The sequence below is a fragment of the Bactrocera oleae genome, chromosome 2 (genome assembly GCF_042242935.1).
Source record: "Bactrocera oleae isolate idBacOlea1 chromosome 2, idBacOlea1, whole genome shotgun sequence".
Lineage (NCBI taxonomy): Eukaryota > Metazoa > Arthropoda > Insecta > Diptera > Tephritidae > Bactrocera > Bactrocera oleae.
In genome coordinates, this window is record NC_091536.1 from 95,839,791 (window position 1) to 95,950,959 (window position 111,169).

Genomic DNA, 111,169 nt, shown 5'->3' on the forward strand with positions numbered 1-111,169 from the left:
ATGTATGGTATGTAAATTGCGTTTCCAAAAATATTAAAATTATATATAGTTTTTTTTTTCAAATGTGACTTTTATTGAAACTGAATTGTATTTCACTTTTATGAATAGGTATAATTTATATGTACAAAATTCTGGCTTGTTTTTAGGTAAAACTTTTTTAAAATTAAATTACAATTTTCATGTTAATACATAAAATAGTTCTAAAACATAATATTTTTAATTATTTATGATTTAGGAGTTATAATCCAAAGCTTCTGTAAATTGTCTTCGAAAACGATAAAATCCTTAATTTCAATCTTTGTTATGATTTTTAAGTTTGCATTTTAGATGACGATATATATTATATTTATGTGAAAAAAATTAAAAGTTATAATACGACTTGAAGAAGGGAAGCTCTTGCTGAGAGCTTATATAAGCTATTTGTGTACTACTCTCAAATTGTGCTGCACCTGAGATTCTATCAATTACTGATTGGTTCATAATTGAAGTATGTTTTGTATCTCTATTACGTATATTAATTCAATTAAAGGTATATCTTTGCTTTTTCAGAAAACAGCACTATTCTGTGAGAAATATATTCAATAAGAGCGGAAGCTTTGTGCTTACTGCAAAATGCCAAAACAAAAGGTATTGAAAGTTTATCTCCAAATCGCTGACTATTTTATTTTAACTTAATATTATTTCTTTAATTTATCACTAAGTTTAGCATAGACAACTTCAAGTGGTCTTTTTTTACAGTTAATTATGGCTGTAGCGACACATATGTATGTAACTATATTGGTTTGTATTCATAGTTTAATTGTTACCTTTAAAGGAAACACACAATCATCGCTTAATCTAACTTAATTTTATATGTATGTGTTTGTAATTGCAGGCAGTTTACTTTTAACTACAAAATTGTTTCCATCTGCTTTTAGGCGCCTTGAAGGATATTGTTACTAAGAAAATTGTCTCAGTGCTTTACTTTTATTATTTTTAATAGTATTTGAATTTCCTTGTTTTTGTTTTTGTTTTTTTGGTGGGTACTGGTTCATGCAATGGTGTTTTCTTAATGTCCTCAAAAATTGTTTATGCATTTTAATTATCGCCGAACTCTAATTATTGTGGCTACTTTAAGCAGCTGAAGTATGCATGTCTAAGAGATCTTAGTTTGAGAAACTATAATATGCTGAGCCCCTAAAGGTATGCTATGTTTTCCAACGCATACTTTGTTAAGTTTATAATAAACATATTTTTTTTTTAGAAACCGTAAAATATTTTCCAAACTATTATCAATCAAGCACGATAAAGAGATGTGAACTGTTAGTTATCCATTCAGGGACATGACACATAGTTTTTGGAAAAAACTATTAAACATATATCCACCTAGACGCCGGGGGGATTTCGCCGTATGAGTTTTTCAGCAAAATTCCGTTTAACAACTTCATTCTGATGAGCGATTATTTTGAAGATATAAAATGTAGATATATCGGAATCTTCATAAGTGGATTGGTGTTGAGTCGATTTTCAATATAAACTTAGCTTAAAATGGCATACAGTTTACATAGGATTTTTTACGCTATATTTCCTTGAGTGAAGTTCCTAACCGGATCTATAGTGGAAAAGTGGCTCTTCAGTTTAAGTTCACCTTAGTTAATGGACCTAACATAAACAATGTGTTAGGGACATTGACCTTGAAGTCAAAAATTAATTCACCAATTAGTTGGATCGAAGGGAGTAGAACGCTGCTTTAGAAATAAACCTTAAGCAATACTTTCTCTTTAAACATATAGTAAAGCACACTGACGGTTTCAAGCATGTACGTCTGTCTCTTTGTCCAATTAAGTTTTAATATTATTTCCTCTACCTGGCCTTGGCTACCTAAACGAAAAGATGTGAACTTTCAAGAGCAGTTCTTATTCTCTTTTAAGTTGGCCTGTGTAAGTTCAAAAATTGCTGCGTGTGGACTCCAATCTGTCCAATTGTTATCTGATTCTACATATATCATATTCTGTTAAAATATCTGAACTTTGTAGTAAAGAACAGTCTTCCAACAAAGTTTTCTCTCTCGAAATATTACAGCCTAAGGCCTTGTATAATCTCCGCATTAAAAAATTTAATGTTTCTCTTCGCACTTCGCAGAATTTACTACCCTCTCTGCACATTTGCGAAAGCTTTTGAACGCAGCATACTGGCGGTTTTTTATAAACTAGACACGCAGATAAAAAAATTATAATTAAACTAAATTAAAGTAGTCTCCTTTCAAAGCTACGACTGCAGTCGCATGTCTGTCTACACTTTAAGCTTATTAATACCATATATAAAAAATTTTAAATCTCCCGCATTATTAAATAAATACATAATTTCCAATTAAACTAACTCTGTGCATATGTGCGTTTAGCTTCTTACTCACAAATATATATACTATTTGCTTGTAGTGTAATAAACATTCATCCTTTATTTTTTGTATTTTTGCTTGACTTACATTTATTCTTACATTTTACAGCTATGACGTGTTGCCGTTCTACATTTTGTACTACTTAAATAAAAATTATAAACACATTTAACCATTTCTTTATTTTTTAACATTTAAATTTATCGCTCTATCATTATTTATGCTTACTATTTTATTTTCAATAGCTTTTTCTTTTTTTCACATATATAATAATGTTTTTTTTTTTTACTTTAAAAATAAGGAAAACACAATTTTATTTGTTGTAACTTAAACGAATTAACATGTTTTACATTTTATGCTCAGTTTTAATGTTTTACATACTTTGCATTACAGATATTTAATAAAAAAGTTTATAAGCAAAAAAAAATGTATTATCTTTTTTATTTATGAAATTTTGCTAATTATATTATATTACGTATTACGTTACTTTCAGGATTTCGTTTATCATATTTTTTTAGCTTTTTCTTTTATCCTATATTTATCATTTATTATATTTTATTTAGCACATTTTTTTAGTACAACATTTCTGTTTTCTTTTTTAGCTGAGAAATACAGAGTATATTTATATTTTTGTTTTTGTTACTTAACAAACTAAAGTTGACTGTAACATGCATATTTACAGAAAGATTATAGTATTGTTGTTGTTGTGTCAACATTTTACAAACGCAGTTCTTACTACTACTAGTACTAATCATTATTGTAGCTAAATCCAGTTAATTTTATATATGCGTCTGTATATATATGTGTGTATTTTATTGTTTTGCTTCGACCATGGGACCAGAAAAATTAGCCTGCAACAAGAGAAATGAAGAGAGATTATTAGGAAACAGTTTTTAAAACTTCATTTTCATTTTATGTAATAATGGCAGAAATATTGAAACTAATTGTTTAGTTATATAAAATTTACTCGATTATATTATGAATAATTTGAAGACTTAATAAACATGTTATCTTTACATAATAAATATGGTATACAGTTTTTAAACAGAGAAATATATACAAATTTTTAAAGCGATCGCTGCTGATAAGCACTTTAAATTATTTGTGCATATTTTGAGATTAGTAATGACAAACATAAAAAAAGCTGCTAGTGGTGGCATTCTTACAATCTAACATGAATCCTCCTCGGATTATCAAAGATAAGTGTGATGAATTAGTTTCTAAAAAAGGTTTATTGACTCTTTGTGGTTTCCGTCATTCGTATCGCTGCTGACATCGTAATTGGCGTAAAGGATCCTGATCGCAATTTCTAAAAATGGTTTAAAAATAAATATTTGTTTATGTCTGTGACTAGTTTTTTATGACTTTAAAATAAATACTGCATGAAATCGACTTATTACTCTTTTCGTAATTTGATTCACCAATTCGAAAAACACATGCTTCCGAGTTTGTGGTTAAAGGTCGGCCGTTGCGATGCCAACCACTTTCAAGAACCGCTTGACCAACACTCTTTTGCAAAAAAGAAGGTTAATAACTGCACACCATAAGCATTCTAGACATGCAAACAGCATATATGAAACGAATAAAATCATGCACACCACATATATCCTATAAGCCTCTGAACTGCAACTATTAAATCGCGTGCCTGATTTAAAGGCATATTTTTATCTCTCAACTCGGCTACCGCTCACACCCGTCTTCAAGTAGCGCTAATAGCTCATAAATGCTGCAAAGAAGTACAATTTGTGGCATTTATGGCAGATCTTAAATGCGCACATTGCGCGACACTTAAGTGTCAACTCGCACATAAAATTCAATTACTTGACAGCGCCGCCGCGTGTCAGCCAATGCAGAGTGAAATCACGACATGGCAAAGAGCGAAGAGCGCTGAAGAAGGGTAAGGTAAGAAGGGTAAGTACATATCGAAGTGAAGGGAAATATAGAGGCGTAAAAGTCGCTGAAGGGCTATGATTTTAGACTGGTGGCGACGGCAATAAAATTGCCTCAACTATTTCAAATATAAATATCTTGTATATGTATAGTTATAGATATACGCGTGATAAGACTGCTGCACAAGCCGACTCCGCCTCTTTAAACGATTGGGCGACACAGCGACACTAGAAATTTACGACTATCACAAACTGCACAATTTATTATTATTATTGCGCCTAAAAAGCCTCTCAAAATTCTACTACATTTTCTCATATTTTTATAATTTTATTTGCACCCATTCAAGCGTGAATATTTTCGACAGAATTTACTTTACAATTACGCTTGTGTCAATACTAAATTTTATTGCGCCTCATTCCTCCCATATATGCAGTATTTATGCCGTTATTTGCTGTTAGGCCTATTAGATTTTGTATCGCACCCCTCACCCGTTAAACTGTAAACTTATCTTAAGCCTACTCGCATTTGCATATAAATATTTGCGATTAACTTTTCTTGTGTCAATTTTAGCAGAGTTTTCTTACTGCCCAACACATTTGTGAATAATTTAACACTAGTAGCGTCGTCACACTTCCCATCTTTCGCGTCGCTTAAATACTTGTCTCTCACTTACTTATCGCTTGTCACTTTATCATTGACCGTCGCTGTTGGCAGCAGTGGCAAGTGTCATGCGAATTAATGAATAATTTAGTTGCTGTCCATTTGCGGATTTGTCGCCTAGTTAACTGCCCATTTGCGCTACATTTAGGCTGATAGCAGTTGCTTTGCTCTTCTGCGTTTATTCAGAGCGTTCGAGCTAAAACTTTTGTCTCCCAAGATCAATTTGTTACTCTGTTGATAGCGAATTGATGAAGTGCGACAATGTTCATAATTTTGCGCCGAGACGCGATAACATAAGCCATTTTTTATATAGTGTGGCTATAAAATAGTCTTTTACGCAAATGAAAAATGGTCTAAATTGTAGGAAATACTAGCGGGAGTAAAACATGTGTTACTAGATAGAAATTATGTAGAACACGTGTCGAAAACAATATAATAATAATTTTTTTTATTTTAAATGTGTAAAATGTTTTTAAGGAGAACTAAGTAACTCAAATTCTACCGACAAGTAATATTAAAACGACTCAATTAGCTGAAGCAATTAACTTGAATTTGAGTCATCGAGTCATTATTCAAACATACTCAATTTATACTAATATCGTTGGACATTTTAAGTGTTCATAGAAAAAACCCTCCGTGCTCTAACTTAACATTCTTCATACCTACCGTGCTCTAACTTAACATTCGCATACTCTATTGAAGCAAATGCACACAATTTAAGTAAACATTTGATGGCGTTGGGTGACAGGTGACACTAGATTAAAAGTTAAGCTCTGAAAAAACCACAGTGACTTACTCGGACGAAAAGTTTAAAGCTATCGTCAAGATAAGAGGGCATATCAGCAAAGAGTGATATACTTATACGACGGTCACGATTCGTCTTTCGAAAATCCTGAGAAATGATCGAGTTCAGGGAACAGTCTGACTTTCCGTGAAAATGCTAGGAAGAGAAAAATATGGTTATATTTATCATATTTCATTTGATTGTCATGTCAAAAAATGTATTGCCACCAAACCTATAAAATTACGAATACCACAAAATCTGTGTTTTACAAATTGAAATTGCCAATTAAATATTCCCACAATTTGCAGTCAATAAATTTCAAATTAGCGCACATAAATACCTAAATAAGAATAATGCAGAGCATAATGGAGTGGAGTTTAAGAAAGCGTGTGGAATGAAGACTATACTTCTTTTTCGGAAATTAATGATGGCAAAGCGACAAAAACGAAACGAACACAAATCGCGCATGCGTGTGAGTGTGTGCGTACAAATTGTCGACAATTTAATAACAGTTAAACTCGAGTGCTCGACAGGCGCACAATTGAAAGCTTGTGGCATGGTGGCAGGGCGCTTCGCCACCCATACATTTGCATCGTTCTTAACAGAAACGCTCTGCTCCTCATTCCTACTTCACTTCATCTATTTCTTAGCAAACGCGCAACGACAAACCGCAACAACAATGAACATTATATTGGAGGTGATGTCAATTGTTGGAGATTATGTGTGTAAGTGTGTGAGAATGTGTGTGTGGGAGCGTGTGTTAGTACGTGAGTGCGCTTGCTTGAGTTCAACCACTCATTTGTGTCAACAACCACCACAAGGTATCACCTCAGCGCGGGCACTTGTTGCCGCTGGCAGCGCGTAGCAGTGAAGACAATAACAGCAACAACAATAAGCAGGAACAATACTAATAAGCAAGGACGCAAAAAAGGACGCATAAGTGGAAACAGAAGGAGCAACATTAATAACCACAATCACGCCCACTTAATCGCGGTGAAGTGCGCTGAATGGGAGTGCAGTGTGCGAAGAGCTGCGGGAATTATACGGGAAGTTGAAGTGTCATTTTGCGACAGGATAGCGAATTGCGTAGACAATGGAAGTGGATAACGTTGAATTGGTGTCTTCGTATCTGTCTGTGTGTGTGTATGTACACAATTGCGTGCTGCCAGCAACGTTGGTTCTGGAAGCTGCTTAAGGTCCTTAAGGATTTATGTGCAAATGCAATGTAAAATATGTTTGCCAGTATTTATGCGATTATGCGTTTCTCTGTGTGTTTGCATTCAACGTTTTGCTGGCAAAAAAAATTCATTGCGATTACCACTTGTTGAATAGGAATTGTGCAGTAAGCATTCACTGCTCCACTCACAGCCTGTCCGTATGTCTGTCTCCACAGATTTACTGAGGAGAAATTGGCATTCGTTAGCTGTTAGCGTGAGCAAAGGACGCACCAAGCTCGCCAAGTGGAAAATAAATATACAAAATAAAATACTTGCGCAACAAAATGCGACCTGCTTTCGCCACAAACAACTACAACAACATACATTGAGCTGCGGCCCCAGCCAGCTGCTCATAATCTGTCTGCCTTTGGTCTAAATACTCATACAATACAATAGCGAGCTCCAAAGGCGATGAACGTGTTTTTAAGTGTTGTTTCGAAAACAATGGAACAACAAGTACTACAACAACAACAACAAAAACCACAACATTATCAGTACAACTCTTTGCTTGGTGTGAAAGTGTGAATTTGAATGCTTTGAAATAAGTGCGCACTTATGCTCGCATTATGCTAAGCGTATGTGTGTTTGTGAGTAATATATAGCTTAATGTGTTTGCCAAAGGATATGCGAGCTCTCAAGTCAAGTGTGTGTTAAAAAGGTGCTAAGCAAACAAGATAATATGCGTTTCAATCGTTAATGACTTCACTAAATCTCAACAATTACAAGAAGCACATACTTAAAGGGAGCATGTAAATGCCCTGTAGGAAATAACTTCGACAATATAAGAACAAATAAAAAGGAGAAATAATGTTAACTAATTTAGGCTATATCGGCTTGTATGGCAGATATATGCTATAGTGACTCGATCAGATTGTAGCGTTTCGTGAAGACATCTCATCAAATAAAAAATTTTCTATACAATTTACTGGACTTTGATTGGTCAGATTTCAACAAATGAGCAGCTGCTTAAAGACAAAAGGACGTCTACGAAATTTCAGCTCGATATGTCAAAAATTGCGAGACAATTTCACATACAGACAGATGATGGCCACACAGATTGTAGTGGCTAAATCAACTCAGCTCGTCACACTGATCATTTATATACAACATACTTTATAGAGTTTTCTTCTGGGTAGACAAATATACTCTGTTGCAAACAAATTTCAGCTACGTACATACTTATTATGATTTGAATTATCTTTCATACGAAGACTTTTTTATGAATATCTCTTCCTTTTAATATTACCTTTCCAACCCAAAAATCAACTTCAAGCAATTACTAAAAATTTTCCGGCAAGGTCAATATTCAGGCAATCTGTTATGTAGTTATACATATACATATATAGAAGTACCAGGTATTCTGTGTGATTTCATAAGCAAATGATTACTCTTCGTTAAGCCAATATTTTCTTTCTTCGGAAAACACTTGTATTTTCGACCACTATTTCCATTAAAACTACGTCAATTCCATTCAAACTCAACATTGTTTTAATTTTATCCATTAACTTTCGACTATTCAATTCAGACTTTTTCGACCACTACTTTCGAAATACAGAAGAAATGTTTAAAAACAAAATATTATATAATGTTGCCTAATGTTATATACAGTGAATTTCATTTGGAGTAAAAAATATTTGGTCAAAAAATATAATCTGATTTATTTCCCAATGTTAAAAATTAATAGTCCAAATTAAAATTAGTTATTGAAATTAATTGCCCTAATTATCAACCATTCGGATTTTTATATACCCTGATAAGAAAATAGTAGAAAAATAACTTTAAAATATATTATTGCTAGAATTCTTAAAATTAGACCTTAAGAGTTGCATTCTTCTACAAAATGTCTAATCATTTATTGAATATTTCTTAGGCTGTGTCCGAGATAACCCCAAATATACTATAAATCATTTGAAGAACGTCAATCGAATCTTGCATATATAATTTAAGGTTTTTCTGAGTAAACACTTAAGGATATATATAAATATTATATTTATTTTTACATTCATGATAACAACTTTAACTAGATTTGAAAACTATAACTCTTTAAAATCTATAAAATATAATTTTTACAGTTATACATTAAAAAAAACACAATCCTCAATAACCCAAAAAAACGAAAAATGCCCACAGCCATACTTGTCGACGTCCGCATGACTTGCCGCTTCTCGCTTGACTGTAGGTGTCATAATTTGTGGCAGCCACAAATCAGCTGTCAACATGCCACACCAGCACACCCCCCTACCAATTCATAAGCAAAGAACCAACATTTCCCTAGCGGTTATTAATGAGAGAAGCATAGTAGGCAAAGGAATTCCGGAAGCCGCAACGAAGAACAAAGATACAATACAAAAGAATTTCGCGGCTCTTTATTATTTTAAAATGAAACTCAAAGCAGTCGAACAAGAACGAGCAAGGCACAAAAAACGCGAAAAAATTAAAATTGGCCGTATCCTAGCAGCGCATTACAGCTTTTGTGCGACAATAGCAATGAAAGCTTGAAGCAATAGAAAAGCAAAAAATTTAGAAAAACCGCTTAGCGTCCGCGACAAAGTTTGTCGCGGTTTTTAGAGAAAAAAAATTATTTAAAAACTTTCGCTAGCAACCACTGCCAAGTAATTCCCCACTTTATTGCATTTCCCAGCAGCAGTGTCGGCACATGGTTTCCTTTTTATATACGACAGCACTCCTCTTCTGCAATGCCTCCATCCACACAGTTCGGCAAACGTGGCAACTAAGTGTCAAACACTTCGTCCCTTAGTCATCAACTTTCCAATACACGGTCCCCACTTTCCTTTCTTTCTTCCTACAACACGCGTTGCGGTGAAATTGTGTGGCAAAGTTGGCTTCTTTAATTTTAAGTGGCATGTTGCGAGGTGGGAGCCGGTAAAATGAAATGAAAATCACATGCAAAAAACACAAGTGAGAGAATGAAGTTGTGCTAGAAACAAATTCTTTGGCAACTCGCTGAATAATTCAATCAAATAGAGCACACATAGCCATGAGCACAAAGTTACCATCATTCTTCTAACTGTTCCATTCACATATACTTTACATATTTGTATGTATGTTTATTTGCTCCTCATGCGCTTTTTTTTACTACTTCCCATGTGCAGTTCTTTGTCGTTTTTTTGTCCTTTCAGTTGAACCTTCGGGACATCTGATTTAATATTGACAGCACAGGCGGGTGGTTAATAAAGTTAAATTGTCTCATATAATGTGCAGTGAGGCAAATTGCCGCTCATTCCATGAGCGCATTCTACGATTTTTCCTGTTCCACTTTATTCTACTCCTTCTCTAAGTATTTGTCGTTTTTTTTGTTGCTTTTTGCTGTCATGCTCCCCAGTTGGCTTACGCCTCCAGCCTGTCGCAGAGGTTAAGTTGACAACTTTTATGTTCGATTAAATTTTAATACCCAAATTTTTACCTTATTAATAAATTCTGCACGAACTGAGTTAATCAAATGCCGAAAGTTTGCAAGTGTGACAAATAGCGATAGCGCAAGGCAGAGCAGTGAAGCTTTATAATTATATTTGAATGTGTGCGAAGAGTTTATATGAGGAAATCAGTTTAATTATATCATATTTTAAAGCTAAAGCAATATAAGATAACTTATTTTCGTAAAAAATAGTTTTAGTATTTAATAGTAAGTTATTAATTTTAATTTTTTATAAAAACTAGAGCGAATATTGGAAAAAAAATGTTTGATCTATGTTATCAGAAAATTGAGATATATATTCGGCTTTCTGTACAAATATTTTTCTCAAAAGGATTACTTTAACTTTTCGGAAAGTTCAAATTAACATAAGATACGTGTGCTGGAGCCTGCTCTGACTGCGAGCTAGTGGCGTTATTGCTTTTAAACCAAATCTACTAATTTTTTTCTTCCTTCCTTCATTTGTATCCCTTTAAATGGTATGACTTAGACACTTGGACGGTAGAGTAATCTAGTATTATGTGTGCACATAAAGTCTAACATAATCTAAATTTACTAAAATCTTTCGATTCTATTATGAACTTTTTTTTTTAACAAGATTTTTTCTTTCCTAAAAATAAATCTAATTATTTTAAAATAACAATAGAACTTTAAAAACCCTTATCCGAAGTTTTTAAGCCGGTTGACTACAGCCATAAAAATTTAATATGAACAAATTTTCTCACAAAACTTAATATTACTCTATATCGCAGATGTGTCAAGACGCTTGTCGATACATGAGACTGCAAGAGATTATGCACGTGTCTGCTATTGTCCCTGCCACGGAAAACAGTTTTAATACCTAACATAACTTATTTGGTAAAGAAAATGTGGTAAAAGCAATAATTTTTATAAATAATAAGTGTAATAGTTACATCAAAAATCTCGTTATAGGACCAAAGAGTTATAAACCAGACCGCGCTAAGTTCTAAATAAATTTTATTGTGTAGTTGGAGTACGGGACAAATTCCAGCACATAGCTGACAATATGGTAGTCGTTAGGCAACAAATTGCATTATACACATTTACATTATACATGGCAACTCAGTGGCCGATGGTCAATGCAATATTCAGTTGAATTGAAAAATAAAAATTGATTGTTTGTTCAATATGATAGTCCGTTTTCAGATAATTTGACTGTAATATTTAAATATACGCAAAAAGAGAACGAATATGTTAGGGTAATGGTTACAACAAGTCAGAAATAACATTCCTAAGCTTTCAGAATTTGAAGAAGTAAGTAATAAATGTATCGCTTTAAAATACAACACCATATTTATGAATGGTAATGGGGGGGGGGAGGGTTATGTTCAATTATACGCTCGTTGATGAATAGAATATGGTTTCGGAATGATGTGGATCGAAGTAATGGAGCTCGTGTTATTGCTGAGTAGTCCAATTAGCGCCCAGAATCGGTTTCGTATCGAATGTACTTAGGCAATCGGATTGGTTGACGGGTTATTTGCAGCGCGCGTGATCGATTTCGTATTGAAATGAGGTGTGCAGGTGATGATCCAATACCTTTTGTTAGTTGGTGTGGGGCGTCATTGTGTGGTGAGACCCCGTGTGGTGGGTAATACTAGGGAGCGCCAGCTCTGTGCGGTTTAGTGTGGTGTGTAGATGTATTGAGGCTTAACTCATTTTAACACTTATATTTGTTAACTTTTTTTAAATTAGAGAGACTTTGAAGTCCACATTTTATTCGTCTAGAATTACTGCAAAACATTAGACAGAAAGCGTTAATACGATCGATGGGTTTACGCACCTCGAAATTATTTGTGTTTTCTATCTGTTGCAAGAACAACAACGACTGCTGCGAAATTCTAAGATATAATAATAAATAACTCTTGAGAAATTTAACTTATCGATCGGTAATACCACATCTAAAATTTAATTTTTTTTATTTTAAGCGCTGCAACTCACACTCTTAACCACATACGACATATGTTAAACTTAAAAATTTTCAGACATTTCCAATATGCAAAGCTTCTATTAAGAAATATGTGACTCTTATAAAGACGTGAAATTTTGTTTTAAATAATATTTCAAATGAACTGTAAGAAAAAAACAACAAAAAAATACTAGCTGCCAAATGCAAATGAACTTGTGCAAGTATTCAAATAATTCGTTTAGATAATTCGCTCAAATGAAAGTATTCGAAAAAGTTTAAGCGCATTTTTGGAGTTCTTTAGCTGCCTCGCCACTTATATTTTATTTTCAACTTTTTTTTAGCTTTGACTGGACAAGCATGATTTACGTCAAACTTTTGCGACCAAGCAAACACCAATGACGCATCACCGCAACGCCACCAGTCAGAAAAGTTTCAGCTCTAATTGCCGGATTACACCCGCGCACACACGCACGCACACACATAGAAGCGCGCAAGTAAACAAATAAAAAGCTTGTAAGAATTCAATTTGTCGAGCAAAAAGCGAGAATTACAAAGAAACTGGCAAAAAAACACAAATGATTTGAAATAAATAGCGGAAAAAACTTGGTAGCAAACTTTTTACAAAGCAAAAATGCGCACTGACAGTTTGTGAAAAGTTTCCAAAGCGCAAATTACTAGCGCCAAACCAAGGCGCAAAAAACCAAAAACAATAAAAAGCTGTAGAAGATGGGCAGAAGACACGGCCTTGGACGCTGACAAGTCAAAAGACAGGCAGCGGTGTGCGTAAATGCGTAAATGAATTACGGGCGCTTGTCTTGCGCAGCAAAGAGAAATGCCGTTAGGTGAAGTGAAAAGTTTGTAGGCGAAAAAATCAAAATCATGGTCCGTTAAAATTGTTTGTCACAAATTAGAATATAAAAGTCTGCATAGAAGTGGCAGAAATGTTGCATAATGTGGGAAACTAGCCTGAGAATTACTTAAGAAGGCAGCTGCTGCATAATTTACATACACACACACGCACGAGAGTATAAAGTCAGACAGGTTTGGCGCACTCAAAGCTCTTTCAGGTGCAGATCTTTAGAGATTTCTTTTGCAAAAACAGAAAGAAAAATCAGAAGAAGGCATACGAGATAAATGGCGGCCAGTCAACCACTTTGAATTCGATCAAATTAAGTAAACGCTTCATTTACGCGCAGAAACAACAGCAACATAAAGCGCGAAATCCAACGCGTATGTGTGAATGTATGTATATACTTTTACGACATACTTGCATATACGGTGCCCAAGGATATAATAAAATTTTCAAAAGCTGTCCGCTGACAAACGCAACAACCGGTAGCCAGCAAGAAAAGCAGAGACCAAAAGGCAAAAAAAGAACCTTAGTGGCTACAAAGTAGTCAAGCAGTCAAGTGGCCACGAGCCTTGTGCTCAGTGTTGCATAACATTGTGTAGGCAATCACTTACTTAATTTGCCAAGCTATGCAGAAAAATGAGTGCCCCGCGTTGCTTGGTGGCTGGTGGCACCCCTCTCTCCTTTTAGCGTTTGCTCATTTCGGTGGTAACTCTGAAATTCACCTGCAAACTTTCGCTGCCACCTCTACTTCTACTCAACGTCTTGGCCTTTTCGCTGCTGGCTAAATTTTTAAAGTGAATTAGTAGCCAATTACAAATACATGCACACTCACACACACATAAAACGACTGGAATAAAAATATTTTTTGTCAAGGAGACAAATTGCCCATTTGGCGTGTTTTATAAGCGCTTTCGATACTTTATGTGAGTTGTTGGACTTCAAGTGCGCTTCGGCGTGCTTTTGACGAGCTTCCACATTACCATACGTTTCGTATTGAATCGTGTAATGGATCGTTTATATATTTCATTTGCTTGTAATTCAACTCACTTACGGCAAGTAGGTAATTGAGTTGCCGATTTAGAGGCTATTTACGCTCTAACGAGCTCTAATGATGCAGTCATTTGTTTAAAATGCGCTTTTAAATATTTCAGCGTTAGCGATTAGTTGTGACGAAGCTTGATGGAAATATGTGCTACAAATTGTGTGAATGGGCTTTGGAAAAGTTTAACATTCTAAGCTCATGATCTGTAATAGCGCGTTTCCATTAAGGTGGTCGTCTATCTTTACGGTTTAAACAAATATTTTTTTATATTTTTGCATATTTCTAATGTGGACATAACTAGAAACTTGTCCTATAAAGGATTTAATCGAAAACAGCATAAAAAGCTTTACCGCCAGGCACTGTTTTTCGGAATTCCCCTTGGAAAACGGCTACGCGATCAATGAAATTCAAATTTTTAAAAAATGATCGCCTATTATTATAATTTTGTTAATGTACATTATTTTTTGTTAATTAAATAAAATGTCTTTAAAAAAAAACACAAAGGATACGTTATTTCTGTTTTGCAAGTGGCGGCGGCTTATTGTTTTCAATTTACTATGTAATAGAGCAATTAACTATTAGCCAATTTATATATAAATGACTAAAAGTTCTTTATATATTGTTATTATATTAATTAATTATAAATTTTATTGACCGTAATTTATTAAAAATAATGCGTAAGTATATTTTTTATACATTTCTTAAATATTAATTGTTTATTTCGCTTAAGGAAACTAAGTTGACAGCTCTGTAAGTTAGAAACACATATTTTATTTAATTTGTTTTAAGAGGTCAGCAATATGCAGAGGTTCAAAACATCAAAATTTTGCCTTAGGTTTTGCTAGAAAATCGAAAATTTTCGAGCAAAATAAATGTAAATTAAACTTAAGAATTATTTCATATGCCTTAAGTGGCCTTATTAAAGAAACATTGGATAACAAAAAAAACTTTTTCAGAAATTTTTCTGCTACAACAACAAAAATTACCAAGAAGTTTAGGAATTCATGCAAGAATATTAACGTTTATACCTTTAAACGCTCGAAAATGTAAGATTATCCATTTGAAAGTTTAATCTCACTAATTTCTTTTTCCCCAACAGCAAACTTAAATTTACGGTAGCTAATCTTTTATTAAGTTAAAGCTGCTGTTGTATTGCTTTAAATTCCTCCAGCCGCCTAACTAGTACCCACTACTGCGCAGCCAAAGTATGCCAACGTCTCTTCTCGTCCCCACAAGAGTGGCTTCACAAATTTTAAATGACATTTATGCATAAATTATGTTAATAATGTAATTTTACAGTGGAAATCTATGAATATGAATGAATGCGCAAAAGCAAAAGAAATAAATGAATGAAGCGTAAGAAATTGCTGAGAGATCTTTAGCCAAAATTGAAACTGACTTGCCGACGAGACGACGATGCTGGCGACCACTGCAGTGCCCAAAGAGAAGTTTTTAACACTGACATTCACACACCGAGTACTACGATGTAGTATATGCATATACACATATTTATAGTACTTGTAAGTAAATCAGCGGCGTAATCATATACATTATTACGGTCGTCAATACCGAAAGAAAAAATAATAAAAATGAAAAACCTGCCGCCGTTGGCACAAAATCACGCGCACATTACGTAGAAAATAAAAATCAAAATTATCGCAAGCTTACAAACATACATATATTTGTATAAGTGTGCACAGCAACAAACATCCCCTTAGACTCACCAGGCAATTTCAGCACACTCATTTGTGCGCTTTGCTGTGTGTATGACTTCTTGTCTCTTGTAATTTGGTAAAATATCCTTTAAAATATGTGTGTATATATGTATGTATACCAGTGTACCAAAGCTAAGTAATGCCATCTGTATACTTATATGGCATGTTAACATTGCAAGCAGCTAACTAAATCAGAGCCTCGCAAATGAAAAGCTTACACAACAAGCAAAAACTGTAAAACGCAGAAAAAATGTTAACGATTGTAAAGGAAGACCATTAAATAGGCGCAGGATATGGCAATGAATCTTTTATTCTACGCGTTGAAATGCTTTGCAAGAGGACATACAAATTGATATGCACAGTCTCACACATACTTTTATATAAACTTATATATAGCTAAGTAATATGTATGAATTTGTACCTGTAGTGTAACATCAAACTAGTACGAAAGAATACCAAATCACGTCGGACCAAAGTCGAACTAGTCTGAGAAGAATAAAATTCTTACCGGTTAACTATTAAGAAAGCAAAATTCAACATCGAATCAGTATTTTGACAATGAAAACACCGTCGAACTGAAAAAAAAATTTCCAAATCGAAATTGTACCCAATAATATGAGTGGCAATTATGGCAATGTTTTAAACCAATATAAAACTGGTATATATTTGACAATAATCTAACAACTGGCATCTCGTATGAGATCAGCACACAAAACCCATCACAATTTTGTATGGAAAAATTACACTCGGCCTGCTGCACCCTAGTTCTAAACTAGTTTGTAACCAGTTGTATTCACTGCTGGGTTCGTACTCAAATATACATGTATGAGTGTACTTTTGTATATTTGCAGCCATTCAATGATAAGAAAAATAACAATAAAAATTTGTGGGCAATTATACGCATACAATTATAATAATACTAACACTTTGTGTTCTTAGTAATTCTCATTTTTATTTCATCACCTCCGTTCTTAATGCGGTTGGAGGAGTCAGCGAAGAGAGTGATTTTCTTTTGAGATAACAGATTGAATTTACGTTGAGTTGTAATTCGGTTATCAGTTTCTTATAAAAATAATTATCGAAGCAAATAAAGTGAAAGCTTTAAGAAAACACTATCAATTTTTTTAAACTGAAAACTTCAAAACAGTTGACAATGTTTTATCTTTTTGGATTTAAATGATATGAGTATTTTATTGAACAGTTCAAAAAAAATATTGAAATTTCTAGCTTTGAGGAACTTTAAACAACACTTAAATGTGCAGCATAATCAAATTGAACATCAAAAAATTATAACAAATTCATTCAATATGTTTTTTTTTTTACATTTACCCAAGTATAAAAAAAATCCCCAAATTGAACACCTAAATAGCAACATCAAAATTCTGTTAGCAAACATTGTATGTCAAAAATTTTAAAGTAAAAGAAACCGCATTTCAAAATCATTATAACATGAGTCAGAGTAAGCTAGAAGAAGTCAAAATTTCTATTTATAATCAAATTAATTTCAAAATATTTTTATTTGTATATTTTTATAAAATTGTGAAATCTGTTTCGTATGAATCCGCTCAACAAAACAACAGTTGGCATAGCAGCGGGTGTTGCCGGCACACTTTTTCTCGGCTATTGCATTTATTTCGATAGGAAACGACGTGCCGATCCCGAATACAAAATGAAAGTGCACGAGCGTCGAAGGCGCACTCGTAAATATCAAAATGCGGTACGAAATGCAAGTCTGAATGATTGCGAAGCGCTGCACCGCTATTTCGCACAGGAAATCAATTTGGGTGAAACACTAATTGGGCGTGGCGAATTCGAGAATGGTGTGGTGCACTTCGTTAATGCTTTGGGAGTTTGCGAACAGCCGACGCGTATACTGGGCTTCTTTCAAGCCACACTCTCGCCGCAGATATTTGCCATGCTGATTATTAAGCTGCAGGAATTTAGTAATCGCGCGAATGCCGAAATGAATGGCATACCGAAAATAGTTAGCGCCAATTCAATTGACAGTGCTGATAAACCGGTTTGTTTTGTTGACGGTTCGCCGAGTACAATTTTGATAGATGATCTGGAATAGCTGTTGTGAATACGAGACTTTGTGTGTGGATGTGCGTATATTTCGTTCGATTATACAATTAAAATGCTAGGATATGTTGTTGTGTATATGCATATATGTTGTTGTGAGAGCATAGAAAATACTTTATATTTGTATAAAATTATAATAAATTTTAAAGTAAGACAAAAAACGACTTTTTGGGATTCAAAATGATTTAGGATTGTCATTAGATCATTTATGTCCAGAAAAATTATATTGAGATATGATGTAAAATTCTAGCTTTGAGCGCTGCTCAATCGTCAATTATTTTACAATTTAATTGTAAGCAATTACTAAGTTAGCGCCTCATGTGGTTATCTGCTTAAATTGGTGTATTTATCTCTTTAATGAGACCAAATTGTGTTTTACAGATTTTATAATCAGTTAACTATTGTGGATGACTCAAATGACAAATTACCGACAAAAATGTTAATAGAAATATATATATTTTTTTAGTACTGATTTTTAAAACTTAGAACTTAAAATAAAATATAATTGCATACAAGAAATTTAGTCCATGTACCCTGTTCTTAATCGACATTGTAGTTTGTTCGATTCGCTTCGCACTAACGATTCAAAGGTAGCTATTATATGTTAAATAGTATTTTTTTGTTTTTGTGTATAAAATATTAATTTACAAATACATTAATAAAACATTAATGAAGTGGCTTCAGAAAGTAACGGGAGTTTTTAAATTTAAAATTTCGCTTGTTGGCAGAGTTCAATTGATCAAAAAATTTGTTTGTGAATGCTTAGCCAAAAAACAATACTGTAACGAAGCCCTTTCCTCCGTATTTGGCAGACATGGCTTCGTATGAATTTTTCCGATTTACTTAAAGGGCAGTTGTTTTATGCCGAAAACAGCCACCCGCAAAAATGTAGAAACACAATAAACGTATATGATATCTTATGAGAGCGCAATGTAAATGAACACTCATCACCGCTTCTACCGTCAGCTGCTACAGACCGTACGGTAGGATATCCGCGAAAGTTAGATTTTCCCGTAGAAACGAGTGAGCTGACTGCTCTCTTGGAACGCAGGATTGTCAGTCTCGATATTTTGTATTAATTAAAAAATAAACTTGAATATATTTGAAGTATTCTTAAACTAACTCAAAATCACAGTCGAATACATTTATTTACTATTTACATTTAAAATTATAACAAAAAAAAACTAAATGTGTACAAAAGAGTGAAAACACAAGAGAACAACCGAGTTTTACGTTGCTACTACGGGCATAACTTCAGACAAATTTTCTTTAATACGAGTGGTAAGTATGGAAGGGCGGAATGTCGGTGACTGTTTTCAGCATTACAAGCACAGATGACATTTAAAGCGCAACGTTGGAAAAACTAAAGGCTATATCAATAATCGAGTTTGGGAAGTGTTTCGACGATTGGAAGAAGTGCTGGCATAAGTACATAATATCGAATGGGGACTATTTTGAAGGCGACAACATTAATCCAGGTTAACATTAAGAGTGTCGTTACTCACAGCTAAGAAGCTTCTCAAACAAGTGAATTACAGTTGTTCTTTGTTCAACTTTCAAACACTTTTACTTAATTTTTGACAGTTCTCGAGGTCAGGCCAGGCAACGTTAACTTAAAAATAATTACATGTATACATACGCATATATACTCTAATCTAAAATAATACAAATTTTCTTATACTTACTTTATAAATAGAGTCTGTATGCTATCCGCTCGTTTACAGTTATGCTTGCAGTTGCTTAGCTCTAATCCGTTTCCAATGTCGCTATTGTCTTTAATTTGTTTTTGTTTTATTAACATTTTTTTGTTGTTTTTCAACCAATTTTTAAGCTTATTTTATATGACCATTAGTTATGTTTTTGTTTTTTTTTTTTTTTTGTTTTGGTAATTGTGATTTTAACACAGTTTTTATTTGTAAACTGATTTTGATTTAATTTATAGAAGGTAGAAAGCAATTCGTTGGCATTATTTTTTTTACAGTTAGGTTATATATCATTTCGTCAACTACCGTTCGCTTTATGTGTATGTAGTATATATGTATGTGCTACGTGACTTCCCGACTTGCGGCACAGATCATTTTACATTAAACGTACATTTATATGTATGTACACGATGTTGCATATCAAATGTCACCACTGCAACAGTCGGACATTCGCACGCTGCACCTCGTTCACACTCGGGTATCTGGGCAATCGCTACCAATTACTCGCTATTAGTATCCTTTTATTTCTTGCATTTGCTAGTGTTGACAAAATCCACCGATTAGATTACCACTTTGTTTAGCTAATAATGTTGTTGTTATAGTTATAACTAATTTACTCCACATTACGTTCACTTACACCCACTCTCCATGCACACCCACTCCTCTAGTGCACCCAGGATGGTGGCGTCACGACGCTCGCTTGTGAGTATTGTACGCGTGCGTTTAGATTTGTTTGCGTCGGTGTGGCGGTAGGCAATTCTAACATATTACTATTATTATTATTATTGTTGTTGTTGTTATTGCTAGCGATACTATTCAACAGTGATGGCATCAATTGTTGCTGCTGTTGCTGGGGTAACTGAGCCTGCAACTGATTCAGCTGTTGTTGGTGTTGTTGCTGCTGTTGTTGTTGGTGCACATTATTCGCTCCGCCGAGAGCGCTATTAACCAAATTCGCCGTATCGTTGGCAACACTTGTGGGGTCAGCGGTGAATGGTATATTTATGTCTAACATGCCGTCAATGCTCATCTCCTGCCGGATCAGCTGTGAAGGGAATTTTGAGTGAGGTTAAGGTAAAAAGACAATGCAAAGCGTTTGACGTTGGTATACATTTGTTTATATTTCTCACACATTACTCACCTCCTCGAGATTGCAGTCGAGACCGGGTTGAAAGCTGTCCAATGTAAATTCGTCAATTTGTGGTTCATTGTTCAGCGCCTCCATGCACTGTCCGATGAGCGTCGATGCGCAGTTATTGTCTGCAGACGTCAAATAAAAAGTACGATTAGGGAATTAAGCTTCTGTGTCGTCGAGTCTTGAATATTGTAACTAAAGAATCGCAAAGCTTGCTTATTCTCTTTTAAGGTTTCAGAACGGTTTGGTTTTTCAAATTTATGTACCATTTGAACGTAGAAGAACTATTGGAACCAACCAAATTCGGTATGTAATATTCGTCTCATATTTCTATGTTATAGTACGAAATCGGATTACAACCACGCCTATTTCCCATATAACATCATTTTAAATTCCATCTGATTTTTTCACTTTCTTGTATGCAAATCAAGCAACAATGGTTATATTGGCGTGAATAATACGTTTAAAGTATGCCACCTTGTGACCAAAAATTATCTAAATTGAACCAAAACTGTTCAAAATCTAAAACGAGTATACCATTTGACTTTGCGAGAGTATAAAATGTTCGGTTACATTCGAACTTAGCCCTTCCTTACTTGTTTTTTTTTTTTTTTGCTTAGCCTGAGGGTAAAATTTGTAGATTATAAAAAAAGGAAAATTTTAGACAAAAAATTTTTTTTTTGGTTTAAACTCTTCACATTAATATACAAATTACCGAATTTGACGGTTTTTGACTTAATATTTATTTTAACGCTTAAGGAAAGCATGGTGTCGTTTAATACTTTTTTTTTAAACTCCAATAATGACCACAAAATTTTTTTTAAGTTGATAATTTTTTATTGGCCAAAAAGAGGACTCTCCACAGCTTATACAACACTTATCAAATTTTTTTTAATCTACAAATTTTACCCTCAGGCTAAGCAAAAAAACAAGCATTTTTTACGCTCCACCCTCATATACATAAATAATCCGCGTGGCGAACTGACATTAGACCCCGACGATTCTGGAGGTCACAGACATCTAGAGAATTGTAGCTGAAGTAAATCCGTCGCTAAGGTGGCATATTTTAAAGCAAATGACTAAACATATTACAGGGCTGATATTAAAAATTTTAGAAATTGCTAAAATTTGATTCATACGCTATGGCAATTATGTTTAATTATCCCAGAAATATAATTTAAGCAACAAACTCTAAATAAAATTTGCATATCAAAAGATCTAAAAATGGTTAAAGTTACTTATTTATGATACTCAAACTATTTATCTACATACTGAATTAACAGTTTCGGAAGGTTTTGCCGATTTCATTTTTTGAAAGTCTATATTTAATCAAGCAATTAGCGCTTTACCTTCTAGATTTGTGTTAAGTGACTGTTGTTGTTGTTGTTGCTGCTGCTGCTGTCGTTGCTGTTGTTGTTGTTGATGTTGTTGTTGTTGTTGATGTTGTTGCTGCTGTTGCTGCTGCTGCTGTTGTTGTTGTTGCTGCTGCACCATTAAGCTAGTACCATTATCATTCGCAACGCCAGCGGCATTGGCGGCGTCCAAGACCACATTGCTGTAAGTGTTCAAGGAGTCCGACGAGGGCTCACTGTTCGGATAGGCGGGGGACATTGTTGTGGTGACTGAATTGGGCGACAGACCCTGCGAGCGTACGGGAAAAATAAAAACGAAAGTTTAAGACATAAATTAGGGGCTGTAAAATACGAGAGGCTTACGTCGCGTGAATTGTGCAAGCAGCTGCACGTCAGCGAGCGATGCAACAGGCATTGTTGTGCCTGCAAGCTGTAGCCTTGCGTGACGACCGGTCCGTTTAGGCTGTATGTCTGTGGTGCCTGGTATGGCGGTGGCGGCTGTGTGGGTATGCCGGAGGCAGCGCTAAACCTACTCCAACCGTATGACCGTTTAGTGGTAAGAGGAAGAGACAAAAAATTTCACTTTATTTATCTGCGGACTAAAATGCTTGGAAATAGCTGAAAGTGCACTAAACACCACTACATATACAGACATGCACACATATGGTACATATATACAAAGTGCTTGAAAATAAAAATATCGACGTGAGCTTCAACACATCGAGCATGCATAATATACACACACACACATATGCTTGCAAGAAACTACAAATACACGTACATATTTCATTTCCAAATACAAAATTGTGCAAACTAAAATAGTTTGAGCAACAAAAATTTGCATCATCTGCACTCTACTGCAACTCATACACACTCAAAATACAAAATCAAATTAAAAAATATTGAAATGATAAAAATCACCAGTTTACACAAATAAAGGGCGAACTGAAAATATGGTGACTGACCCTTGTAGAATATCCTTTGGCAGTTTGACCTCCGCTATTGAGCCAGCTAGTTGGTCCATTGACGCTGCCTGTGCTGGCGTAATGCTTGTGCTTGTGTAATCGCCACCGAAACTCCAATCCGGCTCAAGTCCTATAAGTGCTGGTATCGGACTGAGACGTCCGCAGGAACTGGCATTCGATGAGGCGCGTTGTCGGAAATCCGGTGATAATTGAAAGTTACCACTTTTAAATCATCGCAAGCAAACCAATAAGAAATCACATTCGAAATGAAAATATACAAAAAACGGATACGCAAAGAAATATAACAATTAATAAAAAATTATAATTAAATGAGTTGAGTTAATAAATATAATTTTATAAAAGGTGCAAAGTAAATATTAAATGCAGTTTAGCTATCAAATATGGCAACTACTATATATATTTATATATATGGTATTTCTAAAATGCGTTATAAATTTATAATAATGTCTACAAAAGTTTAGTTATTGAGTTAAGAGTTTTATGGAAACTTATCTAGGTTTTGAAATCTTAGGTAAACAAAAGTTAATCAGTCTGTGGGAAATGACCCCGTACTACCGGTGCATCAGTACAATAGGGGGAGTACTACGGAAATGCAACTATATTGAAATATATTCAAACTTTCAACGATATCGGAATTAACACGCATTTCATCCGGCCAAGGACTGATGATCGAATTTGTCTGGATCGGTAAGTATTGTACAAACTCGGAAGACGACCATAAAATGAGGTTGATAATATTGGACATAACCTTCATGAATATTGGAGTATACAAAATATTTGTGCGAAGAAAGTTTCAAATATGAAAAGGATTATGAAATTGCAGAATCGAGCTTCTAATTGCTTCCGCATCCACCGTACCCCAGATTTGTCACTGACCACTTTATACTGAACTCAGAACACAAGTGAATGGTCGTTGAATGGAATTTGTTCAAACTGAGGCAAAAGTTAAAACGTACTTGAAGTACAACTATGCCCAGATGTACTCTCGAGACAGACTATATTGTTGTAGTCCAGGCTGGGCTATAGTTAATTATGTAAGACCTAACAAAATTATTTTTAAACTTCTATTACTATTAAGTATATTTACTATTATATTATATATTATTAAACCAATGTAAAAAATTTCTAATAATACTAAAATAATTAAAGACAAACGCCAGCTTCATATATAAATATTTCGCTAACTAATAAGTTACTTAAAAGTGCTTGAAATCTAGGCTAAAACTACTTAATAAAACATGCTATTTTTTATTGTATATTTTATAAAAGTGTTTCAATCATATTTTTTAGGAAGTTTAATTAAAAATTACTATTTAAGAAAAAATTCTGCTAATAGCACGCAATGCCAAAACTTAAGAAAATGCTTTTATCATAGGATATAAGAAGACGAATAACCAAAAGCTATATTAGGAAGCAAGACAAATTTTCTAAATGCTAAAGCCTTCTTTTGCAGCTATAGACAGACAAATGCTTGTAATTTTTTTTTAATATCTAATATTATTTTTTATCAAATAATACTTACTATTATTTTTAAAATTTGTTTAATAAAAATGACTACATTTGTTTGCAAATAATTCGAAGTTAATAGTTACCTGTGCAATGGACTCTCCGAGAAGTGATCTAAACCTTCGCTAACACTACTACTCGGCGATGGCGTGGCATCGTTGAGACCCGTTATGCCTGCCTGACGTAAAGCCTCTACACGCTTTTTGGCGCGCCCCCGACGTTTTTCATAGCGTGACGTCTCCATGGAAGCAGCACGTCGACGCACCGATTTACCGGGTTTGGCATCGGGATTCAGCATCCACCATGAGGATTTGCCGGTGCCTTCGTTTTGTACGCGCATAAAACGATTATGCAGCGAGAGATTGTGACGTATGGAGTTCTAAAATGCGAAGAAAGTAAGAAAAAATATCAAGTATAAATATGTAAGAAAAATTTTATAAAATATTATATTAAAGCTCTTTAATTACTGGCATTTTTGAACTTTGCACAATTCAAGTCAAGGAAACCGTTACAAAAATATACAATTGTCGCGCAATTATTGCGCTAAAAAATCAGTTGAAAAAACACAATTGAATCTTCATCCTGCTGAGTTGTCATTTCCCTCCCTCTTTCTCATTCATAACATTTGGCGCGACTTAGGTTTGGCCGCCACTGACACCCGTGGCGGTTAGTTGCCTTCATTTTCATATATCATCGCTGATGTAACAATTTGTAAGCAATTGAAAGCGCTACGTTGCGACAACATTCCAGTCATTGTCTGCCGTTCAGCGATTTCTATTCAACTACTATTACTATACCCCAACTACCGAATTTGTCCGCCATTCGGCGAAGACATTTCGATTGTCTGCCGACATTTTTATCGCTTTTCTTGCGAGAAACCCCAAGAAACGCCATGCTTCTGCTGCGCTAATTGGACTGTCGAAGCGAAGGCAGTGTCTTTCAAAGCCATTGTCTCTCCTTATCCGCTTCTCTTCTTTTTGCCTATGCTCACATTTGAACATTTGAACTGTCAATTCATATTTTATGACATAAACCATAAATACTGTGCGGCAAGGAGTTGTCAGCGGTCGAAGTAAGCGACTGGATGTGGGTAGGTGGCTGCAAAGAGTACACGAGGTATGGCGCTGGAGTTCAGCGCGTAACCGAGATCAGTTATTGAATATATACAAATTGCGCATCTAAAAAGCACCATCATCTAAATACACAAGTTGCCAGGGACGCAAACAGACTTATATCGAGAATATGCTCCATACAATTCATAAGTCTGAGGCCTTACACCAACACCATTTCACCTGCTCAATGAAAATGTCATACACACACATATATATTTCGCCAGTCTTGCATGACTTACATGTGCGTTTGTATTTCCGCCGACAAGGCAACTAAGCAAATCACGCAGAAAAAAAGCAAAAACACAAACAAACGGGAGCAACGTGTAAGAAAAATGTAGTAGAAAAACGGTAGCGCAGCAAAAAAATTGCTCTCTGCAAACGGTGAGCAGAAAAAATTTCTAAAACGACAGTAAAACAAACCAAACTAGCAAACTCGTTGATGACGCGACAGCGAACACGGCATTGAGCGACGGTCTGGCGCCTTTTATTGCCGTGTAACGAAGGATGCGCCGCCGTCGCCACCGCTCCAGCATCACTCCTTCACCACACACAAATACATAAACACACATACACATATAGGTACATCGTGCGCAACACCCCCTCTTCCTCACTATAAGCGGTGTGACGTGGCGACGCATCATGCCGCAGACTGCGTGGGTGTGTAGGCATGTTTGTATGTTTATGCATTTGTGTGTGTGTATGTGTGTATGTGTGCATGCGTCACTCTAAAAAAGTAAGTATAACTTAATTTTACTTTTTGCTAAACTTTTTCTTGGCGTCACTGCCAATAGTTGCGTCGGCATCCTTTTTGCACGTTTGCACACCCCTTTTATGTCCCCTTTACCTCTATACTACACTTTTCCTTTGCTTTTTCGTTGTCACGGTTGTCGTGCTCAATTTTTGGTTGTTGCCCAGGTCGTCATGGGGTTAAGCTAATGGTTTAGCCTTTGGGTTTTAGTTCGGTACTTTGGTTTTCTAAAAATTTCTGCATACACATTTTTTGTGGTTATATGCTTTTCACTTAATGTAATCATATTTATTTAAACGCTTAAGTGCCAATTTCATATATATAAATATATAAGCACCGTTAGTTTTGGTTTGTGGGATTTTGTGGGGCAATTTTGGGCTTGTGAGTTTGTGGGAGTTTGTAAGAGGTCAAAAAGTGGGTGATGTGGATTTGTTCGCGTTAAAGCTTCGCACTTGATGCTGAGATATTGTGAAAGACAAGAAAGATTCATGTAAGTATAATGAAGTTGCTAATGTTTTTAAGAATTTGAAACGAAAAGCAAGAAAAAGTCGTACAAATCGATTTTAATAAATTAATTAATATGAAATTAAAAAAAAAAATAGATTATTTCGTATTTCGATAGATTATACCCTTAAAAATAACGTAATAAAATTTCAAGTCGATATCTCAAATTATATTTGAGTTACAGCCTTCTAATTCAATTCATATTTCAAGGCGACGAGCATTACTTGTACAGATCTTAGACTAGTTTTAAAATCTAAGAGTAGTTTGTTTAAAAAAACAAGAAAAAATTTTAACTTTGGTTGCACCGAACCTTTAATACCCTTCACAAATACAAAGGTTCCTCCTTTATTCCGATCGTTTAACTATTATGGCGGCTATATGATATAGAGATCTGATCTGAACAATTTCTCCGGAGATTACATTGTTGTCATAGACAATAACTCGTGCCTAATTTTGTGAAGGTACCTCGTCAAATAAAAGTGTTTTCTATACAAATATTTTAGTATTAGAATCGAAAGCGATAAAGTTAAAGTGTTTATTTATTTAAATTAGTAAAATACTACAATTAAAAAATTGTTTATAAGAAAACAACTCAATGTTGCCAAACACTATATTTATTATATAATTTTCAACAGTTCTTTTCAAGTGCTGCCAGTCTGTTTGAACAGCTTGAAAAAAAATTCGATTTGCGATTTCGGAATCCAAGTGTTAATGGTTAGCATAACGTCGGTCTCATTAAACAAAAATATTATCTATAATTTTAATTAAAATTAAGAGCACTCATATTTTTCTATATATACATATGCTTCTTCTTGTAAATATGTCTACATGAACATGCCTATATGCCGTCACCCACATTTATCATAACCTGATGACATCACAATTTGTCAAGCAATCAACGCACGCAGATCGCCGTAAGCATAACGTGTGCTACGAATAAGGGCTTACATATGTATGTCTGATTAAATGTACACACGAGTGAGCACATAGAAATGTACAAACACACGTATGCAAATACCCATATACATACATAGATGTATTGCTTCAAATATTTCTGGTGTTGTATGAGAGCATTGGTATTGCGTAGAGTCATAAAGAAGCGGTGAAAAAAAACAAAAATGCGCGAGAGTAATAGGCCGCAAATATACGCAATATTCTAGGAAATTCCCCAAAACCAAATCAATTTTATTGTTGTACAGCATTCGGGCGCTCAAATAATTCAACGCAATTTTTAAGCGCCCTTGAAGCGCAAACGCTCTAAAAGTGTATTAATATACTATACTTGCTTATATCCATACATAGTTATATACATACATACACACATGGATAAAAAAACACATACATATATCCAACTTTGCCAACAGCTGTCTACATATGTATGTATGTACAGTAAGTAGGTTTGGGCGACTCGCGCAAATTACCGCCTCGACTATTAGTTGCTCATACGCCCTCGCACACACACACCTTTCTCATTGTTGCTAAGCATTTGAATGCTGGCTAGTTACACGCGCACAAACAAATTATTGGCCTTTTCGCGTTCGCGTTGAACTGGGCAAACAATTCAGCCGACGGAAAAATGTGCACAAAACACACACAAGTAGACAGACAGACAGACACACAGGCACACAGGGTTTATGGGGTATATTTATGTGGGCATGTGGACATGTGTGCAGTGTAAATAGCTGGGAATTTGTATAGTAATAAATATAATTGACATGCATATGCGTTTACTAGGCTACTAGGCAATGTAACAGTTATATGCTACACGCTTCATTGCCGCTCGCAGATATGTGTACGTGTGCGTGCCTATCAATGTCAAGCGACCGGTAGTTAAGAGAGCGCAAACAAAACCAAAAAACATCATAGATTTGGTTGCTGTGGTGGGCGTACAATCTTAAGCATATATATTTTCTTGTGTGCTTGAGTGATTTGTAGTAAAAAAAAATTCCATACAAATAGATATGTGGCAAGTTTCACGTGCCGAGTTGTACATTATAGATATGTGTGTGTTTGTAAAGTATATGAATTTGATATGTTCCAAAAAAAATTGTAACAAGTCGGTTGACAGGATAATAGCAGCCGACTAGCGTAAACACATATGTATTTACCCCAACAAATATTTATACTGGCAAATATTTGTTCAAACTATTGTTTGCCTTGCTGTTTGCGTATATGTATGTGTTTTTATATGTAACAGTCTCTCGGCAGCTTGTGGCAAATAAAAATGCTGCAAGTAAAAGTTTTACAACCAACTCCTTCTACAATTAGAGCAATGATACAGGAAACCGGAAAGCCAGTGAATTATGCTCAGTTTCATGTGTGTATGTGTGTATATGTTTCACTGAATGCAGAAGAAATCGCAATGAAAGCGTAGAGAACTTTTTTTTATTAATCTTTAAGCGATGCTGTAACTATTACTCAGCTTCAGTTACATTTACATGCATACACATACATATGCACAAATGTACATATGATGGAAGGCGCTCCAAAGGCATTAATGAAATTCGTGATATCTCAATTGTAAGTACTACAAGTAAATATATTAATATGTGTATATATGTATATATTCATGGAAATATATTTTTGTAAAATTGGCGTGAATAAGCTTACATGCGCTCCAGTGTCTACGCTTTAATCGGTGAGGTTGTGAGTCAACTGTTAACCGCAAGAAATCGTCGGCGGCCGCTTTCACCGCAATAAAGCCGAAAGAATTTTTTTTTAAAAGTGCGGAAAGTTGTATTTCTACCCATATTTTTACAAAAATATAAATATAGCATAGCACACACATGCAAACACATCTCTTATGTTAAAATCACAGACGCCACCACCACCACCAACGCCACCACCACCACCACCACCAACTACCAGCTTCTGAGTCTCCAGCAAAGTCATTGCGTTAGTTTTTCCCCTTTCTTTGGGAGATGTCTTGGCACTGCCTTTTAATGCCATTAACTTAATTTGTTTGCTTTGCTGCTCCGCAATTCGCTAATTTATTGAAATGACTTTATGGGCCTATTTAAATCTGCATAAAATATATTTATATGGATTACTTACTGCACGAAACGAAAGGAAAGGGGGGATGCTATCGACGACAAACCGCTAAGCTGACTGCTGGTATTTGGATTTCTGCTATATTTGTTATAAGAGCACTGTTCGCCAACGTATGATTATGTCTCAAAAAAAAGTATCGGAATACATGAGAGCAGCAGCAAAGCAGCATGCGCTTGGCAACGAGCTGTCATATTAATGTCTAGTGCTAGTGACATTATTAGCTCGAAATTATGCCAAAGGAAATTAGCACAGGAATAGTGAAAGTAGTCAGTTAATGTATGTGCAACTTAAAGTGGTAAGCATTTGACGGACTTTGTGTTGGAATACATATAAATAATATTCATTTTTGCCTTTTCTGTATTATTTATTGCCATATTTCATATTTCTTAAAAACATTTCACAATTTCACAGCAGCTTTTAATAATGCCTCAATAAATGATCATATTTTATCATAATACACCTGCCACGGTTTATCATTATCTGTATTTATTTCTCTAATTCTCCGTACTATTTTAAAACGCCTTACTTGGAATTAAAGGCCAATTTGTATATGCTTGTAGATTTTTGCACTCTGCTGCCTAGCAACACCTTTGCTTGGCTCATGTTTTACTGATAAAATTATATTTTTAGCTGGATTATTGTAGCCTTATGCTATAATGCCTAAATTTTCTCAACTGTTTCATTTTATCGCCACTCTTCTCTAACAAACTGAGCCTATTATCGCATTGACCAGTTGAAAATACTTGGATATGTTTATCTCTCCAGGAAAATAAATGCCCTGTCATTAGTACAAAATAATCGGAGATAAATTTTGCTTCTCAATATTGTGAGTGGCAAATATAAGAGTCTTATTAGCTTCGTTATTCTAATTAAATGATGCAAATATAAGCTTTTTTCCATATAATAAATTATAAACTATTTACTAAATTATATCTAATTTGAATTGATTATATTACTTGAAAACATAAACTTTTGATTTAAATTTTTTTTATCAAAAATATATATTTTGATAATTTAAGATTAAGGTAAATACACAAATGTCTATATGTAAATTAACTATTTATGCCTATGGCAACGATTCGACATGGCAACTGACAAACATCTGCTTATTTTCGATTTTAACGTATTAAGAAGAAAAGTCTTTTTCAACATTTCAACTTCAAAAATTTAGTAAATAAATACATTTATTTTATAGAAATAATACACCTATGCAATTCTGGCATGCTCACAAAATTAAAGTTGAAAAATTATCAAATTAAATTATATTAATCCGGTCAATTTAGGCATTCAAAGATCCATAAATTTACAACATGTTGTAGCAGCATCTTAGTATGTGGAAAAAAATTTGCACGAGGTCAAAGATAAAAAAAAAAAAATATTGGTTCGAGATTTTCAGCGCAACGGCATGTTATATTATAAAATTGCCTCAGCCAAAAATTGAAGATCATAAAATTATCTATAAAAAATGTATCGATACTTTTTTTTCCTAATAAATAAGCTGTTTTGTCAAATTTCCACTGACGTGTATGCGATATTGCATGTTCTCCTTCAAATTATTACTGCACAAATCTTAAAGCAACATAATGAAAAATTCAATACATATAGGTATATGTATAATAAGAAAACACGTTGCTTTAGCAACGATGATGCTGAAGTGTAAATTTGTAATACGCCCCAACTTTGTTGGATTATTATACGCACTTACAACAAAAAAAAACAAATATTTATTACATCAATTTTTCGCAGAAAAAGGGGCTTTCATCACAGTTACCATAGAAAGTCTTAGTTTCTTTTCTCTAGTATCTTGTTCTGCACTTGCTGCTTTCTCACATTGTTTGAATCTGCTTTGTGATAAGAAGTCATTAGGCGTGTAGAATTTAAGACAGAAAGAAATGTATATAAAAAAAAAACAATCGTAGAGATGCCTCGCCATAAATATAAGTACAAAGTTTTATATTTTTTTATTTTAGTTTGATAAATATTTGGAATTTTTAAATTTATGTATATTGGCAAATATAAATAAAAGCAGTGAAATTTTGAAATTAGGTCTTAACAAAAACGTTTTTACACAAATTGCGTGTGTGTATTAAATTTATGACCACAAAACTTTACTGCTTATGTGCCCATAGTATATAATTAATGGCCAGAATATTTTAACTAATTTTATTTATAGTGGTTGCAACTATAAAATACTCTAATATTAATTTTTTTTTTTTAATTTTTCTAAATTTTTCGTTTGTCTGATATGTAAAACATATATTTTGTTGTGAATTTCGAAAACTGATTTTCATTCCGTAGTAAATTACGCACGAAATGATGCTCACGCACACAAATCTAACTGAAAATCGATATATATATAAATATATATATATATATATATGATCACATGTAAATCATAAAATGTGTCTGGTGAAAATTGAAAGCTGCTTAGCAAATATACTTGCACAAAATTACAGTTTGGAAGTCATTATTATCAATATACAAGTATGTTCTAGATACCCCTCTACCCTACAAAGAGAGTGTGTGTAAATATTTGCGTTACCATGCCGGCAATATAGCATACACGTGCAACCAGCATAAACACACAAACACGCACCATGAATCCACATTATATATAGCATATTCCATAGATATGATTATCGGTAATAAGCCAGCAACACATATATATTATATATTTCTTCAAAAAGAAGCACAAGTACTGGCATATGCGAGTATATACATATTTGACTAAAAATAGACTAAAGGAGATAATTAGCGCTCAACAGTCAGCCAACAGCTGATAAAAAGCATGAAATAAACATGAAAAAATACAAAAAGCTAACTAATATAAAAAATTAGATATTGAAAAATAAATATAAAACAAAAAACAAGGTGTTTGTACAAAAAATTAAGAAAAGTTTGTGAATTAATAAAAAAAATATTTATATGAAAATAAATACCAAACTACACTGTAATCTACTTAGAAAATTAATGGGTACAACAAAAAAGTGTGTTATAGTATGCCGAAAAAATTCCCTCAACTTATCTAAAAACAGTTTAATGGCACATAATAATAATTATCGCATTTCGATTAAGTTCAACCAGAGGCCATTCACATAGCAGTCGGCCAAACAGACGGGCAATCAGCGCTTCAATATTGTTGCTGTATATATAATATAAACATGTATGTATAGGTAACATTAGTTAGTATATACTGCATACACATATATATGACTAAATATATAACGACACACATATATATACGTGTGCGTGCTCACTCTGTCTGATAAGCCAGTCAGTTAGTCGGCAGTGTTCTCTGCGTATCACGATACGTATGTATATGTATGTTGTAACTGTTGGCGACAAAGTGATGATAGGTGAGCGCCACGCGAAAGCTTCGCTGACAGGCGGTGTATAGTGAGAGGAAAGACGCGTAAGTACACAATAGTGATATGCAAAAGTTAACTGCTCTGGTATTGAGGTCAATTGTGCGGCACTAGGAGGTATAATATTTTAATAAACATTTTATTCGTTTATAGTACACATGTCTCAATTAATACGTTAGAAGCTTAAGAGTTATCAGTGAAATGATAACAGGCGTGATAAGCTGTAAGGGTTTAAGAGGTTTGAGTTTGTTTGAATACTTTTTTATAGAAGCTAATTTGAAACATTGTTATATTGCATATCAATGCTATAAAATGTAGTTATATTAAAGTTAAATGAAAACAGTTTTTTTTCATTTAGTTTTATATTGGCCTTTTAGACATTTGAGTATAATACTGTCAGGACTATTTAGCTTTATTGTATACTAACTCACGCAAAAGTTGGTAATATGAGCTTTGTTTTATTTCTGAACGTCAAAATGTAGGCAACTTTGAAGCAAACATTTAATGTAGCATAATTTTAGGCTATAAGAATATAAAGACACCAAAACTTATGTGAAATAAACAAGTTTGCATATAGGTATATGCGCCAAAATATAGGCAAATCGAAAACAAATATTTTCATAAGCATAATTTTAGGCTTTTAAACAATTACGTATTAAAAAGCAAATCTTCTTAACTTTATATAGAAATGCACCCCAAAGTTCGCATCATCAGCTTGGTTTCATTTCAGTAGGCCTAAATCAAGTTGTGTACAAATTATTATTGTAGCATAATTTTAGGCTATTAGTATATGTGTTCACTTATTCAGCATAAGCACCATTATTAAGCCTTTAAGTGTAATTCTACAAACACATTTCCGTTAATTATACATATATCCAGATACTTATGTTTAAGAGTTAATGTGAATAAAAAATTATATTGAGAATAGTTTTAGGCTTTTCGGCCCATTTTGTTTCTTACAGACTTAAAAATATTTTGTGGTTCACATGCAAAATAATCGGATCACAAAAATGTTGAAACAATATTTTAAATTATTTTCTAAAGAAATTTATTTAGAGGAAACAAGAGAAAGAAACGCACTAATAACAATCAGCTGAAAAGTATCTTTGATCCTTGATTATTCGGATTACTTGCATATAAATAAGTAATGCTATTAAAGAATATTTTTTTTAATTTTTTTAAGAGTGAACCTCATATACATTTGATTACTTTGCCTTCCCACAAAAAGTCTAACAGCTTAAATTTATCTAAAAATTGTAAACTAATTATTAAAAAATAATAAAATCCTGCCAATGTCAATGGGAAACATAATCCGTTTTCTACACTAGACCATTAATTACAGTTATTAGCACTTCAAAGCCTTGCACTGAAGCCTTCGATAGCATGCATGCGTGCTTCAAGCATACTGCAATTTAAATATTTAGTGGTCAAACACCTTCAAAAATCTAATTTTAGATCGTAACTTGCAGAAAAATCAATAATTTGCAAACTAGTTAGCAAAAAAAAATAATAAAAAAAATTGAAAATAATTATATGCTGCCTAGAGTAAAAAAAAAAATAAACTCAAGTTGAAAATGGAATTTTCCAGCACTCATATAATCGTATATCTACCATATATATGAATATTCGCGACAGGGCAACCACTGTCACACACAAGTACATTCTTGTGATATTAGTACTTTTTTTGTGTTCTTGTGTGCATTGCTCTAATCTCATTGTAAAAATCATGCAAGCCGCCAAATGAACAGCTGCAATATTTCTCAGCAATGGACAACTGGCGAACCAGTCCGCTAACATCGGCTAAATGCGCGCAAAGCAAAAGAAATAAAAAATACTGTAATTTAAAACAAATGCGGTGACATTCTTTATATTTATACATTATTTGTTGGTTGAATGAAATGGCAATAGAAAAAACCGCTGCAAAAATAAAACGCATTTAGATTCGGAATAAAGATACACGTCAATTTTAAATTAGATGCTTTGTCAGCGTAAGCTCAGAAGTTGTGGGTGAGTGCTTTAATAACGGGGCAAAAGCTTGAATGAAAGCATTTTTGTTGAAAATATATTTAAATTATGAAAATTGGAATATGAAACGAATAAAAATTAAAATACTAAATTATATATAATAATTGACAATAAACACACAGACAAACTTATACTTCTTCTGGAGTAAATTTTTTAAATCATGCTGTAAACAAAGAGCAACCTGAGGAAATTCAAGAGCTGTCATTTTATCCAGAAAAAGCAACGGTTTGGTGTGGTTTGTGAGCCGGTGATATCATCGGTCCATATTTCTTCAAAAATGATACCGATAAGAACGTAACCGTCAATGGTGGCCGTTACCGCACCATGATAACCGACTATTGAAGCTCGTGATCTCGCATCAATCAATGGATTTATTGAGAGAACATTTTGGTGAGCAGATAATTTCACGTTTTGAACCGGTCGATTGGTCACCAAGATCGGGTAATATCACACCATTATACTTATTCCTGCGGGTGTATGTAAAGTCTGAAGTCTATGTGGACAATCCCGCTTCGATTCAGGTCTTGGAGCAAAACATCACGGGTGTCATTCGCCAGTAACCAGTCGAAATGCTCGAACGAGTCATCGAAAATTCGACTCAACGGATGGACCATCTGAGACGTAGCCGCGGCCAACATTTGAAAGAGGTAACCTTCAAAAAATAAATACCAAAAAATGTTCTTTAAATGATAATAAACATTCCCTATTAAATTTGAATTAAACGTGTATTTTTCTTTGAAAAAGTAGGAAACCTCGAAATGGATCTCCCTTTAGATACAGAATTATGCATATAAATTTCTTTTACTGCTAAACTTGCAAACATTTTATATTTTTTTCTTTCCCGCTCAAATATTTTTCTCTTTGTAATCATTGTTTAGAACTGTGCTGCGCATTCAATGAACTTGTAATTGGATGCGCGTGCGAGTGTCTATCCGTCAATTCAGCAAAAATATATTTAGCTAATTTATAAAGTAAATAAATATGGTAAATAGCAGACACATTGCTATGTGGCTAGTGTTTTGATTATTAAACTGAGTCGAAATAATTTTTGTATACCGAAAACTGCAATTATAGCAAATTTTCAATAAATGATAAAAATTATCAAGCTAAGGTTTGCTGATATTGGCAAAGCAAAAAAATTGAACTTGAGAACTTCCTGCTTGATATTCGCTGTGTGTTCCGCTACACCTGTGAGTAATGAGTTAATGACCTAATATATTTAGGAAAAATCTTATTTTTTGTAATAATAATTAAAATATAATTTCTAATAGTTGCAGTAGGAACCATTAAAATTAGGAAACAACTTTTGAAACGTATAATACCTATATCTGTTTTTAGCGGGCTTTAAATACATAAATATGTAGTGGCCTTTTCACAAAAGAACTCCTATGTATCTTTTCCGCAATTATTCGCAATAACTGACCAAATCTGACATAATTAAATTGACAGACGACCAATCTGATCATCATTTTGAAGTCAAACCCGTTAATATATTCATTTGACTCAAATTTGAAATTTCGGACGGGCAATGCTGTCACTTTTAAATGATATTCATTCCACGCTCGATAATTATATGATGTCTGTATTCAAGTGGTAACCAAAAGGTAGGTTATTTAAAACTTTTAAGAGAAAAATTATGATTTTCTTTCAAATTTGTACTTCAATTCTTTATGCAGATTCGATCGTTATCTCTGTTTGGACTAAATCTAAGTTGTCCTTAGTGAAAAAATTATTTTCGAATTAAACCCTTAAAAACAATTTAAACAATTTTTAAGAAACTGGCTCTTATTTAAGGACTCCGTTCCTCAAAGTAATAGCAAACAGTGCCCGAGGAATGCATTTTGGAAAAACCAATTTAGTCCATTAAGTATATTGGAGCCAAAATTCAGCAAAATCGCGTTAGTGGAGTGTAAGACTACTAGCCAGTAAACTTTTACTCTTGTATAAGATGCGAAAATTATGAAAACTATAAGAGACTCAGCCAGGTTTAGCTGACCGCTACTTATATACTCAACCAAAGATCTCTCGGTACTTGTGTTGGAAGTTCTAGTAAAAACGAATTTTTGTAAATGAAATTACGAAATTTCCTTGGAAGTCAAAATCGGCCATATTATCATATAACGGCGAATCCGACTTTACTCCAAAAGCAAGAATTCCAATGAAGCAAGAATAGAATAGAATAATAAATTCTATAAATCAAAATCTAACTAAAACGCCAAAAATATGAGATTCACTTGTTGCATTTTCTACTCATCCACATCTAAATAGCCACAATCAATGCAAATGCCAAGCAAAAACCACCAAGCCATTTAATAACGCTTCACATAAATCTAGATAAAAAAAGCATTCCTTATCACACTCCATTTAACAACCACAAACTGACACAAATGCACAAGAAATACAAAATCTAAACATTCACCAAGAATTGCAAACAAAACGGCAAAACGAAAGAAAACATGCAAAAAAGTAGCCAGGAATAGTAGAATGCAGTAAATGAGCGCAATTTGAATTAAATGCTGACAACTGGCAAGCAAACTGTGCGCTAAACTAAACAAGTGCACTCGCACGAAGGACATAAAAAAGGATATTCATGTGGCAAGTGTCATATTGATAGTGTTGGCGCTGTTCGTACAGCCGAGACACGTCTGACTACAGCACACTTATATGTATATGTGAGAGTGTTTGTGTGCCATTTCTGGTGTTTGTGTAGCAAATATCTTCCGGCACTCGTTTCTTGGTCAATTTCTTGTAGACGAGACAGGCAAGCGCTTGCACAAATTATATGCCAAAAGGAGAGGAGGGATATATATACATTAAACACAAAAGATTGCGGAACAAGTTGAATAATATCACTACAGCTGCATATAAAGACTCGCTCAGTGTTAGGCTAAAGACGCTCGCACAAATGTATGCTATTGGCTTTAGGTGCATTGCCCCAAAAACTATACATTGTAATACATTTGTGAAAGAAGTGGAGTAATGTAAGAGTGACATAAATGTGGCAGCAACTAAATTGAGCCAAGTTCATATCAATAGTTGAGCTGCCAAGGAAATGAGCACGCGGGAATTGACAATAATTTTAGTCATCAAAGTGGATTTGTAAGTCCATTGAAAAAGTTTTATTCATTGAATGGGAATTGCGTCGTCGTCGTCTAACCGGCGATGGTCAAACAATCAGCACTTACGCGCATACATGCATGTGTGTGTGTGTGTGTGTGTGTAGGTCTGCAGTGGTGGAAAACGCAATGGATTCACTTGTCTGGTTTGCAGACGATTATGAGGATAAGCGCTTGTCATAGAATAAATACACATAAATGCTTTGGAGGAATTAGCGGGAAATGTGTATTGCACACATACATAGATATATAAGTAAATATATTTATACATATGTATGTTCAATTGTATATGTAAAAATAGTGACTCTGCAGGGATTTACACTGATTTATAACTGGTTCTGGACTTTTAAGCTCGTTTATTATGCTACCAATTATTGAGAGCTGGTTTTTCTTCTATGATGACCTTTACTTAGGTTGGTACTAATAGGACTGATCCATTGCAATCTGACTTTAACAAGATGTGTGCTAAAACTAACTAAACGTTTTGGCTATAGAATAAAATGCACATTATATTTTCTTTGAAAGTTATTACATTTATTATTCAAATAGGTTTCATTAGACTCAGTACAACGTTTGGAACGAGCAATCAGCGCATGCACAGATTTTTTATGTCATTTATAGGAATGTCACATGGTGATGGATCAAGTTGTCATGAAGGATGGTTGATGAGAGAAACAATTTTTTTTTCATCAAAAAAACCTTTACTATTTTGGTATTTTTTTTATCATTTAATTTATGTGGAATAAAACGCGCACAAGCTTTTCTTTTACCCAATTCTTCAGTTAAAATTCCATAAATATCGATACCAATAATTTTACGAACTTTTTCATCAATTCAGCACGATTACTAGCTTTTGGAGGACTTGGCTTTTGCTCGTCATTTACATTCTCAGGACCATTTTAAAATCGTGTAAATCACGTATAAACTTGAGTACGATAATCATAAGCAAGAGTTTATGTTTTCATAAATTCCTATTTCTCAGTTTTTTTTTCAAGTTTAAGACAAAATTTTATATTTGCTCTGTGTAAAAATGTTAGCCAGTTCACATAAAATTTTGTAGGGGAAATTATTCAGCTTGTACAGAATGTGTCTCCATTGCAATCATCTGACTTTTGAATAACTGTTATCCCATCTGGTAGCACTTTTGAGAACTTTGAATATAATTTCAAAGTCTTAAATATCGGTATGTACATATACATTTAGTACTACCAAATAACTTCACAGTGTAATTTTTCCTAATGGGTGTGTTTCATTATATGTAATTACATCATATTAAAACATTCTCGATCTTGAATTCAGTCAAACGAATTTTTATAAGTACTATTGGCACAATTTTTGCCTCTCGCTTGGCATCCGCTTGTAATGTGAGAATTGATTAATTGTATACTGAGGCTATACAGACATGTCTTCGGCTTATACACATCAATATAAGTATATGTATGTAAGAATAGTGATTTTCTTTGTCATTGCGTATTCAGAAATTAATTTATCAATTATTGAAGATATGACGCATGTGAGGTTGTATCAAGTCGTTAAGCTGCTTCTGAATAGAAAAATCAAGTTTTCAAAAAAAAATACCAGTTCTTCGCAACAGCATAATCAAAATTAATGATGCAGGTGTGAATAAAATTGCAACAACTTTTACATATTTAGTGTCAACTTTTTACGGTAAATTTCTTACACCCACACAAAAATATATTTATAATATATTATACTTGTTTTTTTATCCCTGCAGCCATACTTTTAACAGAAAAACAATTTTAGCGCTGCAATAAGAATAGTTTTTACTTGAATTCTTTTCCACTGCTAACAACTTGCATCCACACGCACACAAATGACCGGAATATTCGTATGTTTGCACGTAGTTATCTCGGCAGCAGAACGACATCCCTCATTACGGGGCGCCAAGGCGTCTTTGCGACGCCAATATGCGCGCATTCTCGCGATTAATCGAATTGTTTGCTGCTCACTGCTGTACGCTACTTTTATCTGCTCTTCATTTTTATCTCAGGCGAAGAAAAGTAATATAATAATATGTATTTATATAATGTATATGTGGGTGTGTGTCTGCATTGCGTACAACATAACTGTGCATGAGTAACCAGGAAGTTCACGACTTTGTGTAGATTGAATTCCGCAAAAGTTTTGTAACAATTTGCGTGATACTAATCTGTGCAGTTGACTACCCACAATGCTCGCATAAGCTTACAGAGTAGAGATGTGCGTATAAGAATTTTTACATACATACTATGTACACATGTACAGACATGCATGTGTATGTAACGTATCTGCTAAGCGGTGGGTGGTAGGAAGTTTCAAAGAATTTGCAATGCTGTAAAGCCCCCGCCAATATTGATAACAATGTGCAAACATACCCAGTAAGAAATGAGATGAGTTTTTTTTAACTCATGTAAACTAATTTGTCATACGTAATTGCAATCGTTGCATTGAAACTGAAACTGGTTTCTTGCCATTTCTAATGCCGATTTTTATAGGCTCAAAACGCTTTGTCGATCTGTAAGGGTATTTTCATCCAGCTTTGTAGGAGTTTTTAGGTATGACAACGAACCGGCGTTCTAAGCAGCCTAAGTGAGATATTTCTTAGGATTGACCTTCCAACCTAACCTAACCTTATGCCGATTTCATTGATTTTTTCCTATGATTACATCATGAATAGGTACTTCATATGTATGATGTTTTTAACTACCTTAAGCTACCGTTTTCAATTCCGTAAAAATTTCGGTGATCTGTTTGGAGCTTTAACGAAACTAAAATTTCAAGCTTTTAATAAAATGCGAGTACATACTATATACTGTATTATATTGATATTTTTATCACGAATTTTTTAATATATTTAGTCGTATTTAAAAATTTTGTATATTCTTTTCGGCTCAGCTAGAAAAGTTGATATTTTTTATTTAAAGTACTAAATAGCTAGTAAAAGTTTTTTCCTAAATCACCTGTACTTTGCGATTTTTAGTCATATTTGAAAATTAATATTTAATAAATATGATTTAGTAAGACTAAAAACATGCACTTCAAACTAAAAAGTGGTAATATTTAATATAAACTGTGAGTAATATTAACCGAAAAATACTGTCAAAATCCAAATTAGTTACCACAAAGGGGTTCCAAAAAAATTCACTAATATGGCAGAGTCGTAGAACCGGCTTCTCATCGCTTAAATATGCGGAGCTATAAACTTTCTGAAAGAACCAGTGGAAAGTATAAATGAGAAAAGTAACAATGACCTAGCCCAAGTTGTTGTTAGCTAAAGTACTTGCTTCATACTTTCGAAAGTTAAGAAAAACACGTTTTACTCGCTGACCTTGAATTAGCTATTTGTTAATTTAACTACATATATGCATACGTATGTATATTTTTATTTGTTTTATTATATAATAATATGAGTATGACTGCAATTGTAGCATCTTTTAATAATGAAACAAAAATGGCAATATGCAAATGCGTTGAACTCACTCTTACATAAGTGCTTGTAGCAGAGTTTTTTGTATATATAAAAAGTTGTATATTTTTTATATATTTTTAAGCACGAAATATTCACAAAGCTGATCTCATAAGTAAGAACAAATTGTTTTCGTAAATAACCTAGCCAAATTAATCTAAGAGTTACACAATAATAAAAAGAACATACGTGCCAGAAGCAAGTACGACTATAAACGAGTAGGTGTGTGTATTAAGATCTATAAAAGATATTGGCTCGCTCAATGTATGTTATACTTATAAGATAAGACTTTTTATAAGCTTTCAGGCAAAAAAACTGGATTAAAATGTGGAATAATTTTGAAGAAAAATAAATGAGTGCAATGAATTGGCGACAACAGAAATGTGAAAATATGGTAAAAATGTGTTTTTTTTTTGACAAAAGATTCTAAAGACCTGTCGTCCCTACAATTGTATAGCAATTTCCTCATTTATTTACATATATTCTTATATACATATATCTGAATATACAAATATGTACATATGTTTTTACGCTGTCAATTTAAAAGAAAAATAACGACACTTGCAAACCAAATAATACAGCGTACAATCGCTTATCACTCACATTAATATCTCTTTAATAAAAAAAAAAGAATGTAAGGCTGAGCATACAGTGTGCGCCAAAAGTATGGGTGGCCAACAAGAAGACTCTCTTGTTCACAAGAGCTGTCTGCCATTTCTCAAGATAAGTCTGTCATTAAGTCGCGGAACCATTCCAATATTCATACATAGTACGTACACATAATATGACACACATACTCTTACACACACGCACATGCATCCAGTTGGAGTCAAACATCTGACGGCTCACCGTGAACTCAAATAAAATATCAAAGTTTATTGATAAACTATCTGGCTGGCATAAAGAGCGCACATCGCGGCACTAAAAGATGAAAGCCAACAATAAATGAAAGAATATGACAAAAATAACAACAACAAAATCAAACATATGTACAGTGATATATGGAGCGTATGACGAGTAGCACAAGTGCAAAACCGCAAATTTAACTGAGGGCAGTGAACAGCTAAAACAAAAAAAAAAAAAAACAAATAGCAACAACAGCAACAAAAAATAGCAAAACAACAACAACGAGAGCAGCCACATAAATTTGGCATATATATACACATATGAAGCTCTTAAAATGACAACACTTTTCAGAAAGTAGTAAATGGCCAGCCGGCAGACGGACTTCATTCGAGCGCTTCATGCCATATATATATGTGTGTGTGTGTGTGTGTGTACATGTATAGTTTTGCAAAGTGCATAATTCATGTGTGCGTATATGTGTGCGTGTGTATATTCGTTTACTTCATTCTTCGCGCATATAAAGAATATCAAAAACACATTTTAATGTGCGGCAGAAATATTTTTATGAGCCTCTCAACAGTTTAAGAGGCAACAAATGCAACAACAACAATGAGCAAGTGTATAAGGATATACAAACAAACCGACGTACAATTGTAAATGCACATTTAAGTGCTTTTCGTGAATTTTGAAAGAAAAAGTAGCAAAAAGAAAACATTTATTTTTGCTTTTGCTTGCAAAGTAGAGAAAAGTAATAAGAAGTGACTGACCACAAGTGAATCGCACGAGATATTTGACTGAAGAACTTTGTTTATCAGTATGTAAAAGTGTATGGCTGAGGAACCACTAAGGTCGGGGGTGTAAATTGGGAAACGTGCTTTGCATCCAAAGTTTAGCTTTATGGTTTTATGACACAGATTATGTCAGGATAAAGCCAAACTGTACCATAATAAAAAAAACTTTTAATTTCTATATTATGTGTAAAGTTTTGCACTGGAACAAGTTTAATATAATTTCTTATATGCTGACGTATTATTATAAAGTTATAGGAGCTGTGAGTAGATAAAATACTATTGGTCAATTTATGACTTTAAGATTGTAAATAAAAGGCTCTCTTAGGCATAGTTAAAATAAGTTGTAAATTGATGAATAAGAGTTAATATATATGGCAGATTTTTATATAAAGTTTAAGAAACTGTAAAACTTTTAGCAACTATTTTACGCAGTATTGTTGAATTAACATAGTTGTGACTTTCTGTATTTTGCAAAACATATGCAATTAGGTCGCTTAGGGACCTTTAAATAATCGCATATTTCTTAACATTATTTTCTTTTATTATTTTTTACCCTCTGTTTATATCACTACTCATCTAATATTGAAAATTTTCAAACCACAGCTGTATTGACTGTTATTGTAAGAAAAAATAGCATCTCTAACTACGCTAGCGTTCACTAAAGCTTTTTGGGAACATCACACTTATAAAGAATGAGATCACCACAAATAATAAGCATAAAACATGCAACGTTAACATCGGTTGCACAAGAGCTATAATACCCTTCACAAATTAAAAGGTTTCCATACAGGGGCTTGAATTTGTTCGCTAAACTTGTATGCCAGCCATAAGCTTGCCTTAGTTAGTAATCTATGCCGAATTTCCTGAAGATACCTTGTCAATTAGAAAGATTTTCATAAAAGGCCTGGATATGATGATCGTTCAGTTTATATGCCAGCTATATGCTATAGTGGTCCGATCTGAACAATTTCTTCAGAGATTATACCGTTGTCTCGACTAATAATCCGTGCCGAATTTTATAAAGTGAAATAAACAAGTTTGCCATACAAGATCAGGGTTTTTCTCGTTTAATTTGTATGGTAGCTATATGATATATTGATCCGATATCGGTGGTTCCTGCAAATAAGCAGTTTCTTGGGGAGAAAAAATTGTATGCAAAATTTCATGAAGGACTAATTCACATATGTACATACTGACAAACATTTATTTATATTTTTATAAATATATATTATTGGGACAGATTTATTCCGGCTGTTATAAACTTTGTAAAAAACTGAATATACCCTACTCAGGGGATAAAAAATAACAAAACGCCATTTTTAATTGTTTATACCAGACTATTTTATTTATAACAGTAGTTTTGCCTCAAGAAGAATAATAATAAAAACTGAACTTATTGTGACAGACCTCTTAAATGTTACTTATACGCGCAGGACTGCTAGAAAACCTACTTCCGCTTTACAAGTAGTCACGACTTTATAGTAAAAAATATTTACTTTAAGATCTTTAGAAAATAAAACCTTTTCCTTGAGCGCTCCGATATCTTACTGTCATGAATAAATTCTAGCACCACCCACACACCTTGACTTAATAGCAAAATGTTTAGTTAATAATTCTTTTCTCGCTTTAATTGAACTGCGCGTGGCAAACCTACGCCGCACAAATGAATACAAATTTGAATAAAATGCAAATTCAACTGTTTTATGAAAGTAAGAACTAATTGATTTAATTTTTTTATAATTATCTAGGCGTTGAGGCGATACTACGTTGTGGTTAGTTTTGCAGTCTTATTTTCTTATTAATATGTATTTATGCATATTTGAGTAAGCGCGTGTTGAATATATTGAACAATAAGGTTCACAAACTGCACTTGAGAAATAGCCGAGCGCACTTTGTATGCATTGCTAAACTAAATACAGTAGTACTAAGTTGTATTGAACACATTGTTGCAGTTACTATAGGTATATCTTAGTGCGCAGGTACGTGCGGGATATATAGTTATAGAAAAATTAGATTATAGCTAAACTAGTGATGTCAGCAAAAATGAGAATATGGCAACAATTTTGAATAAATGATAAGCAAGTAGCTAGATATCGCAATCTACCGATAAAAGGTTAAATTAGCGTTCTAACGGAAAAAACTAATGTTAATTTTTTTTTCAATTCATATTTATTTAATACATTATTGAAACTAACTCCTAAAAAATTTCTCAAGTATATATAAATCCACTTAATTTACTGAGACAATTATAGATTACAAACAAATGGGTTATTATTTGAAATTATTGTTAAATCTTTAAAATAACAATTAAACAATTTCTTTGTATTATTTGTTTACGAATTTCTCAAACTAATTTCAGTTGATACCAGAATCTAATAAATAGGTTGTTTTATTTTTAATTTTTCAAACAGGTGGCAAACCTCAGGCAAAAATTTCTATACAAGTATAAATTTTTTAAATGTATTTTATTTTATATCATAAACATAATGATTTTAAAAAAAAAAAAAATGTTCAACAGATGGCAACTCTTTTAAGAAAATGCCTTCTATACTGAATTACTTTGATATTTACTTTGTAATATTTAACTAGTTTCAACAATTCATTAAAAAAAAATTAAACAAGTGGCAACTCTGGTCAAAAATATTTTAAATTTCTAATTCCGTTTAGTTATATATACCATTATTATAATAACACAATTATCATAACAATTTTACTATATAATTTTTTTGAATATTTGGCTACCCTACTTAAGAACTTATTAAGAAACTTTAGCTTTTTCTTTATATTTTTTGTATAATATTTTTTTTCATTATACATATTGTGATATTTAAATAAGTTTTAACTCAAAAAAAAGGATTATGGAATAAACTCTAGCGATCTGCCTCCATAATTTTCAGACAAAAAATATTTAGAGAATTTAACTGTAAGTGATAATTATCTATCACATGAGTATATGGTAAATCCATATTCCGCCACTCATTCACTTCTACACAAACTAAACAGCTACAGCATCAAAAGTCTTGAGTACAGGGTGCACATTGTAATGCAATTTATAAGATTGAATGAGCGACAACGCGAGCAACTCTTTATGTCTTAATCACAAACACTGATGTATATGTGCGTGGCTATGTAATGGATGCTAATCAATGCAGTTTAGTGGCGCAATACAAAAACAACAAAAAAGAAGCACAGATAATTGCAATGAAAAATGCAAAATATTGCGGCGCAATAGCAACTACTTGGCGCCTGTCAATGCAGGAATAATAAATATTTACTACAAGCCGTTAATAATTTAGCTAAGTTCGCTAGTAAAAAGTGCAACAACACACTAAAGTTATTATCATTTCTTAAATTATTTTTATTTTAAGTGTTTTTGTCGCCTGTAAGCGCCATTGAATGAGTAAATGTGTTCATTAAAACAACATCAATTACGTACATATGTGAAGTAAATACGTAAAGGCAGCATAAACAAACACCATATGACGTTATTAAGGTTATACGACTTTTCAGTGCAGAGGGAAGTCCAGACGCGGTAAGAAGAAAGAAGAGAAGAAAAAAAAATAATGCACTTTGCTGTTACAACTCAACAGCAGCGCAACCAGCTCACTGTTTGCACACACACACAAACATTTTGCCAACGGTCACACCCCCTTAATACGACGCACATACACCACCGCATGCATGTGTTGGTGCGTAGGTATTCTACACATGTTTGCAAATATTTATTTTGCATTTATAAATAGTTTAGCCGGTAGCGAGTGTACACACACACACATATGCATATATAGTATACATATATGTAACTGCTGTTGCACTTGCAATTCCGCTATGCTTTTGCAATGTAAAACAAAAGCAATATTTGCTAAGCGCTCGCTGAGATGAGCATTTAGAAGTTGCGCAGTTCCTTGCCGAACGACATTTACGATGCAGCAGCGGAAAATAATAACAATCGTGAATTTGGAGGAAAAAAAAACTCAAAAAGAGAAACGGAATTTAAAATTATGGAATCGCAGAAACCCGTCAAGAATACGACGTGTCTGTCTCTAAGAATTTAACCAGTAAGGAAGGGTTAAGTTCGTGTCTAACCGAACATTTTATACAACTTGAAAGGATCAAAACCGAAGATGATTTAGATGTTGCCAAAACTTTATTTTACAAAATATTGCTAAAGAATTCCACATTCATAATTCGAGAAATCGTGAATGGAATCCAATCACATTTTATATTGTAATTACACATCTTAACTAATATTGAAGGTCACACTTAGTTTAAAAACTATATTTTACTTCGCGACAATGAAAATTATATTAAAAGCATCTTTAAAAGAGATATATGTGATATAAATTCAACCGAAGAGGCTAAATTTAATATATTGAGTTAATGTAGAAAACGTTCACCAGGGGTTCGGAACTCATTATGTTATTGACATAAGGTTAAAACCAAGGTCTAGGCCAACGCCATTCACGTCCAGTGGTAAACAATCAACATGATTTCACCTAAATGTAGGTGGTGTCCAATTTTGACCTTATTAAGCCCTCTTGTGTCATGTAGAGTGTAAAATTTTACGTCTCTGGCGCATTTTGGTATATATTTATTGCCCTCTAACCATAGCAGTTTTTAACAAAACCGTTATATGGGGAGTGAGCGGGGTTGCATTTCCGATTTCATCCATTTTCACACCACACATTCGGTATTAAATTTGTTAGAAGTCGGGGCCACGCCCACTTTACCAAAATATTTCAAACCGCAGATGCCCCTACTTAATGCAATGCATTATACCAAATAACAGTCTTGTATCTTTTTGTGTAGCTAAGTTATGACACTTGATATGTTTTCGATTATTGCCGTTTTATGGACGTGGCAATGGTCCGATTACGCCCATATGTAATACTTTGGGGCATGTATACTAAGTTTTATCAAGATATCCCAATATTTACTCATGTTACAGCTTATACAGATGGACGGACGGAAAGACAGTCATCCTGATTTCAATTCCCCTCATCCTCCTGATCATTTATATATATAATATAAACCATAATCTATGTCCAGGTGAACAAAACTTTTATACTCTGTAGAAACATGTTGCAAGAGTATAAAAATATATTAACGAATCTTTTGGTAGCTACTGAAAAATCGTACTAGTTCCAAACTAATTTCTTTGGGATATGATGAAAACATATTTTCATTTCTATCGGTTCTCGATTTGCAACTTCCCTACTTGTTATGTTTGCGCTGTGCTCGCTGAAAGCCAACTATCTGTTAAATTACCGGTTAGTTACTCAAGAATGGGTTACCAGAGTAATTCTTGAGGCACAATTGAAACTCTTGTGTACGTTTTAGCTCTAAAGCAAAATTTCCAAATCGAAAGCAAAAATAAATTCACACGTTTTGATTATGCCAGCCTCTTCACTTTATACCAGTTTCGATTCACCAATGTTCAAAATATTCTTATAAAGAAAAAACAGCTATTGAATTAGGAATAGACACGTCGGATTTTTTATGAAAATGAGATATTTTAAACAGTCAGAATCTCACGGTTTTTTGCCCTTTGCAAACAACTGCGAAATTATAGATCCTTTATGATGTCAAAAATTCCTTCAGATGTTCCAAAGGTGTTTCTTTCACGATATAGTCTACAGAAACAGGACTTGTCAATAAATTTTACCTTTTTTGTAATGAGTATTAGAACCCAATAGAGTTCAAATGACAAGTAATCATTGCTTTTGGTTTCAGCGTGCTTAGCATGTCATTACTTTGAAAGTAAGTCTTCAGGCAAATATTGCACTAAGTCACAACCAACCATGAAGAACTTAAGTAAACAACAAAGATATGTTAAGTTATTATTCAGGTGATAAAGTGCATGCTTTAATTTCTTCTACCCAACCATTGGAGTGTAGGTCTATGTGTTAAATCTGATTAATCAATAGCCTCGGATGTAACTTCTTAAAATTCACTCCCGAGCAACCTATTCATAAACTAGAGGTTTGATAGCAGCATGCAGTCTAAAACTCGATCATCGTGAAAAGAAAATGACTTCACAAGAAAGGCTACAATACGAGTATAACTGAATAAAGTTCACTTGTAGAACAGATAACTTAGTGGCGATAATAGCTTAAGCATTTCTACTAAATTGACATAAAAAAATAAAATGGCTGCCACGAGCCTCGCTTTGTCGGTCCAAACTGTAAATTCTCACGCCACGTCGTTTCATTTGCAACTGCTAAAAAAGCAGTCCCTCAGTCCATCGGCTCGCACTTTATTATTTAATTCAGGTTTTGATTGCAAGTGCCATAGACACATGTGCCGACTTAGGTTTATATACATAAATATTCACGTCCATTATATTGTATTATATACAGTATACGCAAATGCATACAAATTGAGACCGTTACAAAAAGTCACCTTCTAAACGTGAAAGAGGTGTGACTACTAAATACTTCGACGCAATTACTACACTTGCTATGATAAAACAGAATTCTTAGCGTTCTCAGACACAATTAACTACAGACTGGTTCGCAAATATTCTTGTAAGTACGTAATTACCTGCATTTGTATATACCATATGTATAAAAGTATATGGAAGTTTTGCATTTATACACTTGAAAAAAACTTTAGCGAATTTTGTATTAAGTTTTCAGATAAAAAAATACGGTTTTGAAAGCTCATCTATAGGAAAATAATAATTCAGAAGATAAGACTTCAAATTTATTATTATTACTATTTATTTAATAAAGTGGATCCTAATGGTTTATCTAACCAATACCATGAAGAAAATTTTTCGACTCAGTTCATTCAAAACAGTCATATAATTGGAGTACGCACTAATTCGGTCATCCATCTCTTACTAGATATTACTATATATTTGTATATGTATACTCCCAATAATTGCTCAAATTAGAAGTCATAAAATTAGAACACCGGATTTCTGATTATGTTTTATACGTTCTTACATATCATGAGACCAGGAAAGATTCTAGGCTACCACAGCATAAAAGCGTAAGTTATATTCGGATGACAATTGTTTGATAAAGCTATTTCATGTCCAGCGGAGCGTTATTTTGAATAATGGAAAAAGCTTTTGTAAATTTGGTTAGTCGATTCCTTTTGAAAGACCAGTGTCATGAGATACTAAAGTAGGACTTGGTTTATAATTTATTGTAAAGGGAGTAAATTGGGCATTATTTTCAGTATATCTTTAAGTGTAGCAATAAATATTAAGCCTTAAGGTCCTAAATGTTTACTCTTGCCACGATTTTAATATATTGTTAGCCTTATATGTTTCTTTCGAAATAAATTTGCAATATTTTGTACTTTTATACTTTATACTTCTTTAAATTCTTTATTAATTTTGTTACAACTCGATATAGCCAACAAAAGTTGCATTGTAAGAAGCAGTACAGAAATTGTGGCCTACATTTTGGCGCGCAACTAAAATATTTTAGTTCCAAGTTCACTGTTTATAAATATTTATTTTAAAAATAGTTTTTTTAAATGTAACGCTCAAAGAAAAATAAATCTGTATGCAAAATCTATATTTACTCACATCATTTTACACACCTACGACATACATACGGGTATAATACCGAGTGGAATGTACAATTTGCATTTTTCATTGCAATTTCACGCAAAACGTGTTGCCGTCACCATTGATAAATCAATGTTGCACAATCATAATAACTGGAAATAACAATAAACTATACTATTCAATAAAAATTATTGCGCAGAAGTATAAATAATTACATAGTGAATTAAATGATCATTTGCAAAAGTGAGTTATATTGTGGTTTTAATACAGATTTATTCCAACGAGAAGTAAAAATCAGCGCTTAATTTATGTGATGATGTTAGCGATGAGCAAAGAGATGATTGAATTGATGGATTGTCTATAAAAATATGTGTATAAAAAACTAATTTCTGCCAAATTTATACTTAAATAGCAACGTCCAACTGCGAAATAAACAAGACCGCAGTTCACAATTAAAAACAATATGATTTCATACCTAAAATTATTTAAGACATAACCCAATACCTGCTACTTAACAGACTTGGTGGAAAGAACAAAACACAGGAAATATGATTATACTCGTACAAATAATGACATTAATAATAAATTCGCAAATGCCTTCCGTTGGAAGCATGCAACATGGTGGCAGATATATGTATGTATTCAGGAAATAGTACTCAATTATGATTGATTTAAAACAGTTCGTCTAAGGCCTATTTGCTGATAAGTTTCCAAGTACAAATATCGAATGTTATTGAAGGTTAAGTGGACGCGCTAAGATGAGAGCATTAGTGAGGGCGGTGAGCAGCGGAAAGTACCCCGTAGTAATGTTATCAACGCTCTACTAATTAGTGATTGTAAATCGTGTCTTGATAAAATCCGAAAAGAAGTAGAAAGAAAGCAATAATAGATTGACCGTTTCATATTTTAAAAAAAGAAGAAAAAACTCTCCTACAGCAGCGATTAACTGTCCGATAAGATACTAAAGACTGAAGATAATGAGTAAGATTTATTGATGGTGCTTGATTTGTACTTAGGTAAATATATAGTGGTCAAAATTAAATATTTGCAGGGGTTTTTAACACTTAAATTAGACCATGATGGGGTATAATACAGTCCCGTCTCTGTATAGTTCCACAAATCATTTCACACTTTAATGTCAATGATCGAAAATTACGAATCGAAAATGGTATTGAACGAAAATGTTCTCTATCTTCTATCCCTGTACTTGAAGTTGACAATGCTGAAATCACCTATTCGTATATTGACTATCAGCTGGGAAAGTCCTTAATTTTGACCGATTAACAATACAATGGTAGACAATTTCTATAATATAACAAGTCTTTTAAGATGCAAATATTTTTAAGACAAAGATGAAGATAATAACTAAATATATAATCCGCGATTTAGCAATGGCACAAACATTAATATGTATATGATATACACTTTTCAACACAAAAAGTAAATGACTGCACTCTCGAGATAACTGTAAAGGACCGTTTATCATTTAGAACCGTGATCTAATTTTTTAAAACGATAACTTTTTCAGTTTCTGATTTTATGGTCCCGTAGTAAATATCAAATTTCTTATTCCTGTATTACAGCGTGAAGAAGACCCTTCATAACAGACAAGAGTAAATCTATTAGTGTTTTGTAATTTCGACATATATATTTACATATATGTTTTGAATTGTATATTCTGTCTAAAAAACTAAATATTCCGATGATCTTTTATTAGCCGAATTTTTTTAATTCTCGTTTTACAAGATCCTTACCTTGAGTTCATACATCAAGACTCTTGTCGCTCAAACTCGTTTTTGGTAGACGTGGGGACGACGAGGAACGACGAAGAGACTGTGTCGCTCGTGCTCGGGCAACACGCTTTATGTGCTTGTTCGTAACAGTTCACTGCAATTCACATTCCTTTAAATTTTTAAATTCTTTTCATTGTTATAATTGTGCTCTGTTCCAAATGAATATGTTTTCTATTAGAAACGGTTAAATATATATACAAATTTGCTAGTGAAAAATGTTTTTGTACAGCGCGTAAATGAATTGTACAAAAATTAGCTAATGTGATATGAAAAAGGGTTGCAAAACTTGTCTTACTCGTGTTGCCCGCAAGAATGCAATAAACAACATCAAGAAACGTCTTCGTGTGTAAACGCAGTCTTACGAAAATAAAAACCATTTCGAATACCTTTAAGCACATATCTGAAACACTTTGCACAGTCGGATCGGCACAGCTGCGAAAAAGTAGTTATCCATAAGTCATTTCTTTTCGTATTGTTGATTGTGTATTCTATTCTTAAGAGAACAAAGAAGTTATTGAGTGTCAGTAGGGAGAGTCAATCAATGCGTTGTTGTTTGTTGCTGTCAAAAATAAGTTTGCTGCAAGCGGCAAAAGCGATGCGAGTTTAAAATGCCTCGAATAGATATTAAAAAAGTTCTATGAAAAGGTTCCGCAACTTGCCCAGTCGATGTGAACCGTGTTTGGAAGTTTTTTGTTTTCATTATCAATTTGGGCTCCAATGAAGAAGTTCTTAATATTATATATGGTAGGTATGACATTAAATATTATTATTATAAAGACTTGATACAACCAGCCCTTGATTCGTGTCTAATTTTTCGACGATTTTCGTAATAGTTATAGTTGCTATAAGAAACGAAGGAAAATTTTTTCGTTAAAGTTTCTAAACACTGGTGTTTTTCACGGCATAATGATTTTAAGTCATCTTTACTAAACTGTGTTATTAATCATCATATTGCGAAAATAACTTCACGAAAAGATTCATTAAATAGTTTTAGTCCCTTGGAATTTTTCATATTCACTCTTGACAACAACATGCATCAATGCTCTGTATAACAAAAAGTGAGAAACTTTCCACTCCAAACATCAGATTGCCAAAGTGCAGAAATATCGATAGCAACTATTGCAATGCAAAATTCTACAAAAAAAAAAAAAACAATAATTGCAATTCATGCTCAAATTGTTCAATTTTAATTATCTTCTCAAACAAAGCGCATTTATCATTCCGCTCTTACGTGTTAATGACGCTTGAGTAGCGTACGACTGCAATAAAATTATTGACAAAGCTTTGAATAATAGCAAACATATTTAAAAAGCAATTAAAGAAGCACAAAGAAAAAATATTTATGAATTACCACTTGCATAATCGTTGACAGTGTGCCATTTTTTCCATTTCTGCCAAAATTTACGGGTGACGCAGAGAGGAGAATTGACGAAAGCAGCAATCAAAACAAACTAAAGCAATAACAACAAAATGCGGTGGAAATGCCAGCGCGGAAGACAACAAGCACAGCTGATCAAATAAGGCCAAAGAATAAAGTGAAATTAAATGGAAATTCTCCAAGCCGGTGAGTGAACCGAACCGATCCGCCATCGAATATGCGCATTGACAGCTAGCTAGTTTGCTTAGTACAATACGTTTTAAAAATATATAAAATAAAGTGAAAAAAGCAAACCAAACAAAAGCGAGTAACTAACAAAACCAACAACCCAGCTATCCAACAGCAGTGGCCCTGAACTTGACTCTCGCCGCGTAAAAACCCACAAGCCAAACAAATAGTGGCCATAATAGCGGTAATGATGATAAATAAAAAATAAAAAGCAGCTAACACACAACAACACCTTGTCCGTCCGTCCGTCCGTCCGCCTGTCTGTCCGTCTGCCTGTCTGTCTGTCTGTCTGTGTGTCTGTGAATGTGATATAAAGCAACAAACCAAAACAAATCATAAAACACATAAATGAGTGTAATGCGAAAAATGTATAAGCCAACAACAACAACAATGGCGAAGCAAACAAACCTCATATTCAACTTTGTTGCTACGTAGTAGTACACTTGAGAGCGCTCGCGTGGAAGGTAAAATGCATCGCAAGCAAGCCAAAAACAACAAACTATGAAAAAGCTGAAAAAGTGTAACAAAAAGCAACCAAAATAACAACAAGAACAACGCCAAAACAAATAGCAACAGTTGTGCATAGACAGAAGCGTTGACGCTGGCCAGAGCCAACAAGCGTTTTCGTAGCCGTAATTTGATTTGTTTGCTTAGTCAACAGCTGCTGGTCACATGCAACAGGTACGTATGTATGTGTGTGTGTTTTTGTGTGTTGTAGAATATCAAGTTGATCTAACCTAGCGCTTGGGCTGCAATAGGGGCGGCTGGTGGAAGCGCTTATCAACTTAAATGCTTTGTTTCACTTAACTTTGGAGTACGCGTTAAGGTGTGCGCGTACAAGTGTGTCTGTATATGTGTTTAAGTGTATGATTTGCACTACTTAACACATATGGGCAAATGGAAAGTTATCTAAGTTTCTTTTGAAGTGTTTTAACGATTCTAATAATGACTTAAATTATAATTTATGATTTTTTAATTTAGAATAAAACCATAAATATTGCTAGTAAACCTTCTTGAAAATTAAGTTTTTATTTTTATTATACATTTTTGTTTATAAAAATAACTACGCATTTATTAAATAAAAATTAATAATTAATTACGGAGAAAAGCTAAGAACTATTTGGAGTAGCCGATTTTAAGGTTTTAAAATATAAACTTACTAATTATTAATTAAGAATAAAAACAAAATTACAAACTCTTATAAATAATAAATAATCATACTTTTAATAGTATAAATATTAAATTTAACATATAAAATATCGAAAAACTACTTAGTTTAATATATTAATATTCCAACAAATAAAGAATAAAGTATGCCTCTGTATCTTATTAATATTAAATCGTTTGTAGCGTTAACTATTTTTATTAACTGAACAGGGTATATTAATTTTGCCACGAAGTTTGTAATTTGTGTATTTTTATAACCTTATATGCTATAACAAAAGCACCTGTGAAGGGTATTTCATTCGAAATTAACGTTTTTTGTTGTTTTTGTTTGGGAGAATAAAAAACTAATAATTTTAAATACAATACAATCCTTATCATAACTTTCAGATTTTAACTAAATTATTTTCAGATTATTTACGTACGTGTCTCTTAAGGATGATATTAAGATAGCCTACATTTAGGTGTTTTACTTATTTGCATGTTAACATAAAATTATGTGTTTGTATATAATAATAGTAATTACGCCTAAAAGTTGGTAATTTTTCAAAAACGTTTCTTCGTCTTTTATACTGCCTAGTTGTTATCTTAAACGTGTAGTAATCTAAAGATTTAAGGTTAAATACAAGAACCAATATATAAATATAATATATAATGAAAACTTAGCAACATTTTAAAAACCTCTCAAAATTTCATATATAAAAATACTTATTAGAACCCAAACAAAAAATTTGGTAAGAAATACTCAAAATCGTTGAATAAGTCGCTATAGCTGTATGCTTACAAAAATTATAAATATTTTTAGAAAGCAGGAAAAAAATTCAGATATACTTGAAAATTCGTTTCAATTAAAATTTCGAAATCGAAATGTATTGTTGTACTCAATCTAAAAACGATTTTTTTACTTTTCAAATAGGATAGTTATATGGAACAGGACTGAATTGGAAATAAAATATTTCTGAATTCGAAACCGAAATCATCGAATCAAACCCGCAGGTTCCCACGAATTTGTTTAATTCTCACAAAAATATGTCAAAGCGAGTCGATAGTACAATTAAATAGCACCCATCGCCATATAAACATACACACACGATGTACGCTAAATTAATTTTCATGTTTTGCAGCAAATTATGTGCATAATATTTTCCCGCCAATTTGTTGCAATCAAACTCATAGTTGTTTACAAACAAACAACATGTGTCCTCTTCTTACATTACATATTTGCGCCATTTGCCATTGTTTATATTTTGGTGCTGTTTTTCGTTGTTATTATTGTTTTGAGAAATGTGTGCATTTATTGACTCGCGAGGACATTGTGAGACCGTACTTTCGCAAACAGCGAGTATTTTTTATTAATTGATATGCCTTTAAGCAAAACACTCGTGTGCAACAACAAAGCTATAAAAAATACTTATATGAAAATATGAAGGCTCTGTACTCACCTTCCAGCCGGCACTGCTATTCGAGTCGCCTTTATCTTTGAAATACGGCACATTCTGCACCATCCACTCATAGATTTGGCTCAGCGTTAGCCGCTTGTCGGTCGCCGAACCGATGGCATGCGTTATTAAATCCGCATACGACAAATTGCCCCACGCATTACGACGTGATGAGTTCTTTTTCGCTGTATTTATATTCTGTATAGTCTGTTGCGAATCTGAAACACAAGCGATGCGAGCCAATTTTTACTTACAATTGATGCAAATCGAAAATATTTGATAACAAATATGTTTACGAGTAAATTGATTTATACATATAAAAATATGTATGGATGTGTATGTCTATGGATTTACAATAGCTGTGTGTTATTCGCATTTAATAAATACAAGTACATCTGGGAATTGCTCTATATGTATGTAAATATGTGTGTATGCGTAGATGATTGTTATTGCAGTCTAACACTTATTTTTAATTTTTTTATACCCAACACACAACAGCTAGAGAATGTATATAAATATTTTTGAAAATTTATATTAGAATTCTTTTAGAATATTTCCATAAGAAGTTCTTAAAATATTTGATTTTTTTTCACAAGTATTTACAATTTAGCATAAGCGTGGGCTAAGCACAGAGTAAATTTAAAATTTTTTCAAATTCCATTCCAAGACGAAATTTTTGATAATTATGCTAGCATTTAGTAAAATTTATCATGCTATCTTAACTTAACTCTACAGTTAACGCTGTGCTTAGCCTTAGTGTGCTAACCGAAATACTATATTCCCCAGCATTACATGATCTGATTGCTGATTTCTTGCACTCACCTGCACTCGCCAGCTGTTGATTACTCGCCTTCGTGCTGTCCAAATCATCAGATGGTTCGACAAAATTCTCTGGCCGCGGACATGGCCAGGTATTCGATCTGGCACGCGTCTGCGGCTCAAAACCGCCATCGCCCTGCAGTTCGCTGACTAGATCCATGTGCAGGGGGATGTCTGTGGGCGGTGGCGTGGGCCAGTCATGCACGAACCCCTCCATTATAGTAAACGGATCGTTTATGAGGTGCAGGTTTGCAGTATTTGTGTAACTTGTCGGGTAGGAAATTTTTTGTGCAATTTTGGCGAACTCGTCTATACAGAGTGGGACCCACTTGCAACGCGTCTTTTTAGCTTCTGGTAGCACAGTGAAATTCTGAAAAGATAAAAGTGATAAAATTATTATTATTTTTTTTTTAATAAATTGAAGTATTACTCTTACAGTTGAAGTTTTGCTGATTATTTTGCAAATTATTCAATGAAAATTAGTATTAATTAATATAACACGTTTCAACTAAGTCTAGTAGCACTTCGCCGCCAAACAGTAACACACACAAATTCTGATGAAATAAAATGCTTGATCATTAGTACCTACATCTGTACATACAGTATGCATATATAATACAAAATAATGTCATGGAAAAATTTACGATTTAGCTGATAAATGAAACGCAAATTTTAAAATCGGTAAATATTTATACTACCAGTACAAACATGATCCATATATAGCAAAGTAAATTTACTAATATATTTACAAGTAGTATTATTTAATCACTACTTGATGGAAATCGGTTCGAGGTAACATATACAAAGAGTAATTTCAATTTAAATATCTATTATTTATAAAATAAATATTATTAGTATTGTAAGGTAGTACTAGTAGTTCATATGTATATATCTGACCTTGGCAAAAGTACTCATTTGACTTCACCAGGTTCCCTATGCATTAATTTGACGCATTTAATTTTACACACAGAGAAAAGCTACAAAATTATTTGTGAAAGCAACAACAAAGTCAGCTATTTAGTTGGATTCAATAAAAGAGAGTATGCTGACATTTCATTAAAGCGGTCTAAAAGCTCGAAATTCTACATCTTTTTAATTGTACTAGGTAGTTTATGCCATTTGTTCGCTCAACTCAAGTCGGTACTCTCCAAGATATGGCGTATTGAAAACAGACGTAATTATACTCTTGCAACTTGTTGCTTCAGAGTATAATAGTTTTGTTCACCTAACGGTTGTTTGTATCAGCTAAAACTAGTCAAGTTAGATATAGGGTTATACATATAAATGATTAGGATGAAGTGACGAGTTGAAATCCGGGTGACTGTCTGTCCGTCCCTCTGTCCGTGCCTGCCTGTGCAAGCTGTAACTTGAGAAAATATTGAGATATCTTTATGAAACTTGATACACATGTTTCTTGGTACCGTAACACGGTTGGTATTGCAGATGGGCGTAATCGGACTACTGCCACGCCCACAAAACGATATTAATCAAAACCCTAACTAAGCTCCACAACAAGATACAAGACTCTTATTTGGTATACAGAATCACGCTAGAGCAGGGCATGTGCAGTTTAAATTTTTTTGTAAAGTGGGCGTGGTCCCGCCCCCTCATAAGTTTAATGTGCATATTTCCTATACCCCTGAAGCTATAATAACAAAATTCACATCATCATCTTTATCGACGGTCTGAAAATAGGTGAAATCGGATGACAACCCCGCCTACTTCCCATATAACGGTACTGTTAAAAACTACTAAAAGCGCGATAAATCAAGCACTAAACACGCCAGAGACATTAAATTTTATCTCTGGGATGGTATGAGATGACTTTATAGGAACCGCGTTCAAAATTAGATAGTGGGCGTGGCACCGCCCACTTTTTGGTGAAAATCCATATCTTGGGATCTGCTAAACCGATTTAAACCAAATTCGGTACATAATTTTCTTCTCATATTTCTATATTACAGTACGAAAATGGACGAAATCGGATTACAACCACGCCTATTTCTCATATAACATCATTTTAAATTCCATCTGATTTTTTCACTTTCCAGTATGCAAATCAAGCAACAAAGATTATATCGGCTTTGCGAGAATAATGCCTTTAATGTATGCCACCTTGTGACCAAAAATTATCTAAATTGAATCAAAACTGTTCAAGCCCCTAAGTACTAAATATGTGGACCCCTATAGTTGACTTTTTACCGGAAATATCAGTCAACATAGAACAAGGCGGCAAGATACACAAAGAAATCTAAAACGAGTATACCATTTGACTTTGCGAGAGTATAAAATGTTCGGTTACATCGGAACTTAGCCTTCCTTACTTGTTTTTAGTTTAAATTTGAACTGCATTGAAAGCAAACCGTTCTGGGATATCTAGGGGGACTTTGGACGACATAACAAAGCTATATAACAAAAACAAATAGAGAAACACATTTATATGAAAACAAGAAAAAACATTGACTTCGATTGCACCGAAACTATAATGCCCTTCACAAATATAAAAGATTCCTTACAAGAACGTTGATCAGTTTGTATGGTAGCTATACGCTATGGTGACTTGATCTGTACAATTTCTTTAGAGATTGTACCGTTGCCTTGGACATTAACCCATGTCACATTTGACGAGGATATCTTGTCAAATGAAAAAATTTTCCATACAAGCACTTGATCCCGATCGTTCAGTTTGTATGACAGCTACATATGCATACATGTATGTAATATATAGTGATCCGATATCGGCCAATATCCCACAGCTTCGTGGTGATAAATGGACGGGTGCAAAGTTTCAAACCGATAGCATATACTACATGTATACAGAGGGACGGACGGTCATGACTACATCGACTTAGTTCGACATACATATATACTTTATAAGGTCTCTGTCGTTTCCTTTTGGGTGTTGCAAACATCGTGGCAAACTTAATATACCCTGTTCAGGGTATAATGAGAACCAAACAAAAATTAAATGAAAAACGCATCGTTATGCATATTCAATGGGAATAATTAAAATATTTCATTATATTTTTGGTAATTCTTAAACAAAAATATTAATCAGAAGACCTTCAATACAATCAAGTTCAACAAACTTTCAAAAAAGTCCGCAATTACTGTACTTACTCTTGTATATATGAAAGTATTTCAATTGCTTTACGTCATTGAAATTTCCGGGCTTCTTTAACGAAACTATGTATGCTCAGGTATACATAAGTATGTACAGTGGAAACTGTTGGTCGTCTCTTTGTCTGCTTGTACAATAGTATTGACAACCAATTACCAGAAATGATAATTTCAGGTCAATATTACTTGCTTCCTTATCGCCGTTATGCATTATCAATTAATGTTAACGAGACCTGAAACACTCAGTAAGAAAATATACACTTGTTACTGGGCGAATGAACTGAATATTTATAATCTTTCCGTTCACACAAGTTAAGGGAAATTAACGCCTCTTAACATACTATTTTCGAATAAGTGATGTGAGAATTACTGATTAAATATATGTATTTATAGTATATAATATTTTAAAAGCAATTTAACTCATAATTTAACGAAGTAATGAAGAGAGTATAATATTTCTCTCACTCTATTCTCCAAAGATATGTTTTTAAATATCTTAAAGACCATTGTTAGCTACGACTAGCTTAACTTAAGATGCTGTACAGTGGTATATATGTACGTATGTATAAACTTTTATATACAAACAAATGCATATATATGCGTTTTCTCTTTCCTAATAATTATCATTGAGTGCTAAATGCCGCAGCTTTTTTATTATATTTTGTTGCTCTACATTTCAAAGTTTAAAAAGAAAAAAGCTTCAACGATAAGATAAGATTTTTTCAGTTCACATGTACACATATGATTTCTGGAATAAATTTTCGAAATTAGCGAACATAAGAGGCAGACAAGGCGGCACGCCGATAATTAATATGGAGAAGAGCGATTAATAAATGTACAAAAAAAAAAAATAAATAAATAAACCTATAAATCATACAATCGCATATTAAAGTGCAAATTTTAGAAAATGCTTGGGCCTCCTTGAATACGTTTAAAAACTGCGTAGTGACACAACAGACCTCTGGCCAGACAGAAGTTATTTGCCAACTTGCTGATAAACAAGCGCAACGTTTTCTAAAGAAATTCTGCAAAAAATATTGTTAAAATCTAAGAAAGCGAAAATATCTTAAATAGCGCCAAAATTATATACTTATTTACATGAAAGGAAATATAAATATTTGTAGCGCCGCACTCGGTTGATGCCTGGCATTCCATAATGGAGGGAGCTTCGGATGTTTGTATACAATTTGAGAATATGTGTAAAGACTTTTTATTCAAATTTTAAACACACTAGTTAAAAAAGTTAATACATTTTTTTTAATAGCAGTCTCTGATTCACCGATTTTCTGCTCCCTGTTATTATAGCTCAGCAACAACAAAGTTATCCAGTTGCATTTTGTAGAAAATTAGCTATGCTTCGAATCCCCCAAAAATGGAGAGTAACGAATAGAAAAAGCAATTGGTATAAATTACAAAGGCCAACATAATAAATTAGAGAAAAAATATATAGAATTGTCGAAGAGCAAAGTGGTGAGTTCTCTAAAAAAAATTTTTTTCAGACAGAATTAACAAACCTGATTTTTGACAGCTGTCATACAAGACCTGTCAAGGTTAGAGTATTATAAAAGTACTTGTCATTAAATCTTTTTAGGCATTTTTAATTTAAAATTTCGAAATTAATTTTAAAATATAGTAAAAATTTCTGGCTGTTGAAATGTGGAGGTCAAATGTCAAGAGATTTTTTTAAAGAATTTTTTGAAACATCTTTTGTTGGTATCAGTTAATATGTCATACATTGTTAAAATATTTACTCTTGGTTCGCTCTGCTCATATTTTGTTTGTTTGTTGCCATGTTATATTTTACAGCTCTGATGTCTGACACGTGAATTCCGTTAGTCAAGTGGTGGTCACGTTATGATTATATGCGACAGCCCGAATATAATGAGATTATAATCATATTATTTGTCAGACAAACAGACCTCGATATATCTGAATGATGATTACTAATGTTGTGTCGGATAGAGGAATAGGTTGGTGTAAATAATAAGAGCAAAGTCAAAAATATGATAGAAATAGAACCAATTTTCGAATACTTAAAACAATACGTTAGGTAATTAATATTTTATTCGAACAATACTTGACAATTTTTTACTGAAAAATAACATATAATAAAAGATATATTTACATGATAAATATTCGTAGCAATAAGCCTAAATGTATGCAATATTCTTGCCACACCTAAAACGCTTTGTGACTAAACTAATCAATATATTTCTTTAGAAAGGCTAAGAGCTACTTATTTGTTTTACCGTTTTAAATATGAATAAAGTACTACGTCTGTAAAGCGCTTTCAGTTGCTACTTATTTTCATCTGATTCTAAAGCACAGTTGCATTTCCATATATAGTACGTATGCATATGTATATATGGCATATATATATGTATATAGATATATGTGGCGTGACCAAAATATATATAAAATTCTTTTAATTTATAATGTATATTATTGCTCTAAAAATATAATAATAAATCATATAATCTTAATCATTAGTCCGTCGAGTCTCCAAATTAATGCATGAATCTTCCTTTTAGATCTCTCTAAATTTAATAGCGATCAGCTACTGTATTGGAAATTAGCTATTTATAGCTTTAAAAATTAAGTGACACAATAAAAGTCAATAAAGCGGACTTATTTTTACCACAATGATGTATGTATTTATACATTGAAGGTTCTACTCATACTATGTCTCGTTCAAAATAATAATGATGTTGAGCGAAGCGTGAAGTGAGCTAATCTATCTTTGGTCACTATGTGACGTTTATTAGCAAAAAAGAAGCGGATTATCATTCATGACAATTCTGCGAAAGCCTACTCAACGAAGCTGAGTGTGTGTGTGGAAATACAAAAGTTTACATGGGCTTGTCCATGTGTAAGTAAGTATAGAGACTTGTAATACTATTTTATAAGTTCAACAGCTAGTTAGGCTTAATAAAAATATATAAATATAAATAGACATACATTCATGATTTTCTTTATACATATATAACATACGCATGCATATACTTATATAATCTTACTAGGTCCAACGACAATTATGAGACCCCAGCGCGCTTGTATTTATATGATAGTATCCAAGCCAAAGGCCTGTCTGACTAACTCGGACTTATTACACTGTGTGCGTAATGCGAGAGCCTTAAAAAATATATAAATCAGTATACATATATATGTACATATTAATATATGTATAACCTTATAGCCTTAACTATGAGTGTGTGAAAGCAGAATTATGCGTTAAGTTAATAATATGCAAATTAAGAGAGAGAGAGAGAGAGAGTGTGGTGTTATTTACATCAGTGAACATAAATGCGTACGTGAAATTGTTGTAAGCAGAGATGTATGAATGAATGTGAAAAACTAATAAAATAAATATTAAACAATTTTTAAGAAAAACAAAAGACTAGGAAATAACATTAATCGCTCAACTGCTGATTAGTTTAATATACATAAAAATAAATTGTAAATATATGAAGGTATTAAGAGAATTCCTTAGATTTTTTAATTACTGTTTAGTAATTTCTTTTTTGAAAATAGTAACAGTTCAGAACAAGTAAGAAACGGCTAAATTCAAAGCCAGTAAAATACTCATATTTGGTGTTTTTTTATAATTCATAGACTCAATTAGTTTTATAACAATATTTTACTTCCCGTTAGCGAAAAGTATACTTAAATTATCCTCAAATAAAATATATCTGACATAAACCGAATTTAATTAAGATAATTCACATATTGGCCGATATATTGGGTATAAATTCAGTAAGTTCGAAAATTGTTCTATTATGTATGGTATGTGGGAGCTAAGGGAAATACAGACCCATTTTTGACATACAGACATACTATTGTCAGAAAAGCATGCTCTCCAAATTTCAATCCTATATAAAACACAATGACTGATATTTTCGCAAAAAACTCAGACATAGGCTTTGCGGTTCACATTACCGTTATTTGGGGGTTTGAATAATTTTCATCCAATTTGGACAATTTTTAGTTATAAGGTGGCATACCTCAAAGACACTATTCGTGCAAAGTTTTATCCAAATATATTGATTTTTTCTTGATTTGTATATGGGAAGTAGGCGTGGTTTTTATTCGATTTCACCAATTTTTGTTTTATAACATGGGAATCTCAAAATAATCCTATGTACTAAATTTAATAAAAATTGGTATAGTAGGTTCGGAGATATATAATTTTACCTAAAGGTAAGAGGTGCCATGCCCAACATTCAATTTTGACATCGGCTCTTATACGCATCTCTCGTACCATCACGGATATAACATTTCATGTCTCTGACGCTTTGGGTTTTTGAATTATCGCACTTTTAGTAATTTTTAACCAAACCGTTATAGGCGGAGTGGGCGTGGTTATCATCCGATTTCACATATTTTCACGCTGTCGTAAGAGCTGCCGAAGTGATTTGTCCGGTGCAAATTTGGGTGATATAGCTTGAATGTACATTCAGTCTGGTAATAGACCACTGATTAAACATTTTCAAACCACAAATGCCCCTTTTTATTGCGATTCGTTGTACGAAATTACAGTTTTGTATCTTAATTTGCGGCTTAGTTATGGCAATTTGATTACTGGCGTTTTGTGGGCGTAGCAGTGGTCCGATTACGCCAACCTACGATCTCGACCACCCTTTTCGACCAAGGAACACCTGCACAAAGTTTCATTAAGATATCTCAATTTTTAATCAAGTTACAGCTTGCACAGACGGACGGACAGACAGTCACTCGGATGTCAACTCGTCTCGTCATCCTGATCATTTATATATTGTATATATAGAACTCCATATCTATCTCGTTTAGCTTTAAGTGTTACAAACAACCGTTAGGTGAACAAAACTATTATACGCTGTAGCAACAAGTTGCAAGAGTATAAAAATAAATTGTACATACATAAATATATATATATAATGTAGCAGGAAAAATACAATTTAGTAGAAATAAATATGGAACTTTTAAGAATATTTCTTAAGTTTTTCAATTACTGTTTAATAACTTTTTTCTAGAACAGCAGCAGATCAGAAAAATGGTTAAGAATTTTACAACTAATTCAAGAGTTGTAATTGGAATACTTTTTAAAACTTGAAACGTACATTTAAAAAATGTTGATGGTTAAGTTAACTGTCTTAATTCTAGGCTTTCCCTCTTATTTTGGAATATTGGCTATGAAATAAGCCGAGAACATTTATTTATGGTTTTAAAACTTGTCAAACGTAGTCTTTATAAAGAGCAGTAAACTATTTGTTCTTTCACGTGCTAAAGCAGAACTGTACGACCTTAATATAATCGTCAAATTTAACCGACGGTTAATCTGCTGGTTAACTTTTCTAATTCTACAAAAACTACTGTTCTATTTGTAAAAAAATATTTATTTGTAGTATATAAAAAACAACAAAAACAACACAGTATAATGATTGCCTCGTCTTTCCACCAACCTATAACGGCATTGCCTCCCTTTTTGTCATGACTGGCGGTTAAGCAACTGAAATAGGTTAAACATGTCTATAACTCTGCAAAAATGTAACAAATAGATTCTTGCATTTCAGGACCTGCAGACAGAAAAAGATAGTTGAGAAAACGGGCCAAAATTAGAAACAAAAGAAAAATTTCTTTGTAAAGCTCATGTTCAGTTTGCCTGAATTCGCAATTGTTTTAGCATTAATTACTTTTGACAAATCGTTAGTCAGTTATAAATGTTTGATAATTATAAAAGAAAAAAGATATGAATTATTATTACCGAAATACTATTATCAGTTTTTAGGTTTCGGGGAAAAACGTCTCTAGTAAAAATAAAGTTCATTTTATAATCAGTAAAAAACTAAGAAAACTAATTTGAAGATTAGCGAATGGTGATTATGGTGATAACTACATATTTAATCCATAAGCATACCTTTCAGTAAATACCCTTATCAAATTATCAAATAAATACCACGTTAGCAAGTTATCATCACATATAAATATGTCATACATATACATAATTATATGTTTATTATATATATGTATAATATAATATTACAAGGAAGGTCAGTACGCGCTAAAAAAATGTGAAAATCTTATTAAACTTATAACACATAATATAAAATTATACACATATAAGTCTATATGTACTCTTGAGTACATATCATAAATGATACCTTTTAAATAAATTTTCTCAGCCATACCCGATTGCACTCGATTCTGTCAGTTTTATGTGCATGTATATGTATGTGTATGTATGTACCATATATGTATATGTATATGGGTATATGTATGTCATAATTACAAAGCTGGCTTTATCTGTTTTACTGTCACTCAACTTAACGCTCTTTCATAAATAGCAAAAACCAAAACGAAAATTGTAACCCGCTCACAGCTGATAAGCGAGCTAATCGCGATTATGAAGGCGTTGCAATAGGCGTAAGTACTTACATATATATACTGCCTATTTTCATTTGCTTTGTCAAATATAACCAGTGTACACACGCGCCGTTATATATTTATGTATGTATGTATGAAAGTAAAATTTATTTCACTGTCCGATTCAAAAAGATCAAAGCCTACTTCCAAACAACACACCCTGCAGGCAAATTCGAAATGGGACAGTCTACAAATTCGCAGCTTCGGTGCGAACAGAAAACTAAAAAATTGGCAGCTGCTTAGAAAGTTTAAATCAAAACATAGTTTGAGATGAGAACCACTAAATTACGGTTAAACCATGATTCAGTTATATAAGGTTGTATCGATAGGGAGCATGCTTCCTCTTACGAAAGAAATGTCTGTATCCATAATATCAAAAAAACTGTTTTATGTTTTTCTTATGAATTTTCTATTTATTTACAATTTGATGATTTGGTGTGATTTACAATCTATTCATATTTAAATATCATTTAAAACCGCATTTTCATTGGTTGAAATTTTTGAGAAATTTATTTTGGAATTCATATTAAAACAATACAAGGCGAAACTGCTGATTTTGACATTATGGATCCAATTACTTTTGGCAAATTGTTATTTTTGGGCTATCAACACAACCTTATATAATTGAATCATGAACTAGACCAAGAAACCTCTAAGCTAAAAATTTTTATTAGTAGGATTGCCACCTCTTTAAATAATTTAACTTAATCAAAGAAATTTGACAAACGATGATTATAATATACCTAAAGATGCAAGAGGCAAATATTATTGAAATAGCTGCCACACTTTTATATTTTCATTAGATTAAAATAATAAAGTGTTTATAATATTAACGGTAGAGTATCGAAATCAGAGATCTTAAAAGATATTCTTAGCTTAAAAAATTTGGAGAAGTGTTGCCACCTGTTTGATATTATATATTCAAAAAAATAAATCAAATATATTCAATACCACAATTTTGTCATCAAATAAAAAGTATTTGTAAAAATTTTCATGCACCTAGTAATATTTTCAAAAAGATCGGTAATTTATGCATCGTACTTCCGTAATTGAAAATCAGAGATATCTACCCTTAAATGTTATAATCAAAAATATAACTATATACAGACCAACCAACGAACCTAAAAATAATTATTTATCAAGTGTCTCTAATAATTAAAGTTCTACCCATTAAAGCCAAGCCACACTAAGATATATTTCGCTGTGTTGGAAATGTATTTTAAGATATTATATTTTTTGTGTTGAAAAAATGGTAAAATATAAATATGTATTAAATGAAAAAATTACAAAATTTATTTTCCTTTCGAACTCTGTTGAAAAACTTTACATTAAAAAAACACTAAAATGTCCTGCAGGGTATATTTAAAATTTATACATACATATGTATGTATGTATATACATGTATAAGCACATTATACGATTAATACTTTTATGCGATCATTGGCATACAAGTACGCACGGTCATCAAGGTTGGTAAGTCCAATTAGTGGGGCATACAATATGGTGATGTAGGAACTCAGCGCTGACTGTAATAGCATTATTTCTGATACGCAGGTTCGCTCATAGTTTCACACGCGTGCTGTCGAAATAGACAATTTTTTTCGGTAAATTGGTATGGGATTTAAAACTTTGCTACAGGCAACTATGGCTGGCGGTTTTGAGGTGTGACAGAATGGCGGCGCAAGAAATATACATAGGTCAGGTTTTGATAAAATTTTATGATGAAGACCTAAATAGTACTCAATGAAAAGTTTTTGTAAAGAAAGCATTGTATATAACGGAAATAAAATTAGAATACTTTTTTGAAAATAGTTTGTGAGAATGCTAATTCAATTTTTATCTTTCAAAGCTAGCAGTGGCAACATTAAACGTTTTTTTTTTGCCGATAATTTAGAAGTCGGAATTTTGAAGGCAGCATAAATAGCACCAACAATCTAAACCCGGTACTACTTTGGGATCGGTAGGCAATTACAAAGCAGATCCCTCTCTTGATAAACAAATATAAGGTTCTATAAGTCTTTTACCATTCCCGAGCATTCGAGGAACGTCCGCGTGAGCGAAGAGCAACGCAGAAGATGGAATCATGAACTGTATGAGATCTCTGGCGACATGGATGTAAGTACATAAAAATCCAACGAATGCGTTGGTTAAGTGATGTCGTAGGCATGGAGGACGATGCTCTAGTGAAAAACTCCCTCGACTCGAGACCTGGATTGATAACGGAAGCATAGACGTCCACGCATCCATTGGAAGCACCAAGTACATAGGGACCTGTCTGCACTTGGGATGTACAACTGACGTGACCTCGCAAAGAATTGAGGCAACTGGCGAATTTTTGTGTTCTTGGCTCAGAGTGACCCACGGTTGTAGTGCCAAAAAAGAAGACACATCATTAAACAATAATATGGGTAGGTATTTAAGTTAAATTTGCTAAGAACATGAAAATTTTTTTCTGTCAAAGAGATAATAACATGTAGATATGTATGTTGGAAGCATTTTTATAAAAAAAATTTGCTTCGAAAACCTTGAGCACACTTTAAATTTCGCCATTTGTTTACATTCCGGTAATTTGTATCTAACTCTTTTATTAATAGCGGTAAACGTGCTTACTCCTCAGCTGATCCGGTTATGCTGAGCAGCTGTGACCGACATTAAAAATTTGTGTAGTTGACTTTATGTACCATGTTGCCAAAATCTCTAAAAGCTTTATGTAGGTGTCTCGAACAAGTACTTGCTAAATGTATGTGTGCATGTTCAGTCACGTCAGCTTTTGCACCTAAGGTAATGACGTACAGTGGGGGCGTATCACCAAATTCTCAAAAAATATAAATATGTTAATATGTATGTAAGAAAATTAGACAGCAAAAATATTTACGCAACTTTTTTTTGTTGCTATTTTTAGACTAAAAAATTATATGTTAAATTGGGGTATTATTCAAAAACGTTGTTTTTTGCGTACCTTGCAAAGTCCACAACATTTCTCTGTAAGAATATAAATATGTACATATTACAACAATGCTATACTTCAGACATTGGTAATTATTGTCTCTTTTACTTCACCGCTTTGCTATAAAATTTTCCATGCTGATAATTTATTGCATTAAACGTTTATTAATATTTAATTAAACAAAACTAAAAGCGCTGTCTACAAAAGAGTTTATTCGCGCGCTCTTTTGTATCACTCTATCACGCTCTCACAGCTCGCGCTCGCCATTTACAAGGCGCTTCATCTATTTTATTGCACTGCCTTCTCTATTTATTAATTTACATATGTACCTAGATGCCTATTTGTATGTGTGTATATTTGTATGTCTGTATGTAACATGCTGCCAGCTGAATATTAAATGTTTGATTGAGTTAAATATTCAAATGATTGGTGGAAAAAAATTACATAAAACACAAATGCCAGGCGATTCCGCAAACGCTAAACGTGGCGCTGTCGCGCGGCACGCACACTACCTACATACATATGTAAGTATGTATTATGTGCTTTGCTATTTCATTTCATTTCATTTAACTTTTTTCCATTTATTTATACTTTTTCTATAAAAAATTCAACTGCGCAGTAGATACGCCATTAATATGACTCGCCTGTCCTCTCTTTTCTAACGTTATTTCATACTCTTGCTCGCGCTAGCGCTGGCAGACCATGCGCTCACGTCAGCGCTCAAATCAAAACAGTAATAATCATTAGACACTTGATTAAATCGTATGATCACTCGCTTACTCTCTGTGGCTCAGCGAATGTCTTTTGAAAGAAACGTGAAAATCAACAAAATAAAAGAAGAAACTTTTTTTCAACAGCATACATTGGGAAAAAAACTAGTCAAACGTGCTTACAAACACCACAAGCAAAGTAAGTCAGCAGCTACACAAAGTACTCATGCACACCCCGCGCCACCCTACCCACTTTGTGGACGAAACAAACAGCGCGACTGCGGAAAACAGCCGAGAAATGTGTTCACTCTCAGTCGGTAATTTCGGGTTTGGCTTGGCCGTCAAGATCAGCGGTCAAATATACATACATGCATGCACACAAATGTTCTCATATACACTGATCATCGCATTATCACTGTCGTTCTTGGTTCGTCACGGTGCCCCCGATGCATCAGAAAAAATACCGCGCGTGTGTTAGTGTCTGCATATTTAATATAATATATGAGAGTCCATTGGACCTCTGCTGCTATTTGCTGGTATTTTATTTGCTTCGGTGTCATTATTCCCTGTTCTCCCAGCAGTCTGGCTAACTTCTTCGACGTTTTACTAACATATGTACCTACATACCATACATACATACATACATATGTGTTCTTCCTCATCACATGCTTCAGCCTACAAATACCACTAGAAATGTGTACGCACGCAGTCCGGTATTGCCGCAATTTATATATACTTCGGTCGGTATCTTCGCATAGGCCTCTGTAATCATAAAGCGAAAATTGAACACGCGATTTTTTTTCTTCTTCGCCATTCTCTGTGCATTTTCTTCTTTCCATCGAGAGCGCACACAACAGTGTAGCTTTCTTATTTTTATGTGTTCAAAGTATTACCAGCATTGCTGGACTCACAGTCATCTGTATATACTTATATATTTGTTTCTATTTTTGTGGGTGCGACATGATGCTAGTCGACCAGTGCTGGATTTCCGCGGATTCTTTATGCGATACGAAGCAATCGTTGCACTTTTAGGGAAAGTTTTTCATCTTCGGCTGCACCAAAGCTAGAATACCCTTTATAGATAAAGTAGTTTCCACACAATAAGATTTAGTAGCCGACCTATAAAATATGTACATGCTTATGTTCGGAGATTAAGCGATATCTCGGACAAAAATGCATGCCAAATTTCGTAAAAATAGCTATATGCTATAGTATTTCGATCGGAAAATTTTCCTCAGATACCATAGCGTTGACTGGGAAATAATTCATGCGAATTTTCTTGAAGATATCTCGTCAAATAAAATAGTTTTTCATACAAGAACGTAAGTTGCTCGTTCAGTTTGTATGACAGCTATATGTTACAGTACTCTAATATCGACCCCTCTCTATCGTTAAAGCTGTATAACAACAAAACGTCTTGTCAAAGAGGTTAGCCATAATAGCAATATCTATTCGACTTCCCATTGGCATAAAGCACCAGCCTAGGTAACCAAGTATGCCCTTTACTATGTCTCTCAAACCGTCTTAAACCAACTTGACGTTTATCAAAGCAAAAAAAACAAGAATTTGAAGCAAAAATTTCGTTGTTATTTTCTGCAGCTTTTTTCATATTTTAAATTGCCGCACGGCATCTGTTGCGGCCAAATTTACGTTTATTACCTTTCTGGCTTTTCGCTTGACTTTTTTTTTACCCCGTCATATGGTTGTTTTCGTTTTATTTTTTTACTTTTTGCTCAAACACACACATTTCTTCTTCCACTTTCTGCATTCTTCCACACTTTTGCCACATTTCTTTAAACACACTTTTAATGGTTTCGTTTCGTTTTCTTTTTTTGCGGCATACATTTATCACTTTTGCTCCGAAACCTGTTTCCCATCACATTATAAGATCATCAGCTCATCGCAAGCTCCAACAAACACGCAACAATAAACACCGAGGTATACAAAGTTTTTGCGTTTCTTCAACAGCAGACTGTCTCGTTCGTCTTTTGGCTCTTCTACAACAATTCGCATTCAGTGGCATTTGGCCGATTCGAGCTGCTCGTTTTGATTTATCATCCCTTCCCGAATACAGCGCACTGCAGATGCAAGTGATCGTGCAGAGATCTGACACACACACACAGACATGTTCGTGTAGATTTTCAGGGGTAAATGTTTATGTCTTCCTGTTGTCTTTTAAGTTTCTCCACCGGTTTTTTTGTTTTCGTACACACTGCGCACAGTCAGCCGCGTTCTTCATCATTAAGCAGCGCGTTCATGGTCTTCGGAATCTTGGCGTTTGACGTAGTCGCAGCTTTTGTAAATTAATCTCCTCTAAATAAGATAATCAAACATGTATTGGTATGTATGTGTGCAGTGCCTTTCCCCTAGTTCGTCCGTATCAGCAACATGTTTTGCGTCACTTTCGACTTGGATTTGTTCCCCTTTCGTCTGTTCGCCCGTTGCATTGCGCATTGCTCCATGGCGGAAGGCCGTTTATTGTTTGTTTACTTATTTGTTTTGTTTTTGTCCGGAAGATTTATTTTCATTTTTATTTTTCTTAACCACCACACATGCTTTTCTACAATTTTTCACACTACCGGCTTTTTAACCGCATATATGTACATATGTATGGGTATGTAACATACGTATACCTGTTTTTCGTTTTCGCCACTTGATTAACAGATGATTGTACAAAGATGTATGAAAGATCTGATTGAGGTTAAGTAGTCGCTGCTTACGATGCTGGCCACGTTTTTATTGTATTTTGCTATTTTGTGTGCTTTTGTCTCAAAGAAAGGTTTTGGCTTAACAAAATGTAAGTATATACAAGTACTTATGTGTATGAATTTATGTAATTTTGACGATATGCAGATTCTCTTTATAGTGTTTTATTTATTAAACAAATATATGTTCTACAACATATTCGTCTACATTTTTTGACGAAAGTGCGAATCTAAAACATAGCGATTGGAAAGCTGGTAAGTAGAAAACGCTTAAGCTTTTCTGAGAATATTCCTCCATAGGATGACGAAAAACAAATTTACTTTCATAAAATAAGGTAATCAAGCTTATTGTAGCCCCTACAGCTAGGTGTGGCAAGTGTTAACTGGACTTGGAAAGTTTCATAGTCTTGGCAGTACGAAAAATACCAAAATCAAAAGGTTCTAAACGGAATAACTGAGTAGGACGTTTAGCTGACGAATGTCTGGTTTCGAAATAATTGATATTAGCGTACAAATTAAGATTTTTTTACATTATAGTATTTATTTTTGACATTTTTCTAAATTTTTAAATAGCTAGCGTGTGAAATAGTTTATACCTTTACAAATAACATACTAAAATTTCAATTCGATATCTTTAATAGTTTTTGAGTTATAGCCATTTAAAGAGTAAACCCTCAATTCAATTAGCTGCAACAGTTTATCTTTAAACAGGTTTGTCTCGAAACAGTATTTTTCGAAATTGATGTAGTTATAACTCGAAGACAAATTATCAGATTGTCATTATGCCTGCTCTCTATATAATTATACATACTACTTGTATATGTACAATGTCCTATCAATTTTATGAAGTGATCAAAAATTTAATTTTGGCAAGGCAAAAACGACCAAAATTCAAACTTTTATTAAAACGCCGCAATTTTGTCATTTTTTGATTTTCTTTTTTTCGTAGGTCATTGTACGGAAAATAATTTCTAGTTTAACGAGAATTTTTTATTTTTAGGTTTCATCCACGAAAAAAATAAAAATTATTGCAACCGGAGATCTCGTATAACTCAAAACATATTTAATTTATTGTAAATACACCCAAAAATTTTCAAATTAATCGATAATATTTTTTTTTATATTCCCAAAAATCGGTTTTTTTAGGCAGTTACACTATGTGTGCCCCTTAAGGGGTTATATTCACTTGTTAATTTCAAAAAATCCATTTTCCCACGCCCTTCTTAGATAAATTTGTAAGGTGAGGTGTACATTTTTCACAAAAAAGGCTTTTTTGGGATGTTGCCATTTTGACAAATATCAAAATTTTGGTTAGTCCTTTGGTCATCACGAATATTAGTAATAATTTTCTTTCGTTTTTTGATTTAAGATAGTTTTAAGCAAAAAAATCTTTTCATCGACACACATTATTGCGAAAGTCCTCCTGGAAACCGGCTACGGGGTCATATATGGAACAAAATAACTTTTCGTATTTCAGACTTTCAAGTGGACATTTCTTAATATAATAAAATACCTAATAAAAAAATATTTCATCATTGGCTTTATTTAGTTTTTTCTCGACACTACACATCAAAATCGCTCATATCAAATAATTTTTTGTCACTGCCAGGAAAGAGGACGAGGTACCTCATATGAACTCTGGGCAAATTTTCAATAAAAAAAATACGTCTGTTAATTCGCGGTATGAAACCAATTTCGTGTTCAAATATTTACTACAAACATACGAATAACCATAAAAAGAAATCGTTTTGGAAGTTTTAGAACTGGAAAAATTTGCTTTAACCAAATTTTCTGTAGTTTTATTAAAAACTCAAAAATTTAAGCAACACATAACGGGATTTTTAGGGATTACTAATTCAATGTAAGCAAAATTATATTCCTTTACGCAGATTTAACACCTACTTGTACATCTGAGCACGCCATGCCGCCTCTGTATCCAAACAATTAATATTCCACACTTTTATTATTATTAGTTAAAAAACAAAAATCGACTGCGACAAATAAGCTGTGAACTTTAAATTGCATTTCTCACAAATGACAACAGGTAAAATACTTACAGAATAACCTTCACCGCTGTCACTCCGTTAAAGTGTTTGCTGAACCGCTGTTTTGGTGCTCTCTTTTATCGCTGATAATAGCTGTTGTAGTTGTTGTTGGCGATTATTTATTTCACTTTTATCGTTGAAGAGCAGTTTTGGCACTGGCCGAAATTTTAATGCATGTAAATATTTTTTTTTGCTGCTTACTCTCACGAGTGCTCTCGCTCTCTATTTGTATTATTAATTTTTTTTTTGTTTTATAACACTGCGCTCCAACTACGCTCAATTCAATTGTACATTTTCAATATCAAAATTTTGATTCCACTTTGCCACACGTTTCACTTTTTATTTATCACGCACGATCTAACTGCTTTTGTACGCACTTTTTACGCGAATTCTAGTTTTTTATCTTATTTCCGCTATTATTGTGTTACTTAACACTGTTATTTGGCAATCGTGCGTCAATTGTCACTTTTTTGAATTGTCGAATAGTACCAAACCACACGTGACACGACTTTTGTGGTTTCCATCAAGGGACAAATAATATTACTTAGCAACGCCGAAACTCAGGAACTAGAATCTCAGCAGCCGCGATCACTTGGTTAACAGGCGAGAGCTTCTTTTATTTGTTTGTTATTTTTATTTTTGTAATTTTATATATTTAAGTCGTTACCTTGCGCTTTTTTTGTGTTTTTAAGCCACGTTTGAACGTTGAACTTTATTTGAAAAATTTGTATTTTTTTCACGCACTTGTATAACTTTTAACTATCACCTTCAGAATATGCAGCACCTGAAAGCACAACACACTCGTTTACCATTGTGTTATGGTGTGACGAAAGAAAGAGAAAGGAAACGAAGCCAAACCCTTTGAGTTCTTTCCTCACAGAACTGGCAAGTTGTTTCGCAATCTCATTGTATTTATATTTTATTGTTTATATTTTTTAATATTGTTAAAAAAATTATACAAAACTCTGCTTGCTTTTCAATACGATTTCCGAAGACAAAACACAGTTCCAACACAACATCGCAAACCGACTCCGGCATTAAACTGACACTTCAGATACAGATACAAAAAAAGACACACCGCGAAGAAAGTAAAAGATAAGATGTTGGGAAAAAAAATTAAAAACTCGTTTCGATCGCAATGCTTGTTGTTGCTTTTTGTTGTACTTCGCGACTGACTGGTAGAATTACTAAATAGCGGATGAATGGGCAGCGCAGCAGCGGCCGATCAACTGACCGCATACACACGGTACTTTGTCTGACTCTGGCTGATTATTTGACCGCCTTTCTGCCTGTCTGACTGCCTGACTGCCTACTATACATACAAACAGACAGACATGAGCACATTCGTGCCTACCTCACCGACTGGACTGGAGTGGCTGGCAAAGTGCTGTATCTCTACACACTGCGGATCACAACCGATCAGATATGCGCACGGACACACGCTGATATAAGTATGCTGCTTATTGTGGTCGAGTAGAAAGGAAACAACGCAGTCCGATCCAGTAAGGCAACCCAGTCGCTACAGCAATCGATGCTGCGCTAAGTGATCAGGTAGTGAACGCGACTGACGAGTTGTAATGGATATGAGTAATAGATTATGGAAGCTTTGTGTGCTTAAGTGGAGCGCGTACTGAGGACCGGCTCTTGAAATAGGAAAAATTCGAAAACATACCGTTCACTAAAGCGAAATTTGCGTCGTGCCTTTGGTGACAAGCTTAGGCGAGGTCATAAAATACCTTCGCAATATGTATGCTCATTAGTATGTGTGCCGTCAGAGCGAAGCGCTTGGCAAGTATGACAACATAATTAAGGCGTGTAAGCGTCACGTCATCAATTCCTAGCAATGCTGCATTGCTTTTTTGAACGCGAATTGTATTACGCGGCGTCGCCAAACCGCAAAAGCGGGAAACACTAAGGGAGCACACACTAGAAGCGCTTCGGAACCGCAGAATATTGTAATTTGAAATGTGGTTTGGCGCGGTAGGAGTCTATACTTACTACTACACAAGTAACATTAACAAAAAAATTGGCGCGGCAAAGTCGAGATCATTTCCACTTTTAGCACCAAATATATATTTGCAAGATCACTTGTGTTTTTAGAGCCTGTTGCCGCTTCTGCTTTCAAGAATTCATTCAGCGCGTGATCTTAGAGACGCCAGCCGCGTTCCTCAAGAATCGCCTGCTTTGTAACGTGTACTTCGCGCGTTTCCGCCTTACAGAAAAAAAGAGAAAACAAAGAAATCGGTTGGGCATAGGTAGCACACACGGCAGCAGTTGGTCGGCGCATAGCATTACCGAAGTGTTTTCTAAAAATATTTGTTTATTCTAAAATTATATGATTAGGTGATCGCCATGAACGCGCAATTTGCCTTTATGTCGATGAATTTATTGCTTCGCATCGCACAACCCGCTACAAACACACAAGCCAGCAAACATCTAGAATTTTTTTTTCTTTTTTTTATAGAATAAATAAATTTTTTTTTCATTGAAAATTGCGTTCTGCGCGCCCGCAAATTATGTGCTTTCCTCTATGTAAATTTTTGTTTTTTATTTTTCATTCATTTGTTCACCGATATTTTCATTTCACTTCTCGCCTTTCGCGCATATTTTAGACTTTTGCGCTTTTTGCTCACGCGCGCATAAAAATTCACACACACACAAACACATACACAACCACACAGTCACTTAAAATGTATGCTTGTGATTTCCTTCTCTTTCTTTCGTCATTCCTTCTATTACGTGTTTTTATACAATTATTTTTATTTTTTTGCTTCTCTTTTGGTTCTTGTTCTGTGACAGAATTTTGCAAATTCTTTCAGTTTTTCCGTAAGTTTTCACACTTGGTATTCACGTACATAATAATTTTTATTAGACCTCTGCTGGGGCCATCTTCCGCCAGTTAGACACTTAGTCAGTCATTAAGTCACTTAATCCGGTCGCTATTCAAATTGCCTTCGCACGTCGATTAATGTTTTGTAAAGTAGCAACGTGTCGTATCGTATGTACGTATTTACGTAGATATATACGTATGCGTATGTACTTTAATGAAAATAAATATCACTCACAAATTGCTAACGCAGCGAACGACCTCGTGGCTTCTTACCGAAGAAACTCTAGTACAGACCCTACTTGCTTTCTGGTTGGATGCGAACTGACAACTGACTCGTACAGCGGATCCCAAAAGCGTCACAGTCCGCCTCGCTACAGCAGCAAAGGCAACAGCATTCACACCGAGACAACAACGATTATACCGATTCATTTTCACTAGCGTTTGTACTAACGATGTGAATGCCGCCGTCGCGGCCAACAACGCAACGCTTACACAGCGAATCGACGTCGTTTCGTATCAACCAACGTCGTCGTAATCATTGTCGTAAGTTTCGTCGGCTAGCGCCAAATGGGGCGAAATAGCTGTGCTTGCACATACCACATATACTCGCACGTACGAGCTGGCCATTCAGGCTCCACCAGCTCGTTAACGATAACTGGCTGTGTGTCTCGGTGGTTGCAAAACCGAGTGCAGCGGCAACAACAGCAAACACAGTGACAGCGCCACTAACACCACCAGCAATCACGTTAATACCGACGACGGTTATGGCTGCGGCAGCGTTGACGCCGTCGACTACTGCGCTGCCGAGGACAGCGAAAGCGCTGTACGACCCCATCACCAACACACTCGAACACACACAGACGCGCAAGCACACGTTGAGCCCCACACGCGTTGTTTCCAAACCAAGCCGATTTGGCGGTGGCGTGTTGGCGCTGCCATACATTGACATACATTCCAAAAGTGTTCATTCTTTATTAATGGCCGTGGGCGCAAAGCTGCTGGCAGTGACTTAGTGGGCGCTAATGTTTGTGTTCATTTCGTTTTTTACGCTCTGGCTAGTGGGTCTGCGCTCTCCTATTTATTTTCTGATTAGTGCTGAGTAGCGCTAAACGCGCGCGTATTTTATACTCAGCAAGCACAGTGGTTCACAGGTGCAGCAAAAATTAAGAACAATTGAGTTATAGGATATTTTTTTGAGGCTGGTACAGTCGTCCACGGTTATGTGGGGTCTATATACAAGTACTGTTAGTTGAAAAATTACAAAGACTTTATGCTATTTACAGCAGAAGCCACACGGCACTGTCACCACACCTGTCGAAAGGAAGTTTGAGATAGATAAGGTTGTGTCTACCATATACTGACTTAAAGTAAAGTATTAAATTTCTGTCCAACCATTGGGATTGCTTCAAGTTACGCGAGGATTTGGTTGGATGCAAACCAATAATTAAACACGAAATCTTATTGGCAACCAGAATATTTTCAATCATTTGAAAAGAGAACTAAATCACGTTATTTTACAAAAATAGGTTTATGGCATTAGTATATAATATTTACACTTAAAGTCACCAAAAATTTCAAAATTTTTTTTTTTAATTTCCAAAGTTATAATTGTCAGTGTTTACCCAGTTCCAAATAAGGTCCCTGCATTGACAATCATAAGTCCTTGGAGATTCATCTAAAATCAATCGGATGAAAAAATTAATTTTATAAAAAGATAATTCTGGGCTTGATCGAAACTTTTTTTCAAAAATTAACAAAATGGTGACCTTACAAAATTTGTTTCTAGATTTTTGGGAAAAAATCAACAGTTAATTAGCCTTAAAAAATCGAAATTTTTGGAAAAAAATTCCTTCGATCAGGCCCGAGTTCATTATGTATTTTAAAAGCTGTATAAATTTCAATAAAATCTACTGAGTGGTTTTCCAGTTACAGTTGTCACCAGTTCAAAAAACATAGTTTTCAGAAGAACGCATTTAAAGTTTCTTGCAGCTGTCACTACCTGTTCCCTAGCGCTTTGAAGAGCGCTCTTTGTTATTTTCACGATATTACACTTAACAAAAATGTAAAAAAAAAGCAAATTGATTTTTGAAAATTCTGACTACCCATAACCCCTTAAGCTGCATAAGTTTATCTCTGGGAATATGATTACATATATGTTTGAACCTCTTCAGATTGTATCTGAGTCCCAGTAAAAAATTCAATGACATAGTTCAGATATTTATACTCGATCCGTTTTAATTTTTTCCTTTTTCCGGATCTCCTGTTTTATGATGTGAACACTCACTGCGAATCCGCTATCTAAGCCGGATGGACAACCATTTATTTTCCCTCAATACACTTGGAAAAAGAATTGAGCATTACAGGTAAAAGTTCTGAGATTCAAAGTATAGTATCTTAACTGAACAAATTAATTTTCGATATTAGAGAAAAGTCTGCTTTAGAAAATAAAAAAAAAAACCAAGTTAAATAAAAATTTTAAAGTAATTTCAATTGAAACCAGTTTTAAGGTACTTAACTCTGATATATTATATAAAATAAAGGTGCGATTCTAAAGCAGAACACTACAATAGATATGAATTCAGAAAAATGAAATTTCTTGCGACCAAATACCGAGAGAGTAGAAAAGCTAAAGTAAAGACTAGAAAAAAAGTAAACTTCGGCTGCACAGAGGATATAATTATATCATTATAATCCTTCGCAGGGACATTTCTTTTAGCAACTACATGTATAGCAAAATGTGAAAACGTAACCGGCATACGGTTTAAATCTAACGGAAGACGTTTAGTTAGTTACTTTCAGTCAAGTTGTTTGATATGACCAACTTTCAAGTCGAAATAATCGAATCTTTTAAGAAGATCTTTATCTTGATTTTGATTGATCTGTTTGTATGTCAGTTATATGTTATAGTGGTCGGATTTGAGCAATTTGTTCCAAAATTGTAGCGTTGCCTAGGACACTACATTAATCTCTGTCAAAGTTCGTGAATTTGTCAAATCAGAACATTTTTAATACAAGAACTTGATTTTTATAGGTCAGTTTGCATGAACAAAATTTGAACACGTCGTCTGTTTTTTCGTAAGAATGGGATATGTTTGATAGAAATTTTCGAAATATTATAGAAACTCCATCGGATAAGGCTAATCATTCTTCACTAGTTCAAGGGAAGCCCTCACACCTCAGTCCACATCCAAAATGTGAAATTGCAGATACATAAATAGAAGATTGCTGCATTCTACCCTTGGTGGATTTAAAAAAATAATATATTTCTTATTTTAATTGTTTTAATATTGATCACCTCAATACTGAATTGATAGATTGTTGTAAACATAAGTATGTGTGTATACTCCTTTCAGGCTCTTACCTATTTTGTTGTAGATAGATCGAACATAAATAAATCCATACACCCAAAACTAGCTTAAAAGTTATATACTACAAAAGAATCAATTATTAGAGTCTCCACAGCAAAAAGTCACCAGACAACTCGTTCATGAAAATGATCTTGTGAATATTTTTATTGTTTTTTTATTTTGCCTTTCAGCATTTCAATTTACTTATTCAAAAAAATTAATCCATGTATAATCCTTCTTCATTTATAAATATCTTTTCTAATTATATGTATGTATGTATTTCGCTCGCACGCTTTCTTTCAAAATTATTACAAATTCTTCCAACAGCTTCGGCTGCTACATACATACTGGTACATATATACACACATATGTACGTACGTAGGCACATAAAGTATGTAGGTGAAAGAGCGAAGACGAAAAATGTTTAATATTAACATTTCTATAAGAATTTAATGCGCAAATATTCTCGTTCGTGAAGCAACAAAAATTAAATAAATATAATTAAACACTAAAGCTTTGTTATTGTTGCCTGTTTTTGCCTTCCTCATTTTGTCTTCTTTGTAGCAGCAGCAGGCCGACGAACATACGCGCAGATACTCGGTTAATTTGCAAACGAACAGGCACATATGTATGAGTGTTTGCGTGTGTGTGTGCTAACGAAATCCCAAAACAGGCTCTTATCGGTATATACTGACATACATATGTATATAATATATACATACCTACATAAAGAAAGTACTTTTTATGTCACACATTTACAGATATACATATTTACATACATATGCTCGTATATAATAGTATGTGTTTTTATGCCAACGGGTTTCATCTACAAAATAGCTTAACAAAAAGAAAGAGGAGAGTTCCGTCTTCTACAACTACTAACACTCAAGCAATGGGAACGAGCCCCTCAATTTTACTTGTTCAATCATCGGCTTTTCAACTGCGAAATAACATAAGTATTCGACATTTTTTTACAGTGTATATGGTAAGTACAAAGACGCGAAAGAAAATTATCGCCACCAGTGACGCCTTGGCAGAGTTAGCTGTATACAGACACACGTGCTTATTTATAAGTACTTATGTACATATACATATGTGTGGGTGATTGTTTGTGTATGTTTATCAATAATTAGTTTCTTGAGTGAAGTGAAGCTGCGTGCGCACTCAACAAGCTTTTACTTATTCCAGAAGGTCAATATTTCATCGCTCGGAGCAGAACGCTTCATATGCGCGTCGCAGACACAGTTTCCGTCTCGGTTGGGTCTCGCTACTCAAATCGTAATCGTCGAGAAAAAGCGCATAAAAAGTTTGCATAATTAATGAAATGATATGTCAAAGACTGGTTTTGTCACACACATGTGTCCTTACATATACAGCGTCTATCCATAGGGATGAAGTGATTTTGACAACTCGTGACGGTTTGGGGACTTGTGCAAAATTTTCTCAGTGTGTTCAGTAAGATTTGCTAATTTAAAATGGCACATTTTACTTTGGTACAACGCTTGGAAATTGTCCAAGATTATCACACAAATTCACGTTCATCGAAAAATCATCTTCTCAGATGAGGCCCATTTCTGGCTTAATAGCTTTGTCAGAAACAAAATTGTCGCTATTGAAGTGAGATGAAGTCTATTTCAGGAAACGCAATTGGATCCCTAAAAATTGACCGAAATGAGGCAGGAAATTCCTTCAATAGCGAGCGTAATAACATGTTGCTGACCGACTTTTCCCCCCCATAATTTGATGAAATCGACGCGCTGCCTCGACGTCTAAACATGGACTCGTTAATTTCGGGAAATGGGTAAGACTAAGGGCCGCCAAGTTCGTGCGATTTAACGCCTCTAGATTATTTTTTTTGATGGAGGTATGTTAACTCAAAATTTTAGGCCAAAAAACCAGCAACGCTCGAAGACAAAATTAGGCGCACCATAGCCGAAATGCTACACCGGGTCATCGAAACTAAACATTAACGGGTGAAGATATGCAAACGGAGTCGTGGTGACCATTTGATCGTTATCTACATAACAAAAAAAAAAGAAAAACCGTTAACTTCGGTTGCGCCGAGGCTATTATAGCCCTTCACAAATACAAAGGCCCCGTACAAGAACTTGATTCCGGACGTTCAATTTGTATCGCAGCTATATGATATAGTGATCTGATCTGTCCAATTTCTGTGGAGAATAATTTGTTGCCGTAAGCAATAACTCGTGCCTAATTTCGTGAAGATACCTCGTGAAATAAAAAAAATTTCCATGCAAGCACTTTACTCCGATCTTTCAGTTAATATGGCAGCTATATGCTATAGTCGTCCGATCTATACAATTTCTTCGGAGATTACATTGTTGCCTCAAACAATAATACACGCCTAATTTCGTGAATTGCAGCGTCACAGCTTCTTAGTGAAGAAAGGACAGGTGCAAAATTTCAAATCGATAGCTTAAAAACTGAGGGACTAGTTCGTATATATACAGACAGACGGAAAGACGAACGGACAGACAGACGGACATGGTTAAGTCAACTCAGCCCATCATGTTGATCATTTATGTATATATTTTATAGGGTCTCCGACGCTACCTTCTGGGTGTTACAAGCTTCGTGGCAAAATTAATATACCCTGTTCAGGGTATAAAAAAACAGAACCCATTTTGACCAAATTTAAGTGTTTTATTTCATTTTAGCATCACGTCGTTCTTGTTGGTAGACCCTATATGGTAAGGCATATGTATGTATGTATGTTTAAGTGCAAGCAATTATATTTCGTTATTTATATACAATCTATGAATACAAATGTACTTAAGTCACATTAACATGCCGACCGACATAACGGCTGTCATAGATGCTCCCACTAATTTTCTATATATTCTAGTATTCCACTCACCTGGAAACTGCCGTCATTTGGAACTGTGTAATTTATTTTATGCTTGTAAAATTATAACACTTAACTTAACCGGTACTTTTAGTACAACTAATAACAACAAAGTCTTGAATTATATGTAGAACTAAATCTGAAAACGTAACCGGCCAACGGTCACTTAGAATAAAGGTTATATGCTATAGTGATCCCATCTGTAAAAAGCTAGTCGAGATTAAAATGTTACCTCTGAAAATAATCTATGCCAAATTTCGTGAAGATATCTTGTCAAATACACAAGTTTTCCATACAAGAACTTAATATTGATCACACAGTTTGTATGACAGGTATATCCTAGGTCCCGATATCGGCGGTTCTGACTAATGCGCCGCTTCTCGTGAAAAGAGAAGGTGTGCAAAGTTTCAGATCGTTATCTCAAAACTGAGCGACTAGTTCCAAAGGTTGAAACTAATCCGATATCTTACTGTGATTATAAAATGTAAATAACTTAAAAAGTCGCATAGGTTCCTAATACGGATTATAATATTTAGTACCATTACCGAAAAAGGCAAATAATACAAGCTGATTCTATACAGCTCTAACATATGAAAATACACAAAAAGGTCTAGGGATTTTGAAAACATTGCTCTTTTAGTTTGTGATACAAGTTCCTAAAGATTAAGAGGTGCAAGCAACAACAAAGCAAGATTGTTTAATTTAATATAACAAACTATGCTAAAATTTCTTAAGTAGAGCAATCGTTTTCTTCCTATAATTGTTTGAATATGCCAGTCTATACGAGTCATTCCAGTTGCTTGTTCGATTCGCCACTCTCCAAGATTTGACAAATCAAAGGCAGCGAGAATTAAGGTCGATTAGCTAGTGTCTTGCAGAAATTTCGACCCTTCTAAAAATATAAGAAGACAGTGCATAAAAGCAACAGATCACAATATATTCTAGAATAATATGGTGTGATTGGAAGCTCAGAACATAAAAGTATGAGTATAAGACAAAAGGCAAAGTCAAATCACTCGATAACAAAAAAGTCACAATTTCAAGCTTGTGCTGTTAATCGCGTAATTGAAATTAGATAAATGAACGAATGATAAGCATCGAGCTCAACACTTGCTCGGCCTTCAGAAATCGTAGTTTGAATTTGAACAAGCCGTGGAGCTCAAATACTTACAAACATATGTGTATATAACACTTTTCGCGTGTACGCAAAAGCGATTTGAAGGATAAACAATGGTTGGAAATATAAAATATGTGCGGTTGTATATAGGCAGTATATAAGCACATAGTAATAACTAGCAAGCGCGCTTAATGCAGTCGTATACACTGTGTTGTCAGGCTTAGTCACGTTTGACACGCGTGCCAGTACTTTATGAATTTTTAATTATTTGCCTTTTTTCAACTTATTCAAGTATATGAATTCTTCAACTTTATTTGTAGGGTTTTGAACTTGCTTAGCAAATAATATATATGCATAAGCGTATACATATGTAGGTAAATACATATGTCTGAACGTAGAAATAGATGTGTGTACTCAGGCCTATTTACACGCGCTTCTAAGGCTAGGGCTAACTCACACGCACACAAGTGAGTGCCCATAATTATAAATGCGTCCGTAGAACAGCTAGCGTTCTAGCCCTTTTTTACTTTTTCATGTCGAGGAAGTCAAAATTGCTAATTTATTTCAGGTTTAGAAATTAAATGAGAAAACCTGTCTCGGATTATATTATGAGAAATCATATGCCCGCAGCTGAATTTAATAAAAATATTTCAATAGAAAAAAATAACTGCTATAAAATTTAAATTATCCAAGATTATGACTTATTAGAACGGGTTTTAGGAGTCGAGAAGTATGAATTTTTTAATCGCTACTAACAAATAAAAAAGCAATACTGGTAAAAAGGGGGGTACCTACAGAATCTAGGTTGTAACGTCGTCGCCATGAGATCAATAGATTTAGAAATTAATATATCTGCAGGATTTTTAAACAAATTTTCGCTGAAAAATCTTCACAAATGAACAATGTTATCTAATATAGCAAACTCCTCTGATTATTGAAATATATTTTAATCAAAGATTTTTCCTTTTTTATGAATAATTGAGGAATTTCAGGAACAGTTTGATATCGCATTGACCAGCAAAACTTGTAGATTATATAATAAACAATTTTTTGGAAAAAAACAATTTTTTGGAAAAAAAACAATTTTTTTTTAACATCTAGAGGCAGCCAACTCCCTTTTAAATTAAATTGCGAGTTAAAATTTTTAAAAAAAGTCTTTAACGGCAACATGCTTTCCTTAAGCATTAAAATAAATTTTGAGTCAAGAACCGTCAAATTCGTTAATTTTTATATATGTAGATGTAAAGAGTTTAAACCAAAAAATATTTTTTTTGTCAAACAAAAATGTTAACTCGAATTTACTTTAAAAGTGCCTCTAGATGTTAAAAAAAATTGTTTTTTTTCAAAAATTTTCTTATTTTCTAACTTACAAATTTTACCCTCAGGCTATGCTAAAAAAAAAAAATTCCGCTCCACTCGAATGTATGATCATTAAGAATGTGACAGAAGTGTTTTGGGAAGCTTACTTCATCACGAAGGTCGTGAAGTCATTGAAACCTTAGTTGACATCAATGAGATAGCAAAGAATCTCAACATCTCTTAAGATCGTATCAAAGCTACATTCATATCTAAAGACTTAAGTCTTTTGCAAAAACGACGTCAAGTAGAGATCGCAAAAAAATGCTGACGACCCTACATTCTTCAAACGCATCATTACTAGTGACAATATCTCACTAAAGGTACTTTAAAAAATCGCTGAAAACACGGAAAGGCGTTTCAGCTTAGATAGAGGCTTAGCCTTAGTTAGAGGCTTATAACAAGTGTATAGCAAATCGGCTTGCTTGATAATAAAGATCTGTTGTAAAATGCATGAAAAGGTTTTTTTTTGTCACTCCGGGTCAAATGTTATCAGATGTGAACTTGAGGGACGCAAGTTAGTAAATGCGTAATATAAGCTGTCATCGATTCGACATTCACGACGAAATTCACGTTCTGTAAAGATGTCTTTCGCGCGCTTTGCTCAACTTATGGTCAACATAATCGGCCTATTGAGCATACTATTCGCAACACCAACACCCATCTTGAGACCCAGCATTCATTATTGGATAATATTCGACCGAAAAGATTGAGAGTGTACACGAAGACCGTGGTGAGTCGATTCGGCGCCTTTCGCAGCATTTTACGTCGCGTTCTTAAATTGAAAGCGTACAAAATATAGCTGTGCAAGAACTGAAACCGGTCGACCTTCCTAAGCGGCATCGATTCGCTCTATAAGAAAGTTCTTGAAAAGTTCCAATAAGATCTGACATTTTCGAGCCAAATTTTATTCAGCGATGGGGCCCATAAAAAAGTAAAATTGCATTTGGGAGAAATAGCAGCCTGTAGACATTCAAAAGCTACCATCTCATTCAGAAAAAACAACGGTTTGGTGTAGTTTGTGTGCCGATGGAATCATCGGTCCATATTTCTTTAAATATCATGCCAATGAGAACGTAACCGTCAATGGCTACCATTATCACGCCATGATAACCGACTACATGATGCTTGAAATTGAATCTTGTGATCTTGGCGACATTTGGTTTCAACAAAACGGCGCCACTTTCCTACCACCGCGTCCATCAATGGATTTATTGAGAGAACACTTTGAGCAGATAATTTCACGTTTTGTACCGGTTGATTGGCCACCAAGATCGGGTAATATCACACCGTTAGACTTATTCCTGCGGGTGTATGTAAAGTCTAAAGTATATGCTGACGATGCCGCTTCGGTTCAGGGCTTGAAGCAAAATATCACACGTGTCATTCGCCAGTAACCAGTCGAAATGCTCAAACGAGTCATCGAAAATTAGACTCAACGGATGGACCATCTGAGACGTAGCCACGGCCAACATACGAAAGACATAAGATACAAAAAATAAATGCCAAAGAATGTTCTTTCCAATGGTGATAAACATTTCCCTTTAATTTTGAATTTTCTGTATTTTTTTCTTTAAAAAATTAGTGTACCTAGAAATGGATCACCCTATTTAAACGATCACATTTCCGAGAAAAAAAGCGATGTAGTTCATGCCCATAAAAAAGCACATATCCGAAAAAGATGATGACTAAGCAAATATTTTATAGGAAATGTAATACATATGTACATTTGTACTTAGTTCATCCCCTTTCTTGTTATTTATAATAATCTATCTTTAGAAGCATTCAAATACGCGCCAATATCTTATTTTGTAAACGCGATCGCCATTTGACAGTTGCATTTGACTATTTGCCAATTTAGCCGCCGAAATGGATCATCGCCAAACATCCACTTTAATTTTATTTAGTAAACAGAAAACTATTTCAATGTTTACTCAACAGTTTGTGCACACACTTACTCGCAAACAAGCAACCAGAGTGAGCTTTGTTTTCATTTGCGAAACTATACACACACAAATAACAGGCACACACACAGACACACGTGCGATCACACTCACATACCTACATAGATTTACGTACATAACGTGTGTATGTATGCATGTATTGTATATATGTGAGTGTGAGCATTCGGGAACGCTAATATGCTAATACAAATGCGCATGATCAAAGTGCGCATTAGTTTGAAAATTTCAAGCGCCAATGTGGAATTCAGCTTCCGCTTATGGGCGCTTGCTGGCGCGCCGGCTACCCACCACCGTCCGTCGACCGCCGACCGCCGACCACCAACACCCGCCCATACGCTCCACATACAGCCAGCCAGACGAACGGTAAACGAACGAAAGCGACGCGAAATTCAGTATGAAACAACCAGATAACCTCGGCGACAGGCGATTAACGATAGCAATGACGTCGCAGACCTCGTACAATCGATCGACAACACAACGCCATCGTTCACTTGTCGATGCCGTTAGTTGGGGGGTGGTGCGATCGACATTGAGCGCCAACAAGCGACGCAGCAGCCAAGGTAGGCATAAATCAGCAGCAGCAATGCTATGTGCATATACAAGTATGTGTATGAGAGTTGTGCTCTCTGCCAACACTTTGCATATTCATCGTCCACAATTCATTTGACGAGTTTTTACGCTGCCAAAACACGTGGTTTTCAAGTTCACCGCGCAAATTGAAGACAATATAACAATTGGCTTTCCATTAAATATTTGTGTTCCTTACTGTATATTTATGCTACAAGCGTACACACATTTATAGTTATCAGAATTTATATATGTACATGCAGACAATGTGCATATGTGCCCATGTACTCATGTCAGGTATTTATATTTTTATTTCTCTTATATTTTTTCTCATCGGCCTTTCTTTCCTTATTAGCTTTAGAGACCTATGTTGTCATAGTAGAACAGAAAAAGCACAACAAAGCAGACTTAAATGATATATGTATATGAATATGTATACACTTGTAAACATACTTGTACTAGTTTAGAAAAATACGCACATCATTTGCATGCAGGTAACCCAACAGCAGAGAGCATATGCTTATATACACACATATATAGTATATATTTAGTTATAGGCAAATATAATATATATTCTTAAATGTATGAATATACATGTATCGGCTAGTATAAATTTTGAGGTTTAATTAAATCAAATAAAATATTAGCTCAACATCCGCGTCCACAATCAACCCAACGGCAACGACCAATTTATTAAAACAGTATTTAAACTTTAAAGTCAATGATACGATGCGAAAAATAAATTAAGTAAATAAATATTTTAAATATTTTTCAATAACATCAAACTAAGAGATATCAACTAGTAAAGAGCGAACTTGCTTACGTTACTCTTAATGAGGCTGTGAGAAGCTGAAGAATATTGACAAATTGTGAGTTTTTAAATGAATGAAGATATTATGAATTTAAATCAATAATTTTTACTAATTATACACATATATGTATGGAGATTATACTGACGCCTGTTACGCCATACATAAACCTACTGGCCCTTAGAAACTACTTGTATATAATAACAATTATAAATAAAAAAAACCTACAAAAATTGTTAGGGGGCAAAACAGATAAATTCAATTCAATTGATTTCCGACTAATAAAAAAATATGAAATATTTATGTATGTATAATTGTTATTGTACTCACTATTAACCTCTACAATCGATTCATAAATTATGGGTATTACTTAAAACGACTTCTTCAAAATTCACCGAAAAAGTATATACATACAAGTACATACATCCCCCGTTACATACTTCCTCAAGTAAAACCGCAAGATTTTTAAGGTGGGCTCAAGAAAACATTTTGGTGAAAATTATTTGTAATTACCAAAAATTGTTAGATAATACCTGGTTAAAAAGAGGTCCAACAACAGCACTCACCACAAAATTTTATAAAGTTAGATAGAAAGTTTCTTAGCTAGTAGAAAAAAGATTTAAAAAGAATTATATTTTGATAACAGTACTCATAGTTTATCCCACCATATAAATTAGAATCACTGTCACGTTAACCAAAATCGGTTGAATGGTTTCAATTACTAGAAAAAATTAAAATTTCTAGATCGAGTCCAAAGTCAACATAACATATTCTAAAGAAATAAAAATGTGAAATAACTTATTTTTCCTGAGCAAAAACGAAACCTATAGGACCAAAACTGAGTAACCTTTCAGCTTAGAGCCGAAAGTTTGCAGCAATTGACACACACCTAAAGCGAAAGGGGGAAACCCGCAGATTTATATAAATGAATACAGTAATTATGGGGGCTTTTGATATAAAGATTTTTTCTTAATTAAAGTATCTCTACTTCTCTTACTCCCGTACTTACTCAAATTCCACTTTCCAATTTGCCTATCAGAACTAAGTGCAACCATAAATATCCATAAGTTATTCAATGAAATAACATAAAAACCTAACCTAACCTAATACATATATCGAAAGCGACATCAGTTACTCAATTGTAAAAGTATGCAGCCATTATACGCGGTTACGCGATGCGCAAATGGGAACAAATGGGAGCAAAGTTCGCAAAACAATGTTTGATGGTTGGTAGCCCAAATAAACTGGATGATAGAGTAAAAATAAAACAGAAAAAAACGTAAAATGACAACACAGAACATTAGGAATGATAATGGAATAAAAAGAGGTAAAGAGAGATAAAGCTACTACGAGTAAAAAAAATCTAAATGAGTTAGTAGTTGTTTTCAGGTTTTGCATACGGGAATGTCATAATACATACCTTACAGTATATATATATATACATATATTTATTTGATATATATCTATATTTATTTGAGTTTATTATCTATGATTATTGAACAGTACGTACTCTGACAACCCAAGCCAGTGAATCAAAATTTCGGTTATTATTAAATTAATTCGTAGAGAGAAAATTTAAATTATTCGCACTAAGCAAATGTGTACCCTGAACACAGAATATTAAGTTTGCCACGCAGTCTGTAATATCCAGAAGGAAACGTTGAATACCCTATAATACCTATTTATACATATATATAAATGATCAGCATGACGAGCTGAGTCGATTTAGCCATGTCTGTCTATCTGTATATACGCAAACTAGCTCATCAATTGTTGAGATATCGATCTGAAATTTTGCACACACCCTTTTCTGCTCATTTGTCGGAACCGACTGCCATACAAACTGAACGATCAAAATCATGTTCTCGTATGGAAAACTTTTTTATTTGACGAGATATCTTCACGAAATTTAGCTCGAGTTATTGTTTAAGACAACGATATAGTATCCGAAGAAATTGTTTAGATCGGACCGTTGTAGCAAATAGCTGCAATACAATCTGACCGATCATATTCAAGTTCTTATACGGACTCTTTTGTATTTGTGAATGGTGTTATAGTTTCGGTGCAACCGTAGTAAAAGTTTTTTTTGTTTTATTGAAATTTTTGTTTAAATTTACAGAATTATAATTTATTTTGCTCAAATTTTAACTCTATATACAATATTTATTACGTTTCTACTTATCTTAAAAAAACATCAAAATTAGTATGTTCTTAAGACATTTCACAGAATATAATAGTTTTGTTTAAGTAACTGTTTTTAATGTCAAGAACAAATCGAAATAGATATATACTTACATGCAACATATATATATTTGCTTTTGCGTGCTTAATATAATGAATAGCGGTTTTGTTTAACGTGACAAAAAACAAGTCCGACGGGTGTGCTAATTGCTTAATTAAGAGTTTAAATTTTTGAAAAAATAAGCAAATAATAAAAAGGTTGCCATATCATCTAAATAAGAGATTTTAGATGCTGATTTACGGACTACATAAAGCGTATAGCTTTCATCTGAAAGATAGATTCTAACTTTTGTTGAAAAAATTTTCCCATAGAAACCCAGAAATTCCAATGATATTATATTATATATATATTATATTCTTGATTACCTCTCACTGTGTATGCTTTTGTTGCTAATTCCTTAGCACAATGCTTTTCAACACTTCGGCCACAAGTTGTTGGCCCCGAACGTCCCAGTGGAGGTGGCAAATTTCGTATGACCCACATGTGTCAGAACGGTGACGCAGATGTTATGTGCGCGCTCTTTCTCATCACCCCACTCTTACATGCGCGCTCTTTTTCTCTCTGCCACTTGGCATACAAGTTGCAAGTAATGCAACTTTCAAAGAATCTTCAGTGATTGCCGCAAGTTCGTTCAATGTCTTCGGGAGACTTCGCGTTTTCCGTTGTTAATGACTTTTGGCATCCTTTTGCACTTTCGCCAATACTTCTTCTCGCTTACGCTGCTGCACTAACTAACTGCTTACTGCATTGTTCGCCGTTATTCAGCGAGCATTTCAGTCATTTCGTGTTTTGTGGGAGTGACCAATTGCGGCATGGTAGGATTCTGCGCAGCTCATATCCTTGCTATGCCGACCTGTTATAGGTTGTCGTTTATGCTTAATTGTCGGATTTGTTCAATTGGAAAATAGCGCGTTCGGCTCGACCGAGGCACCTACTTAGCGCATACCAGCGTTTGACTTTTGGCATTTGATGCCGCATGGCAGGGCGGTACAGCCCCTACGCCGCAAGGACATTTTTGGCGTCGGCCGTCGGTTCGGTAGAGGCGCTGTAATCAAATACACCCACAAATGTATTTATGTATGTGTAGTATGTATGTATATACTTCATGTCGTTCTTTATGCATATCGGTGCGTTGCTACCTGTCACCCCCACCATCCTGACCCTCAACTCGATAGTTGGCAAATTTGTGTGGGTGTGTGCCTGTGATAATGAGAAAGTTTATTTGATTGGATGCATATTTTAAAGCGTCACCTTTGGTGGTTGCTTATTGATTCGTTTTCTTACTATTTCATCTTCAATTGTTTAGAAAGTTTTTACGGAACTCATCAGTGCCGCTATAATTCACTTTGAGGTTCTTAAAAAAGTTTTTTGGCACAACCAAGAGAGCATTACGATAGTTCAAAAGAAAAGGAATATTTTTTCAATTTATTTTTTGTTTTTTGTCGTATGGCCGCTATAACCTTTTGAAACGCAGATTTCGATTTAAGTTCCTTGTACAACTTTATTTGCACTATTTATGCTTTATTCTACTTATTGAAATAAAGCAGGTAATGAATGAGCTTTGGTGACTTTGAAGATTTTTTAGTAGATTGTTTTCATTTTTCTATTTGTAAATGAGGAGATTTGTCTCAAAAATAAATTTTAGCAGTAAGAGTATATGTGTTTACTTAAAAAGAGTTTCAGCGCCTTAATATATGCTACTATCTTTAAGATTTACGAGAGATAAGAAGATATTTCGATCTCTAATTGTTTTTCGTAAACTATCTAAATTCGATATAATATAGCTAACGTAGAACAGCTCGTGGTTTTAAATTCCTCCGTAGAAATGTCTAAAATTATAGAGCAATATGTTTTCCAAAAACCAGTATAGGTTCTCTCTAGGCATTTTCGAATTGCCAAGTGTATTTCTCACAAATAAAACTTTGAAAATTTACCATCCCAAAACTTTGTCGGAAATCGGTCCAATATACATAAAAATTGTTAGTTTATATACATTACGGTGGAGCGAAAAAAAATTGTTTTTGCTTAGCCTGAGGGTCAAATTTGTCGATTATAAGAAAAGAAAATTTTTGGAAAATAAATTTTTTTTAACATCTAGAGGCGGCCCACTCACTCTTAAAGTAAAGTTTCGAGTTAAATATATTGTATTTGTATAAATATTTGTATTTCGTAAAATTTTTGATAAGTGTTCTAGAAGCTGTGGAGAGTCCTCTTTCGGGCCAATTAAAAGTTATCAACTTAAAAAAAAATTTTGTTTTAAAAAATAGTATTAAATGACTACATGCTTTCCTTAAGCGTTAAAATAAATTTGGACTTAAAACCCGTCAAATTCTGTAATTTTTATATAAATGTGAATTTTATTAGTCCAAAAAAATCTTAACTCGAAATTTACTTTAAAAGTCAGTGGGTTTCTAGATGTCAAAAAACTTTTTTTTCCAAAAATTTTATTTTTTTCACTCCACCCTAATATACATATATCCTGTTGTGAAGCAGCGAATTAGTCATAAAATATCCAAGTTTACAACTAGATATTCCTCTCGGACATCCAACTAGATAGTAAAACATCAGGCTTATAGTACACCTTTTACAAAGTAAAACACTCATTTAGAATCACACTAATTTTTTTGAGAAATTAGTCTTAAGGAAAATTGTGATTTCTCTTTTTTCGAAGTTAGCATTCAAAATAAAAATATTGTCTTTCAAATATGAAAATATGAGCATCATTCACATCTCTCAGTGATATATACCATTTTTAGTCCAGGTCTAAGGGGTAAAAGTCAAAACTTCGATTTTTTTTTTTTTAATGTATATATTTTTTGCATAAACTACAGTCGCGATTTTTGAAAGTTGGGTATCGAGTGAAATTGATACAAAGATTACGGCTTTCGGTTTAATTTACTAGAGGATTTTTAAAGGTAAGTTACCAAATTTAATATCTTCCTATTACTTACGCATCATATGCAGAGTTTTTCATAACCAGCAGTCAGATGCTTGATGAGGAGAGAATTCCTACACTTGCTGTAAATTAAAACTTTGCATTGATAGGGTCTCGACGCCATGATCTCATAATACAAGCAATCCACTTCCTGGTCTTCGAGAGAAGCTTAGTGGTTCTTATTATAAGTAATACTTTTGTATAAAAAGAGTTGAAATAAAAATATTATCCCATATCCCATCAAATTTTTATAAAGTCACTTTCGAAGCTCTAGCTACTCAAAATAGCCAACTTTCAGATAAATCACGTACAAAGTGACTTCATAACAGAAATTTGTAACGAACAAAGAAGTTGATTAAATTGATTCCATATTGAAAGTGTCTTTATAATATAGATCATCCGGAATTCTTAGCAAATTTACATAATATCGAATTCTAAACAGGTATATACACTAAAAACTCACAAATACAAAAAATGCATTCTGCATATACTAAGACATAGGTATACTATATATTATGTTTATAGAATAATCGTGCAGTAAGTTTTGTCAGAAGTTCAGTGGCTCAGCCGAGGAAATTTAACTGGATTTACATACACACAAACACACACACGTAAATATATGCATTTTTATAGTACAAATATTATAATACGTGTATGTTCATATATATAGAGTACAACAAGTTTGTACCCGCAGAAACGGTTTAACAAAATTCAAATCAAATAAAAATTTGCATTCGTGGGTTGCTAATTAAGTTGTGAATTTTGACGGTGAAGTGTGAGTGGCATAATTGTTCGCTCCATACAATAAAATGACTAAAATAAATAAAATGCCAAATTCAGTATAGCTTTTAGCGTTTCGATAGAAGCGTATTGATAGCAAATTCATGCATACATACATATTTGTCATTGCATATAAAAGTACGAGGATGGTTCGGTAGGTCATAGATTTCTCAAATTCCACAATTGATGACGATTTTCATCAAAATGACTAACTGTCAGAGAATCATTGATTGAAAAACTTGCAGAAGTGTTTTTGCGAGTCTATCTTATCGACAACTAAGTATTTGAGCTACATGTATCCACTGAGTTGAGAGGTTTCTGAAAACTAGCTATCAAATCTATACCAACAAACTGAATCATTTTTCAAAATGAATACTGAAAATAAGATAGGTCGGAAAATTCGGTAGCTGCCTTTTTTCAGCAAAGATAAACCTATACAGATATATAAAAATGTTGAGCATTGAACCTGCCTTATTAGAATAATACCCCATGAAAATACTGAAAAGAACAAGTGACCCGGACTGGTCCATTTAAACTACAAGCTTAAACCGAGTCGATAAAAATGTTTCCTTCATTTCTTATGGGTCGACTCGACACATTTTGATTAATGTTTTTGGTATGAAGTTTATCAATGCTAGACTCGTACCAAAATAACCTGAATCTTTTGATAAAACGACATCTCGTAGAGGTCACAAAATAGATGCTTGGAAACGTAGCTGATGACCTAACATTCAACAATGGCGCTACCAAAAATAAGGCGGAACCAAAGACACCAAAATTCGCTGAAGGCACTAAAGGCCATTGCAGCCGGGGGTTATAATAAGTGTGTGGAAAATTGGAGTAAACGTTAGCATGCTTGGCATGTTGGCTCGGGAGCCTATTTTGAAGAGTATAATAAAGATTTGTTTTACATTATGTGAAAATGTAGATTTGGTTTTGTCAATCCGGTTCAAATTTGATCAGTTGGTTTAGTCCCTCGTCTAATAAATTCTTACAAATTTTGCTGGAACTAGTGCCGTTCGTCGCAACAAACAAAGTCGTTCGTTAGTAAAAGTTTGCACTTGAGAATTTCTAAATTTTTATTCTTGAGGACAATAAGAAACGAGGAAAACGATACCGCAATGCCCTTTAAAAAAATAATAGTTATTTCCGAAAAGTCAATTTTTTATTCAAAGCGGTACTGATTATTAAAAATACCCCCGTATGAATGAGTGTGTGTATGTGTATACATGTATGTATATGATTTGACTTGGCAACGGCCTTGAACCTAATGGAATGTAGTGAATGTTATTTATCTAGACATACATATATATACCATATACATATGTATATGCATCCATTGTACTATATGCATATATGTATATGTGTCTGCATAAAGTAAGTGAGTGAGTGTACCTAACGAAAGACCAGAAATGGATATGTTAATAATAGGTACAAATAGGCTTATCAATTACCGTTACACACAAACAAATATGCAATATACACATTTTATATCTGTGTGTATAGGTGTGTGTACTTTGGCATTTTAGAAATTGCACTTCATATTAGAAAAGTTGATTGTCATAACAGATAATCTTTGTTGGCCAAATATTAGTGTGTGTGTGTGTGCCATACGAATTTCGCACTTCATTGTTTATACTTTTTTGACTTGTTTTGTACGCTTGTTTTCTCTTTTTGGATGGCTTGATGTGTGGGCGTGTGTCGAATCGCTATTAAGTATATCGACAGCAGATGGCTTTTGTCACTAAATGACATTCAAACAAGTTAGTGTGTCAGTATGTTTACGATTTGGAAATAATGGCAATAACAAGAATGGCCTATGAATAGTGGATCAAGCTATGAATAGCGTAAAACTTTGCCGACACCTACACACACACACATGTGCTCTTATATTATATTCTTTGCAAAGGATTGTAAGGGATAGTTCATGAAAGGATAACAATATTTGTTTATGTGTGTAGCAGCTCGTAGTAGTGGAAGATGGGAATCAAAACAAAAGCTGCAAAGAGTGACAATGTCGCACAAAAAATTATTTTCAGCGTAGGCTGGCTCATTCGTAAAAGAATTTACTTACAAACCCCAACACACAAATACACGCAGCTTTTACAAGTAAGTTGCTATAGAAACATTAGATAATTCGAATGATTGCAGATTACAATATTGAATGGAATTTGCGTATTTTGATGTGGGTATTTACATTTTTTCTTCATACATGTAAATATATATGTATGTATATTTATGAACACATCGGCACATTCTATTCGTGCTCATCTTTCTGAGTATTTACATACATATGTACATATGTATGTATGTATATAACAATACGTGCATGAATTGCTTATCTAATTAACACGCTCTTCGGCGAATTATACGCCGAGAAATGGGTCAAATGAGAGGTGGAATTATAATGGCGTTGCGGATTATCATACTAAAATGTACATAAGCTGCAAGTATATGTATATATATTAGACATATTTAAATATGCATAAAAGCAAATGACACTTGTTGAATCGATTTAATGTGTTGAATAAAAATTAAACGCGTGTTGGTTTACAATGTCGCTTTGTTTAAGAAAAAAGAAAAATCGTTAACTTCGGCTGAACGGATATTGCATTCATAGGTGCATTTCTTTTAGCAATTATATGTATAATCAAATCTGAAAACGTACCATGCCATCTCTAATGCTTGTCGTCAAGATGGGTCATTACTAAAGCATTATAAAATATTGCGATTCTTGCTACAACCAACTTCAAAAAGTCTACATCACAAAGAAAATGGGACAGTTACCAGTAGATAGTCGGCTAAATATTTACTTTTGAAATATTATTAGTTATAAAAGTGAGTCGCTGTATTTACCCTCTAATAGCAATGGATCAATGAACTCATATTTGTAATACCACAATTAATGGGTTGGGAGACTTGGTTCAATAGTTACAAAATCTTTACTACCAATTAGCGGGCATACTGTGATGAGTTAGGAGACCAACGTCACATAAATGAGGATAAAAGAATATTGAATATAGCCATACTCATAATTAGACGTATAGAAGTTGACAAATAAATTTGAAGACTACAGTTTACTAAGTTCGACCAAGTTATTAAGAGGGTCGATCGTCTACCTTCGAGTTCAAATTCGGGTCCCATTTTTGACGATGGCTTACAAGCAAACTACTCATGATATTTGAACGAAATTTCTTTTATTTTGTTAATTTATTCTTAAAAGTTACTACCTTGATACGCCCTTCACGCGTTTTTAAATGCACCGGTGCGACCAAAAATCGAACCCTAAACAGGGTATATTGAATTAGCCACGAAATGTGCGAGACTCTGCGAACTATTATTTTGATATAGATTTTGCACACACCCTTTTCTCCTCAAGATACTGCTCATTTGTCGGAACCGCCAATATCGCACCACTATAGCATACAAACTAATATCAAGATAATTGTCTTTTTATACACTTTTATGCAATAAGAAATGCACCTCTGGGAGTATATTTGAAATCAGGGTGACTGTCTATCGGTCCGTCCGTGCAAGTTGTAACTTGAGTAAAAGTTAAGATATTATATATTGATGAAACTTGGTACACGGGTTCCTTGATACCATAAGAAGTTTGGTATTGTAGATGGGTGTAATCGGACCACTGCCACGCCCACAAAAAGCCATTCATTTAAAATCTCTAAAATGCCATAACTAAGCACTTAATTAAGATATACATCTGTAATTTGCTGCAGGAGATCGCAGTGGTCAATCTGTGTGATATGTTATTGCTATTCGGAGAGAGTCCCTTTCCGATAATAGTATGTCTATATGTGTACTATAATGAATTAAATCGGTTCAATACTTCCCTTAGCCCTCATATAATACCTTATCGAAATGTTTTTGAACTTCCGGTTTACTTCGTACCGCATATATATATCGACCAATATGTGAGATATCTGAATAAAATTAAATTAATGTATTTTTTGTGTAATGGTGCATTTTTTAATAAGTAAACTCGAGTGAAAACTTGCACCACATTCTCCACATAACTAATTGCAGAATTTTCAAACATCCGGTTAATTTTACTCCACATATGTTGGTATGTGAGGTACATAAATGAAACTCTGGGAGCATTTTATTCTGCTAATAGTAAGTTATATTGCCAAAAATAGTTAGAATCAGGTCAATATTACCCCAATCTCTCATATACCTGATATAAGACTTTCAAACTTCCGGTTGGAAGTCCAGTCAATATGTAAGATATCTTAGCTAAATTAACTGATTAATATTGGATATACTATATTTCAACATTAAGTATCAGATGTACTATAGTTTACTGCCGAAAATATGTGAATTTAGTCTACGAATACCCCACTCCCAAATACTAAATATTTTGATTTTCATTATTCTAACAAACTTAATGCAGAACATGTCATTCAATGTGTGCATTATATTTTTTCAAAATTGTTTAAAACTATGATCTCAAGTTGATCTCAGCAATGTCGAAATTAATTCAATTAGCCCATCCTTTTCTCTGTCTCCAATACAAGTATAATCTATATAACAATTTCCGACTTTCTACCTGACAAACTTTTTGAAGTTTGAAGTCACATTTACCCAATTAAGATAATAAAAAAAACGTTCATTTTCAAAAGGTTAAAAGTTTCGTTAATAAATCTAATGAACATTTTTTTTATATTACTGTGGTCGTTACACTTCATATACAATGCTCTGCATTTATTGTCAAGCATTTAGTCAAAAATAAGCACAAGAGACATCAAGCAGATAAATAGAACCCCCTTTCCTTTAGTTAGCAAAGCTGCCACGAATGTATAAAACTAAACTAAGCATGCCTCAAACTCAAACAATCCTCGAACTCACTAACTGCTCGAATGGAGTAGTAAGCTATACTAAAATTATTTTACCTAAAGTCACTTCCATATCTGTCTCCAGGTGTGTAGTATCTAGGCGTTCGATATTTAACTGATTCTTTAATAAAAAATTACCGTATTTGCATCTACATATATTTTCATGTGTTTGTGCATACATACACGTGTGAAAACTGCTGTTACCCGCTATTGGTAACAACGCAGCTACACGGCAATCTGGCGGCAAAGACAACTCCACGTCACGGCGCACGGAGGTGTGTAGCAGTCGGTGATAGAGAACGCCATTTGTACAAGTCAAGCATGCTGGCGCCAAACGTCTTGCCAACTTGCCGAACGATGGCTGATGCCGGTCGTTGGCGGTGTAAAAGGATATAGCAACAACAACAATTACAACAACTAGAGTATCAAAAGTGCCAAAGGTATTACACAAACGATAATTTATGTCCTTAAAGTTTGTTGAGCGTTGAACGCTTCGAAAATGTTCCGAATTTTTCACCAGCAGCAGCAGCAGCAAAAAGTGACGGCGTTTGTACGCATGTGTGCGTGTGCGCAATTTTTTAATTCTTGCGCTCGATTTTGGTGCACAAAAATGTTTTAGAAGAATTCCGAGTGCCCGTTTGCTGTACATCGTAATTTTCGAACTTTATTTTTTTTGGTTAAGGTTTAGTTTTATACACTTGTAAAATGCTACACAGGGTATAATGATATTACTCAAATAACGGTATTTTGTAATACCTAAAACTAATCGAGAGAGATATAGTATTATATACGAGTATGTATTTAAAATTGATCAAGAACATTGGAAACAAAAAAAAAATTACGGTAACATAAATTTGATAGGCGTGATATTACCACCTTTAAATAAATCTAATATATCAGTACATTCTTACTTCCGAAATAACACTATTTTAATTTCCATCAGATTCTATCACTTTCGAGTATATCAAATTAAGAACCAATAAAGATAGAAAGACTTTTGCCTAAATCGTTCTTTCAAGATAAACCATCTCACATCCAAAAATGGTCGACATCGAACTATAACTTTTCAAGGCTCTAGAAGCAGAATATGAGAACATAAGCGACTATTGGGTAGCTTTTATTGAAAAGATCGGTTAAATTCAGAGCGCATCCCTTACTGACAATAATGAGTCCTGATACCAAAGTGTAAAAAATTAAATCAGTTATTCTCCCGGTTCTTGTCTATCCAATATAAATACTTTAGATCTTCCCATCCCGTTCATACGTCAGATATCGTAACAAAAAAATTACTGCACATTTTGTACTTTGCTGTCGAAATTGGACGAAATTCTTCCATGAATTACCTCAGCTCTCATATACTACAATATACAAGTATATGCTTTTTGCTTTATGCCAAAAGTATCGGTGTATATGTGAGCTATCGTTATAAAATTGCTACGAAATATTTGCTCAAGATGAAATCGGTCTAGACCCGACTTTAACCCCCATATTGCTATTACAATTATTATTTGTTGAAAATGTCTAATGAAGATGTTGAATACACTTGCAACATGTTTGAATGGATATTTTATTATTTATTAAAATAGCGAGATTATATAAAGTTCGGCTGCAACTGAATTGGGTATTCATTACTCATTTTTCCTTTTTACTTCACAGTTCTGCCCATCTCATCGTATTTGTTGCATTGTAAAGTTTTACCGTGCGTATTCTTTTTCCTTTCAGTTTGATCTTTTGAAAGTTTTTTTTTTTTTTTTTGCTGGGAGGCAAAATCGGAGTCGCGTTGGCGGCACCACTGTTGACAGCTGCATGCGTTGGCCATTTTAACGGGGCGCAACCTGCGTTGCGGTCGGGTAGTCCTCACTATGCTCGCCCCCTTCATTCAAATTAGCGCATATTTCATGGATGTTAAGAGTTTCGAATTGAAAAAGTGAAAGATTTTTACTCCTACTTTGACAACCGGTTATCTTAAATGTGTGCGTGCCCAAGTACACAGCTATTTGCCAAACTATAACTATGGAGAATAGGAAAAAAGTAGTATCGCTACTTTTAGTTTTGATGCTCACAGTGGGTAAGCACTTTAAAGTTAGCAATTCATGACACAAAAAGTTGTTGGTGTGCTAAGTCAGTGCTGACCTTAAACAACTCGCTTTGACAGTTCGGTGATTTCGGAATTCGATAGAAAAGATTAGAAAAACATAGAATATTGAATGAAATATGAAAGTTATATTGAAATTTAAAATCATGTATGACTGCAAACGCGCAGAATTCAGAATTTTATTTCTCGTCACACTTAACATTCGCTGTCAAACGACTATCAATATCGTTTAACAAAACTGCATTTTCATTTGCTAAGTATACTTTGCATTTCCTCCCAACATACTCGTATTCATAACCCTCGACATAACCACTAGCTGACATACGATCCCTATTTACGATCTTTTTACGACGTGTCATAAAGCGTGCTACTCGCTCTGCTCCTTAACCATCTGACAGTTCATGACTTTTACGCTTATCCTCTTCATTTTTATTGCCCTCAACTGTAGCGCCAATACAAACTACATAATTCTATTATTTTTCAAATAAATTTGCATGTGTGAAAGCTCGTAAAATCTCCTCTAACCCACCACAAACCACATTTATGCCTTTGTATTGGTTTGCGAATGTTAGTGTGTAAAATACCAACTTCCGCTTTTAGTTTAATGTTGCTTGGCGGCAAAGTTGTAAAACCACACGCGCCAATAAAAAATCGAAATGAAATCAAATGGCACACAATTTAAGTTCTTAGCACATAAATAGGCGTCTACATTTGAATAGAGGTAAGGGTTATTATAAGAAGTGTAGAATTGGCAGCGCAATTAAAATCAAAATTCCTCGTTTCGATATATAATCGGAAAAATAGATTAAAACCGATCGTGAACCTGTCACGTCATTTGTCTGTCTTACGCTTAAGTGAAAATTTAAAGGCTTAGATAACTAGAAAAAACGTTAACATCGGTTGCACCGAAGCTACAATAATCTTCACAAAGAAAAAAAATTTCATTAACTTGTTTTTGATCGGTCAGTTTGTATGTTATATATATATTGTCGTGGACAATAATCGTAAAGATACCTTGTCAAATAAAACAAGTTTTCCGTACAAGAACTTGATTTTGAAAGTGCAGTTTGTATGACAGCTATATACTATAGTAGCCCGATATCGATCGTTCCGACAAATGAGCAGCTTCTTTGGGAGAAAAAGATGTATACAAAATTTAGGATGAAATTTCAAAACCTAAAGAAACTAGTTTCTGATTATACAGACAGACATGACTAAACCAACTTAACACGTTTATATTTTTATAGGGTCTCGACGTTTCCCTTTTATTGTTATAAACATCGTGACAAACTTAAGGGGTTACATGGGTTTAATCGGGTAAAAAAAGGCTTATTTTCAAAAAAAAAAATTTTTATATAAAAAATTATTTATTTAATTCAAACTTTTTTCTTTCTTAAAGATACACATTTAAAGCATAATTTCTGAGATTTACAAAAGAAAAAATTAAAACTTTGCCAATGTAACGTCATTTCCGGTGACCGACGTTGTCAGCATAACTCCTGACAGGATCATCTGAAATGAAAAAAAAAATGTGTTTTAGTTAAGACCATAAACTATTGCTTAAACGAAGGAAAAAAATATAAAGTTAAAATTGGAATTTTGGCAGATTTTTTTCCAAAAATTAAAAGTCGGTCAAATTTGTTCGACATTTCTTTTTTTAAAATGGTTGTTTTTGAAAAAACAAAAATGCTTCGTCTACGCACGAGTAAATTGTATATCAAGCACCTGTATCAAATTTTATCAAGATCGGTTAAGTTGTTCACGAGAAATCTTGACAACCGACTTTGAAAACACAGTGTCGAGAAAAACGTATACATATCAATTAATGAGCGTGGCATAATGTCTTAACGAGACATAATAGAGCCTCATTCTAAAAATAGTGGATACAATTGTAGATCTTCATCTGGTCATGGACATGGTTCCACATATGTATATTGGTCAATCTGTGATATATCTTGTCGAAATTGTGTGAATCTTATATACACGCTACCTTAACATTCATACACCCCATACAGAGATTTTACTTTTCGATTGACGTCATACCATATACATACATAAGTTAATATGTGCGATATTTCAATGCCAGCAAGTAAACATGTTTACACACAATGTAGTGTGGCGTCAAAAAAGTTTGAAATCGGTCGAAATAGTACCCTACTCCATCAAACTAATAAAACGAATTCCTGCTCCGTGGTTAATTTTTTTACCATATATAGCAGTTAGTGTGGAAATATCAAAATATTAACAAAACATTTTTGAGCTATAAAATAATTTATTATTTTATTTAATTTAGTTTGTAATTACTAACGCATAATTTTGGCTTACAGGACATTGTATTAAAATATATGAGCTTATATACCACCTACACATGACGTAAGTACATGTGTGCGTATATGTACGGAAAAATGTAAAAACTGCGTCAATAAAAGTAAATGAAGCATTTTCATAAAGAAATAATAATAACAAAAATATAGATTGAAGGAAGAAATTCAAGTAAATCTGTGTGATTGCCTGCAACGCCAAACAACTGTCAGCGCGCCAAACGCGCATAGCCAACACATATTTCTCTTCGTATATACACCGAAAACGAACCACCCCACGGCCGCTGCACTCAAGCATATTTTTGCGCTGACACACAAAAACACACACACACAAATACCGCCAAATACAAGTGAACTTTGCAGAGACTAGTGCTAGTGTCTCTAAAGATACACGCCACTTATGCCCGCGCTCATTTGAGCGTCTGCAGCAAAGTTGTTTCAAGTGAATTGAATTCAAGGCGATAAAAATAAATCTCTGCACATCAGTTCGCATCGCATCGCATCAAATCGCTGCAACTTGAATATATTATGTGCGCGACATGCAGACAGACGGCAGCGCGTTGATAGTTCGAAGTGCTCGCACAAAGTGCCAGCGTGTGTGAGGAAGCCACACTGTGGCAAATTGTAGAAAAGAATTGAAATTTTGCTTTTGGTCCTTCATTTCACTGAAGTCACTTTTCTATGATTACATTTAAACATTGTTCTTGTTCTTGTTGTTGTGTGTGAGTTTACTAGAGTGCTTGTGCTCAAAATTTACCACACCAAGCGCACCATACAATGAGTACCACAATGTGTTGCACAAAGTGACATTCACCATTTGCCACCAATTTGGACGCCAAACGGTGACACAATACAAACACAACCACATATATGCACACAGATAAATATGTTTGTTTGTAGTTGGCGAACAAGTGCCGCCACATTGCCTTGATTGTATTGAATTCATATACACCATAATGAGCCATAATTCATACTTTCCTTCATACTAGATTTATTTGAGGAAATGTACTGCAGCAAAAATGTCTATGATGGATATAGTGAAGTGTAGGGTGGTCGGCACTGTTTTTCAGAGTCGGGTGAGCAAGTAGTTTTTTTTATAAATTTTTTTAGAAAAGATACTATGGAATCGAATCTCTTTTTCGCTTCAGAAGCGTACATAAGTTTTATGTTTCCTCTGAACGACTAATGGGCCTTATGACAAGTTTTCCGAAGTAAGCTTTGTCATTCAAATAGATATAATAACCCTAAATATAGGCAACATTTATTTCGATGTGCACCAAAACATTTAAAAAAATTCGAAAATAACATACTAAAATGTTAAATCGATATCTCAAATAGTTATTGAGTTGCAGCCTTGTAAATGTAGCCACTCAGCTGAATCAGCTGACTCAGTTTATCTTTAAACACGCTTATCTCAAAAGTAGTAAAAGTATTTTTCAAATTCGCTGCAGTGATGGCTAAGAAGCAAATGATCCGGTTACTATCAAATTGCTTCTGCATGTTCTATATATAGTACTCCATACATACTACCAGTTAATCTGAATTCGGTAAAATTAATCGTTATAGTTTTCATTTTTTTTCGACCGTAGATTACTGTAGGAACAATATTGTATATTCCAGAAAAGGATTTTTCTTTGAGGCTTCATTCACGCTGAAAACCGGTACCACTACAGCAGTGGAGGACTTTTTTTAGCGCCATCGGAGATCGCGGTAACTCAAAAATATTTAATTTTTTTCTGCATAAATTTTACTAAGTATTCGTAAAATATATATGATTATATCACACAATTTTAAAACAATTGATAGTGAAGTTTTTTTTTTAATTCCCAAAAATCACCAGTCTTTTAAGCATGTACCTTTGGCGTGTTCCATAAATAAATAGTAAGGTGTGGAAAAAGTTGATTTTTTGCATAAAGCTGTTATTTGGTGTTGTGCAGAATATATATAATATAATATAATGATACAGCAGTTGGAATAAGCCAATACACGCAAAACTGACTAGATTTTTAATAGTTCAAACAGTTGTCCAATGATGGTGATTTTTTAACTTTCCTACTTTATATTTCCAAGACGGCTTTTGAAAAACCACCAGACATTTATAGAGTAGACTTATTGCATGACTGATATAAATACAAAAAGAATCAAATTGGATAATTTTTTTTCAAAATGTTTGATTATTTATATTATTTTCTAATAATATAAGCCTATCAGCCTTAGCAAGAGTTAGTTTGTTAGAATCCCTTAGAATCTTAGAAATGCTGTAGTCAAATATGTTTGGTTTTAAATATTTTTTAAATGGTAATAAATTTTTAAAAACATTCTGAAAGTTTAAATATTTTATAGGTTAATAAAACATTTAAAAAAATTTTCAAAAATTTTTCTTAATTTATTTTTCAATACAAAAACAGTTGAAAAGTATTATGTTATTAAATATTATATTACATTTGTATATATTAATATATATATTGCAAAGCTTGAAACATAAATATATTCAACTTTTAAGCATTAATTATTTACACTTAAAATAGCATCAACTCTTCTAATTACGACTAAATTAAAGGCAATTGCTTCAAAAACTAAATTTTCAATTAACATAGCTTAAGCTAGAGCGAGTCGGTTTTTCAAAAATGCTTACTATAATCGACCACCCTACAAAAACTAAAAATTTGTGTATACGCTCTCCACTATATGTATGTATGTATATACATATAATGCGACTATTTTGTATAAAGTAAAGTTTGTATGCAAATTTAACGCGCAAAAATTCGCTTTGCATAAAATTATGAAAATAAATCCAATCAGATGTGTGCATTTTATTCATCTTAGCACACTTTGGCGGTCGGTAATCGAGACTGGCACAGCCATGGCACTCATGTAACTATGTTTGTATGAGTGCAATGAGCATACATATGTGTATGTATGTGTGTAGTAATTTACATGAACTAAGAACTGCGAGGAAGAACACAGCCAGTGAAATGAAACTATGCACCATGCAATAAAACTAAATTAGGCAGAGCGAAAATGGGCGCAGATTTGTTGCAGCTTCTTTGTACTTGTACTACAATGTACTTAAGTATATTCGAATACTTTTAATTAAATCATATGATACACAGTTTAAAAGTATCAAACATTGTATGTATAAAATTATTTTTGAAATAGTTGCAACATTGTTTTACTGTCTGTGTTGCTACTGTATATGTATGTATTTACAACAGATTTTTTTGGAATTATAAAATAAAATGTATTAACTTGAAAAAATTACCTCAAATATAAATATAATAAAGTTTTTTTTTATTACAACCAGAATAGTCATAAACTAATAAGCATTACAACCAATGTTAAACTGAATTTTAAAATAACATTTGAATTACCGTCGTTACAACCAATATTCAACTCAATTTCAAAGTGCTCGCAATAAATTTTTCTTTTAGTTGCGCCAAAGACACATAAATAATCTCTCCTACAGTTTCTCTAGACCAAAGATACAAATTACAGTCCATAAGTAATTGCTTAGAAGATCTTCCTCCAAAAATAAAACACTTTAAAATACATTAAAGAATAATTGAATTCAAAATTTCATGTCATCAAATAAAAAATAATAATTCTGGCTCATCATTTGCTTGACTATTTACGACCCCGACCATTTGGCCCTTACAAGTGTCTTTTATTGCAATTTTTATGCACTTTTTACGACCTTTCTTACTCTCCACAAAATATCATTTTCATAAATAAGCGCACCACTGCAATTGACTTGGCGTGCTGCAACTGCAGCTTGACTAACAGTTCCAGTTGTCACACGCGCTCAGTGTTTTATGGCCGCCTAAAAGCATATTCTTCACTTAAACAGATGAGTTCATTTAGCCACAACGAATAGCTAGGAAGTTTACGAGCGATTCTCCGCATGAAACTGAATGCAATGCAACACTACTAAGGTGTGTGCTTATACATATATATATACGTACGTATGTATATGCTACGGAGCGCAAGTGTATTTAGAGAAAAGCAAACTATTCAAACCAAATGAGTTCAGGTTTATTATCATCAGACAAAATATTCATTGAAATACGTCATGTTTGAATAAAACCAAATATTTTATAATTTTATATATTTATATAAATCTGTTATCTGTTGGGCCATGTTAAAATAACAGTTAAATTGTTAATGAATCCCTAGGTCTACTTTAACAAATACATTTTGCATGACTTAATCATTTTATAAATTCTTCAGCACTTATCAGTGCAGACGTTGGAATTCTCAACCGCTTTCACAGTGTCGAAGAGTCTTTTTAATCCGAAAGTTACATGTTATCACAGTACCAGGCAAGCTAAAAGGTTCGTAGGTTTTCATTAGACATTCCACTAGAATTGAATATACATAAGTTTTATAGTCAACCCTAACCTTCAAACTGTACGTGTATAAATTTCAAAGCTGTCGGACAATTAGTTCGTAGCGTGTAAATGTTAATTTATACAAGTTTTTGGTATTCGGATTGTTTCTGCATCCACCATATTCTCCGATTATGACTCCAGTGATTCCTCATGTCTACAGACTTCGAAAACTGATCGGTGGAATGAAATTTAGTAATATTAAAGACGTTTACCGAGAATGAGGCCTCTCCTGAAACAAAAGCTACATCATACTATCGCACAAAGTGGTATCGAATCGGTATATTGCACTCAATAACAACTACTTATATTAAATAATAAAAACAAATTGTGAAAAAAAATCTATAAAACGCTTTTTTCTTATTCATATGTTTGTACAAAGAGTTATTTTCAAATCCAATTGTATGGTCCGATTTCAACAATTTTGGACAAAAAGTTGTCACATATCAGGGAACCTATATCGGTTAATTTATGTTTCGACATTTTTGTTTATATTTTAGTTATTTATTGAATATATATTAGGGTGTGCCAAAAAAATGTTAATTATTTTTTCTTAGTTACCATAAAAATCTCATCCGAATTGATGAAAAAAAAATTCTGGTAAAATTTGAGCTCTAAATATTATATTAATATTAAAAGGTGCCTCATTGATATTTTCGATTTCCCATGTAAATAACACAGGAAATTTTGTTTTTTTTCTTTGGATTTTTATTGTACACAAACAAATAGTTGTTAAGCGAGAATCAA

The 111,169-nt window shown here is 33.7% G+C and overlaps 2 protein-coding genes across 9 annotated transcripts; one reads left to right on the forward strand and one right to left on the reverse strand.

Moving 5' to 3' along the window:
* Positions 1-2,406: 2,406 nt before the first annotated feature.
* On the reverse strand, positions 2,407-79,222 carry foxo (forkhead box, sub-group O). Of its 7 annotated transcripts, XM_036357194.2 has the most exons (12): positions 75,816-75,954; positions 58,036-58,402; positions 57,217-57,431; positions 24,749-25,041; positions 23,136-23,357; positions 22,534-22,699; positions 22,168-22,459; positions 20,825-20,943; positions 19,666-20,728; positions 5,721-5,864; positions 3,541-3,683; positions 2,407-3,225 (listed from the first exon to the last, which is right to left on the reverse strand). In XM_036357194.2, the coding sequence occupies exons 1-9, from the start codon at positions 75,834-75,836 to the stop codon at positions 20,348-20,350; spliced, it is 2,076 nt and encodes a 691-aa protein (XP_036213087.1). In that variant the 5' UTR covers positions 75,837-75,954; the 3' UTR covers positions 2,407-3,225; positions 3,541-3,683; positions 5,721-5,864; positions 19,666-20,347. The 7 variants fall into 7 exon arrangements, with proteins under 7 accessions (XP_036213087.1, XP_036213094.1, XP_036213090.1 ...); XM_036357201.2 differs by lacking the exons at positions 3,541-3,683; positions 5,721-5,864; positions 75,816-75,954 and adding exons at positions 75,971-76,742; positions 79,062-79,222; XM_036357197.2 differs by lacking the exons at positions 3,541-3,683; positions 5,721-5,864; positions 75,816-75,954 and adding exons at positions 75,971-76,742; positions 79,024-79,180.
* Positions 17,243-18,164, forward strand: LOC106618780 (mitochondrial import receptor subunit TOM20 homolog B). Of its 2 annotated transcripts, XM_014236665.3 has the most exons (2): positions 17,243-17,357; positions 17,479-18,164. In XM_014236665.3, exons 1-2 carry the CDS (start codon positions 17,348-17,350, stop codon positions 17,970-17,972), a joined length of 504 nt encoding a protein of 167 aa, XP_014092140.1. In that variant the 5' UTR covers positions 17,243-17,347; the 3' UTR covers positions 17,973-18,164. The 2 variants fall into 2 exon arrangements, with proteins under 2 accessions (XP_014092140.1, XP_036213096.1); XM_036357203.2 differs by lacking the exon at positions 17,243-17,357 and having other exon boundaries at positions 17,364-18,164.
* Positions 79,223-111,169: the final 31,947 nt, after the last annotated feature.

What these genes read in the sequence shown, in the direction of transcription:
- LOC106618780 (XM_036357203.2), top strand. Translation starts at nt 17,454, where the DNA reads ATGAATCCGCTCAACAAAACAACAGTTGGCATAGCAGCGGGTGTTGCC.
- foxo (XM_070106081.1), bottom strand. Translation starts at nt 75,836, where the DNA reads ATGGCGTGCTCAGATGTACAA. An exon ending in TGGCGTGCTCAGATGTACAA is followed by an intron (nt 58,403 to 75,815) that starts GTAGGTGTTAAA and finishes TTATCTTTTCAG; the next exon opens with AATTTCACTGTGCTACCAGA. An exon ending in TCAACAGCTGGCGAGTGCAG is followed by an intron (nt 57,432 to 58,035) that starts GTGAGTGCAAGA and finishes CTTGTGTTTCAG; the next exon opens with ATTCGCAACAGACTATACAG.